Source organism: Nelumbo lutea, chromosome 1 (assembly GCF_056320005.1).
Source record: "Nelumbo lutea isolate HS-2025 chromosome 1, American lotus-T2T, whole genome shotgun sequence".
Lineage (NCBI taxonomy): Eukaryota > Viridiplantae > Streptophyta > Magnoliopsida > Proteales > Nelumbonaceae > Nelumbo > Nelumbo lutea.
In genome coordinates, this window is record NC_142684.1 from 102371873 (window position 1) to 102516051 (window position 144179).

The 144179-nt window shown below is 41.2% G+C and overlaps 4 protein-coding genes across 8 annotated transcripts; 1 reads left to right on the top strand and 3 right to left on the bottom strand.

Moving 5' to 3' along the window:
* The first annotated feature begins 1041 nt into the window (after positions 1 to 1041).
* On the top strand, positions 1042 to 77278 carry DRD1 (SNF2 domain-containing protein / helicase domain-containing protein). 4 transcript variants are annotated; one of them, XM_088963578.1, is made up of 9 exons: positions 1072 to 1291; positions 1640 to 1766; positions 36558 to 36684; positions 36909 to 36986; positions 37077 to 37738; positions 40514 to 40711; positions 54816 to 54980; positions 74892 to 76669; positions 76763 to 77278. In XM_088963578.1, exons 4-9 carry the CDS (start codon positions 36935 to 36937, stop codon positions 76764 to 76766), a joined length of 2859 nt encoding a protein of 952 aa, XP_088819704.1. In that variant the 5' UTR covers positions 1072 to 1291; positions 1640 to 1766; positions 36558 to 36684; positions 36909 to 36934; the 3' UTR covers positions 76767 to 77278. The 4 variants fall into 4 exon arrangements, with proteins under 4 accessions (XP_088819687.1, XP_088819677.1, XP_088819704.1 ...); XM_088963561.1 differs by lacking the exon at positions 36558 to 36684 and having other exon boundaries at positions 1042 to 1291; XM_088963569.1 differs by having other exon boundaries at positions 1138 to 1291; positions 36909 to 37738.
* Positions 77279 to 79448: 2170 nt separating this feature from the next.
* Positions 79449 to 82615, bottom strand: LOC148876480 (BEL1-like homeodomain protein 11). 2 transcript variants are annotated; one of them, XM_088984759.1, is made up of 5 exons: positions 82215 to 82615; positions 80665 to 81509; positions 80188 to 80567; positions 80028 to 80088; positions 79449 to 79928 (listed from the first exon to the last, which is right to left on the bottom strand). In XM_088984759.1, the coding sequence occupies exons 2-5, from the start codon at positions 81484 to 81486 to the stop codon at positions 79752 to 79754; spliced, it is 1440 nt and encodes a 479-aa protein (XP_088840885.1). In that variant the 5' UTR covers positions 81487 to 81509; positions 82215 to 82615; the 3' UTR covers positions 79449 to 79751. The 2 variants fall into 2 exon arrangements, with proteins under 2 accessions (XP_088840885.1, XP_088840878.1); XM_088984752.1 differs by lacking the exon at positions 82215 to 82615 and having other exon boundaries at positions 80665 to 81911.
* Positions 82616 to 86010: 3395 nt separating this feature from the next.
* LOC148876481 (BEL1-like homeodomain protein 6) lies at positions 86011 to 93566 on the bottom strand. The gene is made up of 5 exons (XM_088969645.1): positions 93052 to 93566; positions 91095 to 92282; positions 87877 to 88244; positions 87657 to 87717; positions 86011 to 87407 (listed from the first exon to the last, which is right to left on the bottom strand). Exons 2-5 carry the CDS (start codon positions 92178 to 92180, stop codon positions 86706 to 86708), a joined length of 2217 nt encoding a protein of 738 aa, XP_088825771.1. The 5' UTR covers positions 92181 to 92282; positions 93052 to 93566; the 3' UTR covers positions 86011 to 86705.
* A 30374-nt stretch (positions 93567 to 123940) lies between these two features.
* LOC148876482 (epoxide hydrolase 1-like) lies at positions 123941 to 125724 on the bottom strand. Its single transcript, XM_088964476.1, has 4 exons — positions 125154 to 125724; positions 124870 to 125052; positions 124521 to 124762; positions 123941 to 124397 (listed from the first exon to the last, which is right to left on the bottom strand). The coding sequence occupies exons 1-4, from the start codon at positions 125433 to 125435 to the stop codon at positions 124148 to 124150; spliced, it is 957 nt and encodes a 318-aa protein (XP_088820602.1). The 5' UTR covers positions 125436 to 125724; the 3' UTR covers positions 123941 to 124147.
* Positions 125725 to 144179: the final 18455 nt, after the last annotated feature.

Consider the following 144179-nt stretch of genomic DNA (forward strand, 5'->3'; position numbering starts at 1 on the left):
CAAGGACGGCATGGTACAGTAGTAATGAATAGAGGTAATAGCATATAAGGGTAACTTTTTGGGTTTAATATCAATATAGGTAATATATTTAAAAAAATTAAAAAATAGGTTAACTTTTTAAAAATAATATCAATAAAGGGCAAAAACACTGTTCATCATCTTCTTCTTGCTATTTATTCACCAGAGCTGTTGTCCACTACCACCCGCTATAGCCTCCGGCAATGTTGCTGGAAGTGGCCGGAGGCAGAGGTGGTGGCAATGGCACTGTTGATTTCTCTATCCAACGCTGCCACCTCCACCTCCGCCTCCAACAACGTTGCTGGAGATGAGTGGAGATAGAGGTGACAACGACGACGGACATAGGAATGACCACCAGCGCTGCTGCCGCCACCTCTGCCTCCAGCCACCTCCGACAACGTTATTGGAAGTGAAGGCGAAGGTGGACGGAGACACGATGGTTGGCAGTGGACGACGGTTCTGGTGAACAAATGGCAAGAAGACAAAGATTAATAGTGTTTTTGTTTTTTATTAATATTATTTTTAAAAAGTTAACCTATTTTTATTTATTTTTTAAATATATTACTTTTATTGATATTAAACCCTAAAAATTACCTTTATATGCTAAAAACCCTATTGAATACACCACCGCATGTGGGACCCATTAAAAAAGACCTCTCCACCCAACCCAACACAAGCTTCCAACTGATGTACTCTTGCCATCCTGCTTTGCATGGAATCATACTCTTCCACCGAAGAGAATGTGTCAAATGAGTTTTGGAGAGTTACGGGCGAAGGTGGTACCAATCAAGAGTCAATACGGCGGTGTACAGAGACCGAATCTTCTTCTTACAATTGGCGCCTCACACGCACATCTGGGTACATCTTCTTACAATTGGCGCCTCACACGCACATCTGGGTACATCTTCTTATAATGTACAGGAGATGTTCTCAATGCACGGTGGATATTCCTGTGAGGCGCCCTTGTGTGAGGAGCAAATCCCATCACCGGTGTAAAAAGGCTAAATGCGCATTTCCTGCTTTGCGTTTGCTGCTATGTGGCAAGCTGAGGCTGCTTTTGGTTGGAACAACGGTTTCATCTTTTATCAGACCGACAGACCCTCACTCTGCTCGCTTCGTCGTTCGCCCGCGCACGCAGCACATTAGTCACCAGCAAGTAGCATCGCGCGTTTCTTCCATGAACTTAGACTACGCAGTGAAAGCTTTCTCTGCAACTCCATTTAACTGGCGAAAAGCATAAACAAGAGCGTTCCATTACACGGACAACGTAAATGTACTCTTCTTCTCTTTTCTTGCTTTCGTATTGTTTTACTTTTTTAGAATCTTCTGCAAGTCATGCAAGGGGGAGGGTTTTCTTAACCCAATAACCCCTACGCTTTTTTTTTATTTTATTTCTCTTTAATTTTCCCTTTTAATGGTAACCAAAGAGAAAAGCTCATCCATCGGACGAGTTTTCTTAGTAATGCAAGCTCAATAAATTTCTAGCTGGTTAGAATGGTAAGTTTTCTAATTTTTCTAGCAGGTTAATGTTGGCTTTATTTGTTATATCCTATGGTCTGAACTTTGGACATTAATTTTTCTTTTACCCCTTTTTGCAAAAAAAAAAAAAAAAAAAATCCAGTGATTAATGGGGAAGAAAAGAAGTTGGTCTGAAATCATGGCCGTGAGCCAGGCGCCAACGCTACCAAGTGGTACTCCCAATTCCGTCATGTCGTTTCTCAGCAAGTTCGAAAAATACAGCCGTAGCGGTAAAGATTATCAATTCGGTTCTAAGAGCTTTAGTCGTTACAGATTTCATGCATGCCATTAATGCCTTATGTTTAATTAATTTTTTAACGGTTCTAATTTCATCACTTTCGTTAAATGTTAATGGTCTCTGATTTAGTTGTTACAAATTTCAGCATTATTTTTTAACAGTTCTAACTACCTTGGTTGGCTTGCTTGCTAGTGCTCCAAGAACCATTTATTGCTAATGTTGTTAATTCATCCTTCTAAATGCAAGACATTTTTTAAGACATGAGGATTATAATTAAAATTAAAATGCAAGACATCTTTTATTGTACGTGCTAAGAATTTAAGACCCTGGCATCGACTTGTTTGGGCTTGCCTCTAGGGTCTTGGTACAAAAGTGGTATGTAGTTAAGAGCACAAGGTGTTTAACATTACATTAGCTATTTGAAGTAATGCAAGTGGAAAAGAATAAAGAGAATAAATGTTTCACATGCTTGAAATGTTGAGTTCTTGAATATGTTTTATTTGTTATGGTTGGTTTTATTTTTACATTTTCACTTTGAATATGTTTTATATGTTATGTTCAAGTATTTTAATTTAAGCTAATAGGCCTTTTAAACATTTAGTTTAAAACTTTAAAATTTAATTTTGCATTTTTATTTAATACTTTTTTAATATATATATTTTTAATTTTTTGTGTATGTGCCTTGCCTTGCACCTTGCGCCTTCAGAAAGAAGAAAGAAGAAAGAAGAAATGCTGATAAAAAATGTCAATCTGTCTCTTTCTAATGACTCTTTATATCATATTGAAGTTATTCAAATTTATAAGAAAACCCCCAATGGGTCTGATATTGTGTTTAGTCAATAAGTATAATTTTTTTTTCCTAAAGAATACATTCCTCATACAAATTGAATACTACAACAATAAGTAATATATAAGGTATGCAGTCTTTTCAAAGTGCGAGGAGCGAGAAAAGCATAGGGGGCTTCTAGGTTCTAGCATCCAAGTCACAAGGTGCAATGTGAGGCACATGAGCCTGGACAAAGCAAGATGCACATTTTCGAGAAAAACAAAGAATTAAATCAAATTATTAACACATAAAATATGGAAATCCTAATTTTAAAAGAAATTGAATATTTGAAAACCTTATTAGATTAAATCAAAATACATAAGCATAACATATAATATGAATTCAAAGTGACAGTGAAAGCAAATAAATATTGATCATACCAAAGTGCTTTAGGCACTCAACAATTCAAGCTTGTAAAACTCTCAATGTGCTTGTCTATCTCCTAGTTGCATTGCTTCAAGTACCCATACCTAGTGTGAAGTTAGATGTCTTGCACTGCTGATCTTATAGGGCCCTTTAAGACAAGTTCAAAGAAGTCCATGTGTGGGGTGTGGATATCCTATCCGCAACAGCAAGAATTTCAGGTATTCAAAAGGCCCTTATTTCTTATTTCTTTTAAAAGTTAATTGACCATTACTAGTGGACAAGCACCAATAAAAGGTAATTTAGAAGTTGATAGACCATCACCATCCCAGAAATGTAAGAGACATAAAAATATATAAAAAATTACCCAAAAAGCAAACTATATAAGCTGTGGTTCTTGTTGAGGCACAAAATGCACCAGGCATGTGCCTTTTGAAAGGGACTATGCCTAGGTTGATGGAAATAGGGCATATGCATAAAAATGCAGTTGGTGAACCTTTTAAAACACTGATTGTATGATAAGATCTATTGACACATATTGATAAGATGAGCTCATAGAAATAATATTACGATAAGGCACCTACCTTGTGATTTTTGTTGGCTAGGTTGGTACCTTAGTGCTTTTGTTGGTATTCAAGATAGGTGTTTATTTGATCTAACTGATGTATTCAGGCTAGGCACTCGATGGAGGGTGCCTTAACACCTTAACAAGTGCTTAGTCCTTGACAGCTATGGATCCCCAAACTGAAATTTGAGTTCGTTGGCTTGCATCCTACAAGGTACAAGGTAGAACAATATGTTTCAACCTTGAGGACAAGGTTAATGGAGGTTTTTTTCTTTTTTTTTTTTGTAATAAAATAAAATTTATTGAAAGGAAAAAGAAATTACAGAGGAGAGTGACCAGAAGTCACCAGAGAGAGAAAAAAGAAGAAAACTGTAGAGATGTAGAGCAATGATTAGTGCTGTTATATTGCTGTTATTTTATTTATTGTGGTCCCCACTGCTGCTGTTAGTTAGTTCCCACTTTATATTTGTTGTTAGGCTGCTGTTAGCAATGTTAGTTTTATTAGTTATTTGCTTATGTAAGCAGTAGGGGCATTAGTTAGTTGAGTGGGGTGGCAACTAAAGCTATCACTCTTTCTCTCATCTTTCTCTTCTCTCTTCTTTCTTCCTTTCTTCTTCTTCTTTTTCTTCTTCTTCTTCTTCTTCTTCTTCTTCTCTTCTCTGGTATTTTTTCTTCATTAAATTGCATCAAGAATTGGACTGATTACAGTCCAAATTTGCCAACTTGGTATCAGAGCCAATCTAGGGTTTCTCATGTGTGTCTAATCCAGCTGATCGCATGAGAAGTTCCTAGGGCTAGAAGCTTAGAAAGATCTGTCCATCGGCTGATTCTTGGAGGTTACCAGAAGGGTTTAGCAGTTGTCCAATGGCTTGTAGAGGCTTGGAGAGTGTTTGGTAATCAGGAAGAATCAGAGAATATTAAAAAAAATCAAGATTAGGGTTCAGACTAAGATTGGAAGTTGTGATCAGATTTTTCTAGGTAAGTTTCTATCTTTCCTTGAGATCGGCACCAGTCAGAGATAGATTGGACCTATCTAGAAGGAGAGGTTGAGCTTTCCTCTTCTTTCTCAGAGTTTTCTCTAGGGTTTGCTCTTAACCCTACGATCAGACCTGAATCACCTGACTGTGACCTATTTAGAAGGTGCGGCTGAGAATTGTTTCTGTTCTCACAAAGTTTTCTCTAGGGTTTTTCTTAACCCTACGATCAGACCTTACTATTAACACTTTTTGGGTGAGAACCTTTTTTGGGGGGATCCCTTTGCTAAGAACTGGTTTCTCTTGATAAATCTATTACAGAAATTGCAGGAGCTGAGTTTAAGACTCAAGGGGAAGGCGTTTTGGGGGCTGGAAACATGGGAGAAAATAATTTTCAGATTACTATTATTAAATTTGATGGTTCTAATTACTTGGAATGGGCTCAGTCAGCCATGATGGCGATTGGGGGCAGAGGGAAGTTAGGTTATGTGAATGGAGATGTAAAGAAACCAGCCAAGTAAGACCCTTCATATGCCAAATGGGTTCAAGATAACTATTTGGTCATGACTTGGCTGTGTAACTCTATGCAGCCTCATATTAGCTGCAACTATTTGTGGGTAAAAACAACTAAGGAAATTTGGGTGTGCACTAGAGAGAATAGGCCTGAGATAATGTCACTAGGGCCTATGCACTAGAGAATAGGCCTGAGTCAATGTTACTAGGGCCTATGAACTGAAATGTGAAGTAAATAATCTCAAACAAGGGGAGAAGCCAGTTCCTATTTATTTCTCCACTTGGAAATCTTTATGGCATGAAATTGATCATTTGGAAACTATTGAGTGGGAAAGTTAGAAGGATGCAAAAACCTATAGAAAACAGGTTGAGACCAATAGGGTTTTTGAAATCTTAGCTGGTCTGAATTTAGAATATGATATTGTGAGACAATTGCTCACAAGGGAGAGTGTGACATTATCTTAGGCCTATTCTCTAGTGCATAGTGAGGAAAGTAGGAGAAATGTTATGTTACAGTTTCAGCCTATGGAATCAGCCCTAGCAGTTGTGAAACCAAAATTTGGGGGTGACAAGGAAAGGGACATAAAGGAAGATAAGAAGGATTTAGTTTGTGACCATTGTAAGAAGCCGAAGCACACCAAGGACACTTGTTGGAAGTTATATCCACATTTAATGCCAGTAAAGTTCAGAAATAAAAAGGGGAATGCCAATGGGGCTATTACTACTGATGGCGCATCCTCTTCCCGCGCAAGAGCCACATTCCTAGACACTTTAGCTATTGTCCGAGCTGCTCTGACTTAGTTAAAAAGTGAAGTTGGTACTTCAGCCCCCTCATCTCAGCCACTGATTACATCTGCTACTCCTACTTTGTCATTTGCTCATTCAGGTACACGGGCATCAACATATCATGTTTTAGGCCCAGGTAACAATGGACCTTGTTGGGTCATAGATTCAGGTGCATCTGACCACATTGTAGGCTTATCTTCTTTGTTTACTACTTATTGCTTATACTTTAGCAGAGATAGAGTATCCATTGCTGATGGATCCCTTGTTCCCATCTCTGGGAAGGGAAACATTAGATTATTGGATGCCATATCCTTGTTCTCAGTTTTGCATGTTCCTAAACTTAGTACTAAGTTACTAACCTGTTGTCAGTTAATAGCATCACTAAAAATCAAAACTGTTCAGTGACTTTTTTCCTTGATCGATGTGTTTTTTAGAATCTGGAGACAAGGAAGGTGATTGGGATTGGTCGTGAGATGAATGGAATCTACCTGATTGGAGAGTGCCTGCATGGGGAAGATAAAGAAGTTGGAAGGTCTTTTGTTTTTCAGTTTGTGAGTTAGATTATGCTTTGGCATAATCAGTTGGGTCATCTATCTTTTAAGTCTTTAAGGAGTTTGTTTCCCAGTTTGTTTGAGTCAGTCCAAATGTCTAGCTTAAAATGTGAAAGTTGTGAACTTGCAAAGCATTCTAGAACAACCTATTCTTTGATCAATAAAAGAAGTACTATTCCTTTTGAAATTGTGCATACTGATGTTTGGGGACTATATCATATCATTGCTATTGGGGGGATACTGATATTTTCCGTTGTTTGTTGATGACTATACTCGTTTTTCATGGGTTTATCTTATGCACTCTCGAGATGAGGTCCCTAATCTGACTCAGAATTTCCATCAAATGGTCCTAACCCGGTTCGGAGTCAAAATGAAAGTTTTTAGATCAAATAATGCCAAAGAGTATTTTGTAAAACCATTAGTCTCATATTTCCTTGACCATGGGGTCATTCATCAAAGGACTTGTCCCTGTACACCTCAGCAAAATGGAGTTGTTGAGAGGAAGAATAGGCATATATTGGAGGTAGCTAGAAGCATTATGCTAAACTCCAATGTTCCTATACATTTATGGGGGGATGCTATCCATACAACCGTGTACCTCATCAATAGGGTTCCTTTTCGAGTCCTAGACATGAAAATTCCATTCAACCTCTTATCTCCTGACAAATACTTGTTCACTATTCCCCTTAAAACCTTTGGATGTACTTGTTTTGTTCAGATTCTTGGGCCTTATCGTTCTAAGTTTGACCCTAAAGCTTCCAAATGCATATTTCTTGGGTATACACAAAATCAAAAGGGATATTGTTGCTCTAAACCTACTTCTGGGAAACAATTTGTTTCTATGGATGTGACATTCTTTGAGGATGTTCCCTACTATTATAGAGTTTCTTCTCAGGGGGAGAGTAGTGAGATGGGTTCACCCACATCAGGAATTCCTTTACTTGTCCCAATCACTGAAGGGGAGTGTAATGAAGAGGGTTGTCATAAGTGTAGGGAGTTGAGGGTGTTTCATAGGCGGTGGAGATAGGTTGATTTCGGTCCTTAGCAATCCAGGCCAACTCCAGTTTCCTATACCGCTCCAAATCTAGGTACCACAACTCCCTCACATCCTACTACAGATGAGATACCTCCCATCACTGAGCCAAATGAGATGCCTTCCATTAATGAGCCTCCACCTCCTTTGGATGATCTTGATCTTCCACTTGTCCACAAAGGGAAATGCTGTTGTACTTCATCTACAACATATTGTATTTCTCAGTTTCTGACTTATGACCATTTGTCTCCATCCTATAAGTCCTTTTTGGCATCTATCTCTGCTATTCCCATTCCTAGGACAGTGCAAGAAACCTTGTCAATATTGGAGTAGAAGGATGCCATGAAAGTAGAAATGGATGCTCTTCTAAAAAACAATACATGGGAATTAGTTGATCAGCCCAAAGTGAAGAAACTGGTTGGGTGTAGATGGGTGTTTGCAGTGAAACATAATGCTGATGGCTTTGTTGAGAGGTATAAGGCCAGATTGGTTGCAAAGGGGTTTGCATAGACTACTTGGAGACTTTTGCATTGGTAACCAAGATGAGCACTATTAGAGTTATATTGTCCATTGCAACAAATTTCTCATGGCCATTGTTCCAAATGGATGTTAAAAATGCCTTCCTCAATGGTGATCTGCAAGAGGAAGTATACATGGAGTTACCTCTTGGATTCTATAGTATAAAAGCAGGGAAGAAGGTTTGCCGGTTGAATAAAGCCTTATATGGACTGAAACAGTCACCAAGAGTATGGTTTGATAGATTTAGACTAGCTCTTCGGAAATTCGGCTATGCCCAAGCCCAATCAGATCACACTCCTTTCATTAAGAAAACAAACTCCTCCTTGACTTTACTTGCTGCTTATGTGGATGATATTGTGGTGACAGGAAGTGATACCCATGAGATTGACTCTCAAAAACAACTACGTCACGAAAAATTTGAAGTCAAAGACTTGGGAGAACTATGTTATTTCTTGGGTATTGAAGTAGCCCAGTCCAAACATGGAATTTTTATCTCCCAAAGGAAGTATATTCTTGATCTTCTGGAGGAAATTGGAAAGCTAGGTGTTAAACCAGCTCACACACCCATTGAACAAAACCACAAGATTAGAACTGAAGGTGGAGAGCCCCTTGAAGACAAGGTTATCTTTTAGAGGTTGGTGGGGAAACTGCTTTATCTTTGCCTCACCCGACCGGACATTTCTTATGTAGTCAGTGTAGTTAGCCAGTACATGCATTCCCCCAAAATCACTCACCTTCTTGCAGTGCTGAAGCAGAAACAAAATGTTGTAGCACGTTCCAGTGCTGAAGCAGAATACAGATATATGGCACATGGTATGGCTGAATTATTATGGTTGAGGTCCTTGTTTGAGGAACTGGGAATTGCTTATGAGAAGCCTATGATGCTATATTGTGATAATCGGGCTGTTATTAACATTGCCCACAATCCAGTACTACATGATAGAACTAAACATATTGAGGTGGATCGACACTTTATCAGAGAGAGAGTTGCCTCTCAAGAAGTGTGTCTTCTATTATATTGCCTCTGACATGCAGCTTGTTGATCTCTTCACCAAGGCAGTTACAAGGGCCAAGTTGGAAACAGATTTACGCAAGTTGGGAATGATAAATATCTATTTCCAACTTGAGGGGGAGTGTAGAGATGTAGAGCAATAGTTAGTGCTGTTATATTGCTGTTATTTTATTTATTGTGGTCCCCACTACTGCTGTTAGTTCCCACTTTATATTTGTTGTTAGGTTGCTGTTAGCAATGTTAGTTTTATTAGTTATTTGCTTATGTAAGCAGTAGGGGCATTAATGTAATTGACATCTTATTTTTTGATATTACTATAGATAGCTGAGTGGGGTGGCAACTCAAACTATCACTCTTTCTCTCATCTTTTTCTTCTGTCTTCTCTCTTCCTTTCTTCTTCTTCTTCTTCTCTGGTATTTTTTCTTCATTAAATTGCATCAAGAATTGTACTGATTATAGTCCGGATTTGCCAACTAAAACAAAACTTCAAAACCCATGTAAGAAACTCCAAGCCGATCAAGCCTCAAAGAAACCAATAGAAATCAGGAAAAATTCTGAACACCCTAGGCCAAATACAGATATGTACAGTACAAAATACAAGGTTTTGCACTCTACATATTTGTATTTGTACTCCTTCCAAACCGAGTCTTAGCAATAACAGATTCCAAAAGACAGATCAAACAGAAACAAAACTTGAACAACAAAGCCAACAGAGACAGAATCACATCAAACCCCACTAACAAACACTCTTACTCGATAAAGCCAAAGACAGACAAAAAACTTCAAAAGCTATGGCCTTTGATCCGTTGAATCACTAATATTGTCTTGAGACTTTCTTGATCTTTAACATCTTCTTGTTTGGTCCAATCCCAAAGAGACTCCCTTTTAGTCTAGTGAAAGCTTTTGAAACCAAGACACTTCTATGGTTTCTTTGTTTTTCAAGTCTTCTATTTGTTATATCAAACTTCTTGGACTTCAATGAGTGCCAAGGGTTCTCATTAATCCTTTCCAGTTCCAGAACTGCATTCTTTTTAAAAAATTGGACAGCAATCATTGTTGTAGATTTTTCGATATCAGCTTCTTCTGATCTAGTTGTACTCGAAATATAATTCTCACTTGCCAAAGTTGGATGGGCTTGAACATCTTCAGCATTCTCCCTTACAGGCATCTTGTAACACTCCTCTAGTTCTTGAAATATCTTTTTCGTGAAGGGTTCACCTCCCAACACAAGCAAACCCAATGTTCTACCTTCTGCGGCTGCATCAACCACTTTGTTCAAATCAAAAGCCTTGTTGATACAGTGAGTTTCATCAATAAGCACTCCCTCCTCAGATGACTCACTTAGAATCTCAGCTTCATCAGAAAACCCATCATCTTCCTGGGTTTTTTCTTCCTTAGTTAAAGGTCTTGTAATGTGAATCTTTTAGCTTGGCTTGTTGTTTTGGTGTGTCGACTTGACACCTAATTGGAATGTACTTGTTTTTTTTTTTTTTTTCAATAAAACTTTTCTACTTTATTCTTCAAAAAAAAGTATCGATCTTCCCATCATCAACCTTCCAACAAAATGCCTCAATTTTTAAGGGAGTTGGCTTACACCAGACTTCATTCACAAGAAAAAAGGTCCCTTAGGTTGGGTATCCAAATCCTCCTATCTGGCTTAGAGGGAACAACTGCTATTTTCTCAAGGATTGCAGGCTCAACAACAAGAGAACATTCATGCTCCCTTAAGCCTCTTTTAAAACCCAAATTACAAGCAAAACCCTCAATGATAGAGGAAATTTAAATGGTTGACTAAGGAAATTGAAGTTTGATGCACATGGGTAAAGAGAAGTGCAGATGGCTTATCTAGGCAAGGGGTGAATAGGAATTCTGCTTTTTGGGATCAGTTGTAATTGTTCCTTTTCATTTTGGGTGTATGTTAGCATTTTTTGGGGAGTTAAGATATTTTAGCTCCCCTCCTCTTTAAGCTTATTCTAAATTAATGAAACTTATTTTTATTGATAAAAAACCCCTCAGTGATAGAGTAGAAATTTGAGATGGGCTTTTTCTTAAAATGAGAGATATCAAAAAAGGGTAAGGAGATCAGCCAATTCTGTGGTTGACAATTTGGAAAAGTAGGGGACTCTTAGGGAAAGCTTGTTTTGGGCTGTATTGTAAGATTTGAGAGATAGCAAAAAGTGTTGGAAAGGCTTCTTTTAGAGGTATGTCACCCACCCACAGGTCTTCCCAAAAAAAGTGCTTTATTCCTTGAGTTAACATCATACTTGACATGGTCTATGGGAGGACAACATGAATCTCTTTCCAAGGGGAAGCTAAAATAGCTTGAGGAGATACACCAGCATCCCAACCATTCTCCATTAATCCACATATGTTTGCTAGTTGCTACTACCCTATACCAAAGTCTCATTCTCAATTGGCAATCTCCACAACCATTTCCATAGCAAAGCTAGATTCTTGGACACCACATTCCCCTACTTCGAGCTTCCTTGATTCTTACTCAGTTACTCCCACAAGCTACTTCCCACTTTTTTAGTGAATGGTTATGGACCATAAAGGTGGAACATCCAAGCCTAAAATAAATAGGAGAGTAGAGAGGAACCAGATCCCAATCACCTATCTTCAGTTTGTAGATGATCTCATGACCTTTTGTGAAGGGGGTATTAGTGACAAGGTAGCAAACCTGAAGGAGATAATCATAGGTTTCGAAATAATCTCCAATCTGAAAATAAATTTGGAAAAGAGTTGCATAGCGGGTATTAGCTTGGAGGATGAGGAGATTAAGGGTATTGCGGAGTGTCTCGAGTGTTCCATCTCTTCTTGGCCTATGTTTTACTTAGGGCTTCCATTAGGGGCAAATCCTAGGCATATTTGGAATCCAGTGCTAGAAAAGTTTTAGAAGAGATTAGCTTCATGGAAGAAGAATTACATATCTTTGGGTGGTAGAATTACCTTAATAAGAGCTACATTGGCAACCTTACCCACTTATTTTCAGTTTGTCTTTAGGATACCACCTAAGAAAGCTAGGAAGTTGGAGAAGTTAATGAGAAAATTTCTGTGGGAACTTGGACAAGGGAAAAAGGATCATTTAATTAAGTGGTAAATTGTGTGTAGAAGTAAAGAAGAGGGGGGTTTGGGAATAGGGAGGGTGGTTGAAAAAATCAAGCTTTATTAAAGAAATGGCTATGATGATGACCATTGGAAAGCAAGAGGCTTTGGCATGAAGTGGTGGGAAGCATTTATGGGAGTTTGGCAAGTGGTTGGGATGCTGGTGTTTCAAGGTAGGCTAACTTGGCAACACCTTGGAAGGCCATTCACAACACCCTTCCTCATTTTCTTAGGTTTGTTAGGTATGAAGTTTTCTTTGGTAATGCTGTTCGGTTTTGGGAAGATATTTGGATCGGAAGTACCCCTCTAAAGAGGTGCTCTCAAAATTTATCTTATATTCGGGGATATGACTCCTACTTGGGATTTCGGTTTTTGTAGGGGATTAAGGGATGCGGAAATTGACTTCCTCTCTAACTTGCTTTGTTTTCTTAATCAGGTTTGTTTAGATCCCTCCAAGCCAGACAAAAGGGTGTGAGCTTGTAGACCCAAAGGGACCTTTACTTGTGCTTCTTACTTCAAATCCATTTCTCAATCCTCTGTCCAACAACCTTTTCCCTCAAAGGAAATTTGGTGTAGGCCGGTTGCCCCAAAGGTTGTAGCTTTTTGTTGGGAAGTGTATTATGGGAAAGTAAATACTCTAGGTAACCTACAAAAGCGAAGATCCTTCCTTTGTATTTCTTACAACTGGTGTACCCTCTGTAGAGCTCATGGGGAGGATTGTTTTCATATACTAATATCTTGTCCATTCTCTGCAGACTTATGGGCTTGGCTACTCTCATTGTTTGGGGGTAATTGGAGCTTGCTAGCAGAAGTCCGCATGATCTTTGAACGGTCTACTTTCCCTTGGCATATGAAAAGTGGGAGAATTATGTGGAGATGTGCTTGAGCTGCATTGATTTGGACTATATGGGAAGAAAAGAATGGTAGAATATTTCAAGAGAAGGAGAGGAACAAGCAGGAACTGAAGGACTATGTGTTGAATAGGGCAATCCTATGGGAAGTCTTCGGAAAGTTTTCATCAATTTGTACTTAAACAGTTTGCTCATTGCTTGGGTGGGGTGCTGATGGGATTCAACAAAAGAAATCTGGGGGTAGTCGAGCTTCAGGTCATTGGAATCAAGATTGAAAATGTCTCAAGATCCCTCGATATCAGCTCTAGTGGAGTTTGGGTCAAGGTGTGGGTGGTGTCTGAATTCGAACAGGTGTGGTGGGGAAGAAGTCCAGAGCTAGAAGATGAAGCTATGCTGGTTTGGTGGTGGACACGTGGAGGAAGGTTAGTGGGAAAAGTTGCAAGCTCGCATGAGTTTTCCAAATTAGCATTTAATCAGTCGGTGGGGGAAGTCCAGGCGACAAGTCTGCCACTTAAAGTAATTAATTCAATTTTTTTTGAAAAAACCAAAAGTGGGGTGGGTGTTTTATCTTTTGCTGATGTGGCAAGGCTTTCAAGTATACCAAGCGGTGGTCTTCGAAGGGCCCAGTTTGAGTTGGGGGGGTTATGGCCGGTTCGGTTACTAAACCGAACATGTTCTTTAGTGACCCACATGACCACTTAAAACGTCACGTGGGTCGGGGTAAGGAGATGGGAGCTGGGCTGACGATGGACCGCTCACCTGCTTGGGACAAGATGCAGTGGCGGAAAAAGGTTCCTCAGGGGGAGTTGTTGTGGTTACGCTTGCGAGATCGTGAAGTTCCAAGCCCTATGAGATGTTTCGGTAAGAAACCAAATCCTAGATTTGAAAGAGTAAGGTGTGAAGAAGATGCTAGGGCGGATGAAGGATGGGTTCGTTGCAGGGAGCTCAGTGAGGACTTGGACGTAAACTCAGTTAGTAGTTCTAGTCTGGGTAGTGTGAAGGATGAGGCTGGTTTTGGTGAAGGTGTGTTGGGCCTGCACTTGGTGAGCTTATTTTAGGGGGACATAGAAGAGGTGAGGAGATGTAGACTAGGCGGCTCTGAAGGCTTGATCGATGCGGTGGGGGGTCTTGGAACTTTGGGAGTAAGTGAGACTGCTGAACCTCATGGGAGTAGCCCTTCTTCAAGGCTCCAGATTGTGCAAGGTGCAACTAGTGTGGCAAATCAAGAGAACCTGACGCAGAGTGGCAAATCAACTAGTGTGGCAAATCTGCCTCTCTGGATTGTGGAGAGGCGGATGAAGGATCAGGAGGGGGAGCCGTTAGGAAGGTTTAGAAATGAGAAGGTGTGGGAAATTATTGAAGGAGTTTTAATGAGTTGGAACAAAATGTTTTGAGGAGGGAGGGTTTGACTGAGACCAGAGGGGAGGGGTCACGAGGGAATAGATTAGGAAAGGAGAGGAGAAATGGAGGGGGATGTGTTGGTGGAAGGAAGTAAGAAAGAGGATTCAATAGCAGAATTTGTGGGGAAACTGGGCTGTAGATCGGAGAACTTGAACATCCTGAAAGGCGGCTTACAGAAAAGAAAGGAGGCGATCAAAGTGAAGAAAAGGAGATCGAGCGAAGTTTAGAGGTTGAGAAGGGATGTGGATGGTGATAAAAAGTTTGGGGTGAAAGGAGACGGAAGAAAAGGAGGGAAGTAGTGGGCAGGTGAAGAAGGGACGTGAGTGAGATTTGTTAATGGAGATCCTTAGCTGGAATGTGAGGGGTATAGGAAGTGCAAGGAAAAGAGCTATGATCAAAGAGGTGTTAAAGCGGTTTGATCCTGACATTGTTTTAATACAAGAGTTCAAAAAAATGGATTTTGATGGTGGATGGGCTAGGAGTCTTTGGAGAGCTAGGGGGATCAGTTGGGTAGCTGCCTCCTCATGGGGAGCCTCAGGGGGGATAGTTACTTTGTGGAAGAAAGATGTGGTTGAAGGTGTGGAGGAGCTTATTGGGAAATTTTCAGTTTCATTGAAGTTCAAGCAGCAAGCGGATGGTTACGAATGGGTTTTGACAAATGTTTATGGTCCAAATGATTACAGAGAGGAAGGCGTTTTGGGAGGAACTAGCGGATATCAGAGGACTCTGGGATGGGCCTTGGTGTGTGGGTGGGGACTTCAATGTGATTAGATTCACGGAGGACACCAATATTAGCAATCAGAGGGTGACAACTAGTATGAGGAAGTTTAATCGGTTTGTGGATGCTTTTGAACTCAAAGAGATTCCCTTAGCCCAAAAGTCATTCGCTTGGTCCAATCTCCAATCAAGTCCTAATTGTTCTAAGCTGGATAGGTTTCTTTTCTCTTTGGACTGGGAAGACCATTGGGGCAACCTTGCATCTAGGGCTCTTCCTAGACTGACATTGGATCATTGGCCAATTATGTTATGCAAAGAGGAGAGAAGGATTGGAGGCCCTACTCCTTTCAAGTTTGAGAATATGTGGTTGCTACATCCTGGTTTAAATGCGAGAATTAAGGATTGGTGGAGTGATTGTAACCCAGATGTGGATTGGGAAGGCATGAAATTTCATAAGAAGCTCCAGTTTTTGAAAGCCAAGCTCAAGGTGTGGAATTAGGTGGAATTTGGGAGAATAGAAGAAAGGAAGAGTTCATTGATGGATCAAATTGAGTTCCTTGACACGAAAGAAGAAAGGGATGAATTTGGACAACCAGACACAGAACATAGAAGGGGCTTGAGAAGTTAGAGGAGTGTTTACTTAAGGAGGAAATAAATTGGAGGCAAAAATCTTGTTGCAAATGGCTGCAAGAGGGAGATAGAAATACCAGATTTTTTCATTTTGTGGCAAATGGAAGGGGAAGGAAAAACATGATCACAAGGCTGGAAGTGGATGGGGTTGCTCTAACACAACAAAATGAAATAGCAAGGGCATTTGTTGAACAACACTTTATGTCCATTCTAAGAAGGCCAATCGGGGGGGGATATGGCTTGAAGGTTTGGATTGGCCAAATGTAGGGGAGGATAATAGGCAGAGGTTGGAAAGAAGGTTTGAGTTAGATGAGATTAAGGAGGCTGTGTTTTCTATGGACAGAACAAAAGCCCTAGGCCCGGATGGTTTTACAATGGCCTTCTATCAAGATTGTTGGGAGATCATGAAAGGTGACCTTTTGCTAGTGTTTGATGAATTTTATAGAAGAGGTGTGATCAACCCAGGGTTGAATTCCACTTTTCTAGCATTGGTCCCTAAGAAGAAAGATGCATCCCACACAGGAATTTGTTAGACAGTTTTGTATGCCCTTAGCTTTAGTCCATTTTGATGTACTTTTGACATTTAGTGTAAATAAATAAAGTACGTGTTTGATTCATGTTGTTTGGTATAATTCTGTGTAATACCCTAAAACTGGACACTTATAGAAACTTGTGTTAGTTTTAAATGATCACAGCCATTGGACAAGTCTGGGGAGATTTATCCTGCCAAGGTTGATACTGATGTGCCACCAAGTGTTGGGATGGCTTGTTTTGGCCATCAGGGTAAGACCCAAGGCACATGCAGTATGGGATTGCTTGAACCCTTGAACCGGACCAGATTTCCAGTATTGCCCTAGACCTTAGAGACAAAAGGGCAAAACTGGAAAGTTACACCTGACCCCTGGACTCGATTATGACACATCACTAGGTGTCGGATCGGGCTGTCTTTGATATGTCAATTAGTGAGATCCTTAGTGGGGGTCAAAACCTGGACATGTTGGGGCAGTCTAAGAATTCATCTGAGTGAGTTATCATAGTGACAGGATTAGCCCCTTTGCCTGACAATGGTAATGATCGGGAATGCACTCTCTCTGATGGAAACCAAACTGCCGGCAGTTGATTTCAATCGTTGGAATTTTGTTTTGCAAAATTAATATATATATACATATATATGTATATGTACAGTTTCAAAAGATTTGCAAAAGGTTTTAATTCCCAGGATCCATGTGAGTAGAGAGTGCGACACTGTTCCTTGCAGCCAAGGGAGAGGTCTTCTCTTGTCGGGCAGTGCTTGATCATTAAGGGCTGAGAGGTTAAGTATAAGACCATTTAGGATAATACCTGATGGGCTAATCTTGCATCTGCCCACAATCCCTGGGTTTTTATAAGATGGCTTGGCCCAGGGACCACTTAATGTAAGTGTTGGGCCCATAGGTTCCATGTGATGGGCTCAAGGGGGTCACTGAGTTTTTCAATGAATTCGGCTGGGCCTTGTAATAAAGGCTGGGCCGAACCCATGTGGCTGGTGTGTAGATCAATGTTTGGGTCCCACGCCATACAAAGAAGCCCAACTGGGCAGCAGATTGGAAACTAGTTAAACATTGAACACTTAATAACCACCTATTCATGGGGCGAATCTGAGATTAATGTTAGTAAAAGGATTGGGCCTTTAACCTTATCCACTCTAGGAGACCAAATTCAAATTAGATTTGAATCTGGCAACCTCCTGATAAGATCAGGAGTAAGCTAACTTAATCTGCAGATAAGGTTAAGATTATCCCCTATCCAAATACTAATTTGGATTGGGATAACTCCCAATTAGGAGGTTTTTTAATCAAGAAGAAAGAGGAGAAACCCTAAGAGATATATCAGATTTCAAACCAGGGGTGGTATGCATTATATACCTTTGCGAATTGAGATTTGATCACACACAGACTCCAGAGAGAAGAGAAATAGTTCAGCCCTCTTCGACCCTGGAGTTCTCCTCCAGCCGCCGCCATTCCGTCTTGCAAGATTGGATCTTTGCAGCAATAGGAAGTCAAGAAATCAGTTCTTGACATCAGTCTTGCAGAAAAGACTAAAAAGGATTTGATGTTCAGAGTTTCCAGAGGATTCTTGCGAAGGATCCAGTGTGTAGGATGCACCCTGTTGGTTCCGTTCCATCCACAACTGTGTCATCTTCAGTAGGAGCGGATCTTGGTTTCTTCTTTGGGCGTGAACACCAACTTTGGGAGATATTGCTTCTCCGGATCAGGTATATTCCTCCCTTTTGCTTTTGGTTCAGATCTGGTTCGATTATGGTTCAAGTAGAATCCTTGAATATTGTATTCTAAATTTAGGGAATATGATTCCCAGTTGGGAGAAGGTAGGAAAATTTTTGAAATTTGCCCACCCATTCCGCACCCTTCATGGCGTCCATTAGATGGATCCTACCATTCTTTCAATGGTGTAAATGGATCTTGGGGTGTGTTTGGAAAAGGCTTATGACTTGGTGGAGCGGTCATTCTTATTGAAAGTTATGTCCAATTTTGGGTTTGGGACTCAATGGTGTAAATGGATCTTGGGGTGTGTTTGGAACGTTCATTATTCTGTGCTAGTAAATGGGACAGTGGTGGGCTTCTTTCCGGCTGCTAGGGGAATAAGACAGGGTAACCCCCTTTCTCCTTTCCTATTTACTTTTGTTGCTGATGTTCTAGGGAGGTTGATTCATAGAGCAGATTCTAGGGGACTTATTAGAGGTTGGAGAATAGGGAGGGAGGATATTCCCCTTACCCACTTATAGTTTGTAGATGATACAATCCTGTTTTGTGAGGGTGGGAACCTGAATTATATCAGGAATTTGAAGTTGGCAATACAACTTTTTGAACAAATGCCCAACTTAAAGGTGAATTTTGAAAAAAGTTGTGTTGTGGGTGTGAACTTGGAGGAGGGTGAGATCAGGGAAAGTGTAGAAATTCTGGTGGGTTGTGAAGTCTCAAGTTGGCCATTGAATTATCTAGGGATGCCTTTGGGTGATAACCCAAAGAAGGAGAGCTTTTTGGACTTCGGTGGTGGAATGATTCGAAAAAAGACTTGCCTCTTGGAAGAAGAATTATCTCTCCCTTGGTGGGAGGATTACACTGATTAAGGCTACTCTAGCTAATCCGCCCATTTACTTCCTCTTAGTGTTCAAAATTCCTACAAGGGTTTCTAACAGGTTGGAGAAGATGATGAGAGATTTCCTTTGGGAGCTGGGAGAAAATAAAAGAGACCATAGGGTGAGCTGGGAGGTGGTTATTGGAAGTAAAATCCTTGGTGGATTGGGGCTTGGGAACATTAGGAAAAGGAATGTGGCTCTTTTGGGGAAATGGTTATGGAGGCTCCCAATAGAAATGGAGACTATGGGCTAGAATTGTGGTGAGCATACATGGGATGGAGCAGAATGGATGGGATGCAGGGATCCGAGCAAGGACCACAAGTACGTCACCATGGAAAGCCATTCACGACTTGCTTTCTTCTTTCTCCCCTCTCATCAGGTATGATCTAAACTCTGGTACTTCCATAAAATTCAGGGAACAAACTTGGGGGGGGGGGGGGAATGCCCCTCTTAAGGATTTGTTTCCTTCTGTGTATGCCCTCTCTGATCTAAAAAATGAGCTAGTTTCTTCTTTTGTTACCCCTTTGCCTTCCTCTTCTGGGTTTGGTTGGAATTTGGTTTTGAGAAGAACTGTGAGAGATACCGACTTTAGCTGTATCTTGAGCCTCTTAGGTATCCTTGATAATGTTTTCTTGGACCCTTCTAAGTTAGATTCTAGAATTTGGACCCCCACCACCACTTGCTCCTTTTCTTGTGCCTCTTTCTTCAAAGTCCTAAGTTAGCTTCCTAGTCCTGTTGGCCTTCCCTTCCTGGTTAAGGAAGTTTGGTGCAGACCTATTCTCCCTAGAGTCGGTAGTTTTTGTTGGGAATCCTATTTGGAAAGAATCAACACTAGTGATTTGCTCCAAAAGAAAAGACCCAAGACTTGTTTATCCCCTTACTGGTGTGTTCTTTGTAAAGCGGAGGGGGAGGCTGGTTTTCACCTACTGGTGACTTGCCAGTTTGCTAAGTCCATTTGGGGGTGGGCTCTTTCCCTTTTTGGGTCTAGCTGGAATCCTGCCTCAAATTTGCAAAGTCTCTTTTCCCCTTCTTTCTTCAGGTGCCGTTGGAAAAGGGGGAGGACCATGTGGAGATGTTTGAGGGCTGCAGTTTGTTGGGCCCTATGGGAGGAAGGGAACTCCAGAATCTTTTCTGAGGTAGGAAAAAGTATTGAAGAACTGAGAGATTTGATTCACATAAGGGTTGTTCAATGGTTGAAATCTTCTGAGATGTTTATAGATTTCATAGTGGATGATTTGTTGAGGAAGTGGGGTGAGATTGCTAGCTGCACCCAGTCCAAAGCAATCTTGTGTGTGTCCTGGACTCCCCCTCCGGCTGGCTTCTTAAAACTGAACTTCGATGGAAGCAGTCGGGGGAACCCTGGACAATCGGGGATTGGAGGTTTGTTTAGGGATGAGAATGGGCTTATCTCTGCCATGTTCTCCGGCCCAATTGGAGTGGGTGACTCTCTCAGGGCTGAAATACTTGCAGTGTTGGAAGGAGTTCAAAGAGCCAAGGAAATGAATATAAGAAGACTCTGCATTGAAGGGGATTCAGAGGTGGTGGTAGGATGGCTGAATAAAGAAAATAGTAGTTTATGGATGTACAGTAATGAGAAGAGAAAGTTTAGATGGTTGGTTCAGGAGATGGAAGTTAAGGTTAGCTGGGTGAATAGGTCAGCTAACTCCTTTGCCTATGAATTAGCTAAGCAAGGAGTTGTGAGGGAATCAATGTTTTGGGCACAATTGTAATTTTTTCCTTTTTGTTCTTTGGAGTGTTTGCTCCCTTTGGAAGATAAGAAAGTTTATCTTCCTCTCTGTAATTTTTCTGTGATTAAGTAATGAAATGCTGTTCTTGATAAAAAAAAAGTTTTCATCAATTCTCATATGATGACCTTTGAAGAAACTGGGTAGTAGTAGCGAGGTGTTCTTCCATTAAAAATAAGACAGTTACAAATCTGTAGAGAAAGCGGGAGGGGAGGAGATGGAGGAGGAGAAGAACTTCGTGGAGGCAAGTTGATGGAGGAAGTATCTCAAGGTGGAGGTGAAGAACTTTCTGTTGGAAGAACTAAGAATCAGAGGGCAGATTAGCTTGAAAATCAGGGAAGCTAAGCTGGCCACGGTGATGTTGGTAGGACTGAATGTGGTAGAGTGGCTCACAAATTTTGTAGCTGCAGCGAGTACAAAAGGAAAGGATAGGTGCTGGAAAGAATTCCTGACAGAGATGGGAAGGAGGTATGTGGTGGAATGCAGGAAAAATAAAAAAAGATTCTTCATAACTCTCTCAGAGCATTTTAATAGTACCAGGAAGCAAATGGTCTTCTTCCCGGAAGGAAGAAAGAGCCAGGGGTGGACTGAAATAGTCAAAGCTCTGAGAGAATTTATGTCTAGAATGAAAATGAAAAAGGAAAAAGGCTTGGAAAAGAAGATAAGAAAGGATCTCTCGAAGACAGAAGTGGACCTGGAACCCCCCAACCAATTGGCACCTACTGTGATGCAAGACGGAAATAGAGCGGCAATTTTGTTATCGGCAGATAAAGGAGAGTGGTCCAGTAAACTGGTTGTTGAAGTTGATAAACCAGGGAGAAGCTGGGAGGAGGTTGCTGTATTGGTGACAAAACAGTTGAGGATGAAGACCATATATGTACTAACGCCTTTTGATGGGTGCAAAGTTCTGCTTGATCCTCTAGATAACAAGCTAGAAGTTGAGGCTGTATGCCTGCAAGATAAGTTGGGCTCGGTGAATATATTCAGGTGGTCTCCTTCATCAAACTCGAAGGAGTTCTCAGTAATGGATGGAGTAAAGGTGCGTGTGGTTGGTCTACCCTTCCATCTTTGGAAGTCTGAAGTAGTAGAAGCCATCGCAGCACTGTGTGGAGCAAGGCTGGCTGGTGTCTTCTGGGGAGAACTCAGATCTGTAGCAATCCTACTGAATGGGGTCAAGCCTGAGGAGATTCCCAGGAAAGTGGATCTGAGAGACGAAGGAGCTTTCATGGCGATTTGGTTGACTTCCACCATTGAAGCTGAAATGTGGAGGGATGCTCGAAGGGAGGAAGATGGTAAGGCTGAAGAAGAAACCTTACGTGGCAGCAAGGGGTTGGCAAACCTGCAAGGAAGAGAAAATTACACAGAAAAGGCCAAACAAGCTTTTGGGAATTCAAAAGCCTTGCCGAAGTTGGAAAGTCACAGACGTGCTCAACAAGGCTTTAGCTGGGTTTCTGACAGATCATTTGCACAGGTTGTCATAGATGGCATTAAAACTAATTCCTTAAACACACTTGTTCGGCTGGGAAAAGGTGATAAGGGGGCTGCAAATTCTTTTGAATCGAAGTCAAAAGACAAGTGGGAAGTTGAAACGTTGGGTCATTTAAAATTACTTAGGGCCGAACCTCTATCCAATTCGGGCCAGGTAATAGTGAGTGGGCCTTATCAAATAGGTCGTCTATAGATGGTAAACACCATCTATCATCTTCTTCGTTGAGCTCAACAGGCCGTAAGTCACGAAGAGCAACCTCAACCATTGCTGGAACCTCCTCTTTACAATGGGTTGTGTCAGAGACAGCCACCCGGAGATCACCAGAAAAATGCAAGCTGAGGTGCATCAGGCAGAGTGAATCAGAGGACGATTCCAGCAATATTGATTCAGACGTTATAGTCTATTTAGGGAGCATCGACCTGAACAGTTCGAGCAATGTCTTTGATGAAGAGAGCTTGGGTACGGAGGTGCTTTTTTAAGAGAACAAGCAAGAAGATGACTCACAAATAGGTGAGGAAGATGACGTGAACTTTCTGGTTCGGTTGACAAAGGATGTGGTTCAGGTACGACCTGCATTCGCATGGGAGGTTAATCCAATAGTACATGAAGAACAGGATACGAGGTCGGTAGGGAAAAATTCTAACACTTCGAACTATAATGGGATACCAGAAGAAGGGCAGCACGGGAAGAATAGTTCTACTGTTAAAGTAGACAGGGTATTGAATCCAACTGTAGATTCCCTAAGGCAAGCTCAATCACAGGGAACAGTTTTAGGCCTACCTCCTTATGTGAGTCCCCCTCCCTTGTTTGCTGATCCTTCGGTCCCCAACAACAAAGCTATGGTTGTCCATTCGGTTTTGGTTACTAATGTGCCTTCTGTGCTTGAAACAGATATTCCTGCATCCCGGGCGGAAGTTTCAATTGGGGGGAAGAGAAGAGGGAATAACAACTTTGAGAGTGAACTGAGAGAGGGAGAAGGGACACCTAGAGAGAGACAGGAGTAGGAATTAGAGAGAATTTGTGCTTTGTTGGAGGAGTATAAGGAGAAGGAGGAATTAGATCAAAGGGAGAGAGCAGCAACTTCTCAAGAGAAGGAATACAACAGAAGCTCCAACTTGGGGGGAGAGGTGGCTGAAGCTAATGCATTATCTAGGAAGAATGAGGGGAATAGTAAAAGGAGAAAGAAAAAAAGATTAGAAGTGGAAAGGTTAATCTCAAATATTGAGGGTGATATTGAATTCAGTAGGAGAGGGGAGAGAAGAAAGATTTTGCTATAAGGTGGAGTCTCTTGGGAAGGGTGTCTGAAAGGAGTGTTCAGTGAATATCATCAACTGGAATGTGAGAGGATTGGGAAGTGAAAGAAAGAGAAGGGCAATTAAAGGCTTACTAAGAAGAGAGAAACCGGATATAGTGTTGATACAAGAAACCAAATTGGCAGAATTGGATAGAAGGTGGGTCAGAAGTGTGTGGAAATCAAGAGGAGTTTGTTGGACTTTGGCTCCTTCTTGTGGAGCCTCTGGAGGTTTAGTAACATTATGGAGGGAGGATGTTGTAGAATCAATGGAGGAGCTAATAGGGCGATATTCTATGTCCTTGAAGGTGAGGAATGTGGGGGATGGCTTTACCTGGGTTCTAACCAATGTCTATGGGCCCAATACATATAGAGAGAGGAATGAGATGTGGGAAGAATTGTATGGCATTCGAGGTTTATGGGAGTGCTCTTGGCATCTTGGGGGGATTTCAATGTAATTAGGTTTTGTAATGAATCAAACAATCCCCAAAGAACAGTCACAACCAGTATGAGAAAGTTTAATGAATTCATTAATATTTGTGGGTTAAAGTCGTTACCCCTCTCACAAGCCAATTTTACTTGGTCTAGTTTCCAAGAAAACCCTCTTTGTTCGAAATTAGACAGATTCCTCTTTAATGAAGAGTGGGAGAACCATTGGAGGAACCTGGTGACTAGAGCCTCACCTAGAGTCACTTTTGATCACTACCCTATCCAGTTAAGTCCTAAAACACTATCCTTTGGTCCATGGCTGTTTAGATTTGAGAATATGTGGTTGACTCACCTGGATTTTGTGCACTTGATTGGGGAGTGGTGGAGAGAGGGGGTAAGAGGGGTGAAGTGGAAGGGAGTGAGATTCCACAAAAAGCTGAAAAGTTAGAGATCCAAAATCAAGGAATGGAACATGGAACACTTTGGGAGGATAGAGGAGCAAAAAAGTAATTTAGTGTCTAGGATTGAGGAATCAGATTCCAAAGAAGCTCAAAGGATAATGAGTGAACAAGAAAGGACTTTGAGAAGAAATTTAAAGAAGGATTTGGAAGAGGTTCTTCTGAGAGAGGAAATTTCCTGGAGGCAAAAGTCAAGACATAGATGGATCAAGGAAGGGGATGGAAATACAAAATTCTTCCATGCGTTGGCTTATGGGAGGAGAAGGAAAAATTTTGTGGCCAAGTTAGAGGTAAATGGGGAGGAAGTCACAAATCAAGATGAGATAGCAAGGATGTTTGTGGATCACTTCAAATCAGTCTATAGAAAACCATTGAATAATAGGCCAATATTGGATGATTTGGAGTATAATAGGCCAATATTTGAAGAACACGTAAATTGGTTAGAGAGGGATTTCAATGAAGAAGAGATCAGACAGGCAATATTCTCAATGGATAGATCCAAAGCACCTGGCCTAGATGGCTTCACAATGGCTTTTTATAAGGACTGTCGGGATGTGGTAAAAGAAGATCTTATTGGGGTGTTTCAGGAATTTGCAGACAAAAAAGGGTAAGCCCTAGAGTGGATGCCACTTTCTTAGCCCTAACCCCAAAAAAGATAGATGCGAAGGACCCTAAGGAGTACATGCCAATTAATCTGGATACAAGCATCTATAAAATTCTGGCTAAAGTGTTGTCATTAAGAATTCAAGTAGTACTACCCTCCATCATTAGTCAAGCACAAGGTGCTTTCGTGCAGGGAAGGCAAATAACAGATCAGATCCTAATAGCAAATGAGTGTGTGGAGGACATGAGAAAGTCGGGGAATCAAGGTTTTGTATGTAAGTTAGTCTTAGAGAAGGCTTATGATCTTGTGGATTGGAGTTTTTTACTAGAGGTCATTGGGTGCTGTGGTTTTGTAGATAGATGGTGCAACTAGGTAAAGGGTTGTATTAGCTCCTGTCATTATTCAGTCTTGGTGAATGGGGTGGTTAAAGATTTTCTCCTTGCTTGTAGAGGCCTCAGACATGGTGACCCACTCTCCCCATTTCTTTTCACCTTAGTTGCAGATGTCTTTAGTAAATTAATCTCTAAGGCAGATAGGGAAGAGGAAGTGAGTGGCTGGAAGATAGGAAGGAACAATATTAGGGTAACCCACCTATAGTTTGTTGATGATATCATAATATTCTGTGAAGGGGGTGACATGCAAAAAGTGAGGAATCTCAGAGCATTAATACAACACTTTGAGGAGGTATCAAATTTGAGAATAAACTTGGAGAAGAGTTGTGCAGTAGGTGTTAACATGAATGAGGTGTTGAGCAAGAGCAAGAGCAAGTGAGAGACAAGATGAGAGAAGAGAGGGAGAGAGGAGAGGAGAGCTGAGAGGACTGAAAGCTCCTATTGAACTTAGAGGGCGAAAGAATGATCTATTATTATTTATACTAGTATAGCCGAACAATGTAATCAAAGAGGAAATTACATCAGCACCCTTATGGTACTAAACCTGAATACATAAACATAAACAACTGACAACACTCCCCCTCAAGTTGGAGCATAGATATCAATCATGCCCAACTTGTCACAAAGATCATGATGTTTGGAAAGGTTTAAACCCTTTGTAAAGATGTCTGCAAGCTGGTTCTCAGAAGTGACATAGGGGGTACACACTTCGCCTGTGATAACTTTCTCTCTGATAAAATGCTTGTCAACTTCGATGTGTTTTGTTCTATCATGTAGCACCGGATTGGCAGCAATGCTTATAGCTGCTTTGTTATCACAAAATAGAGTTATAGGTTTGGTCACTGGGAAACCCAACTCCCCCAACAAATTCTTTATCCACATGCCTTCAGCAACCCCGTGGGCCATAGCACAATATTCAGCTTCAGCACTGGATCTAGCTACAACATTTTGCTTTTTACTTCTCCATGTAACAAGGTTCTCTCCTATGAAGGTGCAGTAGCCACTAGTAGACTTTCTGTCACTTTGGGATCCAGCCCAATCTTCATCTGTATAAACTTCAACTTTCAAATGTCCATGCTTTTGAAACAACAAACTAGTACCCGGATACTTCTTCAAATATCGGAGGATTCTCTCTGCTGCTTCAAGATGAGAAGATCTAGGAGCATGCATGAATTGACCGAGGACACCAACAACATATGCAATGTCTGGGCGAGTCATAGAAAGGTATAACAATCTCCCTACAAGCCTCTGAAACTGTTTCACATCCTTGAGTGATTCACCACAGTTGTCACCTAATTTATGGTTGGGGTCGATGGGAGAGTCAACTGGCTTCACCTCCATCTTTCCAGTGTCCTGAAGTAAATCTAAGACGTATTTCCTTTGAGAAATGAAGATACTCTTCTTTGATCGGGCAACTTCAATTCCAAGGAAGTATCTGGCAGGTCCTAGATCCTTCACTTCAAAGTGAGTTACAAGTAAAAATTTCAATTTCTGAATTTCATCCTCCCAATCACCAGTAACAATTATGTCATCCACATAAACAAATAGAGCAACAATTTTACCTTCTCCTTTTTTCACGAATAGTGTGTGATCTGACTGACATTGCCTGTATCCTTTCTGCTGAACTGCCACATGGAATCTACTGAACCAAGCTCTTGGTGATTGTTTCAGCCCGTATAAGGACTTCTTCAACTTGCACACTTTCTGTTCATTGCCTTGGGCTAGAAACCCAGGAGGTTGAATCATGTACAATTCCTCTTCAAGGTCAAGAATGCATTCTTGATGTCTAGTTGGTGTAAAACCCAATCCAGATTGGCTGCAAGAGAGAAAAGGACTCTAATGGAATTCATCTTGGCAATGGGGGCAAAAGTTTCAACATAATCAACTCCATACACTTGAGTAAATCCCTTTGCCACTAAGCGAGCTTTATACCTTTCCACTGTTCCATCAGCCTTATGCTTGACTGTGAACACCCATTTACATCCAACTGGAACCTTTCCCTTGGGAAGATCAACAAGTTCCCATGTGTCATTTTTGTGAAGGGCATTAACTTCTTCCCTCATGGCATTTGTTCATTCAGGAACTGAAAGAGCTTCTGCCACATTCTTAGGGATAGGGACACTGTCAATAGAGGTAAGGAAGGCACGGAAAGAGGGTGAAATGTTCTCATAGGAGACAAAGTTGGAAATGGGATGTTTTGTGGTGCACAATCTGACCCCCTTCCTGTGAGCAATAGGACGGTCAAGATCATTAGCAGTAGAGGAATCATTTTCAATAGATTCAAGGACATCATTGGGAGCTAAAATACCTGAGTGAGTATGATCCTCCCTTGAGGAGTCTGGTGGCACTGGAGGTACAGCTTCCGGATTCTCTACAGCTATTGGATTTGGCTGGCCTTTGCGACGACGAGAAAAAACACGAAAAGGTGGAGGGTCAGGGAGAGAGGGAAGCCGAACTTTCTCCTCATGTCTACACTCCCCCTGAGGAGAAACATGATAGAAAGGCTCATCTTCAAAGAAAGAAACATCCATGGAGACATAGAATTTATGAGAAGCAGGATCAAAAACACGGTAGTTCTTTTGAGTGAAGGAGTAACCAAGAAATATGCAAGGTATAGCACGAGAGTCCAATTTCCCACGGGTGGGAGATAGATTTTGGACAAAACACCGACAACCAAAGACACGAGGAGGAATAGAAAGAAGGGGAGCCTTAGGAAAGAGAAGTTGATGTGGGGCTTTGTACTCTAACCGACGAGAGGGCATACGATTTATAAGGTAAGTGGAGCAAAGAACAACTTCAAGCCAAAACCGTTTGGGAACATTCATATGAAGTAGTAAACCTCGAGCCACTTCAAGGAGATGTCGGTTCTTCCGTTCGGCCACACCATTTTGTTGTGGTGTGCGGGCACAAGAGCTACGGTGAAGGGAACCATGCGAAGACCATCCGCTGGAAATCTTGAATGATTTTTGGTACTTCTTCCCTGGTTCGCATCGGGTATACCCATGTAAATCTAGAATAATCATCAATGAGGGTAATGAAATACTTGTAGCCACTCTCAGATGGTAAAGTAACAGGGCCCAACACATCATAATGAACAATGTGAAATGGAGATTCAGATTTACTATGTCTTTGAAGAAAATGAGTTCTACAATGTTTACTCAACTGACACGTTTGACAAGAAAAGTCAGAGATAGACATTGACTTAAATAGTTCTAGGAATACAACTTCAAAGACTCAAAAGACAAATGACCAAGACGACAATGCCATAAATAGACTTTTTCTTACAGGATTGACTCATAGACTCTGTAACATGAAGACTAGCCTTATTCTCCAGCATGTAAAGTCCATCAGCCATATGACCCCTACCAATCGTCCTCATCGAGGCCAGATCCTGAATCACACAATGAGAAGGGAAAAAAGTCACTGAGCAATTTAAGGAATTAGTAACACTACTAACAGAGAACAGATTAATGGGAAAGTTTGGAACATGAAGAATATCAGAGAGGGTAAGGCCAAGAGGAAGAGAGAGAGTTCCTTGACCAGCTATGGAAGAGTATGATCCATCGGCTAGTTTCACCTTGTCTCTTCCAGAAAGAGGGTGATGGGTTTGAAAGTAAGAGGACATACCAGTCATATGTTTTGATATTCCAGAATCAATGAGCCATGGAGAGTTATGGGTGTGAGAAGCAACATGGAAAGCAGTGGCAGGGTTACCTGACATAGATGCAAATGAGGTTGAGGGAGGAGTATCCATCTGACGAGTTGCTCTACCATAGAGCTCTAAATGGTCACGAAAGGAATTCATAATGTCCTCCCTCGGGTCAGGTCCAGTGAGATGTGTCTGAGTCACAGTAGATATGGTAGGCTGATGCTCTCGAGTAGCCATGTTGGCCATGTGATGCTTCTTTGTATTTTGCTGCCCGTACTTCTTATTCACCTCTGAACTTTGCTTCTTAGTCAGATCTTGAGCCCATTTTGGTTTCCCATGAAGATCCCAACATGTATCTTTGGTGTGTCGGGGTTTTTGGCAATGAGTGCACCACAATTTTTCCTTATCTTCTGTTTTTTTTCTGGAGATCTCCTTTCCGGGAAGAAGATCCCCCACCAGTAGATACACCCCCTTTTGCAACTAACACAACAGCATCTCCACCAGGGTTGTTCATCAAATTTCTCCTGCTTTCTTCAGATTGTACAAGAGCATAGACTTCCTGAACAGAAGGGAGATCCTTAGAGCTGAGAATCTGAACTCTGATAGATTCATACATAGGATTCAGACCATGTAAGAATGCAAACACCCTTTGCTGGGAGACAATCTGTTTGTACTTCTTAGCACTCTCATCACACTTCCAATCCACACTCTGGTAGTGATCCAACTCCTTCCAGGCAGATGTTAAGTTAGAGTAATAGACCGATAAACACCTCTCCCCATGTCTACAAGTAGAAGATGCTGCCTGCTGTTGATAAATTTTGGCATAGTGTCTCAATTCTGAATATGTAGACTTTGCTTGTTCCCAGATTTCATTCGCAGTTTCAGCCCACATGAAATTCTTCCTGATTTGAGGCTGCATGGAAACCAAGAGCCAGGACATAACAATATTGTTCTCCTGATTCCATCTGTCATATTCAGCACTCCCGCAGGATGGTTCTTTTATCCTCCCATAATGTAGCCTATCTTCCCTCTTGCAGTGATGTATAATTTGATCCCTCTTGACCATTCTAGGTAATTTAATCCATCAAGAGGAACAACAACCATAGGGAATGATAGGTCACCACCCCCACTCATTCCATTCAGCATTGTGGAGATTCCAGATGTGGCTGAATCTTCACTATTCATGATTTCAGGTTTAAGAACACACAACACCCAAGGCACACTGCTTCACAGAGCTACTACAGAAAAAAGGGATCTTATGTCCTTCAATCCACAAAAGAAGAAACACTTGCTATTTCAGCATACAACTAGGTACTTCTGACCTGCAGTTTCACAAAGAGCCAAGAACAAGCACTGTTGCTACAGCACTTGGACTAGTCTGTATGACCTACAATTTTTGTAGGAATCCAATGAACAAACATACAAACACTGCAATGCAGTACATAACCAGGTTTGTATGACCTACGGTTTTACAGTTTTCATACAACTCCTTAGTAGAAAGAAAGACACAAGGTGATAGTTCACCATACACCTAATCGGCTGACACCAACTTCAGGGTAGCCGAACAGTCACTGAGATCAGTAATGTAGCCGAACAGCAAGAACAGTCAAGGAAGAAAAAACTTCAGTCCATCAACAATGTAGCCGAATAGTAGTGACACAAGATGAGAACACCACATTCGGATTGTTAGGGCATCAATAGTCCATCGAAGGGTCCAAGAAGAAAAAACAACAAAAAAACTTGAATACCAGGGCACCCGAACAGCAGATGGACAGTACCTTCTTGAACGCCAGCCTCTCTGCAAACCAGAACCTCCTCTTCGTACATCAGGTGACAGCCTCTCTACAGCCGAGCAATCGATGAAAACAACATATGGGCTGGAATACGAAAAGACTTTGTACCATAACTCTTTTATGCGCTAGGAAGCTGAACAGTCAGGCCGACACCTTCTTCCTTCTTGAAGTCGAGCATCAGGGATACAACTTCTAGGAGATGAAGAGGCAACCTACTCGGCATTGGAGAATGGCCTCAACTAATTTGTTTTCAGGCCTGGACGAACTTGCTCTGATACCATGTTGAGCAAGAGCAAGAGCAAGTGAGAGACAAGTGGAGAGAAGAGAGGGAGAGAAGAGAGGAGAGCCGAGAGGACTGAAAGCCCCTATTGAGCTTAGAGGGCGAAAGAATGATCTATTATCATTTATACTAGTACAGCCGAACAATGTAATCAAAGAGGAAATTACATCAGTACCCTTATGGTACTAAACTTGAATACATAAACATAAACAACTGACAATTGGGATTATCTAGTTTGTGGCTGATTGTTTAGGTTGTTTCATCGCTACTTGGCCATTGTAGCACTTAGGTCTCCCTCTAGGGGCTAACCCAAAAGAGAGTAGATTCTGGACCCTAGTGTTGGAAAAGTTTGAGAAAAGATTAACTGCTTGGAAAAAGAACTATATCTCTATAGGGGGTAGAGTGACTTTATTGAGAGCTACCCTAGCAAACCTACCAGTCTATTTCCTCTCCATTTTCAGGATTCCTAATAGGGAAGCTAAGAAGTTGGAGAGATTAATGAGAAATTTCCTTTGGGAGCCAGGGAAGGAAAAGAAAGACCACCTAATTAACTGGGAAATAATTTGTAGAAGTAAAGAGGAAGGTGGTTTGGGACTAGGAAGGTTAACTCTCAAGAATAAAGCTCTCTTAGGAAAGTGGTCGTGGAGATGGCCTAGAGAAAGGGAGAGGTTATGGCACGATATAGCTAGCATACATGGTAGATTGGAAAATGGATGGGATGCGGGTGTATCACGTCAAGCTACGTTGGCTTCCCCATGGAAAGCAATCTAGAGTATCCTCCCTCAGTTTCTCAACTTTGTCAGGTATGATGTCAATTCTGGTACCTCTGTTCTATTCTATTTTCCTTTACAAGGAAAAAGCTCTATCATTTTCTCCTTTCTCCTATTTCACCCCCCTCCTTAAGTTGGGACTTTGGCTTTCGGAGAGGCTTGAAGGATGATGAACTTAACAGTGTTTCAGATCTGTTGTCCCTTCTTGGCCGTGTCTTTTTGGACCCCCTTAGTTTGGATGTGAGGTTATGGTCCCCTCACCCAAAAGGTTACTTCACCTGTGCTTCCTTTTTTAAATCCTTTTGCTCTTCCCAGGGATAGTGGGGCTTTCCAATCAAGGAGATTTGGCCTAGACCGGTTCCATCTAAAGTTATTATTTTCTACTGGGAGGTGTTTTATAGAAAGATTAATACCTTGGACTGCTTGTAGAGGAAAAGATCTTCTTTGTGTTTGTCCCCTAACTAGTGTGTACTTTGCAGGGCTAGTGGTGAGAATTGCTCTCACTTATTTGTATCTTGTTCTTTTTCTGGTTCTATTTGGAGTTGGGTTTTCTCTTTGTTTGGATGCAAGTGGAATCTGTCCACAAATTTAAGTCAGCTATTTGACCCTTCCTTTTTTGAGTGGCCTACAGAAAAAGGAAAAATAAGGTGGAGATGTATTAGAGCAGCCGCCCTGTGGACAATCTGAACTAGGGCCATTCATTGGTTAAGAACTATGGACTTATTTCATACACTCTCCTTTGATGATTTTTGGAGAAATTGGATAGTAGTGGCTAACAACCATGCAAGGAAGGACAGGAAATTTGTAGTGTGGATGCCTCCACCTGAAGGATGGGTAAAGCTGAATTTTGATGGAAGTAGCCAAGGAAAACTAGGCCCATCGGGGATAGGAGGGGTGCTAAGAGATAATGAAAGCAAAATATTAGCATTGTTTTCAGGCCCCGTGGGAATAGGAGACTCCAATAGAGCTGAGATGTTAGCGGCGGTACAAGGTATTCAGATTGCAGAACAATTAGGAGTTCAACACTTGGTAGTTGAAGGGGACTATGAGATTGTTGTGGGATGGCTCAAAGAACCAGTTTCAGCTATGTGGTGACATAGAGATTAAGGAAAGTCAACTGGATCACAAGAAACATGACTATTACCTTTCTTTGGGTGGGAAGATCAGCAAATTCCTTAGTGGATGGGTTAGTGAAGCAAGGGGCTTCAAGGGAACATTTATTTTGGTTTGCTTTGTAATTCTAGTTTTGGTTAATTCTGGTCAATTTTGTTTTAATTTGATGTAAGACTTGTTAGAAGAGGTAACAACTTGTGCCTCTTCTTGGGTCTACTATATTCTCATATTTTTGATTTAATAAATTATACTCATTCATGAAAAAAAAAGAATAAGACATTTGCAAGATGGTCTCCCCTCTCTGAAGGCTCATTAAAGCTGAACTCAATGGAAGTAGCTTGGGCAATCCAGGGTTATCTGGAATAGGGGTGTTCTTGTTAGACAGTGTATGCCCTTAGCTCCAATCAGAATGATGTACGTTATGACATTTAATGTAAATGAATAAAGTACATATTTGATTCATGTTATTGTGGTGTATTTTTGTGTAATACCCTTAAACTGGACACATATGAGACTCGTGTTAGTTTAGAATCTTCACAGCCGTTGGATAGATCTGGGGAGATTTATCCTGTCAAGGCTGACACTGATGTGCCGCCAAGTTGGTTGGGGTGGCTTGTCTCAGCTGCTAGGGTGAGACCTGAGGTACATGCAGTGTGGGTTTTCTTGAAACCCTGAATCGGACCAGAATTCCAGTATTACATTGGACCTTGGAGATAGATGGGCAAAACTGGAATGTTACACCTGACCCCTAGACTCGATTATGATACTACACTATGTGTTGGATTGGGTTGTCTTTGATATGCCAATCAGTGAGATCCTTAGAGGGGGTCAAAACCTGGGTATGTTGGGACAATCCGAGAATTCATTTGAGTGGGTGATCATAGTGACAAGATCAACCCCTTTGTCGGATAAAGTGAATGATCGGGGATGCACTCTCTTTGATGGAAACCTAAACTACTGGCAGTTGATTTCAACTGTTGAAATTTGTTTTGTAAAATATATTTATATATAGAGATATACATATATATATATATTATGGTTTCAAAATGTTTGCAAAATGTTTTAATTCCCGGGATTCATGTGAGTAGAGAGTGCAGCACTGTACCTTGTAGCTGAGGGAGATGTCCTCTCTTGTCGGGCAGTGTTTGATCATTATGGGCTGAGAGGTTAAGTGTAAGACCATTGAGGGTAATACCTGATGGGCTAATTTTGCATCTGCCCACAGCCCTTGGGTTTTTATAAGGTGGCTTGACCCAGGGACCATTTAGTGTAAATGTTGGGCCCATTAAGAGCCCATGGTGATGGACTCAGGTGTTTACTGTTTCCTACAGTGAATTCGGCCAAGCCTTGTAACAGAGGTTGGGCTGAACCCATGTGGCTGATGTGTAGATCAATGTTTGGGTCCCACGCCATACAAGGATAGCCAACTGGGCAGTAGTTTGGAGGGTAAGTGAGCACATGGACTTAATGGGCCTAAAGCCCAATTCGAACTGGTTTAATGAGATTAATTAAAAATGGGTGGTTCTAGGATTTAGATCAGCAGATAGGAAAAGGGATTATCCCTATCCACTCAAGAGTCTAGATCCAAATAAACATTTGGATCAGGAAACTCCTAATTAGATTAGGAAGGCTGATCTTTATCTGCAGACAAGATAAGGGATTATCCTTATCTCTTAATGAGAGTCCAGATCCAAATTAAAGATTTGGATTAGGAAACTCCTAATGGGATTAGGAGAACCTCTCTTTAAGGCTATAAATAGAAGAGTAGGGCGAACTTCCAGATCATCTAACAGACTATTGAATTCTAGAGAGAGACAACACAGTTTGACTGTACTGTCTCCTCTCCTGCTCTTGCCGCCATACCGGTTTGATCTCCACCTGTGGGAGCGATCAAGAAAGGTTCTTGATATTACCTTTTGGTAGAAAAGGTAATATGAAGTCGTGCTCACTAGCCCTCCATCACATTCTTGCTGAAGAATTTGGTTCTTGCTGAAGAACCGTCCTGCTGATTTTGCTTCATCTTGCACTGTGTCATCTTCGGTGGAAGCAATCTTTGGATTTTTCCTTGGGCATGAACACCTTCATTGGAGGTTATTATTACATCGTATCAGGTATATCCCTCCACTCCCTTTTGGTTTCAGATCTGGTCCGGTTTGGTTTCAAGATTGATCATTGAAAATACATTTTTCTAACATAGGGAATGCGATTCCCACATGGGAGAGAAATTTTTGAAATTTCGCCCAACCTTCCTGTAGGGTTTGGCCATCCATATGATGGATCTCTCATCCCTTCAGTTCAGAGGAATGAGTTTGGAGAGGTGGTACTGCTCTACTCAGGTTCTTTAGGAGTTGGAGATTCTGTTAGGGAAGAACTATTAGTGCTGTACAAGGGGTGCAATTTGCAAACCAATTGGGGGTAGAACAGTTGATCATTGAAGAGGATTCCAAGGTGGTGGTGGGCTGGCTGAAAAACCCCGAGGATACTATATGATGCTATAAGAATGAAATTAAGAAATTTAATTGGCTGACAAGGAATATGTTGGTCTCTAAACAGTGGGTGGGGAGATCAGCAAATGCTTTGGTTGATGTGTTAGACAAACAAGGGGCAAATAGGGAAGAATTGTTTTGGGCTTAGCTGTGATTTATGTAATTTATTACCAGTTTACTTGTAAGCTATTGGGAGAGGCTGCAGCTCGCACCTTTCCATGGGATGTTGTATGAAATTACAATTCTAAATCAGTTTCTGAATTAATAAAATTTCTATTATTCATAAAAAAAAAACAAATAGGAAATTTGGAAAGAAAACTAGGATCAAATTAACTTTCTCTTGACTAAAACTAGACTTACTAAAAGATTCCTTCTACAACTACTAATATGGCTTAGAGAACAAAAGGTAACTTTACCAATTATAAAAAAAAGAAAAAACGAAATCAGTTTCTGAATTAATAAAATTTCTATTATTCATAAAAAAAAACAAATAGGAGATTTGGAAAGGAAACTAGGACCAAGTTAACTTTCTCCTGACTAAAACTAGACTTACTAAAAGATTCCTTCTACAACTACTAATATGGCTTAGAGAACAAAAGGTAACTTTATCAATTATCAAAAAAAAAAAAAAAAAGAGAAGTACGGACAGGCCCAATGCAGATTTCTGAATTCCATTGCAGATCTATCAACATTCAAAATGTCAATACCCCTACTCTATACACCAATGCCCGCTCGTGAATTGGCAACAATTCCGAGCTGGCACCCACCCCAACTGTACTTTGGGCCTAAAAATTCTGACCCTGGGCTGAGCCATCATTCTCCCAAAAAAATGGAAAAGTACGCTGCAGCTCACTGCAGAATTCTAAATTCCACTGCAGACTTACAAAAATTCCAAATGTCAAATACCCCCACCCTATACACCAATGCCCACCCGTGAATTGGCATCAATTCCGAGCTGGCACCTACCCCAACTGTACTTTGGGCCTAAGAATTCTGATGCTGGGCTGAACCGTCATTCTCCCAGAAAAAGGTAACTTTACTAAACAAATAAACTAAAAAATTCAACAGAAATGACACAATTAAGATTCTTTGACTGTGATCCAAAGTCAACCAATGTAAATACTTGAAGAGTGTGTGATGTCTATCAAGAGCTTGAGATAAAACACATTAGGGACTGATGTGGTCTGAGGTGCTTTTCTGCATATTGAGTATTTTCTATCATATTTTTCCCCTTTTTTTTTGGAAAAAGTACCTGTCATTGCTTATGAAAACAAAAAAATAATAACCATTTTTTGTATCCAGCGGATGTAAAATGATGTACAAAAGATATATGATTCAGCCCCAGCCCCTTGCTCAGAGCATTTTAAGTATTGGGGATTTTTGATGACCCACTAGAGTTTTTCACTGCCTCTGCTGGAGAGATATCTTGGTTCTAAGTTCTAACTCTGGACCTTTAATTTATTTTGTCTTCAAATGACTTCCATCAGCTTTGATGATCAATTTAACTGTATTCTCTTTTCTACTCCTATTTTTGTTAAAATTGCATATATTAATCATCATGTCTATCCGCCATAAGATAGTTTATTTATTTATTTATTTATTTATTTATGAGTATGCTCATACTTTTATTTTTATCTGTTCTTTGAAAAGCAGAGTCATACTCCTGGAGACAGAAAAAGATGAAAATGTTCAATGAAAAAAAAGATATTAGTAGCATATCTTGGATTGCAGGTATCCGATCTGAACCCGAATACAAGGACAGGACTCCCTCAAAAGTTTTAGACTATTCTGATCCATTTGCTGTTCCCAATTTGTTGGAAGGATTGGATTCTGTGAAGTTTGGAAGTGTAACAAATGAAATTGAAGATCTTCGTGCTCGAAAGATGCAAATGCTGTATCCCTTGTTTGCAAAGTACCCATCATTTTTTTCTTCCTATGTGGAGTCTGTTTCTCAGTCACCAAGAGTGACTGAGAAACCACAGAACATCCATTTGGCTTCTCAAGTTGTTATAGATTTGGATGCTGACTCTGTTGAAAATGATTGCCCTATAACAGAAAATAGCTATCCACTTCACAAGTCATCTAGTGGAGAAATGCATCAATATGATGATCATAGCTCCATTGTGCTGGATAAAACAGATTGTATTAACCTTCAGAATCACAACAACAATTCAATTGTTGTTATTGATTCAGATGAAGAAGATGGTGGGGATGGGATTGGGACAAGACATTCTTCAATCTCAGACTTGCCAGTAGTATCTTTATTCCAGAGCCCTTTCAATGTAAAGAATGGAACAGATCTTATTCCTCATAACAGCATATTACTTCACAAAGTTTTTCAGCCTGCACATGGAAACCATGTGCAGTTGAATGCCGGAATGGGTTTGAGTGGTCCTGTTGAAGCAAACCGGAAGGCTTCTTATCACTATGAGGAGGTTGTCTTAAGGAAGCCAGCCAATGTAAACCCAATCAGGGATCTAAGTGTAAGTCTGCTTTCCTTTCTGTTTCTAAGATTCACATCTGGAATTTACACAATGGTTGGATAATAAAATATGGAGTGTAACCTCATTTACTCAGGAACTGCCCATCCAAGTTTAAATGGGCAGAAACCATAATAGTTGCTCAGCCTACCTATCAAGACACCTGCCCATGAAGGGAAAAGGATTATCTGTTACATTGATTTAACTCGGCTAATATTCTCTAAATGCACATGAAAACAGGACCAAGATATCAAGTTAAATCAACATGATTGACTGCAGAGCAAAAGGAACTGTGTTAGTAGAGGCTGAACAACCTAAACTGTCACATCGTTTTCTCAGTCTTCTCCTCTATCCCAAATTTCATGAAGTCTCCTACCATAGTTTGCTACTTTGCTTCATCCAAGATATTTGGGATACAATGAAACAGACTGTTCTAACCTGGGTAACTTCAGGGTGGACTGTAGAGACTGCATCCTGTGCCCTATAAGCCTTATTTGCATGGTGGCAGAATTAGGGCTTGATGGTGGGTTTCTCTTTTTGTAGTTTTAACGTGCTACATGTCATGGTGCCCAGCATGTCAATCTCCAAAAAGTTATTGCACAATGGCATGGCGATGAGTAATTTTTAATTATATGTAATGACGTGTTCCATGCATGTGTGCAAGTAAAGATTAATGGGTAAAAACTAAAAATATGAAAATATTAAAGTATTTGAATTTAAAAATTAACTGATTGATTGGATTAAAAGATTAAAATCTTTGGACAACTGCTGTTTGTAAGTATTAACCTTATATAATTTATATGATATGATGATATTAAAGTACTCTGGTTTAACTTTTATGGTCTGCATGGAAACCAAGGCAAGCATTGGAATTACATAGTATAGAAGATAATTTAAATACATGGTACAATAGAACCAAAGTATTTGACTGCCTGTTGGATATGTCTTTTTTCATGATACCTTTTTTATCCTTTACTAATTTTAATTGCCTAGACTCTTTTCATAGGTATCCTTGTAAACTCAGCATACTAGAAATCCCTCCCAGCCCCTGATTTTGCTAACCCAACTGCATTCTGAATTCATCTCTATAGGGATCCACCTTAAACAAGCTTGTGGAATAGAAATACTGAAATAGCACCTCTGATCTCATTCAGCATATGAGCCAGACATCAGACTGTTATAATGACACCTCAAGAAGAGTGGTCTGGAGTGATCTAATTTCAAGATATTTTGAGCATTTTTTTAGTTGGGGTTTTGAGATGAAATTTGGTATGACAGACAGTAATGAAGATCTATGGGCGACAACCAAATAAGAGAGGAATTGGAAATGGATTAATTGCTAAAATTGGAGAATTTCAAGTTATAATGCAAAACTGAAGGACAAAAATACCTGAATCAATTTAGTTCTTTAAGAATTTAAGATGTTGAATGAACTCTTTTGATGAACAATTTGTCGGCCATTGATGGCTGTTCTGGCTTTGCAAAATTAGGAAGAAGCAGTAACCCCAAAGGAAATATGCAGAAAAATCCCTCAATATCAATAAACACACTTTTGCAACAGTACACACAAATAAATTGTCCAGGGTCAGCCACTCTTTTCTAAACTAGGAAAAATCAAAATTATGACTGTCACTCATGCAACTCATAAAGCAACTCTGGAACTATTTAACGAATAATTCTTTAATTTCAAGCATAATTGAACTAAGAAGTTTTTACTTATAAAAAAACATAATTGAACTAAGACTAGATGTTCTAAAAATCCTGACTTTTGGGAATCATAGACTGTTGAGACTAATTGAATCATGAATAATGTGTAAATTGTAGGATCCTGACTTTTGAAACTTTATGTCTATATTTATTATATATGTATGGAAAAATGGTTTTGCCCTATTGTCAGTATGCATCTACATTAAATGTACTTAATGGTTAATATAAAACAACTTACCAATTGTGCACTGCAAACCTAACATGATATAACCTACTTCATTTAAATGTCAACCATCCAAATGTCTCTTTAATCTACATATGATTGAAAATAAACTCAGTATGGTTACTAATAGGTCTTAAATAAGTGAAGTAAATGATATTTTAGATGTGAAAAGAACAGCCAGGGTTTTAGAGAGGGAAAGTGGAGAGAAGTCAAAGAAAAGTAGGAAATTCTGGGAATTTCTCATGTACAGGTTCTTTTGCTGGGTTCAGCAGAGCCCTTTTTTTCATTTCAGTAACTGAAACCAATTTTCTTAGTTGTGAAAAGAATGGAAAGTATGTAGAGAAACAGTATGCACAAATAATGCCCAGCACTCCCAACCATTTTACTATTCCTGTTATCATCCCTTTTTTGATTTTCTTTATATTACCCTCATGTTCATTATCCAGTCCCCCAGAAGAATTGGTTCTTCCTGGTGCCCTGCCTTGCCAGCATATCAGCCATACCATTCGCCATTCTTTATGACCAGACTACCATTGTATTCAGCTCCCTTGCTTCTGGTAGAGCTTTTTATTGAGTCCTGTACTCCTGTTTGCCCCTGCATTCTAGAAAGCATGTCTTAATTGCTTGGTTTTACTTGCATATCATCTCTAAATGTGCAATTTCTCTTTTCTGAATGGTATTGTTCATTTGAATACAATTGATTGATGGGGGCAAAACTGCATTAATTTCTCTTCTGTTTAGTGCACAGGCGTATGCACTTCTATTTCTTTTTTTTTGCTTTATAAAGAAAGATATGTGACAATTTGATTCAATTCATTAAAGATGATAGATGCAATTACAATATACAGGCAAAACAGTGTTTGAAGGTCGATGCTGCAAGAGAAAAAGAGGCTGATAGTGGAAGCACGGAAAGAAGAGACCTAGGTGTCTATGTTGGGGTCTCGGATGATGAAATGAGTGAAAAAAGCAATGATCAAAGTAATGTAGAAGATGATGGGTTAGGTGACATATGGAGGGAAATGACACTAGCCCTAGAATGTTCTAAGGTACTTTCTCCTTCAATGTAATTGTTCATGCAATGAGAGGAATCTTTTCAAAATCACATTTGACAAAGTTAAATCACTTGCCATAATTGTATTTATTTTTTCCATTATGGTAAGAGTATCTATCCTTTTAATTTTGCTTTCCTTCACTTTTCTTAAGGAGAAGTAATGGTTAATTGTATCAATGATAAAAATGTTAGAAATGGATGATGTATCAATGGAAAGGCCATTACCTAATCATAGTTTTCAAGGCGTCTAGATGATTCTAAGTGACACTGGGGCGAAGTGTCACCTAGGCGATAAAAGTTTTATAATATAAAATACTGACTTTTGGCTAGTTTCCAAGTTTTATATACCATTCAGCATGTATGTTAATTGAAAAAATAGCAATTCTCTTTATTAAGAACATTAAATTTCCTTTAAAAATGTGGCAAATCATCACATCTAAAAGATAAACATCTTTTACATATATTCATTTCATTATTTTAAAAAATAATACTACTATAATAAGTATTTAATAGAGAAAATTCATATTAATTAACAGCTAAAGAAGGTTATTAACTTTATATGGTAAATATTCAAGATGAAAAGTAAAATAGAAAAAAAAAACAAGGTTGGACTTTCTGTTTTATTTAATTAGAGAGAGAGAATAGAAAAAAAGAACTTTATTATTCTATTCTTTCTTTCCTTTTTCTTTCCTTTCTTTTCTTTCTTTCTTTTTCTCTTCTCAAAACCCTTTGATCTTTTAAATTTCAATAGTAAAACATTAAAACAAAGTATAATTGATATATATAGCATATAATAAAATGTATTAACACATACATTAATAAGATACAACAATATAAATAATATTATAAAAGGCACCTGCCTAGTCATTTTTGTCGCCTAGGCGGGCGCCTAGTTGCCTAGAAAGGTGCCTAGTTGCTAAAAGTCAAGGCATTTGGGTGAGGCGCCCAGCTAAGGGCGCCTAGTCGCTTAGGCAATGCCTTGACAACTATGTACCCAATAATGCTGCTACTGGGTATCCAGGGTCTTGGGAGTGGTGGATTGAATATGTGCCTTAAAATTGGAATTTTAGCACAAAGTGACCACTCTCAAACTTAGATGTGTCTTCATGATGGACACCCACCAAACAAACAAAGTTGCATATGCAGTCATCTATACAAGCTTTCTATGGCTATGAGGGCTTGACTTACATTAATAAGGACCATCAGCTATAGAATTTAAATCCCTAGAAATCCACCTCAAAACTGAATGACATGAAGTCATGAACCCAAAATAGGCCAAGTTTCCTTCAGCAAATGAGGTTTGGGGGGCGAAGCCCCCTAACCGAAGGGGCTGAGGGCTGACCACTTTCTTTCCCCTTATCTTTTCTTCCCTTCCCTTTCCTTTTCTTTTCTTTCATTTTCTCTTTTTTTTTCTTCTCTTTCTTTTTTGGTAAAGTTCAGATCTGTATATCCGTTAGTTTCAGAATACAAGACAAAGGAAAGATAGAAAGAGGAGAGGAGAGAGAAGAAGAGAGAAGAGTGAAAAGGAGAGAAGAAAGAAAGGCTGGTTCGAATTAGAGAGAAAAATCACACCTTTCTAGTTGGCCAGGTTATATTTATAGTTTTCTATATTAAACACAAATTGACTCTTGTGCCCCTACTTAAGTATGGGACACATCACTTTACTTAACATTACACCTCATACTAAACATAAACAAAAAGGCTAATATGCCCCTGTATAGTTGACACTAACACTCCCCCTCAAGCTGGTGAGTATATATTATATAACCCCATCTTGTTACATATTTAGTCCACACTTTCCGAACTCAACCCTTTGTTGAACAAATCTGCCCATTGGCTTCCTGTGTTAACATATGCTGTACTTATCACTCCACTAAGAACCTTTTCTCTCACAAAGTGACAATCAACTTCTATGTGTTTTGTTCTCATAAAAAACTGGATTAGAGATGTGGATTGCGGATTGGTTATCACAATAAAGCTTCATCGGAGTGTCAATTGAGTACTCCATCTCCTGTAGAAGATTTCTCACCCACACTAATTCAGAAGTTGTATGTGCCATGGCTCTGTATTCAGCTTTTGCACTGCTTCTTGCCACCACTATCTATTTCTTACCCTTCTATGTCACCAAGTTACCCCTAAGAAAGGTATAATAACCTGTAGTGGACCTTCTATCAAATGCAAAACCAATGCAATCATCATCGATGTATCCTTCTATTTCAAGATTTCCTCCACTATTGTATAGCAAGCCACAACCAGGAGCTCCCTTCAAATACCTTACAATCCTTAGAGCTGCATCCCAATGTAGAACCCGGGGGTTCTGCATAAACTGACTCACCACACTAATTGCAAATGAAATATTTGTTCGAGTAATGGTTAGGTAGTTTAGCTTACCCACCAACCTTCTGTACCTTATTGGATCTTCAAACTCCTCACTTGTATCACTACTCAACTTGACATTCAATTCCATGGGTGTTTCAACTGGTTTGACACCCAACAACCCTATCTCCTCCAATAGGTCAAGGACATATTTCATCTGGCACAAGTTAATACCATACTTGGATCTCATTACCTCTATCCCTAAGAAATATCTTAGTTTACCAAGGTCCTTTGTCTAGAAGTGATCATGCAAAAAGGTCTTCAACCTATCAATCCCGAACCTGTCACTGCCAGTAATAACAATATATCTACATATAACACTAACAAAATCTTCCCAGCACCAGAACCATAGCTGAATACTGAATGGTCGACCTGACATTGTTTCATGCCAAATTTCTTCACTACTTCACTATATTTTCCAAACCATGCATGAGGAGACTGTTTAAGTCCATAAATAGCTTTCTTGAGCCTACACACTTTACCATCCTCCCCCTGAGCAACAAATCCGGGTGGTTGCTCCATATACAACTCCTCAAGAAGATCACCATGCAAAAAAGCATTCTTAATATCAAGTTGAAACAAAGGTCAATCATACATAGCGGCTAGAGAGATCAAAACACGAATTGAACCAATCTTGGCAATAGGAGAGAAAGTCTTTGTGTAGTCAATGCCATATAACCATGAATAACCCTTGGCAACCAACCGAGCTTTCAACCGCTCAACACTACCATAAGGTAAATACTTGACAGTGTATGCCCACTTACATCCGACAACATGCTTACCAGGGGGAATGAGATCTCACATATGATTATGAGCTAGAGTGGAGAGTTCTTTTGTTGCTTGACGACACCTTAGAGAGATAAGGGCTTCCTGGACATCCATAGGAACAAAAACAAAAGATAACAATGAAACAAACTATCGATGGGAAGGAGAAAGGTGAGATATGGAAACATAATTAGAGATAGGATGAAGGGTACAACTACGTCTGCCTTTCCGTAGGGCAATAGGAAGGTCAAGATCAGAAACGAGGTGTGATGGTGTTGCAGAAACCACTGCCAGATCTGTTGACGGTGAAGAAGCTGGAGGAGCTGGTGCATCATGCATGTTGACACGTATACACTTGCTGGATAGGTGGCTGTTCAGCGGGAAGTGGCACCGGAGGCAAAGGCTTAGTCGTAGTTGGAACAAGTGGAATGGGGTCCATAACAGGAACTAGAAGTGGAAAGGAAGAAGAAAACTGGGATTATAACACTTGTACCCTTTCCGGGTCCTAGAATAGCCAAGGAAGATACACTTAGTAGAACGTGCATCTAATCTGTCCGGTCTAGGGCCAAGATTATGAACAAAACACACACACCCAAAAACCCTAGGAGTGAGAGGAAAAGGGGACAATGTAGGAAACAAAATAGAGAAGGGAGACTGACCATCAAGGATGAACATAGGCATTCGGTTAATAAGGAAGCAAGATGTAAGCACAACATCACTCCAAAAATGTTTGGGTACATTTATATGATGCAAAAGGGACCAAGTAGTTTCCAAAAGATGGCAACTCTTTCGTTTAGATACCCCATTTTGTTAAGGGGTGTAAGAGCAAGAGGTTTGTTGAATAATACCATGTTGTTCTAAATATTGCTGAAAGGCGAATAAAAATATTCTTGGCCATTATCAGAACGCAGGATCTTAGTATGGACACCAAATTGAGTGCGAATTTCAGCATGAAACTTTTGGAAGATAGAAAATAATTCACTCATTTCTTTTATAAGATAAAGCCATTGTCATCCTTGAATAATCATAAACAAAAATAACAAAGTACTTGTAACCATTTTGTGACACTATTTTATTTGGATCCCAAATGTTCGAATGGACCAAAGAAAAAGGACTTGACATACGGCTATCGACTCTAAGACTAAAGGGAACCCGATGACGTTTCCCATACTAACATGACTAACAATCCAAAAAGAAAGACAATTCAATGCTGGAAAAAGTTGCTTAAGAGCTTTAAGAGACAGATGACTAAGTCTGTAGTGCCACTAGAGAGGAGAAAGAGACAACTCAAGAGCTGTTGACGAACCACCACCACTATCAAGATAATACAATCCACCGGCTTCATGTCCTCTACCAATCTTTATCCCCATCTTGAGATCCTGAAAGACACAAGATGAGGGGTAAAAGGTGGTAGAGCAATTAAGGGACTTGGTCAATTTACTAACAGACATAAGATTAAAAGGGAACTTGGGAACATACAAAACTGAAGACAAAGAAAATGAACCAGTGTTAACATTACCGATACCACATATGGAAGAAGTGAACCATTAGCAAGGGTAATAGTGTGGGTTGTAGAGGATGAAGAAAGAGAAGAGAACACACTTGGAGTCTCAGTCATATGATCAGAAGCTCTAGAATCAACGATCCAATGGGAGGGTTTGGATGCCAGACAAGCCATACTTGAGTGGGCAAGCGTAGCTGTACTCGGCTGAGAACTAGCCTGGATCAACCGCTCATATTCATTACGTAAAATACCATCATCTCTTGCTCGGAGGCATCCGTAGATGGAGGTGTCTGATTGACCTTTTGGCTCTCTTGTCCCATACCACCACTAGCCACTGCATGGTTTACCTAGGTTGAAGGCAGGCCATGTAGATCATAGCAAAAATTAACAGTATGTCCATCCATACCACAATGTGTACACCTTCTCGGACCATTACTACATCTTCTACTACAAGCTCCCCCTAAATATCGACCTCCAACACGCCCACCACCACGATTGTACATGTGTCCACCTCTACCACCACATCTTGGCTGAACCTGATGAGTTACACCTCTACCACCATGACCTCCCCCTCTTGTCACAACAAAAGAAAACCTATCTGATTTGGTGGGGTTCTCAGGAGGTCCAACGGAAATCCTCTGGAGATGGGCAAACACCTCTTCAAGTGAAGGGAGGGCAGACCCACCTATTATTTGTGCTCTCACCGGTTCATATTCAGACTTCAATCCCACTAAAAATCTGGTTACATCAAGCTGCTCTCTCTGTTGTTGCTGAGTTTTGACATCAGATGTAAGAGGGTGATACACATTCAACTCATTCCTTAGATTCCTCAGACTAGCATGGTACTCCTTAAGACTCTGATTACCCTGTTGCAAATTAAAATATTCTTGATAGAGCTGGTATACTCTAGTGGTATTGTCCTGCCCTGAGTAAAGCTTCTTTGCATGATCCCCAATCTCCTTTGGCTGTGTCTAAGAACATGAAGTTCACACTAATCTTAGGTTCCATGTTGTTCCCTAACTAAGTCATAAATTGTGCATCTTCTTGTTCCCAATCACTATACTCCTGAGAGTCAATTAGGGGTTTGTCTTCTCTCACATGTTTACTTTCTTCTTATCTCTGAGAAACACTTCAACAGATTTGGCCCAACGCACCGCAATTCTCTCCATTCATTTTGATGGAGGTCATTTGCACATTCAAGTAATCAGGGGGAATCATAACAGACTAGTGTTCACTACTGTCTCCCATAGCTGCCATAATTTTTTTTTTCTTCACACTGATATGTTACCCTACCTTACCAACAATCACCACACTGTGCTCTTATAGCTGAACGATCACCACTGTTTCACTTCTACGGCTGACCATTGCTGAAGCATTCACTATCACAGGTTTCAGCCGTTAGACAATTTTGTATGCCTTTAGCTTTAATCCAATTTGATGTACTTTTGACATTTAGTGTAAATAAATAAAGTACATGTTTGATTCATGTTGTTTGGTATATTTCTGTGTAAGACCCTAAAACTGGACACTTGTAGAGACTGGTGTTAGTTTTAAATGTTCATAGCCATTAGATAAGTCTGGGGAGGTTTATCCTGCCAAGGCTGATACTGATGTGCCACCAAGTGTTGGGATGGATTGTCTCGGCCATCAGGGTAAGACCCAAGGCACATGTAGTATAGGATTGCTTGAACCCTTGAACCGGACCAGATTTCCAGTATTGCCCTAGACCTTGGAGACAAATGGGTAAAACTGGAAAGTTACACCTGACCCCTGGACTCGATTATGACACTTCAGTAGGTGTCGGATCGGGCTGCCTTTGATATGTCATTCAGTGAGATCCTTGGTGGGGTCAAAACCTGGACATGTTGGGGCAGTATGAGAATTCATCTGAGTGAGTGATCATAGTGACATGATCAATCCCTTTGTCGTACAATGGTAATGATGGGGAATGCACTCTCTTTGATGGAAACCAAACTGCCGGTAGTTGATTTCAATCATTGGAATTTTGTTTTGCAAAATTAATATATTTATATGTATATGTATGGTTTCAAAAACATTTGCAAAAGGTTTTAATTCCCAGGATCCATGTGAGTAGAGAGTGCGACACTGTTCCTTGCAGCCAAGGGAGAGGTCTTCTCTTGTTGGGTAGTGCTTGATCATTAAGGGCTGAGATGTTAAGTGTAAGACCATTTAGGATAATACTTGATGGGCTAATCTTGCACCTGCCCACAGTCCCTGGGTTTTTATAAGATGGCTTGGCCCAGGGACCACATAATGTAAGTGTTGGGCCCATAGGGTCCATGTGATGGGCTCAAGGGGGTCACTGAGTTTTTCAGTGAATTCGGCTGGGCTTTGTAATAAAGGCTGGGCGAACCCATGTGGCTGGTGTGTAGATCAATGCTTGGGTCCCACGCCATACAAAAGAAGCCCAACTGGGCAGCAGATTCGAAACTAATTAAACACTGAACACTTAATGGGCCAAAAGCCCATTACGAGCTGGGCTGATATGATCACCCATCTGTGGAGCGAATCTGAGATTAATGTTAGTAAAAAGGATTGGGCTTATGACCTTATCCACTATGGGAGACCAAATTCAAATCAGATTTGAATCTGGTAACCTCCTGATAAGATCAGGAGTAAACTAATTTAATCTGAAAATAGGATTAAGATTATCCCCTATCTAAATATTGATTTGGATTGAGATAACTCCTAATTAGGAGGATTTCTTAATCAAGAAGGAGGAGAAAATAGGGTTCGAATATACCAGATTTCGAACTAAGTTTTGAGAGAGAGAGAAGAAAGTCTTCTGCAACAGAGATTTGATCTCAAGAACTCCAGAGAGAAGAAAAGTTGTTCAGCCATCTTCGTTCCAGGAGTTCTCCTCCAGCCGCCGCCAATCCCTCTTCCAAGATTCGATCTTTGTAGGAGAAAGAAGTCAAGAAATCAGTTCTTGACATCAGTCTTGCAGAAAAGACTGAAAAGGATTCAGTGTTCAGAGTTTCCAGTGGGTTCTTGCGAAGGATCTAATGTGTAGGACGCACCCTACTGGTTCCGTTCCATCAACAGCTGTGTCATCTTCAGCAGGAGCGGATCTTGGCATCTTCTTTGGGCGTGAACACCAACTTTGGGAGATATTGTTTCTCCGGATCAGGTATAATCCTTCCTGTTTCCTTTTGGTTCAGATCTGGTTTGATTATGGTTCAAGTAGAATCCTTGAATACTGTATTCTAAATTTAGGGAATATGATTCCCAGTTGGGAGAAGGTAGGAAAATTTTTGAAATTCGCTCACCCATTCTGCACCTTTCTTGGCGTCCATTAGATGGATCTTACCCTTCTTTTCATCAGCAATGGTAATCACCACTGTTCTCCACTTTTGGCACCACACAAAAACATCACACCAACACTCCACACATTTGATACTAGATCTTCAACCCACCTATCTGAACCACACATCTGAACATAGACCACGAAACTATTGTAGCAGCCCTCTTTGGTCCATCAATTAGAGGGTTTCCTACCAGCCACCTGAAACCACCACACCACAATCAATTTGAGGCATTAAAACCTCCAGAAGGAAAAAACGACCACTCCTTTTAAGCCTTTTTGTCAAACTCCAAGAAACCTAAGAAAAATCTGCAAAATACTAAACTAGGGTGTGCAGAAAACTATAGAGATCTGAACTGATTTAACCTAGCTCTGATGCCATGATAAAGTTCAGATCTGTATATCTGTTAGTTTCAGAATACAAGAGAAAGGAAAGATAGAAAGAGGAGAGAAGAGAGAGGAAGAGAGAAGAGTGAAAAGGAGAGAAGAAAGAAAGACTGGTTCGAACTAGAGAGAAAAATCACCCCTCTGGTCGGCCAGGTTATATTTATAGTTTTCTATATTAAACAAAAATTGACTCTTGTGCCCCTACTTAAGTATGGGACACATCACTTAACTCAACATTACACCTCATACTAAACATAAACAAAAAGACTAATCTGCCCCTGTATAGTCGACACTAACATTTTTCTTTCCCTTCCCTTTCTTTTTTTCTTTTCCTTTCCTTTTTCTCTTTTTTCTTTTTTGTCTTTTTATATGAGGTGTGCATGAGGCGCATGAGGTGTATGCCTTTTGCATGCCTCGTGAAAAAAGTGTATGAGGCATACGCCTCAGAGGTGTCAGCACCTTTGGCATACGCCTTAGGGAGTTTTGGGAGCGCCTCATCTGGAGGCGCACCTCCCGGCGTATGCCTTCCACGCCTTTTAAAACACTGGCGTTAACATAAAAACAGAAACCATTTGCTGCTGCTTTCTTTTCTTTTCTCTTTTTTTGCTTTTTTTTTTTGTCTGTGGGTGGGGGGCAAAGTACATTGATTGTATTTTTATTAGCTTTGCAACAGGTATAAGAACTTGCCATCAGACTGGGCTATTTTTTGGTAAATTACAAACTGCCACCCTGTACTTTGAGGGTAGTGATACTTAGCCCCCCTAAGTGAGGTGGTTGTAGCAGACCACTCTGATCTATCCAGAAACATGCATCTAACTCTACTGGAATATTTGAATGGCTTCAGTGTGCTAGCAACGATGTTGAAATATCTAACTCAGAACCGTAAGCTTGTTGTTCAAAGCATGGAGTCCATATCACTTGGGCATGAAGGCATCCACTACATAGAAATCCTTGATGGTAGAGTTCTGATTTATTACAAGAAAAATTGCTTAGAAAGTACAGAATTAAGGGTCTATCACCATGCACCACTCCAAAAGTCCTTAACAGAATATGTGAGTCATTGCTGATTTGAAGGTTATGAATCCGGAGAGCTCCTCCTGAATCTTCATTATACTTCTCAAGACACTAGACCAATATGGGCTAAGCACTGGATGCATTTCCCAATCCATTTCCATTTGCCTATATTTACTTCTAATCACTTGTGACCAAGGTTCATTCTCTACCACTAAACACCAATTATTTGCTTAGCAGTGCTTAGTTCATGAGACAATGAAAAGACCTATAGACCTCTATCCTTTGGTCTACATATTTGGGGCCATGCAACTAGAAATTACATTTCTTTGGGTGGGAAGATAACTTTGATTAAAGCCACATTAGCTAACCTTCTGATATACTTTTTGTCCACATTTCATATCCCTTCTAAAATTGCTAGGCAACTAGAAAAGTTAATGAGAGATTTACTGTGGGACTGGGTGATGGGAGGAGAGACCACTTGGTGAAATGGGAACAAGTTTGTAAACCCAAAGAAAAGGGCGAGCTTGGAGTGGGAAATATAATTCAAAAAAAATTAGCCCTCTTAGGAAAATGGTTGTGGAGGTATCCCTTAGAAAGTGATAGGCTCTGGCACAAGGTAATTGAAAGCATTCATGGTTGATTGAGCAACGGTTGGGATGCAAAGGTAGCTACAAATGCACCTTCTCCCCTGGGGAAGCAATTTTTGAGGTATATCCCTCCTACATTAATCTAATCAGGTATGATGTGGGTAATGGATTGAGAGTTTTGTTATGGGAGGACCTTTGGAATTTGGATAGGTGAGCACCACTAAAGGTTCAATTTCCTACGCTTTATGCACTATCCTGCTACAAATTTGAACCCATCTCCAAGTTTGTGAATTTCTCTGTATTGGGTTTAAATTGGGATCTTGGGTTTAGAAGGGGCTTTAGGGAAGTAGAGTGTGATTTTGAATTCTTCTTTTGGCTAGACTTGAGTCAGCCTTCTACCTTGGTGGTGAATTTCTCTGTGAAAGAAATTTGGAGTAAGCCACTCCCTCCAAAAATTCAGGCTCTTTGTTGGGAAACCTTCCTTGGAAAGATTAACACCTGTGATATGCTGCAGAAAGGAAGGCCAAATAAGTGCTTATCTCCTCAGATGTGCTTTCTCTGCAAAAACAATGGTGAAACCATTTCCCATATTTTTTTAATCTATCCTTTTGCACTTTGTATATGGGGGCATCTTTGTTCTCTTTTTGGGTGCACATGGACTCCTCCAGAAGATGTGGTAGGTCTCTTTGATCCAAATTTCCTAAGACAGCCAAAGAGAAGGGGAAGAATTATGTTGAAAGCAATGAGAGCAGCTATGTTATGGACTGTTTAGGAAGAAAGGAATGGGAGGTTTTTGGTGAAAAGAGTAGAACAGAGGTGGAGATCACCTAGACCAGGAAGAGGTCAACTTATGGTTAGGGGAATTAGGTTGTTTACAAAGTGGATGGCCAATGAAGTATCTAGGACCCCCCCTCACCCTGGTGCCAATCCTAAAAGTCTTGGGTTATGGAATCCGGTAGTGGAAAAATTTGAGAAGTTAGCTGCGTGGAAAAGGAATTACATCTTTTTTTTTCGGGGGGGGGGGGGGTAGGATAACTCTTATTAGATCCACTCTAGCAAATCTCCCAGTGTATTATCTCTTGGTGTTTAGCATGCCTCAAGCTATTGGAAAAAAGTTAGAGAAGATAATGAGGGATTTTCTGTGGGAACCTGATGAGAAGAAGAGGGATTACTTAATTAGGTGGGAAGTGGTGACCAGAAGAAAGGAGCTTGGAGGCTTAGGACTAGGGAAGTTGAAGGAAGGAATTAGGCCTTATTAGTGAAGTGGTTATGGAGATTCCCACGCGAGACAGATAGGTTTTGGCACAAAGTGGTAACTAGTGTACATGGGCTCTCTGAGAATGGTTGGGATGCTGGAGTTTCTCGTAGGGCTTCTAGTTCCTCACCTTGGAAAGCGATTCACAAAATTCTCCCATCATTTCTCAACCTCGTCAGATTTGATCTCAATTCAGGTAATAAAATTAGTTTTGGGAAGGCATGTTGGTGGGAGAGCAATCCTTAAAACCTCGCTTCCTTCAGTCTTTGCCCTCTCCTCCCTCAAAGGCAAGCCGGTTGCTGATTTCATCCTCCCCTCCCCTTCCCTGTCTGGTTTTGCTTGGAATCTAGGTCCTTGTAGAGAGGTGAGGGATTCCGAGATGGATTCTTTGTCTTCTTTGTTGCAGTTGCTTGATGGGGTGTTTCTAGACATTTCTGAACAAGACACTAGGGTTTTGGCCCCCCCCCCCCTCTCTCTAGAGTTTTATCTGTGCTTCCTTCTTCAAATCCTTGTCCTATCCTGCTCAACCTGGGGTACCTTTCCCTGTAAAAGAAGTGTGGTGTCGCCCTATTCCCCATAAATTGGGTGTTTTTTGTTGGGAGGTCTATCATGGTGCAATCAACACCTGTGATCTGGTGCAGAGGAAGAGGCCTGGCTGGTGCCTATTGCCTAATTGGTGCTGCTTATGTGAGACGAATGGTGAGACTGCTTATCATATCCTTGTCTCCTGTCCTTTTGCTAGCAGTATTTGGGACTGGTTCTTTTACCTTTTTGGATGCAGGTGGGATACTCTGATAAACTTGGAAAGGCTTTTTGCCTCCTCTACTTTCAGATGGCCAAAAAGAAAAGGAAGAGCACCATGGAGATGCACAAGGGTAGCAGTAACTTGGGTATTGTGGGAGGAAAGAAAATTGAGAACTTTTGAAGAAAAGAAAAGATGCAAGGAAGAAATAATAGAAAGGATTTTGGTAAAGGTAACATCATGGGTAAAGTCACTGAATTTGTTTTCAGACTTTACAATGAATGACATTATTAGGAACTGGAGGGAAGTTGCTTCATCCTCAACTGTTAAGAAGAAAGTCTTAAAGGAATGGGACCCCCCTGAATCAGGATTACTCAAACTGAACTTTGATGGAAGCAGCCTTGGCAACCCGGGAAGATCTGGAATTGGAGGGGTATTTAGAGATGACAAAGGAAATGTAGTGGGACTGTTCTCAGGCCCTATTCGTAGGGTGGTTCCACTACAGCTGAACTAAAGGCAGTGGTATTTGGGATCCAAAAAGCTAAGGAGATGGGGATGTGAAAGCTTGTTGTGGAAGGCGACTCCAAAGTAGTGATAAATTGGCTAAAACAAACTGAAGAAATACCCTGGCTGCATAGAAATGATATCAAGAAGATTAAAAACCTCTCCAAGGACTTGCAGCTATCATTTCAGTGGACTCCAAGGGCGGCAAATGGATTTGCAGACCAGCTAGCAAAACAAAGGGAAAACAGGGATCAGTGTTTCTGGGCTCAGATGTAAGAATGAGAAATCATAAGTGATAGGTGGCAATTTAAATTTTAGTGGGGTAGCCGAGGCTACTCATAATCTGTAATTCACATCTTATTATATTTAATGGAATTCTCTTTACTGATAAAAAAGAATCATTGACACAATTAAAAGTAAGGTTGCATATTGGGTGAAGACCTTGGAGTATTTCCAAATTTTCTCAATAAATGACATTTTGAGAACTTAGAAGGAAGTGGCACTACTGGTTCAAGTCAAGGAAAGAGCAACTATGGACTGGACATCCCCGGCAACCAACTTTGTTAAACTCAACTTTGATGGAAGTTATACTGGCAATCAAGTTGCAACTGGATTGGGTGGAGTCTTCTGAGACACAGAAGGAAAGGTGTTAGCTTTGTTTTTAGGACCCTTGGCAGATACTAATGCATTGACAGCTGAGCTGCATGGACTACTATATGGTTTAAAATTTGCTAAGCAATTTTGTTTCCTCAACTTGGAGGTAGAATAGGATTCTCACGTGGTTATTTCTTGGACAAAATGCAACTCTCACATCCTGTGGATCTATACACATACTTTTCAGGAAATAGAAAGCATAACAAGGGAGCTGAATGTTGTCTTTAAATGGGTAAGAAGAACAGAAAATGGGATGGCGGTTGGTCTGGCTAAGCAAGGGACAGCTAGGCACCAAATGTTTTGGGAAACATTATAAATTATATATCAGTCTGTGGGATGGGGAAAACTCCCCCATTACCGTAATACTTCAAATTGATTTTATTAAAATCTCCTTTTATTGATAAAAAAAGGGGGCCATGCAACTAGATGATATTTCTTCTCCATTTTTCCAGGATGACTGCCAACAATGCAGGAATAGAGATGAGGGTATGAAATAGACTGGTAGATTTGAATCATTTGATAGGACACTCATGATGAGGAATAATTTACCTCCTTTTGATAAGTAAAACTTCTTCCAGGCTGCTAATTTATGGCTAAAGCCAAATAGCCTTATAATTATTGTTGAAACAAGGGGGGTGATCCAAGAATTTGTTAGATGGAAAACCCACTTTTACAGCCCTAAGTAGCTTCCAAATCAGCATGGTGGAAACTTCTCTTACCAGGATCTGCTCTCTCAGATATTATATTTCTTGCTTCTCAAATTTTGCAGGAATTACTTAGTAACTTCTAATGCATGAAATATTTGTACATAAGAGAAAGTGAAACAAATTTAAGTAATATTTTTTGTGTTTAATACCCTTGGCATTTTAGTGATTCACTATACTTGTAAGTGACTTGTTCCTTCATTTAAATATACTAATGAATCTTATCTTGTTGTACCTCCTATGAGTTAACCCTTTTTAAATCCAATTTTTTCTTTACCTCAGGAGGCTGCTGCAGAGACGTCAGCTTTTGAACAAAGTGGTGGACAAGAGGAAGGTGAAGAATGCAACCACTCTTTTGTTCTCAAGGATGATATTGGATATGTTTGTCGGGTATGTGGTGTTATTGAAAGGAGAATTGAGACAATTTTTGACTATCAGTGGATAAAGGTGAGGATATGCTTTAATGATACATTTGCTGCTTTATCAAACTAGTGGGGAAAAATATTCGGATAGTTTGTTGTTTATTATGATTTGTGTTTCCAATCTTTATTGTTCCTACAAGAAAGATTTTCCCTTCGAGAATAGTTTTTTTTTTTTTATCACTATTGTTTTGTCTTATACTATTTTTATTATCATTATCATTATCATTATCATTATCATTATCACTATCATTATCAATTTGCCCCTTTCTAATAGGTTTCTCTTGGCCATTTCTCTCTTTGTTGTAAGAGGTTTTTAACAATTTGTACCTTTCTCTTCCTATAATTAGTTCATCATTATTTTAATTATAAAAAAATAGTTCATTATTTTTAATAGTTCTTGATCTATTACAGTAGAAGTTCAAGACTGCTATCAGCCTTGAACCCTAATAGATTTCAGGTTCGAAAATAGAAGGAAAATGTAGAGAAGAGAAGAGGAGGAGAGAACTGTAGAACACAAAGGGTTGAAAGGAGGGATAGAATCTGAATGTTTTGCTGCCGCCACTTCTATTTAGTATTTATAGGTTATGCTCATTACATGGAAAGGACAGATCTGCCCTTAGTATTTACATAACAAATAGAACAAAATAAAACTGAAATAAATAACAACTGAAATAACCAACTGACCACCAGCTAACCCTAGGATGACTAGAACACATTCTACCCTACGAACACAGTGGGACCATAGCTGTGGGGCCCACATCAGTGTTCTCTACACTCCCTCTCAAGTTGGGAATAAATGTTTATCATTCCCAACTTGGATAGATCCGCCTCTAGCTTCTTCCTTGGTACAACTTTGGTGAGGATATCTGCTAGCTGCATGTTAAATGTGATGTACGGGAGACACACTTCTTGTGATGAGACTCTTTCTCGTACAAAATGTCGATCAACTTCAATATGTTTAGTTCTGTCATGCCGCACCGGATTGTGTGCTATATTAATAGCTGTTTGATTATCACAATACAGCATCAGGGGCTTCTCATACTCAATACCCAACTCCTCAAGTAGTGATCTCAGCCATAGAATTTCAGCCACTCCGTTAGCCATTGACTTGTATTCCGCTTCAGCACTAGATCGGGAGACAACACTCTATTTTTTACTCCTCCAAGAGACAAGGTTACCTCCCACAATGGCACAATATCCAGAGGTAGACCTCCTGTCATCAACACTCTCGGCCCAATCGGCATCCGTATAGACCTCCACCTTCATGTAGTCATTGTTCTTGAACAATATACCTCTACCCGGGCATCTCTTCAAGTATGCTAATATTCTTTCTGCTGCAAGAAGGTGCGTGGTTCTAGGAGAATGCATGTACTGGTTGACAACACTAATTGCATAACTAATATCTGGCCGAGTGAGGCAGAGATATAGGAGATTTCCCACTAATCACTGGAACATAACTTTGTCTTCAAGAGGCTCCCCACTCTCTGCACTAATCCTGTGGTTCTGTTCAATAGGTGTATCCGCAGGCTTGACACCTAACTTTCCAGTTTCCTCCAACAGATCTAGAACATATTTCCTCTAAGAGACAAAGATTCCCTGTTTAGATCTAGCAACCTCAATACCCAAAAAATACCGTAGTGCACCAAGATCTTTCACCTCAAACTCTTGATGAAGGAGCTGTTTGAGGGACTTAATCTCATGGCTATCATTTCCTGTCACCACAATATCATCAACATATACTGCAACTAGTGTCAGAGAGGACTCCACCCTCTTGATGAACAGTGTATGATCTGACTGGGCCTGTACATAACTGAACTTCCTAAGGGCTGGTCTGAATCTATCAAACCAAGCTCTAGGTGATTGCTTCGAACCATACAATACCTTATTGAGCCGTCAGACCTTCTTACCTATCTCTGTATCATAGAATCTAGGAGGGAACCACATGTAAACCTCTTCTTGCAGGTCTCCATTCAGAAAAGCATTTTTAACATCCATTTGGTACAAAGGCCAAGTGTGGCTTGCTGCAAGAGATAATAGAACTCGAATGGTGGTCATCTTGGTTATCGGGGAAAAGGTTTCCAAGTAATCTATACCATAAGTCTGGGTGAACCCTTTTGCAACTAGCCGAGCTTTGTACCTCTCAATAGAGCCATCCACATTGTGCTTCATAGTAAATACCCATCTGCATCCAACTGGTTTCTTTCCTTTGGGTAGATCAACTAGCTCCTAAGTATTATTTTTCAACAGGGCATCCATTTCAACTTGCATTGCACCTTTCCACTCCGGGACTGATAGGGCTTCTTGCACTGTTCTTGGAATAGGGACATTGGCAATGGAAGTAAGATAGGACCTGTAGGAGGGAGATGGGCGATCATAGGATAAAAACTAGGAAATGCAGTGGGCTGTAGATGTGGTGCAATGCTGTTTCCCTTTACGGGCGGCAATGGGGAGGTCAAGGTCGCCTATAGGAGGTGAAGTGGCAACAGTGGAAGGAGTCTCTGTGGGCCCTGGGACTGTAATACCTGGACTTGGATTCGCAGAAGAGGTTGGAGCTGGCCTGGATTGCTGATGGCCAGGATCAACCTGCCTGCATCGCCTGTGATGGATTCTCAACTCCTGATCCCTCTGACCACCCTCACTATTGTAGCCCTCATCACCCAATGGAATAGGTAAGGGAACAACCCCAAAAGTATTAACCCTACCCTCACTACGCTCCCCCTGAAGAGAAAGTGAATAACCTTTTTCAGTTTGTGCATAACCAAGAAAGATGCATTTGGAGGCCTTTGGTTCGAACTTGGAGTGATGGGGTCCGAGAAGCTGAACAAAACATGTACAACCAAATGTTTTAAGGGGAACAGTAAATAACTCCTCATTTGGGTATAGAAGGGAAAATGAGATTTCATATCAAGAACCTGGGAAGGAACCCTATTAATAAGATATACCACTGTGAGGATAGCATCACCCCAGAAGCGAATAGGGACATTGGAGGTAAACATAATACTTCTAGCCACCTCCAAGATGTGCCTATTCTTCCTTTCTACAACCCCATTCTGCTGAGGTGTATGAGGGCAAGTGCTCTGGTGGATAACCCCGTGATTAAGAAGGTAAGATGCCAATGGCTTAGCAAAGTATTCCTTTGCATTATTAGATCTAAGAACTTTGATCTTGGCATCAAACTGGGTTATGATCATTTGGTGGATGTTTTGGGTCAAGGCAGGAACCTCATCTCGTGAACGCATAAGATAAACCCAAGAAAACCGAGTATGGTCATCAACAAATAACAAAAAATATCTGTACCCACCCATAGAAGGGATGTGATATGGCCTCCAAACATCAATATGCACAATATCTAAAGAACTATTGCTCCTTTTATTACTCAATGAATAATATTTTCTACAATGCTTAGCAAACTCACAACTTTCACTTTTCAATTGGGACAACTCAACAGACTCAAACAAAGTAGGAAACAAACTCTTTAAGGACCGGAAAGACAAATGACCCAATCGGTTATGCCAAAGCATAACCGGACTCACAATCTAAGAAACAAGTGACTTCTTATCCACTTACTCTTCTCGACGAGAACTTTCCTCGAGTAGATAGATCCCATTCGTCTCACGGCCAGTCCCAATCACCTTCTTTGCCTCCAAGTCTTGAAAAATACATCGATTAGGGAAGAAAGTTACTGAGCAGTTCATATGTTTGGTAATACTATTGACTGAAAGAAGGTTAGTATCAAGCTTAGGAACATGCAAGATAGAGGACAAGGAGATTGTATCCGATAGCTTGATGTCACCCTTGCCAGAAATGGGGACAAGAGAACTCTCAGCAATAGATACTTTATCCCTACCAGAAGACAAATGATAAGTGGTAAACAATGAAGGCAAGCTAGTCATATGGTCGGATGCACCTGAATCTATTACCCAACAGGGTGCAGTAGTACCTGGAGCTGAGGCATGGTAGGCTGAGGCTCAAGTACCTGAATGTGCGAAAGCAGATGTGGCAGGGGCTGATGGTGACTGCGGTGGCATGGTAGCTGAGTTCCCAACTTCCTTTTCCAACTGTATTAAAGCAGCCCGAACTGTAGCTAAGGTCTAAAGGTGTGCCTCTTGTGCCAGATGAGGATGCTGAATTAGTGTTCACGACCACATGGACATTACCCTTCTTGCTTCTCAACTTTGTCGGGTCCAAATGAGAATGCAGTTTCCAACATGTTTCTTTTGTGTGTTTGGGTTTCTTACAATGCTCACATACCACATCTCTTTTATCTTCCTTCTTCTTGTCCCTTTTTGAATCACCTCCTGAGTTGGGTTTAACAGCTACAAGGGCTGGTGTAAGAGGCTGAGGTTGTATCATGACTTTCCTCCTGGTCTCTTCACTATGCACTAAGGAGTATGCCTGGGAGAGAGTCACACTATCTCTAGTCAATATCTGTTGCCGCACAAGATCATACTCTGAATTTAGACCTGCCAGAAACTCAAACACCCTGTTTGTCTCGGCTTGCTTTCTATGGGTCTGTGCATCTTTGGGACTCTACTACTCAAGAGTCTCTAAGTGATCAATCTCATGCCACAGGGACTTCAAGGTAGAGAAGTAGACCGAAACCGGTTTCTCTCCTTGTTTAAGAGTGTTCACCTCACATTTCAATTCATAAGCTCTGGCAACATTAAGGGGTTGGGAATAAGTTTCTTTCTTAACATCCCATATCTCCTTGGCTGTCTTTGCCCACAGGTAATTTCGGCTGATATGGGGCTGTATAGAATTACACAGCTATGTCATAACCAAGTAGTTTTCTTGGACCCACTTGGTATACATGGGGTCTCCCTTGGAAGGTTCTTTCACATCTCCCAAGAGATACCCTAATTTACCCCTTCCCCCAATAGCCATTATGGCTGATTGGGCCCATTCCAAATAGTTTGATCCATCAAATCTTACGGTTGTAATTTGAAAACCTGTCTCAGAAACACTATCAGAAATGCTGTTCCCAAAACTGCCTTCTGCCTGATTTTTAAACTCCATTTCGTTCAAGAACCAGTAGTCCCAAAAAATTAGGGTTACTACAGTCGAAGAACAACACTTGGACTATCAATCACAATAAAAAATCAGTATAGAACTAATCTGTATTCACGGTATATGTGCATGAAACCAGTATAAGTCTGATCTGAAACCAATTAGCAAACACAACAACAACAATCTGTACAGTTTTCACCCCTTAAAAGATCTGATATGCTGAACCAGAATTAGGGTTTTGATCAGTTCTTAAAAAAATTCTCAGTCGCACATTCCAAGCAGTACCGTACAGATAAGACTTGTAGTAGGGTTAATATGAAACCCTAAAACTGATCAATGCTGAGAAAAAAAATACTTAAGAAGAGCTTCACAGGTAGATCACAAGGCTTGGCCCAGTAGTAGGGTTTGCAGCAAGATTAGTAGGGTTTGCCGCAAGATCAATATCAAGCCCTAGAGTAGAAAGAAGAAAACCCTAGAATGGTTCGGCCGCCCTTTTTAGGTAGGTCCAACCTATCTTCTCTGATAGTACTTCTCTTAGAAAATAAAATAACTTACAAGAGAATGCTGTTCGCTGCCTTCCAAGGTTACCCGAACCCTAGCCTTCTCTGATTCTTCCTGATCACCAACACTTTGCAACCGTGGCAAATCTTCAACAACTGCTAAACCCTCTGGCGATCTCCAAGAATCAGTCAACGAACTCTACTTTCTCAGCTTCCAGCCCTAGATGGTTCTCATGTGGTAGGTTGGACTAAACTCACATGAGAAACCCTATCATTGCTGTGATACCAAGTAGAAGTTCAAGATTGCTATCAGCCTTGAACCCTAATAGATTTCAGGTTCGAAAATAGAAGGAAAATGTAGAGAAGAGAAGAGAGAACTGTAGAACACAAAGGGTTGAAAGGAGGGACAGAATCTATGTTCTGCCACCGCCACTTCTATTTAGTATTTATAGGTTATGCTCATTACATGGAAATGACAGATCTGCCCTTAGTATTTACATAACAAATAGAACAAAATAAAACTGAAATAAATAACAACTGAAATAACCAACTGACCACCAACTAACCCTAGGATGACTAGAACACATTCTACCCTACGAACACAATGGGACCATAGCTGTGGGGCCCACATCAGTGTTCTCTATGATTACCAATCAAAAATAATCTGCCGTAGTGCATATTAATATGTAAAAAATAGTAGCTTTAGGCTAATTACACTAGTGAACTCCATATAACTAAGAATATACTCATTCCCAGTGACAAAGAGAGATCATTCCACCACAACCATGAGTTTCCATCTAAAGAGCCATCTTGTACAACAATCAAAAACAAAAGAACAACTGAAACTTCAAAAATCAGTCAACCCTCAGATCAACACACACCTATGACTAATATATCGAAAAAGGGAATTAACTGATCTTGAAACCCATGTGAACAAGTTCTTCGTATTGAATTGTAATACTCAAACCTCTCTAATTTGGTCCCTAAGAGACCTGGAACATCCGACCTATTACCACCTAAGAGTTTCCTTGAAGGGATGGGAATCATATTCTCATCAGGGAATCGTATTCCCTAATTTAGAAAACAGCATTTTCAAGGTTTGTTCTTGAAACAAAACCGGACCAGATCTGAAACCAAAAGAGGGAGAGGGATATACCTGATACGGAATAGCAGTAACTCCCAACATAGGTGTTCACGCCCAAAAAGATGACCAAAATCCGCCTCCACTGAAGATGACACAGCTTATGGTGAGGTAGGATCAACAGGATGGTTCTTCAACAAGAACCCTAATTCTTCAGCAAGAATCAGGCAAGGGGCTGGTGAACACGACTTTAAATTATTTCTTCTAGCATGAAACAATATCAAGAACTATTCTTGACCAGATCCAAGATAGGAGATCGAACAGGGTAGGGGCGGCAAGAGCTGGAAGGGAATTCTGCAGATTTTTGAGTGCAGCAAGCTGATGAATTTGCCCCCTATTTATAGACTTCTTTGGATCAGCCTCCTAATTCAATTAGGAGAGAGTTTCTTGATCCAAATCTGATATTTGGATCTGGACTCTTAAATGGATAAGACTTATCCTTTAGCTAATCCTGATCAGATTATAAATCAGAATTCACCCTTTTTTAATTAACTCACTTAAGCCCAGTTCGAAATGGACTTGCCATTTAGTCACATAACTCACTTTCCCTTTAAATGCTAGCTAGCTTGGCTCTCTTTGTATGGCGTGAGACCCTAGTATTGATCTACACATCAGCCACATGGGTTCAACCCAGCCTCTGTTACAAGGTCTGGCCGAATTCACTATAGAACATAGTGAACCCCTGAGTCCATCAATATGGGCTCTTAATGGGCCCAACATTTACACTAAATTGTCCTTGGGTCCAGCCACCTTATGAAGGCCCAAGGATTGTGGGCAGATGCAAGATTAGCCCATCAGGTATTACCCTCAATGGTCTTACACTTAACCTCTCAGCCCTTAATGGTTAAACACTGCTCGACAAAAGATGACCTTTCCCTTGGCTGCAAGGTACAATGTTGCACTCTCTACTCACATAGATCCGGGGAATTAAAACCTTTTGCTAACATTTTGTGAAATCATAATATATAAGTATATCTCTATATAAATATATTTTGCAAAACAAATTTCAACAAGTTTGCAATCAACTACCTGCAGTTTAGGTTTCCATCATAAAGAGTGCATTCCCCGATCATTCACTTTGTTCGACAAAGGGGCTGATCTTGTCACTATGATCACCCACTCAGGTGAATTCTCAAATTGTCCCAACATACCCAAGTTTTGACCCCACTAAGGATCTCATTGATTGGCATATCAAAGATAGCCCAATCCGAGACCTAGTGCAGTGCCATAATCGAGTTTAGGGGTCAGGTGTAACATTCCAGTTTTTCCCATCTATCTCCAAGGTCCAGGGCAATACTGGAATTCTGGTCCGGTTCAGGGTTTCAAGAAAGCCCGCATTGCATGTACCTTAGGTCTCACCTTGGCAGCTGAGACAAGCCACCCTAGCCCACTTGGTGACACATCAGTGTCAGCCTTGGTAGGATAAATCTCTCCAGATCTATCCAACGGTTATGGAGGTTCTAAACTAACACGAGTCGGTGTCCAGTTTAAGGGTATTACACAAAAACACACCAAAATAACATGAATCAATTATGCACTTTATTCATTTACAATAAATGTCAATAAGTACATCAATCTGATTGGAGCTAAGGGAATACACTGTCTAACAGCTCCCACTTGCACTTAGGTCCAATCGGGTACAAGCCGGAGTCCCATACTTTCCACGTGTTTCTCAAACACTTTCTGTGTCACTGGCTTAGTTAATGGGTCTGCTACATTCTCCGTTGTCGCTACCCGATGAATCTGGATGTCCCCTCTACCAACAATCTCCCGCAGTACATAGTACTTCCTCTCGATGTGCTTTGACTTTGAGTGGTCTTGTGGCTCCTTAGCCTGAGCAATGGCTCCAGTGTTGTCACACAACAGTGGAATGGGTGATGTGTTGGACGGAACTACTCTCAATTCTTGAATGAACTTCTTCATCCAAACGACTTCCTTGGCAGCTTCACTTGCGGCAATGTATTCGGCCTCGGTTGTGGAATCTGCGGTGAATCCCTATTTGCTGCTCTTCCAGCTAACTACACAGGACCCCATTGTAAAGATGTAATCAGATGTAGACTTTCTATCATTTGGGTCTGACTGGAAATCGGCATCTGTATACCCCTGGATCTGTAGTGAACTACCATCGAATACCAGACAAAACTCTTTTGTCCTTCGAAGGTACTTGAGTATGTTTTTCACAGTTATCTAGTGCTCTTGACCTGGGTTAGATTGAAACCTACTTACCACACTCATTGTCTGAGCAATGTCAGGCCGAGTGCACAGCATGGCATACATGATGCTCCCTATGACTAAGGCATAGGGAACGTCTCTCATGCCCTCAATCTCCTCGGGAGTCTTGGAAGACATACCCTTGGAGAGAGTGACTCCGTCTTTGAAAGGAATGTTTCCTTTCTTAGAGTTCTCCATACTTTTCTTTTGACAATTTTGTCAATGTAAGTAGACTGGGATAATCCTGTTATTCTGTTCGATCTATCTCTACAGAGTCGAAGACCCAAGATGTAGGAGGCTTCTCCAAGATTTTTCATGGAGAATTGCTGTGAAAGCCACACTTTCACTTTATTTAACATCCCTACATCATTCTTGGATGTCATCTACATACAGAACCAGGAATGTAACCTTATCTCCCACTATCTTCTTGTAAACAAAGGAGAATTGACCTTCATCTTCGACACACATTCAAACAACTTTGGCAGTGTTTGACACCGTGTTCATCTTGTGGACATCGGTCCCGTCCACAGGCTGAACACCCGTTTTAAAACCCTTGTCTATTTCACATTTTAATATTTTTGTTAATAAAATATTAATTATTTTACTTAATTTTTTTTAATTTTTAAAATTTTAATGTTTTATCAATGAAATTATATTTAAAATATTTAAAATATATTTTTTAAAATTTTAATTATTTTACTATATTTTTTTATAAAAAAATTAATATTTATCGGTTAATATTAATTCATTGATACATTTTTCAATATATTTATCATATAAAATGCAAAAATTAGATAATTATGATTAACTGTGTAGATCAAGGTTTTGAAACCGCTGTTGACTCGGATGGTTGGACCGTTTGGCCCGGGAACTGTCCAGGCAAGCGGTTCCATTTTACCCCAAACCTGGTTTTTGGCTAAAAACCATTGAAAAAGTCAACAACCCGTTAACCCGAGCGGTCGAACCGTTGACCCGTTCAGTGTTTTTTTATTGTTTTTATTTTTAATTATTTTTTATTTTTTTAATTTGTTTGTCAGAATGGGCCATCCCTTTGAACTGGACGATTGAATTGTCGACCCAGAAACCGGTGGCCAGAATGGTTTTGTTTTCGGGTCATTTTTTAAAATGTTGGTGTAGATCATTCATAAAATGTTTATGAGATACATGAAATAAAAAAGTGTGGTGTGGGCTGGTCCACATCACGTTTACAGAACGCCACTGTGGGTGTGGACTGATCCAGTCCACACAATTTGCCCATAGTTCAGAATAGCTGTGGACTATGGTGTGGTGTGGATTGGTCCCTGCCACAGGGTGTGGTGTGGACCAGTCCACACCCACCAATTTCTCATCCACACTACAAAAGACCCCCTTTATTACTCCTTTCAAGTTTCTAGCCTTTGAGGGATCTCCAGTGAAAGTGTCAGGTCTGGGAGCTCCTCAAATACTACCAACAAATCTAACTTGATTATATCCCAACAATCCTGAAAGAAAGCCATAGTGAAACCATCAGGTCCAAGAGCTTTAGAACTATCCATTGAAAACACAACTCCCTTTATTTCTTCTAATTCAAAATCCTTTTCCAACTGATTTGCCACCTCTGAGTCCAATTTAGGCCACTCTTACCCATCCACTCACATTCCCTTGCCTTTTGTAAATTGCCTTGAAATGATTCGTGAAAACATTAGTAATCTCCTCTTGATCATCCACAACTTCGCCATTGATCTCTAACTTTTCCACGAAGTTTTTTCTCCTTCTTCCATTAGCGATTGCATGGAAAAATTTAGTATTACCATCCCCTTCCTTAATCCATTGATGTCTTGATTTTTGTCTCCAACACATCTCTTCCCCTTAGCACTATCTCTTCCAACTCCTTGTTCAGAGTCCATCTTAAGGTCCTTTCTTCTTCTGAGAGAGAGTTGTGTCCTTTTTCATCCAAAAGTTCAATCTGGGAAATAACACTTAATTTCTTCTCCTCCGCTCTCCCGAAATGCTCCTTGTTCCACTCTTTAATTTACCTTTTAGCCTTTGAATTTTCCTGTGAAATTTGACACCCTTCCCAAGGGTACCCACCACTTCTTCACTCCACCACTCTTTAACTTTAAGGGTAAAGTCTAGATGTGTTAACCACATATTTTCAAATTCGAAGGGTTTAGGCCCACTCAAGAAATTCCTAGTTCTAATGCTTATAGGCCAATGATCTGAAGTGACTCTTGGCAGGACCCTAGCTGACAGACCTAACGAATGTTCTCCCCAATCTGAACTAAAGATGAACCTATCCAGCCTAGAGCATCTCGGGTTAGATTGTAGGTTGGACCAAGTGAAGACAGCTTGTTGGATGGGGATTTCTAACAAGCCATGCTCAATAATAAACTCGTTTAATCTCTTCATGTTAATTGTGATCGCTTGATTGGGGTTATTGGTCTCATTTGTAAACCTAATCACGTTAAAATCCCCACCTAAAAACCACGGGCCCTCCCACAAACCCCTTATATCATAGAGCTCTTCCCACATTTCACCTCTCTCTCCGTATCTATTCGGGCCATAGACATTCGTCAAAACCCAAGTAAACTCTTTTCCCACACCCTTAAATTTCAAAGAATCCGTAAACCAACCTATTAGCTCTTCCATAGGCTCCATCACCTCTTTCCTCCACAAAGTCACTATACCTCCTAAAGCCCCGCATGACGGCAGAAAAGATTACCGTACACCTTTAGAGCACCACACACTTCTTACCCATTTCCTATCCCAAACTGCCACTTTTGTTTCTTGAAGCAAGACTATATCCGGGTTTTCCTTTCTAATCAAATCCTTTATTACCCTCCTTTTCCTAGCACTGCCCAACCCTGTGACATTGCAACTCAGTATCTTCATTGGCTTACTTAAATTTCCACCCTAGACACCACCCTCCCTTACTTGGTTCCTTTCCTTCTTTCCCCCCTGGCACTGAACTCTAAGCCTGCTGCCACATCTGATTCTAATCTTTCTACCTCCGAAAGCTTTCTCTTTCTTGGACAATCTTTTTCCTTCTTCCCCTTCTTTTTGGAATTCACTATAACACACTACTTTCAGTTTCGAGCCCATCTCTTCAGCCACTTGAGTAATTGGTTGCTTCCCCATTCCCTCACCCTCATTCCTTTCATTCCCTTTTCTTTGGCTAGCCTCCTGTAGATTCAAGCCTTCCTCACTATATCCATCTTCTGCCTCCCTCCTAGTCAGCTCCTCAAAGGAATCACAGACTAAATCCTAGATTTTATCACCTTGTGCCTTCCATTCAGCGTCCATACACCCTCCATTAATGAAAGAATGGTAGGATCCATCTAATGGACGCCAAGAAGGGTGCAGAATGGGGGGCGAATTTCAAAAAAAAATTTCCTACCTTCTTCCAACTGGGAATCATATTCCCTAAAATTAGAATACTTTATTCAAGGATCCTGCTTGAACCATAAACAAACCAGATCTGAACCAAAAGGAAATAGGAAGAATTATACCTGATCCGGAGAAATAATATCTCCCAAAGTTGGTGTTCATGCCCAAAGAAGTAACCAAGATCCGCTCCTGCTGAAGATGACACAGCTGTGGATGGAACGGAACCAGCAGGGCGCGTCCTACACACTGGATTCTTCACAAAAACCCTTTGGAAACCTTGAACACCGAATCCTTTTATCTTGCAAGACTATTGTCAAGAACTGCTTTCTTGACTTCCTGTTGCTGCAAAGATCCAATCTTCCAACAGGTAGTGGCGGCAACTGAAGGAGGAGAAGTCCAGGGACGAAGAGGGCAGAACTGTCTCTTCTCTCTGGAGTCTGTGTGAGATCAAATCTCAGATTGCAGGATGTGTTTCTTGCTTACTCAAAACCCCTAGTTCGAAATCTGATATTTCTGCTAGGGTTTTCTCCTCTTTCTTCTTGATTAAGAAACCTCCCAATATTTTGGAAGTTATCCAAATCCAAATCAGTATTTGGATAGAAGTTAATCTTAATCCTATCTGCATATTAAGTTAGTTAACTCCTGATCTTATCAGGAGATTACCAGATTCAAATCTAATTTGAATTTGGTCTCTTAGAGTGGATAAGGTCAAAGACCCAATCCTTTTACTAACACTAATCTCAGATTCGCCCCATGAACTGGTGATCATATCGGCTCAGTTCGAAATGGGCTTTTGGCCCATTAAGCGTTCAGTGTTTAACCAGTTTCCAACCTGCTGCCCAATTGGGCTTCTTTGTATGGCGTGGGACCCAAGCATTGATCTACGCACCAGCCACATGGGTTCGGCCCAGCCTTTATTACAAGGCCCAGCCGAATTCACTGAAAGACTCGGTGACCCCTTTGAGCCCATCACATGGACCCTATGGGCCCAACACTTACATTAAGTGGTCCCTGGGCCAAGCCATCTTGTAAAAACCCAGGGATTGTGGGCAGGTGCAAGATTAGCCCATCAGGTATTATCCTAAATGGTCTTACACTTAACCTCTCAACCCTTAATGATCAAGCACTGCTCGACAAGAGAAGACCTCTCCCTTGGCTGCAAGGAACAGTGCCGCACTCTCTACTCACATGGATCCCGGGAATTAAAACCTTTTGCAAATCTTTTGAAACCGTACATATACATATATATATATATATATATATATATATATATTAATTTTGCAAAACAAAATTCCAACGATTGAATATATATATATATATATATGTATATTAATTTTGCAAAACAAAATTCCAACGATTGAAATCAACTGCCGGCAGTTTGGTTTCCATCAGAGAGAGTGCATTCCCGATCATTACCATTGTCCGACAAAGGGGCTGATCCTGTCACTATGACCACTCACTTAGATGAATTCTCAGACTGCCCCAACATGTCCAGGTTTTGACCCCCACTAAGGATCTCACTGATTGACACATCAAAGACAACCCGATCCGACACCTAGTGATGTGTCATAATCGAGTCTAGGGGTCAGGTGTAACTTTCCAGTTTTGCCCATCTGTCTCTAAGGTCTAGGGCAGTATTGGAAATTTGGTCCGGTTCAAGGGTTCAAGCAATCCTATACTGCATGTGCCTTGGGTCTTACCGTGATGGCCGAAACAAGCCATCCCAACACTTGGTGGCACATCAGTATCAGCCTTGGTAGGATAAATCTCCCCAGACTTATCCAATGGCTGTGAACATTTAAAACTAACACAAGTTTCTATAAGTGTCCAATTTTAGGGTCTTACACAGAATTACACCAAACAACATGAATCAAAGGAATCACAGTCAGCTCCTCACTGTATCCATCTTCTGCCTCCCTCCTAGTCAGCTCCTCAAAGGAATCACAGACTAAATCCTAGATTTTATCACCTTGTGCCTTCCATTCAGCGTCCATACACCCTCCATTAAACCCTTCTTCCTTGTCTCTAACCAGAACCTGCTGGATTGTGGCAGACAATGGAAGGGACTGGATGAACTCTGTTGCACTCACAGAAGACTCATTAGTATTCTTAAAATCAAAGACTAACATACCTGGAGAGGAGGGTTTTGTTGAAGGACTTCCATAGAAAGTTTTTGTCTTGGGACTAGACCTACAAAATCTAGTTTCCAGAGGTTTGGTGTTAGACTGAGGTCGAATGGGCAGCTGAACTTGAGAAATCGACGCCCCCTTACTGGTTACACCCCTGCTTTCCTCAGAAGAACAGCTAGAAACTAAAACTGCAACACCCTGCACTTGTTGAGACCTCGAGATAGCTTCCGGATCCCCCAGGCAGTGTCCAATACCCAGGCTGGTTGGCATCTCTTCTTCCCTACCCACCTCCAAGTCGGCTTCAGAGGTGATGATAACAGTCTCACTGTCATCTTTTTTGACTTTGTCTTCCTCCAAGAAAAGCCACGCTGTGCCGAAACTTTCATCCCCTTGAAACCCAAGGGATTTCTCTGGTCGAAAACTCCCAATACTTGAAGTTTCAGATTCATCAAACTCAGAATCTTCCTCACTGAGTTCCAGAAAATCGTCCTCCTCTGCTACACCCCCTGTTAAACCGGCTCTTTTGTTTCTTGGATTACGTCTTTCCGCTGAGCCCAGCTCCGGTGCTAACACAGGTCACCACTGCAACGAGCTGAAACTCCCAGGACCTACCTTCCCTGCGTCTCTTCGAATCGGAGAAGATGATGGACCAAAGTTAGTGTCCATCATCAGTCCCTTTAGATGACCCACGTGATCACTTAAGTGGTCACATGACTTAAATTTAAATGGGTTGACTGGGCCGGACACAAACACACCTTTAAGGGCCTGTTGAGAATCAGCCTTTGATGTAACTCGGCCCACCCCAAATGCCCTCTTATGGACTGCAGTAAAACTCTTTTTAGGCCCATTAGAACAACTCTCCCTGTGGCTAAGACAAGTTCCCTCTCTACTTGTGCCCACATGGCCCTCTTCTCTTACAACCTTACCCCCTTGCTTTTTTAAAGAAAGTTTCAGCCCTTTCTCTCCACCTTGACTAGAACCCCTCTTAGTTGGTGAAACCTGTCAAGTAGCCTTCTCCCTACCTCTTCTTTCTGTCAGAACTTGAGCATAAGATCTGTATCTCACCACCTTTTCCTCCTCCTAATGGCTCTTTCCCCTTGGTTGCTGGTAACTTTCCTTTTGAGATATCCTTCCCCAAGAATACCATTTTAGTGTAAATGTCAGCCAGATTTGAATACACCAATCCCTTGCTTCCACATAGCCTCTCTTCTTCAACCTTCTCATCCTCCTTCCTTCTCCCCTCACTCCACAAGGCAACTTCAATGGCTGTGACCAGGCAGGATACATAGAACACTCCATCAACCATCAGTTTTACTGAACGAGGGATATCTTCTAGATGCACATTACTCAAGCAAATTGCAGCTGAGTGGAGGTCTTCCACAAAGGAACCTTCCAGTCTTGCCTTACAGAGAGCAGCTATAGAATCAAACACCTCTGAGGTCCAAAGATGAAACGACAGACCCAATATCCGAACTATTACTTTGTCACTTGCATGCAGATCTTTAGAGTTTGAATGAGGCATCCATTTTGTGATAGATACAGAAGCTGAGTTCAATTTACAACACAAAGCACAGAGTTGCAACTCCTCTCCTACTACCTCAAGCAAGGCCTTACAAGACTCAAAGGGGATTAAGATGATAGTACAGTTCAAGTTTAACTTCTTTAACAACTCTTCTGCAACTGTCCTCCAGTTTTTCGGTGGTTATGTAGAAGTTACTATAAACTTTTTCTCCCACTCATTCTTGAGCTCATTGCATACCATTCTGCAATCTTTTGCTGCTTTACCCAGAATTTGTACACCTGCAACCTCTGTCTGAAGCTCTTGTTTCCTAGCTCCACCAACACCATTCCCTACCTGTAAATGTTCTTCCTTCTCAGAGCTGCTACCTTCTCCAAATCCCTCTCGGGTAAAGAAGTCCTTCAAAACATTTGACACTTCTTTCCATCCAATCCCCAACTTTCCTTTAGGAAAACAAACCATTTGTATTTTTCCTTTCCCAAAAAACTCCAGCAAAGCCACAAACCTTCCTCTAGTGTTCTTTCTCCTCTCTGCTACAAATCTCCTACCATTAACCTCTTTTGTTTCTTTGCACTCTAACTTTCAACTTACCTGAACTGCTTTCTCCAAGAATGTCCGGAACCAAACTACAACTTCTTTCCCGACCAGTAATACCATGGCCTTGTTTAGTTCTCTGATTTTCAGAGCTTTCTTCCCTTTCACCCTAAAGCTTTCAAAAAGAAACTGCTTAGCCTCAACCTTCAAGGACCTTCTCCAGCTTGTTGCCATGATAAACTCTCCCATTTCTGATCCTCTCTTTCCTTAGCTTCTTGCTTCTTATTGATGTTGAATGTCATATAAGATTCACAAAGGTGTAAAGGTTTTAGCAAGGAATAAAAGAAAGGAGTAAAGGTTGATGGATGCTTTCATGGTAACCTGGAATTTTTGGAATTGGTATCACTATCTGAGACAAACATAAGAGGCCCATTCAAATGTTTTGGAGATCAAATTGTAGATGTTGCTTAAAACAGTGTTGAAAGAGATCAAATTGTAGATGTTGCTCCAGGTTGCTAATTGAACATCTGTCAAAGTTGAGCTTTGCCAATTCCTTTTAGGAGGGAGCTGATCCTGCCTGATGCACTGATGCAGAGAAAAGCTAAACGATGACTGCAAGCGAGTAACCAAGATATCATCTCCCCCAATAAAATTCTTGTTTGTTACTGATTTAAAAAAAAAAAACACGAGCCAAGAATTGAGCCTTTAACATTTGAAATTTGAATAAACTAATCTTCCTCTGACCTCCTTCATTGGAAGCTCTCTATGTGCATTCTAAATTTGTAATTTGTAATAAAATGTATGATGACACTAGGAAGTAATGTTTCATAACACTCCTTCATGGGCCCTACCCCTTTTAGGTTTGAAAATATGTGGTTGAATCATCCAGGGTTTACATAAAAAGTTAAGGATTGGTGGGAAGGAGAGAGCCCTAGAGTGAGATGGAAAGGAATGTTCTTTCATAGGAAGCTAAAGGCCCTGAAGGCTACGATTAAATATTAGAACTTATTTGTCTCTTGTACTTTTACCACTTCGGTTTGGGAATGGTGCATCTCTTTGTTTGGGTGCAGGTGGATCCTTCCTGTGAGCATACAAAGCATGTTTGATGCAATTGCGTTTTCATGGCCAAAAAAGAAAGGGAGAACTATGAGGAGGTGTATAAGAACTGCTACCTTGTGGACGATTTGGGAAGAGCGGAACTCAAGAACCTTCTTGGATAAAGCAAGAAGTTAAAAAGAAGTTTTTGAAGCAATCGAATTTAAAGTGGTGCACTGGTTGAAGTCCCTGAAAGATTTCTCTAGTGTTGCAGCAACTTATATATTGAGGAACTGGAGGGCAGTGGCGGATTCTTCTATTGTTAAGGCTATCACAATTCATCATTGGAGCTCACCGGATAGGGACTTTATTAAATTAAATTTCGATGGTAGTAGCATAAGGAATCCAGGTCCCTCCGGCATTGGAGGTATATTTAGAGATGAAAGGGGCAGAATTATTGCACTATATTCTGGGACGGCAGGGGAAGGAGACTCATTGAGGGCAGAAGTCATGGCTGTAATGGAAGGCATACAAAGGGTGAAAATTCTGCACATCAGTAAACTAAGCGTGGAGGGAGACTCAAAATTGGTGATCAACTGGCTACAGGATGAGGGAATGAAAATGTAGATGTGCAATAATGAAAGGAAGAAATTCAGATGGTTAACTAGAGAAATGGAAGTAAGGACAGGGTGGGTCAAGCGGAGTGCTGCCATAGCCGATTCATTAGCTAGGCAAGGGGTGGAGAGAGATTCATTGTTTCGGGCACAAAAGTAAGGGATTTGGGGTTTCTGTGGTGGTAGTGAACTGGCTAAAAGAAGACAATTCTAAGCTTTGGAGTTACAGTAATGAGAAGAGAAAATTCAAATGGTTGACCAAGAATATGGAAGTTCAGTTGTAATTGGGTAAAGAGAGGTGCAAACTCTTTGCTGATGGATTGGCTAGGCAAGCAGTGAATAGGATTTCTGGGTTCTGGGCTCAGTTGTAATTGTTTTGTTCTTTTTCAGCTTGGGTGCTTAACCATTCTCTGGGGAGTTAAGATACGTTAGCTCCCCTTTTTGTAAGCTTATTCCTATTTTATGAAATTTATTGTTATTGATAAAAAAAAAAAAAAAACTTAAACTGTTTTAACAGTCTGTACTTACCACTTTCTTTTCAGATTAATAAAATTGAAGTTATTGATAAAAAAAAACACTAGGAAGTAATGCCTTATTTGAGAATATCATTAAATAGATTCCTCAGTCCTCACTGATCAAATTTTTTTCCCTTCTAGTGTGGGGGAGGAAGGTGTTTTCAGAATGACCCAATACATTCTAGCTGGCTGGACCAATTAGCTCTAAAAGTGGCATAAAGTAATTCTACAACTTTGTACCATTTGAAGAATAAAGGAAAAGATTATTAACTGCCTCACAAAATTCTTGCAGAAAATGTGAGGACAGTTACAATGTTTTGCATCTTATTTATACATATGACTATTTTTTTTGATAAATGTTGTTTATCTATATTTTATTATTGGTTAATGATAAAAGAAATATAATGAGTACAGAGCATACAAAGATGAGCGAAATAAAAGTGAAGGGCAATACATTCAGGGCCTATAGATAGGAGATTCCACCAAGGCCGAAGCATGGGCAATCCTTCAAGGTCTCAGAAGGGATCAATCAGTGAAATTTAGGAATATCATTGTTAAGGGTGACTGACGTGTTGTAACTGGGTGGTTAATGGTTAATCAGGACGGACCATGGAAATATGACACATTATAAGAGAACTGAGGCAGTTACGATCTGGGAGCAACAGTAAAATGGGTACCTATGGCTGCTGAACTGGCAGATGGGTTGGTAAGGCAAGGGGTTGGAAAGGATCCAGTGTACTGGTGGTCTATCTAAGGAAACTGTAACTGTAATGCTTTCAGTGGTTGGAGAGGCTAACCACCTCTTTGTACCAACATTTCTCTTGAGCAATAAAAAGTTTTAATCTATCCAAAAAAATTATAGAAAAAGGTTAATGAAGAATGTTGTTCTACAGTGTAAATGTAATCCTCCAGTAAAAAGCACTTCTTTTATCTGAGACATTGTCCTTCCCAATAGCTTCCTTCCAGAAAAAGAAAAGAAAATGAACATGATGTAGGTTATTTCCCAACCTTCTTAATAAAGTGAGGATATTGGTGAACCCCTATTTCTCTTAAAAGCCAATTACCTTATTTCTATCCCTTATAACATGCTATTCAAGGTATGTCTTTTGATGGTTTAATCCATTGAAAAAAATGCTAAAACATCAACAATTTTGCATTTCATTTAGACCTAACTGGTACAATCTTCTTCTGGAAGTTCCATGTGATATCCAACAGAACCAGCATGCATGTAAGTGCTTAACATGATTTTTGGTTAAGTTGTGTGGCTGCAAAATTTTTGGAGATGTTTTACCTTATTTTCTTTTCAGAAGTGTCAATATGGATATTTTTTATTACCTTGGCGGTTTATTTGCTTATTTATTGCAGAGCACAAAGAGTACACGGACTTACACTTCTGAAGCTAGAAATATCAAGGATGGAGACAAAACTGAGGTTGCCTTCTCTGGACTTAACTTCTCTGGAGATGATTTTACTGCAGCTGAAATACCTGTGCATCCAAGGCATTTTAAGAAAATGAAGCCCCATCAAGTTGAGGGCTTCCATTTCTTGGCAAGAAATTTAGTGACAGAAGAACCAGGTGGTTGCATCCTGGCACATGCTCCAGGATCTGGAAAAACATTCATGATTATAAGTTTTATGCAGAGTTTCCTTGCCAAATATCCCCAAGCCAGACCATTAGTTGTACTACCAAAAGGCATCCTGGCAACATGGAAGAAAGAGTTTCAAAAGTGGCAAGTTGAGGACATTCCATTACATGATTTCTACTCTTCCAAGGCAGAGAATCGGACTCAACAGTTAGATGTGTTGAAGAAATGGGTAGAGCATAAGAGCATTCTCTTCTTGGGATATAAGCAATTCTCGAATATTGTCTGTGACAGTGAAATCAGCAAGACTGCTGTTTCTTGTCAGGACATACTCCTGAAGGTCCCCAGCATTTTGATTCTAGATGAAGGTCACACACCTAGGAACGAAAACACAGATGTTCTCCAGTCCCTTGCTAAGGTGCAGACAGCTCGCAAGGTAGTATTGTCAGGAACCTTATTTCAGAATCATGTCAAAGAGGTGTTCAATATATTTAACCTCGTGCGTCCAAAGTTTCTTAGGTTGGATACCTCCCGTTCTGTTGTCAGGCGTGTCATGAGCAGGGTGCATATACCAGGTGGGAAGAGATTGTCTAGAAGTAGCATGGAAGCAGTGTTCTTTGAAACGGTTGAGGCAACCCTACAGAATGATGAGGATTTTCGAAGGAAGGTAGTAGTTATTCAAGACCTCCGTGAGATGACAAAGGATGTTCTACATTATTATAAGGGAGATTTCTTGGAGGAACTGCCTGGACTTGTTGACTTCACTGTAGTGCTTAATCTGACACCCAAACAGAAGCATGCAGTTGAAAAACTACAGAAACTGGAAAAATTTAAGAAAAGATCCGTGGGGTGCGCTGTCTATATGCATCCACACTTGAAAGATTTTTCAGAGAGTGGGTCATCTGGAGAAAAAGGGGGCAACTTTAATGATGAAAAGATAGATAATTTGCTGGAAAAAATTGATGTGAAGGATGGGGTTAAGACTAAGTTTTTCCTTAATATCCTGGGATTGTGTGAACCAGCTGGGGAGAAACTACTTGTTTTCAGTCAATATCTCCTTCCTCTTAAATTCTTGGAGAGATTACTTGTTAGGACAAAAGGTTGGATTGTTGGGAGGGAAATTTTTGTAATCTCTGGTGATTCGAACCCTGAGCAACGAGAGTCTTCAATGGAGAGTTTTAATAGTTCCCCTGATGCAAAGGTATTTTTTGGTTCAATCAAGGCATGTGGGGAAGGAATTTCTCTTGTAGGGGCATCACGTGTCATGATTTTGGATGTTCATTTGAATCCTTCAGTTTCTAGACAAGCAATTGGCCGTGCATTCAGACCAGGCCAAGGGAGGAAAGTATACACTTACAGATTGGTTGCTGCTGATTCACCAGAGGTAGAAGACCACAATACCTGCTTTAGAAAGGAATTAATATCAAAAATGTGGTTTGAATGGAGTGAATTGAGTGGTCACCAGGACTTTGAGATGGAGACTGTTGATATGAAAAATTGTAATGATTTGTTCCTCGAAAGCCCTTTATTAGGGGAGGATGTTAAAGTTTTATACAAAAGGTTAGTGCTAACCTTATGTTATAGATTTTACAAATGTAGTCGTAATTTGCTTATTCTTCTTTTTCTAATCATCAGGACAATACTTCTATGCAGGTGATTCCTCTGGTCTCATGGTACAGAGGCTGGCCATGGTGGCAAGAGAAAACTTCTCTACTTTATACGAAGTAGCATATTTTTGAGATGCAGTGCAATAACTGTCATTTTATTTTGATATTGCATTATAATGGTTTAAGTGCCTTTTTATAGCATGGCGACTTGTAGTTTCATACTCACCCTTCCTTTCTCATCTTCAGGAATTTCCAAGGTATTTTGGCAGGTCACTGTATAGAACTGTATGTGTATAGCTGCTTTAGTACTAGCCTTTTTGAAGCCTTTTCTGTTCATTCCTTTTTCCTTTATTCTTGTTTCTTCATCGGGGAGCAAAGCTGTATAGAGTAATAGAAGGAATGTTATTTTCAGCCAAGAAAAAAATATTGAGCACCCCTTTTTGCTTATTAGTGGTGAATACCTGTTGAAAAGCAGTTGCTTTACTCTTGATTTTGAATCTGTATAGTGGAAATTGAATCAATCCAAATGAAAAATCAACTCCACTTGGAAGTCTGGAAATAACTTAAGATTCTCGGTGTCATCTTGTTTTCTGCCATATTGTAGTCATAATTGACAACATCTTCGTTCATTAAATTTAGGATCCCAGTGTCATTCAAAGCATTCAACTGACAGACATAATCGGGTAGAGTGTCAGCCTGAAATAAAATAAAAAAATAAATAAATAAATTCAAGCATTAAAGTGCTAGTTGTGTCCATCCTGTTTTCGAGGGATGCTTGCATCCGTAATTCAAGGAATGTAAAATTTTTCATGATAGACATTGTTTTAGAAGATGAGGGTTGAGTATGGACTTAGTATAGACAAACTAAGCAATTCTGAATCACTTTTTCTGATGCTATCATCTTTTTCTAGAAACGGGAAGTCTGGGTTTATTTTGAAAATGCAAGCCGAAGCACTGCTTGAAGAATGCTGATGTTTAATGATTGTTCATGTGAATTTTGACCAAAATAGGTAAAGTTAGACTTCATAAGGGCGTGGAGTGGGCATGGGATGGTGTATTGCTTGATCTTATCTAGTTTTGAATGTCTTGATTTCTTTTGACCTTTATCCAATTTTTAATTTGATACTATTTTCTCTGTTCGTTCTGAGGTTTAAGTTATGCCTGGACAAGGTGGCTAGGGTCTCTTGTGGTTATTCCTCTTGCTGTTTTAAGGGTGTTCACTAATGTAAATGGTTTTCTTTTCTATAATAAAAACAACTGTCACATCAGCAAAAATGTATTGTTTTGCTGACATGCAGTTGTTATTGTTTAAAAAAAAAAAAGAAAGCACCCTCTTAAATCTTCACTAAACCACCTCACAAATGTTTATTTGTTGATATGGTTGCAACAAATTGTAACTTTAAAAACCCTCACTTATGAGACTAACCTCTTGTATGGCATCGATTTTCTTTTTCTCACTGTTTCCAAACATGGAATGTAATAAAGATTTGTAAGATTCACCAATCTTCTTTTTATCCCCAAAATGAGCATTTCTTTTTCCTGCCATTTGGAGTGTATGGCTAAGTCAGCGTTATCAAAGTCATGTATATACATGGTTCCAAGTATTGACACACGATAACGCAAACATTTTTTATCTTGCGTATCTGTCCATGTGTTGTGTATTTAAGGCTGTATTTGGATGCCATGTAAATCAAGAACCGATAGTAAAATTTACATCGGTTTGCTTTTGTAAGCATTTGGTAAAAGAGTATAATTATTATTGACGTAAAATTACACTTTGGTTTAGTTTTACGTGCGTTTGGATGGAGTGTAGTTTTATGTTGATGATAGATGTAAAACCTCATCACCTCTACAGTTTTATATCAATTTTATTGATGTAAAATTTAAATATCTTTTTACATTGATTTCAAAATACAACGGTCATATATATTTACAGTTCAGTGTAAAACGTCATCGGTGTATTTTTATACTGATGATGTTTTACACCTCTTCCAAACACGGCCTATGGGCGTATTGGGCGAATTGATACAGTGTTTTAGGCCCTTTTTTTATTTTTTTTTGCAACCGGTTCAGGGGGGGCGGTTTAGGTCTCTCTATCGCCTGAACCGGTCAGACCTCCGATACATCCATTGTAGGGGTGTATTGGAGGGGTCCCGGAATGATACGTATCACTAATATGGATCATTGGTTCTTACATTTAAACAGAACTCCCTAAATCCCGCTCTATACAGCTTTTTGGTGGGTTCAGAAACTGATATATATTCTAATCACCGTTGTTTTACCAAATATCCTCAGTCTTTGAATATTGGAACTGAGTGGACCTATCAGGTTTTATATTGGCCTTAGTCTTTGAATATTGGAATGCCTTCTAGTGAGAGGGATTCATGCTTGTGCCATACTCATATCTCGTATCTTCCTTCATGTTTGGGACTTGGCTGCAGGAGTTAGTTCATCTTCCCTCTACATTTGCTTTTTATTTCAGGGCAATTCGCCAGTTTCTTCAAAATTCAATATCCTCTCAGGAAATGAAATGGGGAAAAGAAGAATACCTTGTTGGAAGATCATGACCATTCAATCTGTTATCTAGCTGAATTAATTGGGGGCGGTATTCTGTGTTCAAATACCTTATTGAAATGGCATTTTTCCATTTGAGAGAATAGTCATTCCTGCTCCCTCGGGAATGAGAATCCTATTTCCGCCAATTCCGATTCCGATTTTGATAACCAAAGAGGTAGGGGAATAAACCATTACGATTCCTATTCAAGTGATTTCAATTCTGATTCCCAACCGATTAAGCGGATGGAGATAAATGCTAGTCGAGGCATAGCCTCTGTTAATTACATGCAAAGTGGGATTATAATGTCAAAATTCGAGAGATTGGATAGGAAAACGGGTTTTCAGTCTCCGATACTGGCAACTGGCAATCGATCTGATATGACCTGCAATGGAAAATTTCAGGAGGAAATACTTGTGGGGTCGATGCAATAAGCAGCATACATGATGCCAGTAATCAATGGAATAGGATTATAATGTGCTCATCCCAGCAATTTCTCCTGCTTTCTTGAATGATCTGGGACCTCCTTCCCTGCCACAGAGACATTTTCTGATGATGGGTCCGGATCCTCTGAATTCTCTGCGAACTCCTCTTTGTACATCTCTTCTATCATAGGCTTCCACAGCCGAACTCGAGCATTTATGAACCAATTTGAAATCTGAAACAATGATGAAGCACCCAACTTTTTAGTTTTTACCGAGAGAGAGAGAGAGAGAGAGAGAGAGAGAGAGAGAGAGAGAGAGAAAGTGAAAATTACTTGGTTTTTTGTTAAGCCTGTTTGTGAAGCCAAAATTAGCTTCTCAGACTCGTTCGGATATCTGTGTGAGTGACAATAATCAGTGGTAGAAAATTGAAAAGAAGATATGATGTAGGTTGTTGAAAACAGGAAAATCCGAGTACCGGGTGAAAGCACTTACGGATGGAGGAAGTGTTCGAAAAGCCAAGAGCGAAGGATTGCCACAGAATTCTCGGGCAATCCTCTTATTGGTCTCCATGGCTGTCGTCGGTTTTGCATCATCCCAAGCTGCTGAAGGGACGCTCGATTATGTCTTCCCTCTTGATCAAACAAACTGAGCTGTGAAAGGCTGTTTCTTATTCTTGGTATATCTTGAGAGGCTTGTGATTTTGCTACATTTATTTGAACAGCTATAGCATCTCTTAAGCTGCGAAAGTGTCTAGACATTGCTTGGAGTGCAAGTGCAGTATAAGACTTTGCTGCACCCAAACCTGCTATCACCTCAAAGGATGACACCACTTGTTCCATCTGATGGTAGTACTGCTCATATCTGCTATCAACCTGAGAAGAGAGAAAACAATTCATGCAGTTGTTACCAGGTTCTAGCAATCACACATTAATTAGAAAAGAAGCAAATTTCTAGCAGCCTTGTTAATACCTCATCCAACAAGGCAGTGAGTTTGACAATTCTGATTTGAAGCTCCTGTTTCTCGGCAGCTAACCCATTACTACAGACCTCTGCTTGCATTTCAGGAGAAACTCCAAGAGTTCCTCTTCTTCCATTTCTGGCTAACCGTTTAAATGTTTTCTCTGAACTGAAATCGATACCCTTCCCTCCCACACTAACAACCTCCTCAAGGAGGGACTGTGCTGGCTTTAGATATCTGGAATTTGCCACAAAGTTAGCAAAGGATTCTATTTCATAAGAAGTGGAGCATGCTTTGTTCTGCACGGTTGATGATGAGGTGTAGATGCTATCGGCGAAGGGATAATCATTCCTTGTGTGATCTAATCCTGGGCTATGAATTTCTCTTGATTCTTCTCCAGATATTAAATAGTTAAAGCCTATGGGATCCGAATGCAGTGGTCTTTGCCTGTACTGCAGTGAAGGTATCAGCATATGGGATGGAAGATGAGAACCAAGAGTAAGGCAGAGTCTTTGGGCTTGGTGATCACTATCAGTCTCCCTCGCCGCTCCAAGAAGATTCATCAAATGTCTCCTACTACAAGGCTCAGAATCCTCGGATATTGCATGGGCTTGAAGCTGATCTATTGCTCTAGATATTCGTTCTCCCAGCAATTGAGTGGTGGGCAGTACACCCAGTGATTGGGGGAACGAATTCCTGTTTCTTCCATCCGATTGGAAAGAAGTATAGCCATTGTCTTCCAAGTTTGTTCGGCTTGAAATGGGGTCTGATGAAATAATGAATTGGTGTAGAATACTTGAGGCTGGGTCGCTGGATGAGTCTTGTGAAACCATTGCAACAGGTTTAGAAGAAACACCTAGTAAGGAAGATGCATGTTATACACGATAAAAGAGTCATTCTCTCTTTGTTGTCATCAACTCAGAACTGATTATTGATGTAGCCAAAATGGGGTAGGGGATCTACTCGTCTTAGGAGGACAAATAACAGCTCAAACTCAAAGTTTGAAGAAGAGACGAGAAAGGGAAAACCAAACTAAGATACAAATGCTCTCAACTCTTCAAAATGAGGAATGCAAGAGCTATTTAAAACGGGTGACAACACCCATGTGAGAAAGGGATGGTTAGCTGCTGGAAAACCACTGAAATCGAGAGCCAAGAAAGCTCTTGAGCTACTCAACTGTAATTGAGAAGTAGATGCCCATTAAGATCAAAAGTATAGTTTTAAAAGGGTGAAGGGAGAAACCGAGAGAGGAAAGGCAAAACCCACATCTACTGAGAGACCAATTAATGGTCAAAAACTGAAAATACAAACCAGTCAAGAGCAGGTGAAACTGAGAGCAGAATTCACCCATTCAAGCAACCCGACTAGAAGAAGCGTTAAAGATGAAATGGTAATAAATACAATTTGTTAAAAATACACACAGAAGAAAACAACTCCAACCAAGATAAAGGGAGTTAAACAACCAAGAAGCAGGACCCAGTTTTCCCAATTAACCAGAGAGACAGAGAGAGAGTGGGAGGCAAAACAAAGCAAATGAAATAGTATCCAAGTACAGACATACCGTGGCTACTAATCGTTCCAAGACAATGAACGTACACAAACACACATGGAACATTATCTCTCTCTCTCCCTCTGTGGCTGATTAGCTGATACTCCAGAGACACAGATCCCTGCAAATCCTTCAAACAAGCAAAGCTGGGTAAAAAGCAAACAAAATGGCAGAAAAGATGGTCCCCATCTACCCAAACATCAGAGGCCTGAGATATAAACCAACAAGCAATAGAGATCAATCTTTCAGCTTTAACATCTGCGGCTTCATTTCTTCGGGAGACGTGAAGTATTCCGCAAGCGGACCCAATTGGTTGTCTTAAACTTTTATTTCTTCCCGGGTGTTTGTTTGTCACATATTATGACATCACATGAGGCAGCTCAACATGTTATTGGAATAGCATTCGAAATTTCATATTGTTTGTTTCCTACAGGTCCCCGATATACAGCGTAAAACAAGAGTAGAAAAAATGAAAAGTAGGCTATCCTCTTCACTTTCCCAGTTTTAAGATTGTCTCGTTGTGGACCTTGTGGTACTGTAAAATAGTAGCAACCCCAGATGGTAATATATATAGCTTTTTCTTTTTCCAGTTTGGCTTTGTGATGGTTATCGCACAGAGATGTTGAAAGGACACTGGGTCCATATCTACAGGCAAATATATGAGTTGTGTGTGTGTGTGAGAGAGAGAGTTCTCTACTTTCTTGCTGGTGATAGACTGATGGAGTATCTGTTTGGTTATTCTGATTAGGGGGATTGATTGATTCTGGGTCCAATTGGGTAGTAATCATTGCCATCTCTGTTGCTTGTGGCCTCCACCAGTTGTCTGTGTCTCTACTTGATTCCGTATTTTTTGCTGTTTAATGGGATGTCGTGGGCCCAGTTTTGTAACACAATAAAATCGCCGCGTTATCTGATTTAGGAACAAACAATCAGTCACTCACGGAATAAGATAAAAGAATTCTAAAATGCTCAAACATAACGTCGAACGAGTCGAGACATGATAATTCTTGAAAAAATTGCACGGTCGTCTCGTCGGCAACTCACCAAGTCAATAATACTAATATTTTTATGCCAATTGCCAATTGGCAATGGCATCCGTCTGAGCGTCTCGGGCTACTGACCAGACGCGGATTAACATCATTCTTCAATGATGTTTAAACCAATTAAACAACTAAAACGATGGTTTTGAAAATCGGACCGGACCGGATGATCGGACCAGTTGACTCAGGAATTGGTCAGACAATCGGTTTTGTTTCATCATAAAACTATTCCTGGGCCATAAACCGCTGATTAAGTCAGCGACCCTCTGACCAGTTTGATTGAACAATCACCTGGATAATGGTTTTCGTCCATTTTTTATTTTAATTATTTTTTTAAATTTAAAATTTTTTTATTTAGAATGGGCTATTCATTCGAATCGGACGGTGAGACCATTTGACTCGAAAATCAATCCCCAAAATGATTCCGATCCGATTTTAAAACCTTGACTAAAACAATAATTATAGAAAACTTTATGGTCTGCTCCCCCTTAGATATTTTTATTGATTTTCTAATATATATAGACAGATTAGCTAGTAGTTGAGACGGTCACTCGGCATCCCTCCCTTGCACCTTGCTTTGGTCTATCCCTCCTCTAATGTGTAATATGTGATATCAAAAAAGAGATAAACAGGATCAAAGGATCACACCACTACGTCTTAGGGTGTTTGGTTGGTCCATGGTGTGGCTCGATCCATGCAATCTCGTGGATGGGTTCACACCATGGGCCAATTTCTCATCTATTGGTTTTTATCGTGGACCGTTCCACGCTACCATGGATTTTTTTTATAGTGAGTTGTCCTATTTTTCGCACATACTTCATAGGATGGATTATTTTACCATGGTGTTTTTTTGGACTTGCATATTAAATAATAAATTTCGTTATATAATATTTAATTAAATATGTTCTATAATATTAATATTTAATTAATTTTGTTATACAATATTTTTTAGATTTGCATATTAAATAATAATGTTGTGTACTTTTTTAATTAAAACCTGTATACTTTTTAGGAAGAAGTACATTGTAGCTTTCTTATTAATAACATACTCACATATTGTAGGCGAGATGCATGGAATCAAAACATAATGTAGATTGAAATACATCATACCTTGCAGAACAACTATGGGGGTGTGATGTGGTTTAATCCACATTAGGGATGCAAGTTGGGCAAGTTGTGCTAGGTTTACGGTCAATCCAAGCCCAATCAAAAAAATTGGGCTTAAGGCCTGAGCTTGGACTGAGTTTGAAGTCAAGCTTGATCTTCTCAGCTTGCATTATAATTTGATTCACTTCGGTTAGGTTCGAGCTTAGGTTGGTCAATAAACCCACTCTAAAATTATACATGTATGTATATATGTATGTGTGTATGTATGTATATATGTATGTATGCAAAAATGTACATATATACATATGTATGTATGAATTTGTATAGTTGGGTAGGGCTCGGGCTGGGTTTAAGCTACCTAAGGGCTAGGCCCAACCCATCCCAAAAAATAAAAAAGCCTGGATTATTGGGCCCGAGCCCAACTCAAAGACCAAAAATCCAAGCCCAATCCATGTAAAATTTCAGGCTAGGTTGGTTCGGATTTAGATTGGGCCCACCCAAATTGCACTCCTAGTCAAGATATCTTTGTCCATGGTGCAAAACAACTATCCTTTTGAGGTCTGGTGTGCATTTTTATCCACACTACATGTGTGATATATAGATATAGATCAAAACAAACCACCTAATTTCTCATTTATACTACAGAACACCCCTAATAAGATGAGCCTCTTCAAAATTTGATACCCCCAATTCACAACTCATCCCTATCTTGTTTTTTTTATAATAAATAATTACATTACAATTTACAAATGGCGTTTATATTTCAAGTTCATTGTGCTGTGAGGTCCATTTGGTGGTTACTTTTGTTACATGGAACATGTGGGAGGTTGCAACGTGGGTACACTATATCCCTACCCCTAGAGTCTAGACGTTAGCCTTTTCTTTTTTCTTTTAAATGGTGAAGCTCTATCCTCTATGGTAATGGTACTATTACATTTTTATTGTTCCTGAAAATGAGGCTTTTTTTTTTTTCTTTGCTCTCTTCTCTGGTCTAATCTTCTGATGCAAATGAGAGGAATAGTTTTTCTGCACAATGTTTATGTATTTATCTCAATTCTCTTCTTCCAACTTTGCTTGGCATTTTTTTTCTTGTTTTACTGATCAAAAAGAACCGTTCGACCTGGGAACCAGTCACCTATCCAGTTCCGTTTTGCATCAGGCATGGGATTTTCCAAAAAAAAACTGTTGAACCGGTCAGCAAACTGATGACCTAACCCAAATGGTTGAACCGCTGAATCTTTCGACCCAAACAATGATTTTTCAGGTCATTTTTATTTAATTTTTTTTTTCATTTTAAAAAATTTTAAAACATCACGGGGTGACCATTTGGACCGGAGGGTCGAACCATTCGACTCGAGCAACTTTCGTAATTCTTGATTGACCTGACCAACTTTCGAAAGCTTTATCCCAATTCCTCTCAGCCTGGATTTCTGTTTAAATTTAAGGTTGTCGAAGGAAGTCTTTACTGAGCTGTGAGAATGATGGTTGGTGAAGATGACTATATATTACGAATTAAATATATAGTTTTCAAACAGAAAGCCTGCAGCCAACATTCGTGAAAATGGAAAATACCAGTAATAAAGTAGGTTTATCTGGGCTTTCCACTTTTCCAGAAAGAAGAGGAAATTAAAAATGAAAAAGAAAGGAAAACAGAGATAGGGTTGCAGACTGAAGAAATACTTGTGCCATAGTTTTATTTTTATCACAGACCTTTCTGTATTACAAAGTACAGTATGGTACATACCACAGCCATTCTGCTACTTGATGCCACTAGAGACATTATAAATAACATAAGCAATGGGCAGAATAGTGGCCCCAATACATTGAGCAGTGAGCTCCTATATTATATATAGTTCAGCACAAGAACAAGATGATGCAGCTATGACAACTCTGAGCCCTGAACCACCCATAAAGCTTGTCTTGGATCTTTCAATCTTGAACCATTTCAACATCCCCTATTCCTACGAGTATGAAGGCAACTATTGGATTTGGAACCAAGAAAAATAAAAACCAATTATGATCCTTGTCACAATATTTAACATTGGATGTGATGATCTCCTCTAGAAGACCAATTGAAAATAAGTGTACAAGATACATCCTTGAATGGATTCCACAAAAATTATGTTATGAACCTTCACAGATATGCTACTTTTCCACCAGTCTCTTGTTATATATACTACAGCTGTGTTTGCCATATGAATGAATGTTCACACATTACGTAATCGCTTCTTTTTTAAGCAAGATTGATGATACCAGCTTCCAGCTATTGTCATTCTTTTCTCTCATTTGTCTTCTTCTTTCCCCTTCCTCAAGAAGATTACAATTTCCACCTACCTACATAGAATGCAAGCAAAGCTTAGGCAACAAAATCATGCAATAGACGGGAGGAACTAAATCTTTCTTTTTGGTTCCCAGCATCCATGCAATTGTAATCTGCTATGTCAGTCCCCACAGAAGAAGTTGTTGCACTGTACATCTCATCCCCTCCTATGGCGATAAAATTGTGAGGTGACCTGCCAGACATGCGTAAGCCACCATCACAATGCTGTAATCCTAATGTGAGTGACACTCCACTGCCACTCCCAAATCTCCCTAACTCTGCCATCTGGTAAGCAGCAGCTGCTGCCATAAATCTCCCACCACCATTCCTATCAGACTGAACTAGTGTATCCTGGAAAAGACTGCTACAATCATCTATACTGGATCTTGGTTCTCCACCCAACTTCATTACCCCGTGGTCAGTACCATCCCTCTTGCAAGCACCATCCTGAAGGCCTGCACCTGCTGCAGATCCAGACATTTCTATATCAGGGAAAATGTCAGACTTTGAATCTTGGATTTGTCCAGTATGGCAATCCTCAGTAGATGTGGACTTCACACTTTGCTGCAAATCTTCCCCCCTATCTTCAGAGACCTTATTATCATCCTTCACTGCCTTGGATGCATTTTCAGATGAAGAATTTGAGTCCATCTCAGTGTTACCAATTTCTTCTTTGTACATCTCCTCAACCATGGGCTTCCATAGTCGTACTCGGGCATTTATAAACCAGTTTGAGACCTAAGGCAAACAAGATATCAAATATCAGACACCATGAATACAGAATGAAGCAGATACCAACATTATTTGTGAGGTAACCTTAGGCCCACTACTTGATTGGTCCACCCAAGGAATTTTCAACATAAACCTTATTATCTAAATTACTGAATGGTGAATCCATTTTTTATACTTCACTGCATCATTGTTTGAAGACATTAATCACAAAATAACTTGCAGGTAGATTAGACTTTCATTGTTCTTATCTTTTACCTGGCTTCTGGTCAGGCCTGTCTGCCTAGCTAGCATGATTTTTTCAGCATCCTTGGGGTACCTGACCAAGATGAAAACGACAAAGTTAGGAGGAATTGATATCCAATACTTTATTGGATGCATCAGGACATTAGATGTCGTTTTCTTTTTGTTATTTTTAAAGGAATGTGTGGGTTGGTGGAGGAAAATAGATAGAGATATTTAGTGTTGTAGGATTTACGGATGAAGAAAATGCTCAAACAGCCATGCCCGAAGGATAGAAACAGAGCTTTCAGGTAAGCCCCTCTGTGGCCTCCAAGCATGTTGCTGCATCATGCCAAACTGCTGAAGAGCCCTCTGTTGCCTGAGCTGCTGGTCTACATAGCGGAGGCGTGATATTCCAACCCCCTTGCTATCTTGTTCTCCAAGGTTTGTACGGATTGCATGAATCTGGCCACTGATTGCATCACGCAAGCAGCGGAAGTGGCGGGAAATTGTTTGGAGGGCAAGTGCTGTATATGGTTTAGCAGCCCCAGACCCTGCAATCACATCAAAAGATGATACCACAATCTGCATCTGATGATGGTACTGTTTGTATCTTCTATCAACCTGCAATCAGAGCAATCAAGAATATAACCATAGCACCAAAAGGAATCACTCTATTTTCATTTTCACTAGGAATAACGTCTACAATTTAGTAATTTTATATCAACATTAAGAAATTTATATTGTTATAACTACATATCATCTAGCTCTAATAAAATGAACTGATTTTTACAATTACTTCATTATGGCTGTTTTATGTCAACGCAAATTTCAGTACAAAGTAAAATGTTAAGGAGAAAAGGTGAGACATTACAATCTTGGTTCATCTTGCTTCAGATTTTGCTTTGCTTTGTTTGATTGAGGAAGTAAAATGGTGTGGTCCCCGCTTTATATGGGAGAGATGGAGGACATAGAGGTAAACTTTGCATACTTCTGGAGATGCAAACCTTAGAACCCATGGAAATTTAAATGATGTGGTTCCAATATAAATTTTATTCCCTAGGGGTGTAAAAGGTGTTTGCAAAAAATAAAAACAAGGTAAAAGTGAACTGGGTATCAAGTTTACACCTGGACTACTTTTTTGTCTGATTGGTAACATTAAAGTTTATTGATATATGGAAAAGATTTAGTTAAAGTACAAAGTGTACCAAACACTCCTCTTAGACAGCCAATCTTTTACTAACCCCTTGCTTTGCTAGTGCATTGGCAGTGTTGGTTGATCTATGGACCCATGTAAATATTACTTCAATCTCATGGTTAAGTGTCTTATCTCTCTCATTGTCTTCCTATAGTGCCACAAGCCATTTAAATTGTTTAAAAACCAGCTCAATACTACCTTTTGAGTCACCTTTCACAAAGATGTCTCTGTAATCAAGTTTTTTTTTTTTTTTTTGCCAACATCCCTCTAAGACAGCCAATAGCTCTGCTCTTGTAGAATCACCATGGCCAACAGGACCCAAGAACATAACCATTATGTTTCCTTTGCTATTTCTAAAAGCTCCACCTATACCAAACCTGCCTGGATTTTCTAAACGGCACCCATCAAAGTTTAATTTCATGAGATGAGGGGTTGGTTCGCAAAATGCAGGCTAGTGGCTGTCCTTGAAACAAATAGCCTACACTTGTCCACTTTTTTGCACTTGAAACAAATGCAGCCTATTACAGTTTTGTAACTAATAAAAAATGTCGTTCAGTTCAGTCACTTCAACCATTATCAAACAATTCCTTAGGCATCCCCGAAAAATATATATTTGTATGTCAATGTTTAGAGTTATTTTGGTTTCACCATCATCCAAGCCTTATCCCAACTATAAGGGGTTGGCTAGCCATTATGTTCATTTTAAAGCCATATCCATTGTTAAATTATGAGTGCCTAAATCATTTCTTACTACTTCAACCCATGCCCTTTTGGTCTACCCCTAGCTCTTCTAGCTCCTTCAACTTGCAACAGATTGCTTCTTACAGGTGAGGTAAACATTGGGTAATGACCTTATTCATTTTGATCCAGTTACAGAGAGATTGATCTCTGTATGAAAATGTGTGTCAGAAGCATTTTTCCTGATTATCATTCCATATTGCTTGTTTAAGGATATGAAGAAATCCTACTAGCAGTTGCTTTTACTAATCACAGAGATCACAGAGGGATGACAAAGAAGTGAAAATAATTTACAGTGCCTGTATTCAATGGTATGCAGCCTCTTAGCCTTACAATTCTCAGGAATAAATTACTTGGGAATGTCAAAGTTATAAAGACAACATTTTAGATATTTAAAGTCAAGCTTCTAAGGAATATTCATGTTCCAAGTCAGATCCACTTCTGCAGCCACAAAGAAAGACTAGTATCAAATACTAAAATCATGAAAGCTGATGAGCTTATCAGGCCACATGGATGTAAAGAAGATATTGTAGATATCTCCAAAACCACCAAAAATCTGTGTTCAATATGCAGCTTCATGTGGCTCAGAGATATTGAATTACATCAATCAACTCAAACTACATATTTACTTAATTAGATTTGCATGACAATATTGTACTTATTGACAAAAGGTAAAATTCTTTCTGATCAAATGTCTTGCAGGCATCTCAAATTTGACAGAGCATTTCTTTCAATAGAATTACTACATCAAACATCTATGTATTGGTTATTGATCAAGCCATGGTCTTACTCCAAATGATAGAAATGACAAGTGTGGGTGAAGAAGATCTGGCACCGGCAATCAGTATTAGCAAGAGAGAGAAAGAGCACCAAAAGATTGTGGGTACTCCCAGGCATCCTTCTGGTTAAAGATCCATTTTAGAACCAAGATTCTAATGTTTTTCTATTACTAAAATCTCATTAGGAGAGTTTCAAAGAAAAGAAAACTTTCTTTTGTGCAGTTTCAAAGAACTGTTCTTGCAATATAATTAATTGGTTGATCAATAATGTTCCCACTTCCAAGCTAGATTCTCCAAAGAGCTACTACTTCTTTCAGTAAAATTTCAGAAAAAATGTTGTTCAATTTTTGTCAAGCAACTTGCTCCATTGGAGCATCTGATCTGCAATCCCCCTAAAAGAGAAGAGAAAGCTCCTTGCTTTTTGTGTGCTTAATATTCCACAATAGAATGTCATGAATGTAAAACTTTACTTACCAACTAATGACGCATATAGAAGTTTTGTGCATATCCATTCTCTTAAAAGCAGGGACATGCATATGCATATAAACTTGTTGCTTTGCAAAATGTACTTGTTCTTTTTTGATGAGTGACAAGATGAAATAAATAATGCTTCAATTATTTTGCACCCTTCAGTCTTCCTACGGTAGAAACTGTTTGAATGCATCCGAAGGCAAAGATATTGTACATCGACTCAGTGTCAAAATAGTGAAAGTTAATAGCCACTGAATTAGGACAGTAAAATGAAGGTAGCAGACTGACCTCATCCAACATAGCCAAAAGCTTTGTCATTTTGTTCTGCAAATCCTGTCTTTCAGCAGGTGAAATCTCAGCAGAATTGGTAGATGATTCTTGAGGATTTGAAGGCATCCCATCTGTGGAAGGTAATGAAGTGCCGCCCTTTTGTTCCTCATAAGCATCTTTGGATCCCTTTAAACCCAAGTTTTGCTGTTTGTTGGAATCTGACTGTTTCAGAACACTACGGACGTTAACAACTTCATCAAGCAGTTGCTGTGCTGCCTTGAGGTATTTGGAGTTGGGAATGGTGCTTGGAAGACCTGACATTCCATAAGGATACGGATCAGAATGGATTAGTTTGGGGCCCATTGAGCATTGAAAGTTGTTCAATCCTTCTCTCTTCATAGCATCATGATTGCCCCCAAGAAAATCAGGTTGTAAGTATTCAGCATTTCTTGATTGTTTGCTTTGAGAGCTCTCCTCATCTCTACACGAGCTGGCCCCTCTGCCACCATCACCTGATATTGACTGATGAGAGCTCAAGAATGAACAGAGACCCTGATTAGGATGCCTGTACTGGAAAGAAGGCATAGGATTGGCGCATGGAATCTGTGACCCAAGGCTGAGGGATAATCCCTGTCCCTTTAAGTTCTGTCCACCCTGTAAAATGCCTAGCTGCGTTCCTAGACCCATCTGAGAATCTTCACCAACAGAGCTACGAACCAGATCATCTGCCCCACTGTTTAACTGTTCACCAAGTGGCTGTACGTTTGTTGGACCACCCGATGGCTGTACAATTGACATCTCATTCCTCCCATCCCTCCATAGACCACAGTTTTGTTCCCCAAAATGAGAACCCAAAAAGTTTGATAGAATTCCTTGTTGTAATAGGGTGGACTCAGAAGTTCCCACAGATGAGAGTTCAACACAATTTTGCTGTGGCTGAGAATTTCCAGCCAAAGCATCTGTATAGGACCTAGCAGAAGAAGCATAGTTCAGACACATCATGTTGCCAGGAAGAACCGGTGCATCAGGAAATGAAGTAGGCACAGAGTATAAGGTCGGCATAACTTCTCTTTGGTTGCTCGAACTGGGGAAATAAGTAGCCATCTTTCTTCTTCCTCAACGCCGGGAACCTCCGAGTCAAGTAACTGACGATGAAGGATAGACCATCACCAACCTGCTCTTGTGAAGAAATTATTGCACCAGGACCTGATGAGGACCAAGACAAGGATGATACCTATTAACAACTCTCAGAAAAATGTTCACAACATTTAGAAAAAGAGATTGATATTTAATGCTTAAGTAGAACTGCCCACAGATTTCACGCTAAAAATGAAGATAAAAAATATATATATATATATAAGAGAGAAGAATGATAAGGATAAGCAGCTAGGTGGATGGATGGACCTTCCCAAGCTCCCAATAATAAGGAAAATTATGAGACTCCAAGAAAACTGTTTATGGTATTTTCTTTTCTTCTTCTCCTTGTCTAAAGGATACCTAGGTCTCTGGCAGAAAGGAGTGTTACAGGGTATAGAAATACTGAAGGAAAACCTTCCTGATACAACCCAAAACCGCTTATATCAACAGATGAGGAAACAGAGAGCATAACAAAATCCTCCAGAACCTACTTCCCATCAAGTTCAACAGAAACTAAAAATATAAACAAATATATAAAAATAATAGTCAATAATCCCCACAACCTCAAGCAGAGTATGATCCAGAAGAAACCCAGAAACCAAATACCCAGATTCTAAATACTCCCGAAGGACAAACTTAAACCCAGAGAACAGGGGCACAGACACAAAAATATAAATCTATAAAAATCGAAACCTGTACATTAGCACAATATTTTTTCCGTCTTCCACCATCATCGTGTCGTTCATGCATTAAAAGCCACATCATAAGATCAAAGAAAGCAGGGATCTTTCTTCTCGTAAACGATGAAACACAAAGCCAAGAAATAAAAAAAAGTCACCTGAAAACCCGAGACGGATGTGTCTGTCGTGGGGAGCAGCAAAGCTCAAAACAACACCAAATTGGAGACAACGCAATCCCGAGATTCAAAACAACAAACCCTTTTCATCGAACAAATATAACAATTAAAAAATCACAATTTAAAAGATAAAACACAGAGAATTCCAAAGAACAGACAACATGTTTCCTATCAAAAACTACAAGTTGATGTTTCCCTCTTTAATCTCCCTTTTCTAAATTCATATATTCTCCATCCACCAATCGATCTTTTCCACGTGAGACATGCCACACTCTCCCCTTATAATAAAAATTTCTCTCAGAAACCAAACACCCACAAATCAACACTTTTTCTCCCTCTTACCCATTGTTGTAGTTGATATGTTCAATCCCTAACCACCAGTTGGTAGACCTAAACCTCTCTTAAACCCATCTATCTGTCGCTTCTCTCTTCTTCAACCTCTCTACCTCTGTCTGTCCCTCTCATTCTCAACCATGGGAAGATCTGCACTGCCACCATATAATTGTTTAATACCAGATGATATAAACTATTGCTAATAATTGAGGCTTGGATAATAATCAAGTAATTAGCTACTGAATTAATTGTTACTCCACTTGAGTCAGCTGCTTCCTTTGGGTGATTGGGTAATGACGTCCTCAAAGAAACTTCCAAAAAAGGAATGGGTAAAATGGTAATTAGACTCTAAAGAGAAAGAGAAGAAACTGAAGAGGTATATATCTTGTTTAATGATAAGTTGCATCGCCTGATATGCTTATATCCTACGAAAATGACCTAGTCATCCACCATCAGATTGTTACGAGATAGTGATTAGACAGTGGACCACCTTACAAGTACACATTTCATGCCACCGTTGCTTCTCTTGACCTAACATGACCTGGTCAAACAATGACGGCCAGGAGCTGAAATCTTCTGCCAATAAAACATGTTCCACCCTCTACCAACTTGATTTAATACCATACATCTTACTATGAGATTGAAACCCACCATGAAAGTGGGACTCGCCATATCAGAAATATATGGGGTGACATCATGTTGGTAGAGAATTGGAACATATTTTGTTGGTACAATTAATTTTCTTTATTTATTTCTTTAATTTAATATGGTTTTGCTTACAAGCTAAAACAAATTGCAACTTGCAACTTGATAGGTGTTAGCTAAAAGCCTAGGCCCCTGTTTGGAAGTGTTTTATTTTAAGTAATTATTAAAAAAATGCTTATTTTAGGCTAAGACCACACGAATATGTTCATATGCGTTGAAAAATAAACCTGAATAATTACTTTTCTAGGAAATAAACCCATTTTGATAACTTCAAAGTTTTGGCTTTTTCAAATGCTTTTTCATTTAAACAGTCTTGATTTGCGGTGTAGTTTTCAAAATTCCTATACAACTCCTATTTGAAAAAATAAAATAAAATAAAAAACTTTTTTTTATCAAATACTCATAATTGTTAATATGCACTTATTTATCTAGATGGTATTTAGTGCGCCTAATGGCATCTATTGGCACTGAAGTATAAAAAAAAGTCCTACAAAACGTTTAAAACAGATTTTGTCTCATTTTTTAAAATAAAATCATACAAAACGTTTATCTTATAAACATCATTGATACCAAACAACCTCCTATAATAACTACTTCCTAACAGGACTAAACAATTAAACAAACACCCGCGGGCCGCTGCTGCGCTGCATCTGCAGATGTGAACTCGCATGCTTCACCTTTCACAAGATAGTGGTATTTTAGGTAATGAATAAAAGGTCGTTGTGGTGTTATAGTAAATTTACAGTGGTTTAAGAAATTGGAGAAGAGGGAGGAATACTACATATCTACATTACTACCCTGACGCGGGATCTTTATGTTAACAGGCTTTGCAGGAGAGTTCAGAGGTGGGGATGCGAGAATGCCACACGATTTAAAATCAACGGCGGAATTTGATTGATGAGATACGTGGCTTTGGGGGTGAAAACCCAAAAATACTCGACGCGTGGCCCTATTGTTTTTCTGACATCCTCTGATTCTGATTGATGGTTTTTTTTCTTGGCAAAAGATGATTGATTGAAGTTCGATCTTACAATCATTATCCTTCGATTAAAATAATCAATGAGTCAGATATCGGATTCCTGGGATAATGCTATAAATATTTATTTTAATAACAATCAAACAATGTAAGGCAACATGCCCCATCCTCGTCTGTAGACCTTCCCCGCCCCATTCCTTGTGTCGGGGCGGGGCACCCACTTTCCATTGCGGACGGGGGGAATGTCCGAATTTTTTCTGCTTTATGAGACATTAATTTAATTGTTATTATTTTATTAATGGAATTATAAGAATTTGAAAATATTTTAGGAATTGAGTTATGACAATTTAAGAATATTTTAAGAATTGAATTATAATAATTTGAGGATGCTTTAGAAAGTAAATTATAGGATCATAGAATTTTAAGTATTTAGAAAAAATTTAGAGATATTTTAAAAATAAATATTAAATTTAGAGATATTTTATCAATTTACCATCAGGTTTGAAGAATTATATGCAAATCCCTGATCCATTTCTGATTTAGAGCAAAAATATTTTCTTTGCCTCCACCCTATTCCCATTTAAGAACGGGAAAAACTCTCCTCATTCAAGGCAGGGTGAGGTGGGCCCCTGAGTTTACAAGGAAATTTGCCATCCCTACTTCCCTAAGCAATAAAGCATAAAATTTGGTTTACCATATGGGGTGGATTGGAGCTAACCGAACCGAATTTGAACTTGGTTAGTGAAAAAAATAAATATTGAAGTTTAAGTTTGATTCGAATTGGAGATGTAAGCTTATATCTAACTCGATTAAAATTCATAAGTTTTGAATTGGTTTGACTCTTGATTAGGTTTGTGAAACAAGTTTTATTGGGTTCAAGTTCGTGATTGAGCCAACATGTCCACCCCTAGTACACCATGCATAAAATATTGTGGATGTGTAGTAAACGATGAACTTGCAAGGTGCAAGAAAACCAGTATCATATACCAAAATGTAATATTTAATTTTTGGGTAAATTTCAGATTCCCCACCTCATATATAATTTTTATTTGCATAGTTTTTTTGGTAGGAATATGTTTGTATAATTAGAAGTTGGAGAATGTGATAGTGTCAAAAAGGTGTACAGTGTACTATATCATAGGGAGACCGGATCTTCTCCTCATACCGAACTCATATGCACATCCTACAATGCATTGGAAACATCTCCCGTATTTATATATTATTATTCACGGAAGATGTTCTCAATACACGGTGAATGTGCCTGTGAAGCGCCCCTGTGTGAGGAGCAGATCCCGTCCATATCATAGGTGGTGGTTTTTGAAAATAAAATTTATGAGATAAGATAAATTGTAGATTTCTCTTAATTTTTATATGGTTCAGCTAATAAATAGATTGGGCTGGGCTGAATTGGGTATACTGCATACAAATACAAGGTAGCCTATGTGATCTCTCATTGGCCTCAATAAGGAATTCTAAAGCATAGGATTTGTGTTTTTTATGATGAAAAAAAAACACAAAAAAAAAAATCTTTTTGAAAGGAGAATGGATGTAACTCATTATGCATTGCCTCTATGGCTCTATCTTAACTTAAACGACTTCTCTACTCTGTCTTGGAAATATCACTATTGGTTGGACAAGATTTTATCTCTCAAATGCTCATCTACTATTTTTTGTATATGTTTTCCAAGGAATTTGAATAGGGCTGCCCATATGTTTTTTAATACTCTCATTCACCAACAACTCCATCTTCTTTTATCAGTAAAATGTGGATGCCTATGGTAAATGATTTTTTTTTGTTATACTTGGGTAAATAAGGGTCCATTTGATTCACAGTTGGAATTGGAATCGGAACCAAAATTCTTTAGAATTGGAATTGGAATGGTCTATTCCTATAGTCTGGTTGGTTCAGACAGGAATGAGAATAAAAACTGGAATCAATAGGAATGAGATTTCATTCCCAAAGGAGGGACAAGGAATGACCATTCCCTCTAATGGGGGAATACCATTCCAGTGGGAGTGAGAATGGGATTCCAATTCCACCCAACCAAACAGTTGGAATCGAAATATCCCATTCCAATTCTGATTCCATTTGAAATAACCCATTTCGATTCCAATTCCAGACCCCTATTCTCCCAAACCAAACGGAGCCTAATTTTCCCATATAAGGGGTAAATTGTTTAACTTAGGGTCTATTTGGAAGGAATACAGATACAAATATGTAAGGTGCAAAACCTTATATTTTGTATTATTTTGGAAAGAATATAAATACAAATGTACAGTGCAAATACATACAAAATAATGCAAAACATAAGATTTTGCACTCTACAAATTTGTATTTGTATTCATTCCAAACTAAGCCTTATATTTGGAAGTCTACATTACAAATGTATACAAAATAATACAAAATAAAAGGTATTGCACTCTATATGTTTGGATTTGTATTCCTTCCAAAAGGCTCAATTTGAAAAGAATACAAATACAAGTTTATGGAGTGCAAAAAAAAATATAGAGAGAGAGAGATAAATGTACTTAAATAAGTGTTTCTTGATAAGTAACCAAATGTAGAACAAACAAAGCCTGAATTAAATTTGGTTGCCATTACGATTGAGGGGTTATGGGCATGAGGATGGGGTACCCCGTTGTGTAGTCCCTCCAATGGGTGGTTCTGATGCTGGAGTAATTGTTCTGGTCCAATCCAATAAAGAGGACAACATACACATTAAAGGCCCTGTACATTGTGGTTGGAGAGTTTCAGTAATTGATTAATGCCACTACAACAACTACTTGCAGCATTTTTGCTGTGTGGCAATTGTCCTTTGATTTACACCAGAGTAATTATTTGTTTAAGTACTAGGGCAGTCAATGGTTCCCATCATCCGAGCTTAAAGCCCAATCTGATTTAACCAGACCCAATTAAATTCCAAGTTATATTATACTAATTAATTAGAATATTGTATGTATATATATTTATATAGAATTAATATAGATTCATCATAGAGTTGGTTTAATTATCACATTTTCTTTTAGGTTCTATTATGATACCGAAAGACATGATAGTGGAAAATTGAAATCAATGAACTGGTATTATAAAAGCAATCACCAATTAGATGAGATTTATTAAAATTCAAGGGGATTTATCATGTATTTCTGGCATTATAAATTGAGCTTCATAGAAGTTATTTTTAATTTATTTTTATTTAATAATATTATGTAATGTTTAAGTCATTTTTTATATATACCTTTTAAAGTATAACAATTTGGTCATTTTAAGTTTAATTTATTAATTTTTTAGTAAAAAAATTATTTATTATATATGTAAATGTTATGTTAGAATTTAATTCAAATCCATCAAAATCCAACAGACAAGACATCACATTGGGGCCCCACGTGCATATCTCAGCATGCATTGAGAACATTTCCCGCACTTGTCATTGGGAGATGTTCTCAATACATGATTAAGATGTCCTGTGGGGCGCTGATGCGAATTCATATATTAACACTTTAACAGATGCAACCCCTAATCCGTGGTCCAGTCAAGATTCAAGAACCAAAAAGCAAGTGTGTTGTAATTTTCGATCAAGATTTAGATGGAGAATGGATGGAGCATGGATGGGCCAAGCTTATTAACTCTAATAAATTTCGTAGGAGCTAAGAAGGGAATTCATATAATTATAAATCTTTTAACGGCACGGTTAAATAAATTGTGGGACTTTTTTTTAGTTGAATTGGTACTATCGGTTTTTGGAAATCGATAATTGAAATTGAACCGAAGCCAGTCGATTAATCAGTTGATCGGTTTGGTTTATTGATTTTTTAGTTTTTTAATTTTTATAATATATATTATAAATATATATATATATATATATATATATATAATAAAAAATATAATTGTGGAATTGGGTCTGAGTGATGTTTCCTATATATTTATGGCATCGTCTATTGTTGTTAAGTAATTTATTCTTAAATAATAGTCTACTGTTAAATAATTCTTTAGTTATGAAAATTATTAAAAATTTCTGGAAAATATTCTACAAAAAATTATGAAATAATTATTTCAGAAATAATCCATTATTTAAAAAATATTAAATGATTAAATAATCTACCAAAAATTAATATACAATCCATTATTTAATAAATTTTGATTATTAATAAATATTCAAAATTTCAACGTTTAGCGTAATTTACATTAGACATTGTAATTTAATGAATTTTTACAATAATAATTTATTGATAAAAGACATTACTAATTATTGTAATTTTCTAATTTCTATAAAATTAATAATTATAATTAACAATTATCAAATAATTTAGGGAAACTCCTTAACTAATAATCCATAATTATTTTTTAAAAAAATAGTTAAAATCAAGAAATTAATCTATGAAAAATATATTCTCCAAAGCTATTTAAATAATAATCCATTATTATTATTCAACTAAATAATTATTAAAAAATTTAGGAAAATTAAATTAAGAAATTAATCTATTAAAAATTGATTCATAATTATTTAAAGAACAATCCATTATTATTATTATTATTATTATTATTATTATTATTATTATTATTATTATTATTATTATTATTATTATTACTTCAATAAATAATTATTAAATAATTTAAGAAAATTATTAAATCTATCCACACCGATCTAGACCACTTGATCAGTGGCAGAATTCATATATTCAATAGTGAAAAGTCAGAGATAGTGGTGATGTTTGGTACTGATTATCGGTACAGTCCATGTATTCAATAGAGAGAAAATCAGAGATAGAAATGACGCTTGATTTTTGGTTAATTTTTAGAGTTCATATATTCAAAAGAAAGCTCCAACCTAACATACGAAATTAATTATGAGTTAAATTTGACATACAAATCAATGGTACATTAACTGAAATCTTGGTACATCAAAAAAAAAAAAAATTAGGTGATTAAAAATAAGACTAAGAGAGAGATTGTAGAATAGATTGTGGTGATTGACACCAACTCAAATGCTAATTTTGTTTTTGTAAAATAAAAATTCATTCTCTAAAAATAATTTGCTAAGTGTCTAATATTACTCTTGAGGAGTAAGAAATAAAATTCTTGTTTTAGCACATGAATTTCTAAAAGAACAGAAACATATGAAAAACATTGTAAAACAGGGCCTCAATGTCTCATTTAGAAAGGCAATTTAGGTGGGCCTGGGTTAAGCAATTGTCAAATTTTGAGGACCCAGGCTCATTCTTTGTAAAACCATCAAGTGAGGTACCTGGCTTGCTGACCAATCCTATATTCATGTTTTTCCAGGCTAGGTTGGGTCTGTGTTGGTGCGACTTCAGGTCGTATTCGAATTGAGCCAAACCCATGCTGAATCCAACCCAGTGACATCCTTATATCTACCTCTGCAAAATTTGCAACTGATTAATAAAGCTTGGGCATACTTGGGTTGGGCTTTTGTCAAATTCGAATGGGCTTTAGCCAGAAGGCTCGAAGACCAAAGAAAATTTCTCCTTCCAGGTCTAGCCCTCCCCCATAACGACAAACCTAAATAAGCAACAATTGGCACTCTGTTTGAGGACCACTCTTTCATCTCCTTGGCGCTGATTGCAGGAGATTTTATTCAAGAATCCCTCTGTGCACACCCAGAGAGTGCAATAAAGTTGCCCAGTATCCATAGCTCAATTTACCAACTGATGGTGGCTCAGTTGGTAGGATCTCAGACTTGATGTAGTTTGTTAGACAGCTGTAGTTTGTTAGTTGGTTACCGTCCAGCTGTAGTTTGTTAAACAGCTGTCAAGTTAATTGTTAGCAAATATCTGCCAAGACTCACCACATATGATATCTCATATCTTATCGCTGTATTTGTATATATATACCCATCACCCCGAATCAATGAACATATCGAATTCCTTTTTTCTGTCAGAGCGTTGGTCGAGTTCTACATCAATCGAACTCTACACCGTTGCAATGTCATCTGACGTCATCCTACTACCTGCATCCTTCCAACAGTCCTGGTGCAGTTTTGGTTTCGTCTCCGCTTATTACGCAGAGAGCGATGCGGATCCCATTAGAAGCCAAAAATAAGTTTAGCTTTGTCAATGGAACAATATTGAAACCTGAATAACCTCGGCAGAAGTAAGAGCATGAATCAAATGCGGCAATAGCATAGTCACTTTGTGTTTCTTTAATTCTCTCGTACGAGAATTCCATTAAAGTGTTGCATATCCGTCTTCTGGAAGGGAGATTTGGTTTGATTTTGAAGAAAGGTTTTCCCAGGGTCACGATCCTCGGTTATATCAATTGAAGTGGGATCTTTCCCTATTACACCAATGAACCCTGTTAGTGACCTCTTATTTCACACGAATGAATGGTCTTTGGGACAAAATTGCAGTTCTTTCTGAAATACCGGAGTGCTCTTGTGGATCTGCAAGAAAGTTGATTGCGGAAAGAGAGAAAGATAAAGTCCTATAGTTCTTGATGGGCCTTGCAGACACCTTCAATAATGTCCAATCTTCCATCCTCACCATGTAGCCAATTCCAAATGTGAATCGTGCCTTTGTCATGATCATACAAGAAGAGTGCCACCAAGCCATGGTTTCTCAGAAGATGCCACTAATTAACACTGTTGTTGCTGCTTTCTTTGTGAATGAATCTGGTATTTGGAGTAATGGAAATCCGACCAAATCCAAACTCAAATGTGAATATCGTAAAAGAACAAGACATACCAGAGACATGTGTTTTGAACTCTTTGAATATCCTGAAGGTTGGGACAAAGGTCGATCAACCAAGAATTCCAAGAATGGAAAATCAGCCCACACAGCTTGTGTGAAAGGTGAATCATTTGGATCTCAAGAAGTCTCATCTATATCTCTCACTGTAGACTAATATAATCAGTTGTTGGGGCTACTAAATGATGATAATCGTGATCCATTGGCTACTTCAACCATGACTGGTAATGATCCTTTCACTTCTTTAATACATTTGGACATTTGGATTTTGGACATCGGGGCTTTAGATCACATGACCCCTAACAAACCCTTGTTCATCCACTGTAAAGCCTTAATGACTTTCTTCTCTGTTAGATTACCAAATAATTGTCTCTTATGCGCCACTCATATAAGAACAATTATATTGATACCTGGCCCTGTAATTCAAAATGTATTGTATGTGCCTAACTTCAAGTATAATCTCTTGTCTATAAGAAGACTTACAACACAGTTAAACTGTGTTACTCTCTTTTCCTCCACATCCTATGTGATGAAGGAAGATTTGGCCCGACCTCGCAAATCATGCCATGTGGCAAAAAACAAGTAGCTCGACACTTAAAACAGCGTACCGAGGGTACAAACACCAAAGGGAAGAGACCAGCGGTCCGAACTCCCTACAAGGTGCCTGAACTCCCTACTTAGAGCTTGAACTCCCTACGAGGAGCCCGAACTCCCTGCAAGGTGCCCAAACTCCCTACTTAGAGTTTGAACTCCCTACGAGGAGCCCGAGCACTCCCTTTGGCCCCGAGTCACACAAAGCAGAGACCCGAACTGGCCCGTCTTATGACAGTTCAGAACCTCCCCCCTTATCCGAACTCAAGACCGCCTCACGCACCGCTCCAGGCACTTCGCTTCCAGAGCATTGAACTGGAGGAACCACACCGTACCTGACACCGAAGGAGTCCGTATCCAGGGGCGGCACACCTGACTGACTTGGGATCTGACGCTTGACGGCCGCACTACAAATGGCCACTTGCCACCGTCACCTGTCACCGCTACCTCCAGTTACAGAGACAGCTCCGACAAAAAGAGCAGTGACGGTTCTGCCCCAGCAGAGGCGAGGACGCCCGAACTAGTAGAAGCACGGAAATACTCATTCCCGACCTGATAGGAGTCTAGGAGTGAGTGCGCGAGGTGGTTATAAAAGGCTTTCCACTCCCCCAAAGAGGAGGTATGCAAACTTTGCGCTATCTGGTTTTATCTTGCCTTTGAAGGATTCTAACTTAAGCTTTAGAGCCTTTACACCGGGTTCCCCTCGGAGCTTCCTCATCTCCTCCATTTTAGGTTCCCTGCTACTCAGTTCAGAAGCAAGGTCGTTGACAGCTAAGACCGACCGGATCACGCATCATCAATTGGCGCCGTCTGTGGGAACGCTTCAAAAAAGCCTCCCTCCAAACTCCCATAACCCCTTTTCTTCAAAAAACCCAACACTCATGGTCTCCTCCAGCAACGCCGGACGTGGCACGGAGACAAACACCACCGGGGAACAACTTCAAGTCCCCGTGGTGTGCGTTGAACAGTTCACCATCCCCCTTTCGGTGGATGGAATCCCCAACTTGAATGCACCACAAACAGTGGCGCCCGTAAACCTTCCTGCCACAAGCATCCCCTTTCCTCCCCCTATTGAGACAACCTTTACTGAACCGACTGCAGCCCCAACAGAGGCAAGGACGCCCGAACTAGCAGAAGCACGGAAATACTCATTCCCGACCTGATAGGAGTCTAGGAGTGAGTGTGCGAGGTGGTTATAAAAGGCTTTCCACTCCCCCAAAGAGGAGGTATGCAAACTTTGCGCTATCTGGTTTTATCTTGCCTTTGAAGGATTCTAACTTAAGCTTTAGAGCCTTTACACCAGGTTTCCCTCGGAGCTTCCTCATCTCCTCCGTTTTAGGTTCCCTGCTACTCAGTTCAGAAGCAAGGTCGTTGACAGCTAAGACCGACCGGATCACGCATCATCAATTGGCGTCGTCTGTGGGAACGCTTCAAAAAAGCCTCCCTCCAAACTCCCATAACCCCTTTTCTTCAAAAAACCCAACACTCATGGCCTCCTTCAGCAACGCCGGACGTGGCACGGAGACAAACACCACCGAGGAACAACTTCAAGTCCCCATGGTGTGCGTTGAATGGTTCACCATCCCCCTTTCGGTGGATGGAATCCCCAGCTTGAATGCGCCACAAGCAGTGGCGCCCGTAAACCTTCCTGCCACAAGCATCCCCTTTCCTTCCCCTATTGAGACAACCTTTATTGAACCGACTGCTGTCCCCCTGGCAGCCAGCCAAAACCGGTTGGATGACCTGATGCAGTGCATGCGGGCAATGCAAGCCCAAATGCAACAGTTCCAGCAGCACTAGCTTCACCAGCACCAAGTGCTGCACAACATCTCACAGTATCACTATCAACAGCAGTTTCCCCAACTACCACTGAACCAACCACTACTTCCACCTCACCACCCCGCTCCGAGGACGGTCAAGGCCTCCCCGCAGGATGGACGCCCCCACCAAGGAAAGGCCTCCCGGCCCCAGAACCCCCTAACAGCCAAACCTTGTTCCTAGGCCGAAGAGAGAAAAAAATCATCCCCGCCTCGCAGCTCGCAGGCGGGTCGGGAACCTCGCCCGCGAGATTGGCACCTCGGCGCTCCAAGCCTGAGTTCCCGCTCACAGAAAACCAATTCGGCGCCCTAGCTGTAGACTACCAGCACTCCGAGCCCATCGAGCTCGGCAACACGGAGGCCAGTAGCGCCAGTACAAGGCCCACTCAACAACGAAGGCGCCGGCGAAGTCACCGAACCGCCACCAGGACAGAGGAAGAAATCAACCAACGAACCGAAGGCGGGAACGAGAAAAGAAAGAGGGAAGGCAAGCCCTCCAACCCAGTCATCAGGAAAAACCCGGCCCGGGAGCCGAAGCCGAACCAGTCGTTCCGAGCTCCCCTTGTAGTTCGGACGGATTACACGCCGTTAAACACAAGGTGGACCGAGATCTTAATAACGATCAAGGATGCCCCATACGTGAAGTGGCCACCTCGCCTAAAGGGAAATCCAAACGAGAGAAATAAGAATTTGTATTGTAGTTTCCATAGAGACCATGGTCATAGTATCGAGCAGTGTAATAATCTCTGGGACGAGATAGAGGGGCTCATCCGTCGCGGATACTTGAGAAACTTTGTATAGCACAACAATAATAACAATAAGGCAGGCCGGCAAGGGGAGCACGAAAAGGATGCCCCTGAATCTAGCAGTAGACCTGCCGAACCGTTGCAACGAGAGCCTCCGGAAGAGAGGCCAGTTCGGGGAACCATCCATGTAATTGTGGGAGGTTCGGTGGTAGCAGGGTGTACCTCGGCAGCGGCCCGGACTTCAGTTCGCGAAGCGGCCCTCGAGGAACGGAACCCCCCAAAGAGACCAAAGACCGAAGAACCAATCTTCTTCACAGAGGATGACGTGCGAGGGGTCCACTATCCCCACGATGACGTGCTTGTCATTAAACTAAGGATCAGCGACTTCGAGGTCAGATGCGTACTCGTAGATTCGGGCAGCTCAACAGACATCCTCTTTAAATCAGCATTTGACCAGCTACAGTTACAGAGGAGCGAGCTGAAGCCCTTGAACACTCCCCTGGTGGGTTTCAGCAGAGAGGAAGTTAGGCCCCTCGGAAAAATAACAGTACCTGTGGAAGTCGGCACATGGCCTTGTGTGGTCAGACTCAACCATGATTTCCTGGTGGTTGTGACCCCCTCCCCATACAATGCCATAATAGGGCGGCCGATCACGCATATCCTACGGGCGGTGGTCTCCACTTACTATTTAGCCATGAAGTTCTCTACGGACTTCGGTGTGGGGGTAGCGCGGGGCAACCAGCTCGAGTCCCGCAAGTGTTATGTTGCCGCCCTGAAGGGAAAAACCAAGGCGGCCGGCGACCTCAAACTAGAGCGGCCTACGGAACAAGGTGAGGAACGAGATTCGCCCACAGAGGAAATGGTCGCAATCCTGACTTCGACTACAGACCCGGCTCGCACACTTTAGATCGGTGCTTCCGTCGAGGAACCCCTACGAACCGAGCTGGTGAGTTTTTTACTTCAAAATTTAGATATTTTTACCTGGTCCACGGCTGACATGCTCGGCATTAGCCCCCACCTGATAACTCACAAACTTAATATTGACCTTGTAGTCAGACCCGTTAGACAGAAGAAACGCAACTTAGCCCCAGAACGCTGGAGGGCGGTCGACGAGGAGGTCGAGAAGCTCCTCGCAGTAGACTTCATAAGGGAAGTCCATTACTCGAGCTGGGTGGCCAACCCGGGGTTGGTAAAAAAGGCAAACGGCAAGTGGCGCATGTGCGTCGACTACACCGACCTGAACCGAGCTTGCCCGAAAGATTGCTTCCCCCTCCCCAGAATTGACCGCCTAGTGGACGCGACCTCGGGACATGAGTTGCTAAGCTTCCTGGATGCCTACTCGGGCTACAACCAAATCCGGATGGACCAGTCCGATGAGGAAAAAACCAGCTTCATAACCGAGTTCGGCCTATATTGCTACAAGGTCATGCCCTTCGGATTAAAAAATGCCGAGGCGACCTTCCAAAGACTTGTAAATAGGTTGTTTCGGCCCCTGATTGGCACGAAGATAGAGTGTTATGTAGACGACATGGTCGTCAAGACACAGTTTTCAAAAGAATAATACAAGACTTAGATTCTGTCTTCGAAATCCTGCGTCAGTTTAGCATGAAATTGAACCCCAACAAATGTGTCTTCGGCGTCACCTCGGGCAAATTCCTAGGCTACATTGTCAATCGGCGCGGTATTGACGCCAACCCAGACAAGGTAAAATCCATTCGAGATATGAGACCACCTCGAAAAGTAAAAGAAGTTTAGAGGCTAAACGGCTGCTTAGCCGCTCTAAGCCGCTTCATGTCCAAATCAGCAGACCGCTGCCTACTTTTCTTCAAAGCAATCAAAGGCAAAGGGTTCGAGTGGACCGAAGACTGCCAGCTCGCGTTTGATGAGCTAAAAGGTTACCTCGCTAGTGTGCCGACCTTAGCCCGGCCCGAGGAGGGCGAGGTCTTAGAACTATACCTCTCGGCAAGCGGTGAGGTGGTCAATTCGGTACTAATAAAAGAAACAGACCGGGTCCAGCGACCCATCTATTATGTTAGTAAAATTTTGCAGGGAGCAGAGACAAGGTACCCATAGATAGAAAAGCTAGCATACGCACTGGTGACAGCAGCTCGGAAGCTTTGCCCGTACTTCCATGCTCACACCGTCATCGTCCTGATTAACAAACCTTTGAGACAAGTTTTACTCAAACCCGAGGTTTCCAGTCGACTGAAAAAAATGGGCCATCGAACTCAGCGAGAATGACCTCTAGTACAAGCCAAGAACTGCTATTAAGGCCCAAGCCTTGGCAGATTTTATCGTCGAGTGCACGTTTAGCCTCGAAGCCCCTGAGTCGGTCGAGCACGAGATCCCCAGTTCGGGCAAGCTCGGAGCTCCCAAGCCAATAGAGTCTGAACCCCGTGAAGTAGCAGCCAGTGTAGCATCTCTCCTGGTTAGACCAAGCGCGAACTGGGATGAGGAGCCCTGGATCCTTCACGTAGTTGTCTCCTTGAACCAGCAGGGCAGCGGGGCTGGAATAGTGCTACGCGGCCCGAGTAGAACAAAGTTGGAATACGCACTACGCTTTGAGTTCGCGGCATCCAACAACGAGGCGGAGTACGAGGCACTGATTGCCGGGCTGAACCTAGCGCATAAGGTCGGAGCAAAGCACGTAGTTATCTGCAGTGATTCCCAGCTCGTGGTCAACCAAGTTACAGGCGAGTACGAAGCACGCGAGCTCACTTTGATTGCATACTTGGCAAAAGTAAAGGAGGTTCTGCTCAACTTCCAGTCACACTTCGTCAAGCAAATCCCGAGGTCAAAGAACACTGAGGCCGACGCCCTATCCCGACTAGCCAGCACGAGTCACAACGCCATGAGAATCGTGTACATAGAGGACTTACCTCGGCCCAGTATTCTCGGTGGGGTAGAAGAGGTCGCTCCCGTCTCTGAAGCAGAGGCGAGCTAGATCGACCCACTCGCGAGCTTCCTGCTAGACGGAACCCTCCCTGCGGACCGCAATGCAGCCAAGAGGGTGCAGCGCCAGGCAGCCAAATACGTCATAATAGACGAACGGTTGTACCGACGATCCTACACGCTCCCCTACCTGCGATGCTTGCGACCGGCCGAAGCCGAGCTCGTACTCCGTGACACTCATGAAGGCTTGTGCGGCGGACACCTGGGGGGCAAAGCCCTTGCTCAAAAGACACTTCGACAAGGATACTACTGGCCAATGATGAAGACAGAGGCCGTCGAGCTCGTCAGAAAATGCGACAAGTGTCAAAAGCATGCCAATATCCACCATCAGCCAGCTTCCGACCTCAAGTACCTCACCAGTCCATGGCCCTTTGCACAATGGGGCATCGACCTTCTAGGGCCATTCCCACCAGCGACAGGTGGGAGAAAATTCCTAGTGGTGGCAGTAGATTACTTCACAAAGTGGATAGAAGCTGAACCTCTAGCAACGGTTACAACCCGAAACATACAGAACTTCTTTTGGAAGAACATAGTATGTCGCTTCGGGCTACCTCGGGTACTGATCTCCGACAACGGTAAACAGTTCAAGGATATCAAGTTCCAGGAATGGTGCCAAAGTATGGGAATTAGTCAAAACTTCACGTCGGTCGCACACCCGCAGACAAACGGCCAAACAGAAGTAATGAACAGAGCCATCCTCCGCAGACTGAAAGCACGACTAGACTGAGCTAAAGGGTTGTGGGCGGACGAGCTACCAAGTGTTCTATGGGTTCACCGAACCACGGAAAAAACCGCCACAGGGGAGACCCCCTTTAACCTCACCTACGGCATCGAAGCGGTAATCCCGGCGGAAATCGTTGTACCTACGCTGCGACTAGAAGCATACGATGAGCAGACAAACAAAGACGAGTTACGCACCAACCTCGACCTACTGGACGAGGTGAGAGACCTCACACGCATCCAAACTGCGGCCTACCAGAAAAAGGTAGCTCGGTACTACAACGCCAGAGTAAAGAAGAGGAACTTCTGCGTCGGCGACCTGGTTCTCCGTAAGGTCATGGTACCCGAACCCGGCGTAGGAAAACTCGGACCAAATTGGTAAGGACCCTACAGAGTAAAGAAAGCACTCAGGGGGGCATACGAGCTCGAAACCCTAGAGGGAAAACAAGTACCCCGAGCATGGAACATTGTCAACCTAAGGCGATACTACCTCTAGACCGCCAAGCAAAGTGGATAAAATCACCACCAAAGCCTACGAGCTAGGACACCGAACTAATGAAGAAACCTCGACACAGGCAAGCAAAGAAGAGAGCCAAAGGCGAAATGGAGACAACGAACTAATAGGGACCGGCATCTCAGAGCACCAAAATAGGCCGCACGAGTGCGATAACCCGGGTAGAAAACAGACCGGACGTATAGTTAGTTGGGAAAATATGTTCAGTTCGACAAATATGCTCAGTTCGGGAGAAAGAATAACCAGCACTTAAACAAAAGTCATTCCATTTCAAAAGTAAGGTAGTACATAAAAAAAAAAATTTACAAGCCCGGAGCTATTTCTTCTGAAAGAATGGTAGGATCCATCTAATGGACGCCATAAAGGTTGCGGAATGGGTGGGCGAATTTCAAAAATTTCCTACCTTCTCCCAACTGGGAATCATATTCCCTAAATTTAGAATACAATATTCAAGGATCCTACCTGAACCATAATCAAACCAGATCTGTACCAAAAGACAAATGGGAGGAATATACTTGATCCGGAGAAGCACTATCACCCAAAGTTGGTGTTCACGCCCAAAAAATTCTCCAAGATCCGTTCCTGCTGAAGATGACACAGCTGTGAATGGAACAGAACCAGCAGGGTGCGTCCTACACACTGGATCCTTCGCAAGTATCCTCTGGAAGCACTAAACACTGAATCTTTTTCAGTCTTTCTTGCAAGACTGATGTCAAGAACAGATTTCTTGACTTTCTTTTTCTGCAAAGATCTAATCTTGCAAAAATAGATGGCGGCGGCAGGAGGAGAACTCCAAAAGCGAAAAAGCTGAACTACTTCTTCTTTCTTCTTCTGGAGTATGAGATCTGATCTCAATTCGTAGGAACCTTTCTTGCGATTTTTCTTGATTCGAAATCTGTTGTATTTCTCTCTTTCTTTTTTTTTGTTAGGGTTTCTCCTCCTTTCTTCTTGATTAAGAAACCTCCTAATTAGAAGTTATCCCAATCCAAATCAGTATTTGGATAGGGGATAATCTTAATCCTATCTGTATATAAAGTTAGTTTACTCCTGATCTTATCAGGAGGTTACCAGATTCAAATCTAATTTGAATTTGGTCTCCAAGAGTGGATAAGGCTAAAGGCCCAATCCTTTTACTAACATTAATCTCAGATTCGCCCCAAGGATGGGTGATCATATCAGCCCATCTCGAAATGGGCTTCTGGCCCATTAAGTGTTTAGTGTCTAATTACTTTCCAATTTGCTGCCTAGTTGGGCTTCTTTGTATGGCGTGGGACCCAAGCATTGATCTACACACCAGCCACATGGGTTCAGCCCAGCCTTTAATACAAGGCCCAGCCGAATTCACTGAAAAACTCAATGAACCCCTGGAGTCCATCATATGGACCCTATGGGTCCAACACTTACATTAAGTGGTCCCTGGGCCAAGCCATCTTATAAAAACCCAGGGACTGTGGGCAGGTGCAAGATTAGCCCATCAGGTGATATCCTCAATGGTCTTACACTTAACCTCTAAGCCCTTAATGATCAAGCACTGCCCGACAAGAGAGGACCTCTCCCTCGGCTGCAAGGAACAGTGCCGCACTCTCCTCTCACATGGATCCCGGGAATTAAAACCATTTGCAAACAATTTGAAACCGTACATATATATATAAATATATTAATTTTGCAAAACAAAATTCCAACGATTGAAATCAACTGCCGGCAGTTTGGTTTCCATCAGAGAGAGTGCATTCCCGATCATTACCCTTTGTCCGACAAAGTGGTTGATTCTGTCACTATGATCACCCACTCAGATGAATTCTCAAACTGCCCCAACATTCCCAGGTTTTGATCCCCGCTAAGGATCTCACTGATTGGCATATCAAAGGCAGCCTGATCCAACACCTAGTGAAGTGTCATAATCGAGTCTAGGGGTCAGGTGTAACTTTCCAGTTTTGCCCATCTATCTCCAAGGTCCAGGGCAATACTGGAAATCTGGTCCGGTTCAAGGATTCAAGTAATCCCATATTGCATGTGCCTCGGGTCTTACCCTGGTGGCTGAGACAGGCCATCCCAACACTTGGTGGCACACCAGTATCAGCCTTGGCAGGATAAATCTCCCCAGACTTATCCAACGGCTGTGAACACTTAAAACTAACACGAGTCTCTATAAATGTCCAGTTTTAGGGTTTTACACAGAATTAAACCAAACAACATGAATCAAACATGCACTTTATTTATTTCCACTAAATAACAAAAGTACATCAAATCAGATTGAAGCTAAGGGCATACAAAAACTGTCTAACAGCTTCCACTTGCACTTAAGTCCAATCTGGTACAAGCTGGAGTCCCATACTTTCCACGTGTTTCTCAAACACCTTCTGTGCCAGTGGCTTAGTCAATGGGTCTGCCACATTATCCGCTGATGCTACCTTCTGAATCAGGACGTCCCCTCTACCAACGATCTCCCGCAGTACATGGTACTTTCTCTCGATGTGCTTTGACTTCGAGTGAGCCCGAGGCTCTTTAGCCTGGGCGATCGCTCCATTGTTGTCACACAACAACGGGATGGGAGATGTGCTGGATGGAATCGCTCCCAATTCGTGTATGAACTTCTTCATCCACACGGCTTCCTTGGCAGCTTCACTTGCGGCAATGTACTCGGCCTCGGTTGTGGAGTCTGCAGTGGACCCCTGTTTGCTGCTTTTCCAGCAAACAGCACACGATCCTATCATGAAAACATACCCAGATGTAGACTTTCTATCATCTGGATCCGACTGGAAATCGGCATCGGTATACCCTAGAACTTGCAGTGAACTACCATCGAATACCAGACAAAACTCTTTTGTCCTTCGAAGGTATTTGAGTATGTTCTTCACAGCAGTACAATACTCCTGCCCTGGGTTTGCCTGGAATCTGCTTACCACACTCACCGCCTGAGCAATGTCAGGGCGAGTGCACAGCATGGCATACATGATGCTCCCTACGGCTGAGGCATAGGGAACGTCTCTCATGCTCTCAATCTCCTCAGAAGTCTTGGGAGACATCTTCTTGGAGAGAGTGACTCCGTGCCTGAAAGGAACGTTTCCTTTCTTGGAGTTCTCCATGCTGTACCTCTTGACAATTTTGTCAATATAAGCAGCCTGGGATAATCCAATTATCCGCTTCGATCTATCCTTTGGGTAGCCTATAAACAGGCAACGGCTGGTTTTAGCTTCCAACTTGTCCGCACTTGTTCTTTTAACGTGTGCAGGACAACCCCAAATCTTCAAGTGTCTTACACTTGGCTTCCTTCTGGTCCAAAGTTCATATGGAGTTTTCGGAACTGATTTGGTTGGAACCCGATTCAGCACGTAGATAGCAGTCTCTAATGCGTATCCCCAAAAGGATGTGGGTAATTGTGAGCATTCGAGAAGTGACCGTACCATGTCCAACAAGGTCCTATTCCTCCTCTCTGAAACACCGTTGAGTTGAGGTGTAGCAGGAGGAGCTAATTATGACATTATCCCATTGGCCTTTAAGTAGTCCCTGAATTCATCAGAGAGATACTCGCCACCTCGATCTGATCGAAGGGCCTTACATTCTCTCCCTAACTGTTTCTCGACTTCCTGTCTGAACTCTTTGAACTTTTCAAATGATTCAGACTTATGTCTCATTAGGTACACGTAACCATATCGTGAAAAATCATCTGTAAAGGTGATGAAGTACACGTGTTGATTCCGTGTCCTAACACTCAGGGGACCACATACATCAGTATGTGTCAGGTCAAGTGTGCCTTCAGATCTTTCAGGCTTATCGTCAAATGGCCGCATAGACATCTTACCTTGAAGGCAAGGTTCACAAGTGGGAAGATTTTCTACGGTTAGAAAATCCAATGGACCATCCTTTACCAGCCTTGTGATTCGGTCAATACCGATATGGCAAAGTCGGTAATGCCAGAGACACGTGGGATTTATTGTATCATGATTCCTTTTCTTGGGATTTTCGACCGACGTAGTTTCGGTTAAGTTAGTTTCCAGAGAAGGATGTAGAACATAGAGACCGTTCTCTAGTTCCCCGCATGCGATGAATTTATTATTCCGTTTAACAGTAATCATATTACTAAAATAAATAGTATATCCATCAGCACACAGTTTTGAAACAGAAATTAAATTTCTTCTCAAGTTCTGTACATAATCTTTAAGTACAAGTATTCATTCTTTAAAAACTAATTCTACGGTTCCTATTGCCGCCGCTGCAACACTTGCATTTGTTCCCAAGAATAGTGTCACTTCACCTTCACTCAACCTTCTGCTAACTTTGAACCCCTGCAGTGAGTTACACACATGAGTTGAAGCCCCGGAGTCAACACACCAGGACACAGAAGTAACTAACATGTTTGTTTCTATGACACAAGTTTCGATGTTACCTTTCTTAGATTCCAGGTAGGCAGGACAATTCCTCTTCCAGTGGTCGGTCTGCTCGCAGAAGTGACAGACATCAGATGCCTTGTTCTTCTTCTGCTTCTTAGGTTTGGCAGCCTTCTTCTGAGACTTCTTTGCCTTTCTCTTTTTCTTGCCCGATTTGTTAGCTTCAGCAAGCATAACCACAGGCTCATCCTTCATGAGTAGATCCTCGGCTCTCTACAACATATTGCTGTGTTCCTGGACGCTGACATTCAGCTTATTCATATTGTAGTTCATTGTGAACGCATTGAAGGAAGAGGGCAAAGAATTGAGGATGGCATCCACTTGCGTGCCAAGATCTAGCCCGGATCCAAGAGCTTCAAGTTCGTTAATGTATCCCATCATCCGAAGACAATGGTCATGAACTTTCTGCCCTTTGGTCATCTGCGCGGTCATGAACAATTTCAGGACCTTCTGTCGAGTAGAACGATTCTACTCTTCATACATTGTTCTTAGACTGTCCAATATGTCCTTGGCTAGTTCGGTCTGATCGAACTGCCTCTGTATTGAGTTGTCTAATGAGGCAACGACAAAGCAGCGGGCTAGGGAGTACTTATCCTCCCACTCTTGGTAGTCCCTCCTATGGGCCTCAGAAGCCCTATCACCCGAACGTTCCGGGGCAGGATTTTTCACCACCTTGTCTAACTTTTTGGAAGTTAGGACCAGCATAAGATTTCTGTACCAGTCGGCATAGTTTGGGCCTTTAAGCTTGTTATCGTCTAGAAGCTTTGCAAATTGACCATTTGCCATTTTCTGATAAAATAGCAAAATCATTAGTCCACAACCTTAGTTTGATTCATGTTACCTACATAGATATGGCTTTTAATCTATGTTCCATTCCCATTTGTTCATCTCTGAGATTTCCCTCCTTTCTCAGTGACGGAGATGACGAAATGTCTCTGGAAATGTGGGAAATCACATGGGGTGCGTGAAGCCAACTGTTTCAGCTGCATAACCTCACCACCTTTTTGTGACGGATCATATCCACTCATCAAATGAGTTTCCCTTTGGCCTCTGTCAGACAAGGTTCAGAGCCGTTTTCAGGTAAACCTTTCTGTCCAGTGAGTGCTTACCCATCATATTCAGGTTACGCCAAGGTACCGTGAGAGAGTTCCCATTTTCTAGTGAAGCCCCTCCCACATCGGTCTATGACGCCCCTATCATCTTATGAAACACTCTAATAGATCCAATAGCAAATGGATAGCCCAATTTTATGGTGCATTTCCTCATTACTGAAGGACCCATCATTGTGCTAATGACGGAAGGCCTTTAGAGAGTCCATCATATGGGTCTCCCTATCACATGCATTCATATTTGCTGGAGGGAACAAAATTACGCCCTAGTTTTAATTTAGGTCAAACCAGAGTGGCTCCCACTGACTTTCATAAAGTCAGATTTCTGGTGGGCCTTAATCGGCTAGGGGTTCTGTATGCATCCCTTTTTAGGGTTGTGGGGCCCACCAAGCAAAGAGGGGTCATCCAATGACCTTGAAGGACACCATGGCAATGATGTGCATTCAGCCATGGTGTGCGCAAGAGTCACTAACGAGTCTTCATGGGCCAAGTACTTATGGCCCATGGTCGCAGCACATCAAACATCCAAACATCACATGTAAAGGAGGAATTGATCCAATCAATTAACTGCTGTAAAGCCCATTGAATAGCCCATTTAAAATCTAAGTCATTAACAATTAATGACTACTGGGTGTATGGGCTGAATCGCAGATAGCAGTTTGGCCCATACAACTTATCTCACAGTAATGGGCCTTTTGCAGTTTTAATCCTTTAAAACTGGGCTTTACAGGTGGGCCGAATTAATCCCTGTAATTGAACATCAGATTTGGAACAGTAAGTGTGAGAAATACAGACTGAAAAACAGTCCCTATCGAACCCCAGATTCGGTCCAAACAGTTTTGGTCCAATCTAGTCCGAGAGGATCCAAAACTGATTTTCAATTCAAGAATTAATTCATGAAAGATCTGAAATTAATAATTTTGATTTCAAACAATCACAAATCAAACTATGGATTGTTCGCACCACCTGCAAAATAGAGGTTAATCACAAGGGTTGCAGTTTCACAAACTGCAAATCGTAGAAAGCGATTTCTCCAACTACAAATCTCCAGCGCCTTCTTCTTCTTCCTTCTTCTTTAATCAAGAAAAAAAACAGAAATCCTATTTCTATTAATTACATTCTTGATCAAATCCTATACATTCAGTCTAAAAATAAAAAAAAAAAATTTACAAACCGAATTAAATAAATACAAAGAAAAAGGGTGCGCAGACTATCTGCGCCAAATCTGCACTGCGATCTCCAGGTTCGAACAGTCCATTAAATCAAAATAAATAAAGAACAATTCTAAATAAATTTTGGATTTAACAAAAATTAATTTCAGATCAATCGCCCTTAACAAGAAACAGTTTCTTGAAAAAAAAGAAAACAATCTGCGCAAAACTTGAAAGAACACCTTCTATCCATCTGCGCAGGGTCAGATCTGATTTTCTTTTGTTTCAAGATTCGAACCTGTGGCTCTGATACCACTGAAAGAATGGTAGGATCCATCTAATGGACGCCATAAAGGTTGCGGAATGGGTGGGTGAATTTCAAAAATTTCCTACCTTCTCCCAACTGGGAATCATATTCCCTAAATTTAGAATACAATATTCAAGGATCCTACTTGAACCATAATCAAACCAGATCTGTACCAAAAGACAAATGGGAGGAATATACCTGATCCGGAGAAGCACTATCTCCCAAAGTTGGTGTTCACGCCCAAAGAATTCTCCAAGATCCGTTCCTGCTGAAGATGACACAGCTGTGAATGGAACAGAACCAGCAGGGTGCGTCCTACACACTGGATCCTTCGCAAGTATCCTCTGGAAGCACTAAACACTGAATCTTTTTCAGCCTTTCTTGCAAGACTGATGTCAAGAACAGATTTCTTGACTTTCTTTTTCTGCAAAGATCTAATCTTGCAAAATCAAATGGCGGCAGCAGGAGGAGAGCTCCAAAAGTGAAAAAGCTGAACTGCTTCTTCTTTCTTTTTCTGGAGTATGAGATCTGATCTCAATTCGCAGGGACCTTTCTTGCGATTTTTCTTGATTCGAAATCTGTTGTATTTCTCTCTTTCTTTTTTTTTCGTTAGGGTTTCTCCTCCTTTCTTCTTGATTAAGAAACCTCCTAATTAGGAGTTATCCCAATCCAAATCAGTATTTGGATAGGGGATAATCTTAATCCTATCTGCAGATAAAGTTAGTTTACTCCTGATCTTATCAGGAGGTTACCAGATTCAAATCTAATTTGAATTTGGTCTCCAAGAGTGGATAAGGCTAAAGGCCCAATCCTTTTACTAACATTAATCTCAGATTCGCCCCAAGGATGGGTGATCATATCAGCCCACCTCGAAATGGGCTTCTGGCCCATTAAGTGTTCAGTGTCTAATTACTTTCCAATCTACTGCCCAGTTGGGCTTCTTTGTATGGCGTGGGACCCAAGCATTGATCTACACACCAGCCACATGGGTTCGGCCCAGCCTTTAATACAAGGCCCAGCCGAATTCATTGAAAAACTCAATGAACCCCTTGAGTCCATCATATGGACCCTATGGGCCCAACACTTACATTAAGTGGTCCCTGGGCCAAGCCATCTTATAAAAACCCAGGGACTGTGGGCAGGTGCAAGATTAGCCCATCAGGTATTATCCTCAATGGTCTTACACTTGGCAGGATAAATCTCCCCAGACTTATCCAACGGCTGTGAACACTTAAAACTAACACGAGTCTCTATAAATGTCCAATTTTAGGGTTTTACACAAAATTAAACCAAACAACATGAATCAAACATGCACTTTATTTATTTCCACTAAATAACAAAAGTACATCAAATCAGATTGAAGCTAAGGGCATACAAAAACTGTCTAACATCTTCATCATCAGAAGGCACTTCAACAACACCCGAAGGCCCCACCTCGCCCTCAGAGTCTAGCTCGACGTCAACATCATTAGCCATCTCTTGAGTTATGCGCGAAGTGGATATGGCGCTAACATTGAGCTCGGGGTACGTATTCTGGATCATCCACCGGCTTAGTTTAAAACCCCTCCTATATGAATCCACCATCAGATCATCAAAGCTCGACGAAGCAATGTACTCATCGACGGCCTTCTTCTTGGCATCTTTGATACCTTGGGAAAAGATCTGCATCCTCTCCCTGATGTCCTCCTGAAGATACTCGACCTGATGCTGCAGATCCAGCCTCAAGTTCGCCATGTGCTTCACCACCACTCCCATGGCCTCGACATCTCTCTGAGACCTCGCCTCCTTGATTCATGAAAAATGAGCACTCTCTTCGGCAGCACGAGCAGCCTCCTCGGCAGCGCGACGAGCCTCTTCAGCAACTTGTGCCTGCCTCGAGCTCATCTCCACCTGAGCCGACAAGGCGTGAATAGAAGAATTCACCTACCAAAAGAGACTGAATGATCAAAAGAACCAACAAAACAAAAGCCAAAGAGCTCTAAAAAAGGAAAACACTTACCACCATGGCATGGGTAACAGAATGGCAGGCCACTTGATGCAGAGGGAGATCAGTCCATGCCACGACCTCCTCGGGGAAGATAGCCTCTTTACTCTTTTGAAGAGCATGGGTTGGCGTCAATACACTCCTGAAATCCCCCGGGGCCCCCGAGCCCGAGGGCCCAGCTCGCGTAGAAGTAGACCCGGAGTAAGCAGGAGCCCCGGAGTATGTAGGAGCCCCTGTGTATGTAGTCTTAGCATAAGGGCCCCCTGTCGGCTCCTGCATCGGAGGGACCATCTCGGGCTCCCTGGGCCGATCTTCTGGCTGATAGCCTGGCACCTCGGGCTCTGCATCCTGAGGCATCTTGGCGCGAATTCGCTTGGCAACCCACTTTCTCCTCTTCATACCTTGAAACAAGTGCCCACCTCGGGTCCCTCGCGAATCATCACACCTGCGAAAAGAAGTTGGCCATTAGTAAAAAGCAAAAAAGACAGCAAGATAAGAGTCTCTAAGTGAAGAACCTACCCGAGCTCAGGCCGGCCGCAATAAGCTTGGCTTTCGTCAGATACTGTTGACACTTCAGCCCAAGCCGCGCCCATTGCCGGAGGCCCTTCGCCGTCTCCTTGTCAAGCGTGACCCCGGAGTCAGGAGCGGCCATCCCCTACCCAGTCTGAAAAGGCCACCCCAGCACACTTCGCACCCCGAAATAGTCCCGCTTCCATGCTGGGACCTTGTTGGGGAACTCGTGTAAAAGCTTAAAGCCCGGGTGAGGAGACAGGTAGTAAGCCCGCTTGCGCCCAGGGAGGGGACCCGCTTGCTTCTTAAGCATCAAGATTGAAGAAAAAATCTCCAAGTCCAACGGAAAGCTCTCGTCGCAGAATAAGGAGATTGTCCCCACCAAGTTTCGAATGGAATTCGGGTGAAGCTGACCGACCGTCACGCCGAAGTGGTTCAAGACTTCGACAAAGAGAGGATGGAAAGGCAATCGCAGCCCCGCGGCGACCTGCTCCCGGAATATCACGATCTCATCAGGACCGTGTTCCCAAGGAAAGCTACCCGAAGGTATGAAATAAGCATACTCCCCGGGCAAGTTATAGTAAGTAATGAGGGATTGGAGCCCCTAGGGCGTCATGGTCAAAGGGCCGAACTTGTCTAACATCCGACCCCAACGAGAGGTGGACGCCAAACTACCCGAAGCGCCACGGCCTACGAGCTCGAACTCTTCCTCAAGCTCTACCTCCGGCTCGCTAGGGCTATCGGGGGATGCAACTTGGTTTGTAGAACCTGCATAAGGATTATCTGAGCCATCCGAGCTAGACATCGGGAGTGATGAGATCCAGGAAAGTACTCACCCGGACAGAAGCTGTAGACCACAGGAGCTCGGACGAGCAGAAGACCTTGAGCGCGAACTGAAAAACCTGGACGCGAACTGGATGCAAGCTTAAACTCAGACGCGAGCTCGAGAGAAAAGTGACAACAACTGGGGTCCCCCCCCCCTCGCTATTTATGCTCACAGTGACAGAAAGGCAACGGCTTAGATCAAAGCCAGTCCGATGGCCTACAGCCGCACTGATCGCACGTCCCGCGAGACCGAGACGTGATTGGCGCACGTCTTTCTGAAACTGACAGCGTCAGCACACATCTTTTCAAAACTGACGGAACGCTAGTGCACGTCTTCTCAGAAAAAATGGCAGCGGCACGTCTTTTTCAAATTTGAAAAGACGCCTGCTATCGCCCCCCCAAGTGGCGCACTTTTTTGAAATTTCGAAATAACGCGCTCGCCGCCACATCTATCAGCGTTAGACAGGCTGGCGCGCTTCCCGCCTAAATGGACGCTCGAAGAAGCTCAAGAAACCCTGACAACGCACCTCGCGCCAGTAGAACCAAGATTCAAAGTGTAGTACAAATCTACCTGATACCTTGCGAACTCCCCGCGCCAGGGCAAGACCCTTAGCACGAGGAGTGGGGGGCAATTGATGAAGGAAGATTTGGCCCGACCTCACAAATCATGCCACGTGGAAAAAAACAAGTAGCTCGGCACTTAAAACAGTGTACTGAGAGTACAAACACCAAAGGGAAGAGACTAGCGGTCCGAACTCCCTACAAGGTGCCCGAACTCCCTACTTAGAGTTTGAACTCCCTACAAGGTGCCCGAACTCCCTACTTAGAGCTCGAACTCCCTACGAGGAGCCCGAACTCCCTGCAAGGTGCCCGAACTCCCTACTTAGAGTTTGAACTCCCTATGAGGAGCCCGAACTCTCCCTTCGGCCCCGAGTCACACAAAGCAGAGACCCGAACTGGCCCGTCTTATGACAGTTCGGAACCTCCCCCCTTATCCGAACTCAAGACCGCCTCACGCACCGCTCCAGGCACTTCGCTTCCAGAGCATTGAACTGGATGAACCACACCGTACCTGACACCGAAGGAGTCCGTATCCAGGGGCGGTGCACCTGACTGACTTAGGATCTGACGCTTGACGGCCGCACTACAAATGGCCACCTGCCACCGTCACCTGTCACCGCTACCTCCAGTTACAGAGACAACTCCGACAAAAAGAGCAGTGACGGTTCTGCCCCAGCAGAGGCAAGGACACCCGAACTGGCAGAAGCACGAAAGTACTCATTCCCGACCTGATAGGAGTCTAGGAGTGATTGCGCGAGGTGGTTATAAAAGGCTTTCCACTCCCCCAAAGAGGAGGTATGCAAACTTTGCTCTATCTGGTTTTATCTTGCCTTTGAAGGATTCTAACTTAAGCTTTGGAGCCTTTACGCCAGGTTCCCCCCGGAGCTTTCTCATCTCCTCCGTTTTAGGTTCCCTGCTACTCAGTTCAGAAGCAAGGTCGTTGACAGCTAAGACCGGCCGGATCGCACATCATCACTATGTATTATAGGACCAACACTTGAAGACGATTGGCAAGGGACATCTGCTTGATGGAGTCTACTGCTTAGAATATGGTGCTTCAATTGCAGCTTCTACTACATCACATATAGACAGAGATGGATATACTTCACAGCACAATGGGCTCGGGCATACTCCTCCTCGTCAGTTGTCTTTACTATTAAACAAGCATATCACAGATGATAGTAATGGGGCTTGTGATGCTTGCAAATGAGCAAAACATACTAGAGTTCCGTTTCCAATAAGCTCGTCAAGAGCAACTTCATCCTTTACTTTGATACATGTTAACATATGGGGTCCTTATCACATTACTTCTCATTCAGGCATAAGATATTTTTTAACCATCGTAGATGATTACAGTAGATGCCCTTGGCTGTAATTGATGAAATTTAAGTCAGAAATATTTTTTGTACTTGTCTCATTCTATAAAATGGTGATAACTTAGTTGAAATGTAGTGTTCAACAAGTCAAATATGATAATGGGAAAGAGTTTCTCTCTAATCCTATTCGATCATTCTTTACTCAAAATGGGATTGTGCATTAAAGAACCTGTGTCGATTCCCCACAACAAAATGGGAGAGTTGAGAGAAAACACAAGCACTTGTTAGAGGTTGCCCGTGCTTTGCGATTTCAAGCTTCACTACTAGTTAGCTTTTGGGGTGAATGTGTGTTTACTTCAACATACATAATCAACTATTTGCCAGCCATTCCCCTTCAAAGTAAGTCCTCATTTGAGTTACTTTTTGGAAGGCCTCTCATGCTCAATCACTTGTGCATCTTTGGGTGCTTATGCTATGCCCATGAGCAACCATTAGACATAGACAAATTTGTACCTCGGGCAACCCAGTGTATATATTTTGGTTATTCATACAGACAAAAGGGATATTGAGTATATAGCCTCGAGACTCATTGAATATTCACCTCAAGAGATGTAACCTTATATGAAAATATTTTCCCATATGCTAGTGATTCTTCTAACCAACACCACAGTCCAAACGTTGTGTTCCCACTCCCTCAAACTGAACAACGGGCAAAACCCTTTGTGATTAACCATTCAGATCAATCCACTGAACCTTTGACATCTCAAGATAACGCCAAGACTGACTTACATCCATTTTCCAAGCCTATTGAACTGTCTCAGCCTCAACGTGCTAGAAGACTACTCAACCACCTCAAAGACTTCATTTATAACCTGCCACATTCCACATCCACCTCAGCTTTAGCCTCATCTGAACCCATTAATTAAGCCCAAATCATAAGCTCAAGCAGCCCATGATCCAAATTGTAAACATGCCATGAATGGAGAAATACAAGCGCTCAAGAGAAATAAAATATGGTCCACAGTTGACCTTCCTCCAGGGAAGAAACCCATTGAAGCAAAGTGGGTATACAAATTAAAATACCATGCCGATGGTATGATAGAGCGCTACAAAGCCTGCTTAGTGGCAAAGGGATACAACCAAGTAGAGGGATATGATTACCATGATACATATGCCCCTGTGGAAAAGCTAGTCACACTCTGTTGTTTATTGGCTATAGCGGCATCAAAGGGTTGGGAACTTCACTAGTTAGACGTGAACAACGCTTTCTTGAATGGGGATTTGGTAGAAGATGTGTATATACCTCTCGGTTTTCCCAAGCAGCCACTAAATAAAGTTCGCAAATTACACTAGTCTTTATATGGGTTTAAACAAGCCTCATGTTGCCGGTATGAGAAGTTTGCAACTGTATTGACAAACATCAGATTCAAACAGTCCATAACAGATTACTCCCTCTTTACACTAAAGCAAGATGAATCATCCATTGCGGTTTTGGTGTATGTTGATGAATTGGTCATAATCGGAAATGATCCATCCCACATACATGATCTCAAGCAACATCTCCATGATTGTTTTTTGTTGAAAGACCTAGGCCCACTCAAGTATTTCTTGGGCTTGGAAATTGCACGCAGCAGTTCTGGAATTTATTTATGTAAGAACAAATATGCTTAGGCCCACTCAAGTATTTCTTGGGCTTGGAAATTGCACGCAACAGTTCTGGAATTTATTTATGTAAGAACAAATATGCTTTCGACATCATCTCTGATACAAGTATGGAGAATTGTAAACCTGCATCACATCCCATGGAGCAACAAAAATACTTCATTGATGACAATAGCCCACTGTTAGATAATCCAAGTTAGTATAGGTGATTGGTGGGTCGGTTAGTCTACTTAACTGTCACTAGGCCAGAACTCAGTTTTCCAATACATATACTAACACAATTCTTGAGCAAGCCATGGACAGAGCATATGAAGGCTGCTAAAAGAGTGGTTAGATTCATCAAAACCAATCCCAGTCATGGAACATTTTTTAGCAAACAATGAGATGCTACTCCGAATCTATTGTGGTTCTGATTGGACCTCTTGCCCATTAACTCGGATGCACACTACAGGTTATGTTGCGTTACTTGGAAGCTCCATCATTTCATGGAAAATTAAGTAATCAATTGTGTCACACTCATCTGTGGAAGCTGAATATCAGGCCATGGTTGTTGCCACTAATGAGCTACTATGGCTTAGACGCCTACTCTACGGCTTAAACGTTCCCATTTCTGAGCCTATGGAAGTTTTCTGTGGCATTCAATCAACCATACACATTGCTACAAACCCCGTCTTCCATGTGCATACAAAACATATCGATATTAATTGTCATTTTGTGTGTGAACACGTTCAAGGTAAGACCATCAAGCTCCGGCATATTGTTACCAAGTGCCAGTCAGCCAACCTTTTCACTAAAGCATTGGGCGCAGGACAATCCTCTCATCTCATGTCCAAGTTGGGCATGACAGATGCTCCAACTTGAGGGGGCATATTGGAGAAGAAAATCGGTTAGTTGGTTACCCTCCAGCTGTAGTTTGTTAGACAGCTATCAAGTTAGTTGTTAGTCAAACATCTGCCAAGACTATATATATATATATATATACCCATCACCCCGAATCAATGAACATATAGGGTTCCTTTTTTCTCTGCTCTTTGTTTTGATAGGGTTTGTACCCAATTAATGGCAAATGGTAACAACAGATTTTCAGGGTTTCCCAGTCCCACTGGTTCGATAGTAAGTACAACAGCAGTATGCATCTCGGTAAAAGTCAATTAATCAATATTGGTTATGACCATGAACAAAGAAAATAATACAGAGAAAAACATACTACATGAAATGTGGATTGCTGAAAAAGGAGAGGATTTCATGAGTGACTTCTTCAGCTTTCTCTTGTTGGATATAATGGTGGCCATCAATGATAACAACTTCAACGTTTGGTACCAAAGCTTTGAATTCTCCTCCCTCCACATACTCCTTCATACCGAGTGTGTTAAATCCGATATCCTTGTCCCCAATTATCACCTTTGCCGGGACTTTGATCTTCGCCCCTCGCCAAGGAGCAAGAAGCTCCCAGCTCCTACAATCATCAACAGTATCAGATTTACATTAATTACATCCATTAATGCAGATGGAGATATGGTTAATAGCAACTGGGGGGGGGGGGGGGTTAATATATATAACTTTCCTCATTTATTCTTACTTGTCCATTGCTCTGAAGTAGTTCAAAGGGCCGGTAAATCCAGACTTGCGGAACTTGGTAGCAGAAAATTGGAGCTCTTCCTCAGTAATCCATGCTGGGAGCGACGCTGGAGTGTTCAGAAAATCAATAATCTCAACATCGGGAGGAGCACTCAGAAGATCAGGTGCGCCGACCAGGAGAAATCTCTTCATAACAGTAAAACAGTCATAACGGGCAAAGGCCTTTTCTGCTCTCCCTGGCTCCTTCAATAACATGTATAATCAGAGTTTCTGTATCTGTTCCTTTTAATTTTCTAGAGTGAATTAATGAATGAATGAAGCAAACGGATTGGGAGATGGAGGACGCTTACTTGGAATTGACAAATGAAGTAGCCTTGGCCATACAGTCTGGTCATCTTCTGTACTGGCTTCTCTGTAGGAGAGGGTGGCCGGAAAGGGAGGCCCAAGCTGACCACTGCTTTAACTCTATCTGGCCTGAAGAGACACAGGTACCACGCTACCTGAGCACCCCAATCATGTCCAACCACAAAAGCCTGTTACAAGATTAACCCAACAACAGTTCATATATAGTAATAGCTTCTTTCATGGCGGACTGAGAATATTGAGAGAAGGGAGAGAGAAGTATGTATATAACCCGTTCTTCGCCAAGCTCGTCCAGCAGGCCGATGAGGTCGCCCACAAGGTGGAGCGTTGTGTATGAAGCAGGATCAGATGGAGAATCCGTATCTCCATACCCTCGCATATCTGGTGCAACCACACGATAGCCATGTCTAGCCAATTGGTTAATCTGGTAATTCCAGGAGAACCAAAGTTGAGGAAAGCCATGGATGAGAAGAACCAGTGGCCCCCTCCCTTTCTCTGCTATGTTCATCCATATTCCGTTGGTTCGGACCCTTCTCTGCCTTAGGTCGCTCATGTCTTCTTCTGCTATATAGTTCTTCTTCTTCTTCTTCTTCTTCTTCTTCTATATAGTTCTTTTCTCTGGCTGATAGCTAGCATCTGAAAAGAAAGTGCTTGCAATAAGACGATTAGAGTCGATTTTTTTTTTCAATGGTGGCGGCTTAACTCAGGTTGAAAATTTTGGAATGCTTAGTTCATCTGTGGAAAAGATCTGGACTTTGAAAGTTCAGGCATATCTGATATGTGCAAGGAACCCTCGTTTCCATTGCTTGTCAACCTAAATGGACCCCGTTAAAAATTAGACCAAGAGATTTCTTATTTGCAACTCAAATTTATTGTTAAGGACCTCACTTAATAACTTAATGTTTTAGGTTGGGTGGTTCTTAGCTTTGAAATGGTATCAGAGCCGACCATTATAATTTATTAAGTTTCATCACAAGGTATGGGTGGACTTGTATTATCCACACAGACCCTATGTGAGGAAAAAATATTAAAAAACAAAACCTATAAGGACCTCACTTTAGGTTGAAAATTCTTTGAGATTTATAATTTAAAACTTTTTTTTTAACCTTTTATTGGGTTTGGGACCATTCAATAACCTGCCGTCATTAATAATTTTGGGCGTAGACATACTAATAGGCCATCAAGATCCATGTCTTTTCCAGAAAATTTTATTTTTTATATCAACTTGATTCATAAAATCTTATCTCTATACCTACCTAGAGTTGTCTTTGGTAACATTGTGAAATATTTGGAGGTGATCAATATAAAATTATAAATTGGTGTGAAATATATATAGATTGTCAATGCCACATGATCATAGACGTTTTGGGTTGATTAATCTAAATTGATATTCAAGTCTAAATGGCAATCATATCCGTCCCCCACATCTACATGTACGCTTTCAGTTGAAGTGACTCTCTTATGTGATATGTCAACTAATATTTTACACCCATTTCTATTGATCAACCCCAAACAATTTCTGAAAAGACCACAGTGATGCCAAACACAACCTAATAAGGTTAAAAATTTAATGCATTGAGCATCGGTGACAGCTGTTAGGATTGACTTAGGTCGTGTTAGTTTGTTATCATACATGTTTCCACTTCAAACCTTCTGGAGATTGATCATTAATAAAACTTGGTGAGAAATATGTGATGTCACATGACATATGAGTCACTGCCAATCTTCCATGAGAAAAATGCATATATGTGACGGATCATTGACATTTATGGTTAATTTGACATAAAAACACAGTACTTTATATCAAATCCAAAATGTTTCGGTGTCACAAATTTGCATTGATAAACCTAAAAAGGTTTTAGATAAAAATACAATGGCACCAAACACAACTTTAATTAATTTCTATTTCCGGTCTCCCTAAAGTTTTTAGCCAGGTTGCCAACCAAAAAAAAAAAAAAGAGCTTTGTATTAGTTCTATGACGTAAAATCTAGTAGGCTATGACAGAGAAGTTTAAACTAAAATACAAGGAACAATAGAGAATTTGATTACGTGAAAGATAGATTATTGAAAAAGGAAAAAATTTCACGAGTTACTTCTTCAGCTTTTTCTTGATGGATATAATGGTGGCCATCAATGGCAACAACTTCAATATTCGGTATAAAAGTTTTGAAAGCTCCTCCCTCTACATACTCCTTTGTGCCATATGCGTGAAGTACAACATCTTTGCTACCATTTATCAATTTTGCTGGAACTGTAATTTTCGCCCCTTGCCATGGTTTCAGAAGCTCCCAGTTCCTATATCAACACCACCAAATTGAAAATTAGATATGGAGAGAGAGATAATGCCTCTACACTTAGGTTAGGGAAGACCCTACTTTTTCCTTCCTTTTCCTACTTTTTCCTTCAAAGGCCAAAGCAATCACAGCCTTATTGAACTGCTGGCTAAACTGGGTAAACCGTGACCCAATGAGCTTTATGCCCAGTCTGGTTATGGTAATTGGCTGAGTAATAACACCGGTCTGATCGGATGCTTGAAACCAAAACCAGAGAGAAGAAGCTGTCCTGTATGTTCAAAGATAAGGGACTGCTGCTTGCTTTTGGGGCTTTATATGCTACATTACCATTTTAAAATTCCAGATATGGTTGGAAGAATATACTCTTTATCTGATTGAGTTTCTTCTTTTTATTGGGTTATGCTTTAAAAAAATTAGACTAGAAGAATATTTTGGTAGTATGTTGGCATTAAGGGGGGTTTTGTCAATACGTATGATTTTGTAAACAACTACCACATCATAAAAAACAAAATAATTTTGATGATGTGGAAGTTGTTTAGCATGGATTTTAAAACCGACCCGAAGACTGAACTGGTCAGGGTCCGGTTATCGGGTCAAACGATCGGCCCATTCTGACAAAAAAATTAGAAAAAAAAAATGAAAACTGGTCAAAACCATTCGAATGATTAACCGCCCGGGTCAGCAGTTTGCTGACCAAAATCAACGATTTTTATGGAAAATCTGGTTTTGGGGAAAACCGGACCGGTTCCTAGTTTTTTCGGTCAGATTATCCGGTCTGGTCTGATTTTAAAAAACATGTTGTTTAGTGCAACTTAATTGTCAGGGTCAACCTAAAACCTGACTAACCCTACCTGATTTTGGGTCCAATGAGGTTGGCGTTGTTTAAAATCAGGTTCAACCCAACCTTATTTTGAATGTGGTTAAATATATGAATATTATTAATTAGACCTGTTGACAAGCGGGAACAGGCTTTGCCTCTTTATTAACAGAAAATGTCTAGGTCTATACCTGCAGCCTAAACACTGAACTTACATCTTGAGACCGAACTCCCCTTACACAAAGTCTGAAACTCAATCTATAGGACAGGAAACATCCTACCTTTGGTGGAGGTATATTAATGATATACTATTTATTATATTTATTATATATTTATTTATATAATGTTATCACACCAGGTTTATTTGAGAAATTCAGAGTCTGGCCTGAAAAATAGTCCGACCTGGTGCTTAGAACCTGAGCTTAAGTCTGAGCTCATAGGTCTAAAACAATGTCCAAGCCCAATAAAGACCAATGAGAACAAGCTAGGCTGGGCCAGCCTACTAGGCTACCTGGTCCATGAAAATGTTTATATATGTGTATATGTACCATGTACAAAATCTCTCTAATAAAATAAAACAAAAAGCAAGTATTATGTATAGGGTTTTATATCTGTCAATATTTTAAGTATTATATTAGATGTCTGGGGTTCTTTTTTATTCCTCTGTTGAAATTTTTTATAAATTTGTATAGTTAGGAACAATAACAGGTGGGAAAATCTAACTCAACTCAGGGGGCTAATGTAGTATAGGTGGGAATTTGGGATAATATATTCATAAAACCAATAAAAATTTTGTGGAAGAACAAACTATAAATTTTAATTTTAAAGATATTTAAAAATTATTGCAAAAAATATTAAATTTTGTATCATGCATTCATTAGGCTAACATCATCCAACTCAAGCTGATTATGATCAAATTGAGTGGTTAGTGGAGTTGGGTAAGGGTTACATGCTCTAAGTCTGAGGCCTTGTTCGTTTGTAATAAGTAACATTTACCTGAGTAAATGCACTTACCCATGTTCTTTTGATTTTCAGATTCCCAAGTAAATAATAAAATGACATTTTAACCACATAAATTAATTATTAAAATGGGTAAAATGGTCCCATCATGTTTTGTAAAAAATTCTCAGTAGGTGGGAAAGTTACTTATCCACCTGGGAGATGGGTAAGTTTTACCTTGGAAAGTAAGGATAACTTTATTGTGGGATCCATTGCTTAATGAAAAAAAGAACATGGGGAAGTTGACCAATGGGAAAGAGTTAACCTTTGACCAACTTTCCCATGTATATTTACCTACAAACGGGAACTGAGGGTCAGTTAGTTGGTGCATCATGATTGGGCTAGGTAGACATCAAAATCAGTCTTGTCTCCCGTCTCCCTTTCTTCATGATGTATGTCATCAGTGTAGTTAAGAGGGTCTAAAACATGCAACCAAACAGGGCAATAAACAAGTTAGTTGTTGGCCGTGAACATGAGTTCAAAGGACCAGTGAAGCCAAACCTTCTGAACTTGTTGGCCGTGAACATGAGTTCTTCCTCAGTGATCCATGAGGGGAGTGATGCTGGTGTCTCTAGAAAATCAATGAACTCAACATCGGGAGGAGCTGTTACCAAATCAAGTGCGCCCCCAAATAGGAACTTTTTCACAACTCTAACACCATCATAACTAGCGAAGGCCTTTTCTGCTCTTCCTGGTTCCTGCATGGAGAATCCAATGGGGTTGTATTGATTAATTACATGAAAATACACCTGCACATATATCTTGAAAATAGTTTTTGAGTCTCACAATAAAACGAGTTTTTAATTTGTCCCACATTGGAAAATTACTAAACATGTTTTGAGTTTTTAAACAGGAGTTTGCTTACACTCCTTAGAATTATAAGAGGATAGTGTGGAGGTTTTCTACCACGCAATACGTGTGTGTGCCATGCAATTTTAGGTGCTTTAGAGAATGCACTTTGCTCACACCTATGTGGTTCATAAGATGACATTGATTTTTTTGTGCAAGGCTTAATCATGACCATTGATGTTTTAAGAAGGCCCAACGGTCATGATTTGATCGCGTGTGATCAAGAGGCATTATTCAAAAGTTAAAAATCATTAATTGTGTTAATTAACTTTTAGCAATCACAAAGTTTGAAATTATGATTGTACAAAGAGACTTTTCTGGATCAACACCTTCTTCATGATGACTCTTCAAAAATTATATAAGGAGCCTGAATCAAGAAAATGAACACAAGTTTCCAAAAAAACACTCTAGCCTCTTTCAGTTCGATCTGTTACTATTTCACAGATGGTTTTTTTAGAGACTCTTCAACTTTGCTAGTTACAAATTCTCGTTCAAGGCTCTGTTGTATCGTAGGAACGAACTTGCTTGTAGCCTAACAACAAATTTTAAAATATAGTAATTATTATTACTACTCCCACTCTCCTTCCCCCACTACTCTCTCTTAAATGCCTTTTTTAAATGTAATAATAACATTCATTAAAATAAGAGGCATTGGAAAACCTAAAGGTCTCTCTCTGTAATAGTATGCGGCTTTATTAGTCTAATCAAGATAAGCAATGATTACTTTTTTATATTTTTAAAACAAATAAATAGGAAAAATGCAAAAATTTGAGAAAATAGATAAATAGATTATCTCAAAAAGAAATTTTATTGGTTATATTTTTTCAAATTTTCATAATTTATCATATTTATTGGAAATCATCTTAATCCATTTTTGGTAATTTCTTGGATAATTTTTGGTAATTATGACAAAATTATTGGTACTTTATTTTTAGTTATTTTCTTGGCTAATTTCTATTCATTAAGTGTAAGTTTCTCTATTTATAACTTAAATTATATTACTTTTGATTATAGTTTAAAATTTAATTATATTACTTATTGTTGAAAATATAATCTAAATAATATTTAAAATTTAAATTGTTCATTAATGAATTAATAAAAAATATTAATATTTTTTAATAATTAGAGTATTTTAATAAACACTGTTAATTATTAAATACTTTAATCAATAATTCTGAAATTATTGAAAACACTGTAAAATATGGTTACTTATTATTACTGTAATTATTAAAAATACTTTTAATAAAAGTACATCATTTTTAATAGATAATGTTAATTAATTTAAACATTATAATTATTAAAAGTTATATATTAATTAAAAATAATATTAATTAATAAATTCTGTATTTTAATAAATATTTTTAATGAATTAATAATTCTGTATATATTAAAAATACTATATTAATTAATAGCACAATTAATGTTGTTGATTAATATAATAATGTATTTATTTAATTATTGTTAATTAATAAATACTATAATTTTTAATATTGTTTCTAATAAATTATAACTTACGTTGTATTAATTAATAAATATATTATTTAATATTGTTTTTTTAATAAGCAATGATGATTATTTAAGAATACTATAATTATTAAAAGTATTATTAATTAATAACTATATTATTTTTAATAAATACGATTAATACAACTAATTAATAATAACATGCAATAAAATGCAATAAAATAAGAGGCCTTGGAAAATCCAAAGGTGTCTCTCTCACAATAATAGTGTATAACTTTATTGATCTAATCAATATAAGCAATGATTAATTTTTTATATTTTAAAACAAAATAAAATAAAATAGGACAAATGCAAAAAAAATGAGAAAATAGATTAATAGCTTCTCTCAAAGGAGAGACATTATGATGACATGGACCGTCCAATTTTATTATTTAAATTATATAATTTAAGCTATAAATAGCAAAAAAATACATTTAATGAACAAAAATTAGCCAAGAAAATAACCAAAATAAAGTACTAATAATTTTGTCATAAATACCAAAAATTATCTAGGAAATTACCAAAAATGGATTAACATGGTTTCTAATAAATATGATAAAATACAAAAAATTAAAAAATATAACTGATGAAGGAAGATTTGGCCCGACCTCGTAACCACTCAACACGTGGAAAGGCAACAGCTCGTCACAACAGTACGCCCAAGGCGCGAGCTCCGAAAAGAGGAACCTGCGGTCCGAACTCCCCACAAGGAGCCTGAGCTCTCACTTGGACCCCGAGCCTTACGAACACAAAGGGCAACAACCCGAACTGGCCTGCCCCATGGCAGTCTGGGCCACACCTCTATCCGAACTCAAGACCTCACCTCGCACACCACTCTAGCACTTTGCCTCCAGGACGTCAAACTGAACAACTGTACCTTACCTGACACCAAAAGAGTTCGCATCTTGAGGCGGCGCACCTGACTGACTTGGGATCTGACGCTTGACAGTCGCACTTCAATAGCCACCTGCCACCGCCATCTCTAGTTACAGAGACAGATCCGACAAAGAGAGGCAGTTCTACCCCAGCAGAGGTGATGACACCCGAACTGGCAGAAGCACAGAGGTAATCATACCCAACCTAACAGAAGCTTAGGAGTGAGTGCGCGAAGTGGTTATAAAAGGCTCTCTACCCCACAAGAACGAGGTATGTGATAACTTTGCGCCATGTGGTTTTATCTTGCCTTTGAGGAAATACTAACTTGAGCTTCGGAGCATTCTCACCGGGTTCTTCCCTGGAGATTACTCACTTTCTCCCCCGTTTTAGGCACCTTCTGCTCCAACCCGAGGCAAGATCGTTGATAGCTAGGACCGGCCGAATTGCGCACCATCAATAACCATTAAAATTACTTTTTAAAAATATGTACTAATTATCAATAATCTTCAAGAAGTAAGGGTCTGTTTGGTTCATAGTCGGAATAAGAATTGGAGTGGTCCATTCCTATAGTCTGTTTGGTTCAGACAAGAATGGGAATGGGAATTAAAATCAGCAGGAATGGGATGTCATTCCCAGGGGAGGGGCAGGGGAATGGCCATTCCCTCAAATGGGGGAATGTCATTCTAGCAGGAATGGGAATGGGATTCTGATTCTGCCTAACCAAACAATTGGAATTAGAATAGCCCATTCCAATTCCGATTCCAGGCCCCTACCAATTTAAACAGACCCTAAATGTAATTAGTTAGTAGTGTATTTAAAGTATATTTGTTTTTTCGTATAAATATAAATTATATAATTTAAACATTATAATCCTTGCCTATGATGATATTAGTTCATAGTGTTACAATGAAAAATAGAAAAAATGTATTTACTATTATGCATTTTCATTATTTCACTCAAGAAAGTGGGTCCCCACTAGTATATAATTAAAGTGAGAACTTACTTGGAATTGAAAGAGGATGAACCCTAGCCCATACATTTTAGTTAACTCCTCAGTCGGGTTGAGTGTGGGAGAGTATGGACGGAAAGGGACACCCAAGCTAACGACGTCTCCAACTCTATCCAGCCTGAAGAGACAAAGATGCCATCCCATCGCGGCACCCTTATCATCCCCTACCACAAATGCCTGTAATCAAGAGTTCACCAACTCATTAATTGTCTAAGGATGTGTTAGGGAAGTTACATTATAGTAGCAGAAATGAGTGTAAAACCAATCCCAGGACAGCAATAACTTTTCCCCTAAGTTTATGTGTGAAAATGGTGATGTAGCGCGATCTGGTCACTCCTAGTTGGCAAAGGGCCACACTCCAAGCTGGCGACGGACGGTACCTAAGAAGGAGAAGAAGATAAAGGATTCCCGGGGAGCTTGCCCGACGGGAACACTCCAATGCTTAAGTTAGAACGCGATGGAGAGCTTTAGAGAGCAGTAAAGGAAAATACGAGCTAAGAGTGAAGATGCGCAATTTTCGATTACCTTTTTCCTTGAGGGTCGGAGCCCTTATATATTAATGCTCTGTCAAATCGGGTGTAACCGCCTCTAATTCTCTGTTACAGCCATTATTCACCAGGCCAATTTGATTGGTGCAGGTAATCGTCACGCCGCCGCCTGACGTGAGATGTGGACGCAGTCCTCTGAACTGGTAGGTGCTGCCCCATCAAACAAGAGACGTGGGAATGGTCTTGGCAGGCATGGTCTTGTTGGATGAGAAGTTTCCCGAAGACTCCGGGTTACTCAATAGCGAGTTCCTATGTAGTGAGCTCCCTTGTAGCGAACTCCTTTGTTGCAAGCTCCAATAGCGAGCTGCCTTGTAGAAAGTCGTTCTATAGTGGGTTGTAGCGAGGGCTGTAGCGAACTGTCTTGTGGCGAGTTATTCTACTTTGGTTTTAGCAACCTCTTTACGTCGAGTTGTAGCCAAGCTGTTATGCTGAGCTGTCATTTACGTCGAGTCATATCCACATGTCCCCTAGTTAGGAGGTCGGGTCAAATCACCCTCCATCAATTGCCCCCCACTCTTCGGGCTAAGGGTCTTACTCTAGCGCAAGGAGTTCATGAAGTGATGGGTGGATTTTACCCATAATTTATACTAGGTTGATTGACCGCATGAAGTATATGCACGGATGTCAAGTGATTTCTAGATTTTTCGGGCGCCAAAAAATGCGCCAAACTTCCTTTAGTTTCAGAAGACATGCAGCCGGCTTTATTTTAGTCTTGGAAGACGTGTAGCCGATTTGATCATGAGCCGTTGGATTCACTTTGATCGAGACCATTGGTTTTTTGGGCACAACAGTTATAAATAGGAGGGCCCCAGGCCTCATTTTCTTTATGCCAACTTGCCTTGCTTTCAGTTCTGAGGTCTCGTCTTCACCTTGTTTGCTCGAGCTCTCCCCATTCTCGTCGCTTTCTCAGTTCACTTTTCTGGTGAGTCCTCTATTCTGTCCAAACAATGTCTAGGTATCTGTACTACGGTGGCTGTTCCTGAGACGGTAATCAGGGCGAGGTCCCCTCGAGCTCGGAGGGAGCTTGGGGATTCCCCGAAGGGCAGGCTCCGGAGGTCTGAGAGGCCTCCGGTAACTCGGCTTCCACTTCCAAGGGTTGGGAGCCGGATAGCTTCAGCCCTTTCTCCATGTCAACGGAGAGGCTTCGAGCCCTAGCCTTTCAGTATGACCTCCCCAGGGAACTCATCTACAACCTCCCATCCGATAATTATCCCTGGGAGCATGGCCATGACAAGACCGTGATCTTTGAGGAGCAGCTCATGGCTGGTCTCCAGCCCCCTCTACACCCTTTGATAGTGGAGGTTCTTACCCATTTCAATGTCACCATAGACCAACTCCACCCGAACTCAATACGGAATGTGGTTCTTACCCATTTCAATGTCCCTTGATATCTTCGCCACTATCTTGTCAATTAAGAATGCCTCCCCTGGAGCCCCTCTAGAAAGGCGCTCCTATTACTTCTCCCCCCGTCCTGGCTTCAAGCTCCTCCACGAGCTGCCTAACAGGATCCCAGCCTGAAAGCGGGGTTATTTTGTAGTTCGCAACCCTGAGGGATGGCCCTTTCTGACCCACTGGAGGGCCGCCATTCAGGATCCGGGTATTGACTTGGACTAGAAGGTTCGGGAAATACTACAGTCCTTGGCGGGGGTAGGCTTCCTCTGTTCGGACTACTTAGCTGAGGACAAGCTCGTGCAGGCTTGCTTGAGCACCGATAGGTTACCTTTAGGTCGCCCTCTTTTTCTTCTGCGAGCTAGACTAATGCATTGTGATTCTTGAAGGCAACATGTCTAGTGTGGATGCACGTCGCCTATTGTCGAGCAACCAGAAGTGTAAGGCGAAGAGGTTGCACCCCGACCAAGCATCCACCTCTGGGGCACCAAGTTTGAGGTTGTGACCCAGCCTTTGTTCTTCTGTTGGAGGTCCCACCTATGCCGTCGAAGGGAGTAGTCACGGGAGGCGGCAAAGAAGAAGAGGTCCCACCCAGGAGCCATACCCTCTGGTCGCGCGGTTCGGCCCCACCGTCTTCCTGCAGTTTCCTATTGAGGGGAGGGATGAAAGCATCACCAACTTCCTCATGGCCTCGCAGAGGAGGCAGCAGGCGATCAATCATGAGGAGATCACGGACTGGGCTGGGATGCATCCTAGGTGGCTCTTTAAGTTGACCTCGGCTCACTGCATGGTGGTAAGTGCCTACTTCTTCCCCTTTTTTTTTCACTTACCTCGGCTTTCTACTAGCAGTTGAACTCCACCATCCACTCCATGGCCTGTCAGTCTACTATTCACTCCCAAGACGCCACCAACCAGAGGGTGAAAGTGCAGAGTCTCCAATGCGAGCTTGATCGGACCCGGGATGAGTTCCTCCAGGCTTAGAAGGGGAGCGAGGCCTAGGAGCTGCTCGTCAGAGACCAGGAAGCGCGGATCTCCCGATTGTTTGAGGAGAGCACCCGTTACAAGGAGGAGTCTTTAAGGGTGGCGGTGGAGAGGGAGCTTCTTCATCAGCTGGTCTAGAGCTTGGAGTCCACGCTCCATGAGCGGACCTGAAACATCGACACCGGGGTGGAGGAAGAGCGGGCTAAGGCGGTGGAGGACTTTAAAGAGTCCCAGCAATTCCACGACCCCCAGCTTGAGTATGGCTCAAAGTCCTACCGCTCTAGGTTCAAACTTTGCCAATGGCTGGTCCGGAAGAAGTTCTCCGGCCTTAACCTTGAGGGCGTGACAATGAAGGACCTGGCTACAGAGACGGTGGACGCTGCGGAGGAGGAGGAGCCTGACTCCCTGAAGGATAGCGACGAGGATGTAAAGGTGGTGGGACCTTGAGGCTGGCTGTCTTTTTTCTTTTTCTGAAATGAATCGTTTGAAGTGGTTGCTCCCGGGCGGTTGAGCCCGGTTCTCTTTCTTTTCTTTCTGCTTTGATGTACTCTCCTAGGCTGTTAGGCCCGGTTTTTTCTTTTTATAAGAACTAGTAATGAAATGTTCCTCTCTTTTTTTCTAAGTGTTGTGTGATTTACTCTTTTTCCGAAGTGACTATTTCACTTAAACTGTTAGAGCTAAGTGCCCAAATCGGGGTTTCTCGACTATCGTTACCCCGAGTTGTCTCCTAGTACTTGGTAGGGGTGATTTCATAACATACACTGAGGTGACCAACATAGCGAGCATATGCCCAACCTGTATGCACCTGGGTTACTTTAAGTTGAAGTCAGTTGTCCCTAACGGGTCCAACTTGTATACTGGGGTGGGCTATGCATTATAGGATTCACACCCGAGCTTTACACCCGAGCTGCCTGCGCCTTTGGTATTAATACTTAGCCTATGCCGACGAAACGGTTAGGTCTTATACTGTGCCGAGGTCTTCGTTAGCTCGATGTTTTAGCCCTTAGGCTGGGGGAGTGACTTATAGTCCACTCCCCTAGAGTTCGCCCATGCCATAGAGGCGATTGGGTCTTATATTGCCAAACTCTTCATTAGCTCGGCATATTGGCCCTTAGGCTCGGAGAGCGACTATTGTCCACCCCTTTCTAAAGTTCACCCATGCTGAAGAGGTGACTGGGTCTTATAGTGCAGAGGTCTTCGTTAGCTTGGCGTATTGGCCCTTAGGCTCGGGGAGCGACTACGGTCCACCCCCTTCTAGAGTTCGCCCATGCCGAAGAGGCGACTGAGTCTTATAGTGTCGAGGTCTTCATTAGCTTGGCATATTGGCCCTTAGGCACGAAGAGCGACTTGTAGTCCACTAAGCTCGGTGATTACAGGTAATATTGCCTTAAGTTGACAATATTCCATGCCTAAGGTACTTGTTTCCCTTCTAGGGTTTCGAGCTCATACGTTCATTCCTCGAGCACCCGCTTTACTCGATAGGGTCCTTCCCAATTTGGCCTGAGCTTACCAACATGGGGCTCAGGCACCATAACTTTACGGAGAACCAAGTCTCCAACGCGGATGTTCCACTTCTTGACCCTGGCATTATAGTATTGAGCTATTCTCTGCTAGCAAGCCATGATCCTAATGTGAGGTCCCGTACCTCATCAAGTAGGTCGAGGTTGGTGCGTAGCTCATCTTCATTTGCCTTGTCATCATACACTTCCAGACGTAGCGTGGGAACTTTGCTCTCGGCTGGGATGACTGCTTCAGTGCCATAAGTGAGGTTGAAGGGAGTCTCGCCTGTTGTGTTTATTACCATGGTTCGATAAGCCCATAGTACACTGGGTAGCTCGTCTACCTAGAGTCCCTTAGCTCAGTCGAGGTGTGCCTTCAGTCTATGGAGAATGGCTCTGTTTGTGACCTCTGCTTGACTGTTTGCATGAGGATGTGCCACCGAGGTGAAATTTTGTTGAATTCCCATATCTTTGTACCAGTTCTGGAATTTAATATCCTAGAATTGCTTACCATTGTCAGAGATCAGTACTCGGGGTAATTCGAAATGACACACTATGTTATTCCAGAAGAAGTTTTGCACATTCCGCACTATGATCATTGTGAGAGGTTCAACTTCTACCCACTTGGTAAAATAATCAACCGCCACCACTAAGAACCTCCTCTACCCTGTCGCTGGCGGAAATGGTCTGAGTATATCAATCCCCCACTATGCGAAAGGCCATGGGCTGCTAAGATACTTCAGGTCGGCAGCAAGCTGGTGGTGGATGTTGGCGTGCTTCTGACACTTGTCACATCTTCTAATGAGCTCGATTGCATCTGCCATCATCGTTGGCCAATAATATCCCTGTCGTAGTGCTTTCTGGGTGAGAGCCCTGCCTGCCAAGTGTCCACCGCATAGGCCCTCATGAGTGTCGCGGAGCACGAGCTCGGCTTCGAAAGGTCACAAGTAGCGCAGATAGGGGAGCATGTAAGATCTTCGGTACAGCCGTTCGTCTATCATGACGTATTTGGCCGCCTGACGCTCTACCCTTTTGGCGGCATTGCAATCTGCAGGGAGGGTCCCGTGTAGCAGGAAGCTCATGAGCGGATCAATCCAGCTCGGCTCTGCTCGAATGACATGAGCGACCTCCTCTGCCCCCCGGAGAATGCTAGACCAAGGCAAGTTCTCTATATACATGTTTCTCTTGGTATTATCACTAATGCTGGCTAATCGGGATAGGGCGTTGGCCTCAGTGATCTCAGATCTTGGGATTTGCTTGATGAAGTGAGACCGGAAGTTGAGCAGAGCCTCTTTGACTTTGGCTAAGTAGGCGATCATGGTTGGCTCGCGAGTCTCATATTCACTAGTAACTTGGTTGACCATGAGTTGAGAATCATTGCAGATGATGATGTGCTTGGCTTTTACTTTGTTTGTTAGAGCCAGATCGGCTATCAAAGCCTCGTACTCCACTTCATTGTTGGAGTAATGCATACTCTAGTTTCACCCTTGCTGGTTGGACGAGCCATCTACGTGAAGGATCCAGGGCTCCTCATCCCAAGTCGGGTTCGATCTAACTAGGAGAGAAGCCGCACTAGTTGCTACCTCACGGTTCTCGAGCCCAACTGGCCTGGGAACCTCGGGCTCATCCGACCTAGGGGCCTCGGGCTCGATCGGCCAGGGGACTTTGGTGCTAAAAGTGCATTTGCGACAAAGTCAGCTAAGGCTTGGGCCTCAATAGCAGTTCGCAGCTTGTACTGGAAGTCGTATTCGCTGAGCTCGATGGCCCACTTCATCAACCTACCAAAGACCTCAGGCTTGAGCAAGACTTGCCTTAGAGGCTGGTTGGTGAGGACAACGACAGTATGAGCTTGGAAGTACGGATGGAGCTTCCGAGCTGCAATGAGTAACGTGTACGCCAACTTTTCGATCTCTAGATACCTCGTCTTTGCACCCTGCAACACTTTGCTAACATAGTAGATAGGTCGTTGGACCCGATCTACTTCTCTTATCGATACCGAGCTCACCACCTCATCACTTGCATTGAGGTACAACTCCAAAACATCAACTTCCTCGGGTCAGGTTAAGACCGGGATACTGGCGAGGTACCATTTGAGCTCATCAAACGTGAGCCGACATTCTTCGGTCCATTGAAAGCCTTTGCTTTTAATTGCTTTAAAGAAAGGTAGGCAGTGATCTGCCGATTTGGACATGAAGCGGCTCAGGGCGGCTATTCGGCCATTCAACCTCTAAACCTCCTTCAATTTTTGGGGTAGTTTCAGATCTAGGACAGCCTTAATTTTATCCAGGTTAGCCTCTTTGCCACACCGGTTGAAGATGTACCCTAGGAATTTACCCGAGGTGACACCGAATGCACACTTCTTTGGGTTTAGCTTCATGTTAAACTTACGCAGAATTTCAAAAACATAATGCAAATCTTTTATTAAATCATGTGAAAGTTGAGTCTTGATGGCCATGTCATCTACATAGCATTCTACTTTCTTGTCGATCAACGGCTCGAACAACTTATTTAAAAGTCTTTGGAATGTAGCCCCGACATTTTTCAGTCCGAAGGGCATGACCTTGTAACAGTATAGGCCTAGTTCAGTTATAAAAATTTTTTTCTTCGTCGACAGGGTCCATTCTTATCTGGTTATAGCCCAAGTAGGCGTCCAAGAAACTCAGCAACTCGTGCCCTGAGGTCGAGTCCACCAGGCGGTTAATCTTGGGGAGCAGGAAGAAATCCTTTGGGCAAGCTCTATTCAGATCGGTATAATTGACGCACATATGCCATTTACCGTTGGCCTTCTTTACCAGGATTGGGTTGGCTATCCTACTCGGGTAATGGACCTCTCTGGTAAAGTCGGCTGCGAGGAGCTTCCCGACCTCCTCGTCAACTACTCGCTAGCGCTCTGGGGCTAAGTTGCATTTCTTCGGTCTAATGGGCCTAACTACAGGATCAGTATTTAGCCTATGAGTGATGATGCTTGGGTCTATGCCGGGCATCTCTGCCACGGACCATGCAAAAACATCTAAATTTTGAAGTAAAAAACTTACCAGTTGAGATCGCAGGGGCTCCTGGACTGAGGTGCCGATCTGGAGTGTCTGAGCTGGGTCCTCCACCAAAGTGGGCATGAAAATAGTCTCTTCGGTAGGTGCAGCTCGCTCTTCGCATTGCTCCATAGGCCGCTCCAACTCGAGGTCGTCAGCCACCTTGGTTTTCCCTTTGAGGGTGGCGACGTAGCACTTGCGAGACTCGAGTTGATCGCCTCACGCTACCCCAACTCTGAAGTCCGTGGGGAACTTCATTGCCAAATAATAGGTGGAGACCACCGCACAAAGAGCATGGGTGATGGGCTGACCTATTATAGAGTTGTACGGGGAGGGAGTTGCAACCACCAAGAAGTCGTGGTTGATCCTCAATATGCTAGGCCAGGTGCCGACTTCCATAGGTACTGTGATTCTCCCCAGGGGGCCTAACTTCCTCTCCACATAAGCCTACCAAGGATGTACTTGCGGGCTTGAGACCTCTCTCTTGGAGCTGAAGCTTGTCGAATGCTGCCTTGAAAAGAATGTCTATCGAGTTGCCGGAGTCGACGAGGACACGCTTGACTTCAAAGTCATTAATCCTTATCTTTACGATGAGCACATCATCGTGGGGGTAGTGGACCCCACGCGTGTCGTCCTCAGTGAAGAAGATTGGGTCTTCTGTCCTTGGCCGCTTTGGGGGGTTCTGCTCTTCCCTTCCGACCTCTCGAGCTGAAGTCCAAGCTGCAGCCCGTGATGATCGACCCTCCGGCGATCACGTGTATGGTGCTCGGAACTGGTCTCTCTTCGAGGAGCTGCCTCTGTGGCTGCTCAGCTTGCCTGCTGCTGGATTCGGGGGCATCTCTACCTTGCTCCCCCAACCGACCTGCTTTATTATTACTATTTTGTATATAATTTTGTAAGTATTTGCGACGAGTGAGCTCTTCTATCTCTTCGCCGAGGTTCTTACAATTCTCGGTACTATGACCGTGATCTTTATGAAAACTACAATACAAGTTCTTATTTCTTACATTGGGGTCCCCTTTCATCCGGGGTGGCCACTTCACATACGAGGCGTCTCTGACCGCCATAAGGATCTCGGCCCGCTTCGCGTTTAGGGGTGTGTAGTCAGTCCTTTCTGATGGAGGAGCTCGGAAAGGCTGTCCTGGCCTTGCCCCCCGAGCTGGGTCTTTTTTCTTCTTGCTGTCCCCTTGGATCGATGATTCACCTTCCCTTTTCCTCTTCTCAGGCACGCTTTCATTTTTCTGGTTGATCTCCTCCTCCGTCCCTATGAACTGGTCCGCGAGCTTGAGGAACTCGGTTATAGTCTTGGGTCGATTGATCACCACGTGCCACTTGAACTCTTTGTGTGTGATGCCTCTCTTGGCTGTTGTGAGCCGCATTGCAGGGTCTAGGTTAGGTATCTGTAAACAAGCATCATTGAACCTTTTGATGTAACTTCGGATGGGCTATCCTTCCCTCTGGAGTATGCCGAGGAGGTTCTCTTGGGTTCTCGGGCACCGCTTGCTAGTGACAAAATGAGAGGTGAAGACTTGCACGAACTGCGCCCAGCTTTTAATTGACCCAGGTGCAAGGTTCCTATACCATGTGCAGGCTTTGAAAGTGGTGGAGAAGGCCACACACATGTAGGACTCACTGGCCCTAGCCAAGTGCATCTGCGACTAGAAGACGTCAACATGGTCATTTGGATTGAACGATCCGTCATACTTGTCCAAGGGAGGAAGCTTGAAGTCCTTTGGCATAGGGACGACTAAAAGTTCTGGAGACAGGGGGAACGGAACCGAGAGGATTGGAGTGGCTTTTACTTCATCTGAGCTCACCTCTTCCTTACCTTTTAGCTCGGGCAGGTTGTGAATGGCAATTTGGCAAGCTCGGTGGCGTCTTCGCTACTTCGTTGGCTCAACATTAGTACTGCTTGCTTTTGTGTTGTCGAGCTCGATGGGCCCAGGAAGGGGCTCGGATTGTTGTTGATGGTTGTGAAATGAAAGGCCTTGTCTACAATTCGCGGCTAGGACCTCGAATTGGTTCTTGGCGAGTGGAAGCTCGAACTATGAAGGCCGAGGTGATGCGGGTCTGACTAGCTGAGAGGCCCCCGACCTGACCACAGGCTACGAGGTGGGGGGAGTAACTTGTCTTTCCCTCCTGCCATGGGATGAGACCTGTCTTTCGAGAGGGTTCTGGGTTCGGGAGGTCTCTCCTCGGTGGGGGAGACGCTTGCTGTGATGGCGAGGTTGGGCCTTCTGCACAACGGGGTATCGAGGTGGAACTTGCTATTGATGGTGAGGCAGCGGTGGAAACTGCTACTGGTACTGCTGTTGGTAGATGTGGTGAAGCATTTGGTGCTGGTTTAGCTGGAACTGATGGAGCTCGCCCAACGGGAACACTCCAATGCTTAAGATAGAACTCGATGGAGAGCTTTAGAGAGCAGTAAAGGAAAATAAGAGCTAAGAGTGAAGATGCGCAATTTTCGATTATCTTTTTCCTTGAGGGTTGGAGCCCTTATATATTAATGCTCTGTCAAATCAGGTGTAACCGCCTCTGATTCTCTGCTACAGCCATTATTCGCTAGGCCGATTCGATTGGTGCAGGTAATCATCACAGAGTATGGCCCGGTCAGTCGAGAGAAGTCATGTAGAGCCGGTGTGCACGCTACCGCTTGACGTGAGATGTGGGCGCAGTCCTCTGGGCTGGCAGGTGCTGCCCCATCAGACAAGAGACATGGAAGCGATCTTGACAGGCACGGTCTTGTCAGATGAGAAGTTTCCCGAAGACTCAGGGTTACTCAATAGCGAGCTCCTTTGTAGTGAGCTCCCTTGTAGCGAACTCCTTCGTAGCGAGCTCCAATTGTGAGCTACCTTGTAGCAAGCCATTCTGTAGCAGGCTGTAGCGAGCTGTCTTGTGGCGAGTTATTCTATTGTGGTTTCAGAGAGCTCTTTACGTTGAGTTGTGGCCAAGCTGTTATGCTGAGCTGTCATTTACGCTGAGTCATATCCATGTGTCCCCTAGTTAGGAGGTCGGGTCAAATCACCCTCCATCAAATGGGTATGCCAACAACAATGATAATAAGTAAACAATTCAGCCAAGTAACAAAAAAAAAACAGATATCAGTCACCACACAATAGCACACCCGAATTTTTACGTGAAAAACCAAAAAGTCAGGGAAAAACCATGGGACTTATGGTCCGTAAAAGTCTTCCACTAATTCAGAAATTAATGGGTACAATAGTCTTCTCTAGTTGCAACTAGAGTCTTACAAACTCAAGGAAATAATCCTTGGCTCAAAAAAACAACATTAACATCACCAAATGCAAGGTGGATACAACACAAATAGAGGTTTAGGTCTCACCGAGTTGTTGTAAATCTGAACTGAGAAGTAGAGAAAGGAAGAATCACCAAATCTGAACTGGAGTGGAATTCTTAAATTCAGCACTTAATATCATCAAGAACAGGCTTGAAACACCTCCGAGCTTGACCTTGAATGGAGTAGAAAAATTAACTCTCTTCTT

Excerpts from the sequence above, each read along its gene's own strand:
- DRD1 (XM_088963551.1), top strand. The coding sequence starts at position 1,646 with ATGGGGAAGAAAAGAAGTTGGTCTGAAATCATGGCCGTGAGCCAGGCG. Across the intron at positions 40,712-54,815 it reads TAGCCCTAGAATGTTCTAAG|GAGGCTGCTGCAGAGACGTC; the intron begins GTACTTTCTCCT and ends TCTTTACCTCAG. Across the intron at positions 54,981-74,891 it reads TTGACTATCAGTGGATAAAG|AGCACAAAGAGTACACGGAC; the intron begins GTGAGGATATGC and ends TATTTATTGCAG.
- LOC148876480 (XM_088984759.1), bottom strand. The coding sequence starts at position 81,486 with ATGGTTTCACAAGACTCATCCAGCGACCCAGCCTCAAGTATTCTACAC. Across the intron at positions 80,089-80,187 it reads TTCGAACACTTCCTCCATCC|ATATCCGAACGAGTCTGAGA; the intron begins GTAAGTGCTTTC and ends TCACTCACACAG. Across the intron at positions 79,929-80,027 it reads CAGGCTTAACAAAAAACCAA|ATTTCAAATTGGTTCATAAA; the intron begins GTAATTTTCACT and ends TCATTGTTTCAG.
- LOC148876481 (XM_088969645.1), bottom strand. The coding sequence starts at position 92,180 with ATGGCTACTTATTTCCCCAGTTCGAGCAACCAAAGAGAAGTTATGCCG. Across the intron at positions 87,718-87,876 it reads TTTGAGCATTTTCTTCATCC|GTACCCCAAGGATGCTGAAA; the intron begins GTAAATCCTACA and ends CATCTTGGTCAG. Across the intron at positions 87,408-87,656 it reads CAGGCCTGACCAGAAGCCAG|GTCTCAAACTGGTTTATAAA; the intron begins GTAAAAGATAAG and ends TGTTTGCCTTAG.
- LOC148876482 (XM_088964476.1), bottom strand. The coding sequence starts at position 125,435 with ATGAGCGACCTAAGGCAGAGAAGGGTCCGAACCAACGGAATATGGATG. Across the intron at positions 125,053-125,153 it reads ACGAGCTTGGCGAAGAACGG|GCTTTTGTGGTTGGACATGA; the intron begins GTTATATACATA and ends ATCTTGTAACAG. Across the intron at positions 124,763-124,869 it reads ACTTCATTTGTCAATTCCAA|GAGCCAGGGAGAGCAGAAAA; the intron begins GTAAGCGTCCTC and ends ATGTTATTGAAG.